General features: G+C 46.3%; 1 protein-coding gene across 1 annotated transcript; it reads right to left on the bottom strand.

Moving 5' to 3' along the window:
* Positions 1-1,803: 1,803 nt before the first annotated feature.
* On the bottom strand, positions 1,804-96,282 carry CREBBP (CREB binding lysine acetyltransferase). The gene is made up of 31 exons (XM_084271244.1): positions 95,918-96,282; positions 80,918-81,630; positions 61,988-62,164; positions 51,249-51,498; positions 50,081-50,194; positions 42,397-42,639; positions 41,696-41,795; positions 41,084-41,230; positions 40,524-40,641; positions 37,744-37,936; positions 37,556-37,609; positions 36,220-36,344; positions 35,412-35,600; positions 33,535-33,951; positions 32,757-32,936; positions 32,341-32,527; positions 26,997-27,115; positions 26,622-26,861; positions 26,051-26,139; positions 20,673-20,753; positions 19,926-19,982; positions 18,635-18,712; positions 18,086-18,153; positions 13,866-14,016; positions 12,927-13,073; positions 12,227-12,340; positions 11,601-11,766; positions 10,242-10,409; positions 6,379-6,540; positions 5,832-6,113; positions 1,804-4,441 (listed from the first exon to the last, which is right to left on the bottom strand). The coding sequence occupies exons 1-31, from the start codon at positions 96,000-96,002 to the stop codon at positions 2,273-2,275; spliced, it is 7,383 nt and encodes a 2,460-aa protein (XP_084127370.1). The 5' UTR covers positions 96,003-96,282; the 3' UTR covers positions 1,804-2,272.
* Between the last annotated feature and the right edge of the window lie 14,162 nt (positions 96,283-110,444).

The following is a 110,444-nucleotide window of genomic DNA, read 5'->3' as shown; positions in this document are numbered from 1 at the left end:
CCTTTTTTTGTTTCTTTACAGCAATTTCTCTCTCTTGGACAAGCTTTGGGTTAGTGTTCACTGACCTCACCCCCAGCCCCAAATTTTGACATCTTGAACTGCTGAAGACAATTGCGTGGGCAGATGAATCCGATGGTTGTGAAAAAGATGCACTAGAGAAAAAGTCTGTGAGGAAAGTCGAAGCAGAGACCCTCTGAAGTTAAAAATAAAAGGTAATAATAGAAATGAAGTGGCGCCACGGCGTGCTGACTGCCTTCACAGCACAGGGATGGAAGCCTGAGATAAACCCTTTGCTCTTCTCCCCCACCCCCCCCATCCTTCTCCAAGGCCTTTCCTCTAAAAAACAAAAGGCTGGAGGAAGCGCTGCTGTGATGTGGAAAGCCAAGCCTGGCCGGTGCAGGGTACCGCGCCGGGGCTGCCGGGAGCCCCATGCCAGTCCCAGGGCATGGAGAAGCCTCGAGCTCTGAGGGATGGGTCAGGCTAGTCCTGGTTTTAGCTCACACCTACGCTGGGAATGGTTCCCTGGATTTCATTATTTTTAAATCCAAGGAAGTAACTGATTGCAGGGAGGAGGGGCAAGCGTCCCAGAAGATGAGGGCAGGGTGACAGGGTATTTATTGAAGGGAACATGGACATGATTTGTTATTTTTTATTCCACAGAAAACCCTCAAATCTAGACTCAGAGTTAACAGCAGAAAAATAGTGTTAAAGTCAATAGGCTCATATTTTACTGTAGACTAAATAAATTAGCCTAGAATTAACTCAATACTCTCTATTTTCCTTTCACTGGTGATCCTTCTCTAAAGTAATGCAGTTTGGTTTGGTTTTAAAAAGCAACGGCTAGTAATAATTTATTCCAGTTAACCCTTCTGGCTGCACACCTGCTACTGCCCCGTGGCCAGGCACCCCTTCCCCTTCCCCCCTCCCCAAAAAGGAAACACATCTCTCAGGGGCGTGGTAAAACCAGACCCGTTACCCACGGTCCCGCACGGATCCCGTCGCTGCCTCTGGCTGCTCTGTGTAACGAGTGAGTATTCATAGCCATGTCTTACAAAGAACATGATCCAAAAAATATATAAATAAATAAAAACCTTAAACATTCTTACATGGATTTTAAAGAACAGAATACATGTTAAAAACTTCAGTAATTTATATCAATTTTAAGCAATACTTTATATACAATGGAAAAAAGACATGCATAGTCCAAATACAATGTTGAAAACAGCATTTTCATAACAAAAAACCCAAACACTAAGTGTTAATACCATGTACATGAATTCAAGAAGGACCACCCTTTTTTGTCTGTTGCACACAGTTTATTTAACAATATGATATTATAAGTAAGAAATGAGTTTTTTTTTCTTTTTTTTTACCATTCTATACAGTGATTGAATCTTCTTGGATTTTCTTATTTATAGTAATTATAGAGCTTGCATGATTTACACTAGAATTGCTTTTCCTCATTTCAAGTTTCACACAGAAGAAAGAAAGAAAAGAATGCTTCTTCTCTATTCAAATCAGCACGGCCTAAGAGTGATCATCCCTATTTTCATCTAAAACCAGTTTTAATCAGAGAAACAAAGCAACAATTTCTACATCTGCAAGACAAGGGGGGGTTGGCGTTGGCCGGTGTGTGGTGGTGTGTGCAAGAGTCAGTTCCTATCTGTCGGGGTAATACTTCAAACGCCTGCAGAGTTCGCTATAGAAAACAAAACCTCCCCGCAACGTGGCAAAGTTACTGGGGTACATTGATATTGTTGCATTATTTCAGGAAACAGTTTCTGAATATTATTTTGTGGTTTGTTTTGTTTTTTTTTTAAATCTTCTTTTTTTAAACGCAAAACGTTGAAAGTTTTGGAAATACAAATAAAAAATATGAATATCATGAACTTGTGGTTTGTTTGGTTTTGTTTTTTTCCCCGTTTAAAAAAAAAAAAGAAAAAGGTATGAGTCAACAGCAACAAAAAAATAAAAACCAAAGAAAAAAACAACCCCACAAAAGAGACCAGATATTTTAACCGCCTGGCTTTAACAAAAAAATATATTCTTTGTATTGTTTTTCTTTTCTTTTTTTTTTTTCTTTTTTCTTTTTTTTTTTTTAAACAGCAATTCGTTCTTCCATGTGTAGGAAGCAGCAGTTCCATCTAGGCTCCAAAACAACCCAGATGTCTGAATTTTTTCAGTACAAAATGTCCCAAGAACACGAAAGGAAAAACAACAAACAAAAAAAAAAAAAAAAAAAAAAAGAAAAAGTAATGATGCTCCCATAATGCTACAAACCCTCCACAAATTTTTCTAATGTGTCCCCGGTGGTGTCCCCGACCAGAGACAACTCGTTAGACAACGCGCTCCTGCTGGGGGTGTTGAGTTGTGGAAGCATTGCACTCTGTTCTGGGTTGCCCAAGTGTCCCTGATCCATGGAGCTAGCCATAGTGACTGCGAGTCCTGGGTGGGGGGAGCCAGTCTGGGGAGACACGTGGTGAGGTGACGGCTGGGGCTGTATCCTGGGTGACGGGCTGGAATGTGGCGGCTGGGACTGGGGACGGGGAGACTGAACAGGTGCTGGGGACCGCACCTGGTTGCTGAGGGAGGTGGCGATCTGCTGGCCAGGGAGATGAGACGCCTGCGGTTGTCCTGAGAGCATGTGCTGCTGTGGGCTCATGGGGTTCGGCTGCCCAGGGGACCCTATCTGCTGTTTCATCTGCTGCTGCTGCAGGATGCGCTGCTGCAGGGCTTGCTGGATGTTGGGGGTGCCGTCCGCCCCCAGGCCGGGCTGGCCCATCTGGTTCAGCTGCCCCATCTGAGCCATCTGTCCCATGGACCCCCCCTGTATTGAGAGATGCTGCTGCATCCGCTGCTGCTGCATGGCTTGAGGGTAACCTCCAGGGCCCTGTGGCTGCTGGAACTGGTTGTGTCCTGCCATCCCTCCTGCCATGCCGGCCCCTCCTTGCTGCTGCTGCTGCTGTTGCTGCTGCTGCAGCAGCTGCCGCCTCAGCATTTCTCTGTACTGCGGGCTCATGTTGGCCATGCTAGGGTTGTGGCCGGGGTTCATGATGTTGATCGCTTGTCCCTGGGGGTTCATGGCTCCTATCCCTTGCTGCTGGGGAGGAACGCTGGGTCTCTGCACTCCTGCTTGCATCGCGTTCATGTTCTGCAATCCTGCTTGAGCGTGCATGCCCGGCTGCTGCATGCCCGTCTGCGGCTGCTGCATCCCAGGCTGGGGCTGTATGCCTGCCTGTGGCTGCATCCCAGGCTGGTTAGCCACGTATTTGGCCGTTCTTTGCTTTATAAAGGCTGCCATAAGCTGCGGGTTGGATTTCAGGATGTTAAGAACCTGCTGTTGCTGCTGCGGAGAACTGGGCGATTTCAGGGTCCTCAGTAAGTCCTGAAGTGCATTTGGGGGGATGCTCCGTGGTGGCTGCTGCACACCTGGCATCCTCGGCCCAGCCACTGCTTGTGGCGTGGCCATGGGCATAACCGGCCTCGCCATTCCTGGCTGCATGGGTTGCTGCTGCGGCATGGGGGGTGACTGCCACTGCCCAGGCTGCATGTTGGGCATCACGGGGCCGCTCACTGGGTTGGGCCGGGGTACATTCATGCTGACTTGCTGCATCTGGTTCACTGAACCCACCGCCGGGTTCACTAGCCCCGGGCGACCAGGAGGCAAACCATTGTTGATGTTGTTGACCCTGTAGAGCTGCTGCTGCTGCTGGGCAGCTTCTCTCTCGATCTGCCGAGCCGCTTCCACCGCAGCCGGCGGCGGCTGAGCCGGAGGCGGAGGCGCGGAAACCGGGTTTGCAGGTTTTCCTGTTGAAACAGTAGTAGGGGGCTGAGTTCTGGACACGCTGGGAAAGCCAGCCGGTGACATACTTACAGGGGAAGGCTGGGGCTGGGGAGGAGGCTGCGGCGTCTGCGGTGTACTTGGCTGCTGCGTAGGGGTTCCAGGCGTTGCTGAGGTAGGAGAAGGCAAACTTTGCTGAGGCACGTTTCGGGTGTTCATGGTAGCCATCCTTCTGCGCATGAGCTGAGCCTGCTGCAGGCGGTGCTGGATCTGCTGCTGTCGAAGCTTGTGTTTGATATTGAGACAGAATGGCACGGGGCATTTGTTCTCTTGGCAGTGTTTGGCATGGTAGCAGCACAGAGCTATGAGCTGTTTGCACACCGGGCAGCCGCCGTTGGTCTTGCGCTTGCAGCCCTTGGTGTGCTGGACAACCCGCTTCATCTTCTGGCAGGACGGCAGCGAGCAGTTTGCATTGCGGCACTGGCAGGCGTGCACAAGGGACTGAATGCAGCGCTGGATGCTCAGCCGTCGCGACTCCTGGGGGCTCTTTGACTGTTGCTCTCCTTGGCTGTTGCTCTCATCATCCAGGCCCAGGCCCCACTTCACCATCTTGTGGTCGTGGCTCTTAGTGTTGTAGCAGTTAATACAGAGGTCATAGTCCTGCAAGCAAAGGAAACCAGACTTGAGTTGTGTACCCAGCACTGACCATACCCCGCCGTGAAGCCACAAGTCCCAGCCACGGTGGGGAACACCTGTGGCTGGGTCTTTGCTTTATTCCATGCCAGAGTCTGGCAGGATTTGGGGATTTCTGGTTTTCCCTTTTGATCACAGGCACTGTTTACTTTCCTGTGATGTCTACTGGGGCACCTACATAAGGAGGGCCAAAGCCTCCAAGAGCCAGCCAAACCTACCGTGGCTGCCTGCGCAGCAGGGCTGGCTCTCCAGGTAGCCGGCTTGGTGCAGCTACCGACTAACAATCACTACCCTGCAATATGTGATTTTAAGATCTCCAAACCAACCCTTGAATTGAGTGCAGGTTTCAGGCCAGGACAGAGACTTACCTGAAAACCTGCTCATTCCCCCCCATTTTCGCTGCCCTGTCCTCTCTGCACAGGAGGAAAGGCACTCCCTTCCACAAGGAGCAACGTGAAGGACGTACCTCCTTCCACCACGTAATTCCCCCAGTGTGTATAACCTGTTTCCTGCAGCCTTGCCTCAAGAAGAGGCCCTGTTCAACACTTTCCTCAGAGGGATTAATTAAGACTCTTCCTCTGCAAAGCTGGCAATCACTTGGCAGCGTAAAAACCAGGCTGCACTTAGTAACATTTTTTGGGGGGTTCAGCTACAGCCAGAGGTCATCACAAGCCCTGCAGAGGCTGCCTTCTCCTCAAGTCCACCTGTGTAACTCCACACACAATTGCTCTCTGACACAGCTCAGTGGAGGTGATGCTGTACAAGCAGCAGTCATTAAAAGCATCAAGCCAGGTTAGGAAGCAATCATTTGGGCTGATCTGAGGGGTATGCTGCCACTACTGCTGGGCTGAGGAGACAACGAGCTGTGTGTGTCAGCCACCTCACCCAGCTTTGTGGCAGCCTGGACTTGTGCCCAGCTGCTCTCTTAAAACACCAAGTACCACGTCCAAAGTGGAATGAAAACGAAAGCTTCCTTGCAGAAAGGGCCACTGACTTCTCCCATGGGCATGTTTAATGCAGTCAAGTTCGTGCCCTGAGGATCCCGACATCCACACCCCTGCCACCCAGCCCTGAAGGGCTTTACCTTTAAATTAAAAACTCATCAATGCAGAGAAGCCACAGTGGAGTAAGTGCTGCAGCAGCAGCCATTCCAGAGTACTGGTGCCTTCCGTGGCAAGACACTAAGGAGGCACTCAGCTGAGAAGAGGTACCACTGTGGCAGTCACCTCCTCATGAGGCTTAGCAGCCCTTCTGTCAGGGCAGGCTTAATTTGGAGGAACTTTGGGCAACATAAAAAGAAATTTGAGCTTGGCTGTTGGGCAAGAGCAAGCAGAAGTCTCCAGGGATGTACACCTACCTCACAGACAGTGCAATGCCACCTTGTTTCCACATGATGCTTGCACTCATTGCACGTATAGACGAAGCGATCCTGCCCTTGAGTGTGCAGCTCCACCAGCATGCAGAGCGTGGACCACTTGGAGCGGCGTAGTGAGGAGAACTCCCAGTGCTTATCTCTGGCTAAGGTGAGGAAGGCATCCCGCCCATCCATCAGGTCACAGCTAAGTAATGGATCAGGGTCCACAATGGGAGGCAGAGTGTTAATTACAGGCCCAGCATGTAAATGAATCACAAAAAAGACCTGCAGATAAATGGGGGGGAAAAGAACAAGATCAGTGAGGTTAGATAAGCTTGCAGGGAAAAGCTCTGTTGCAGGGGCAATGTGCTACAAATGTTATCCAATTAACTCAGTTCAGGCTAATCTCTTCCAAGATGTTGTTACACAACAGAAAGAAATTCTAGTGCAATCAACAAGCTTTACTCCTCCTGATTTTTCAGTTCTATCATCCTGTCTGGATTTACAGGGAATAAAACCCTGCTCTTTACCCAGCACATTTTGGCAGTACCTCTTTATGCTTCTCCATAGTGGCATAGAGCTTCTGAGACAGATCATTGGACACGTTTGGCATGCTGGGTTTCTTCTTGTTAGCTCTGCTGATGCTGCTCTTATTCTTGTTGGTTTTTTTGTTGTTCTTTTTCTTGGCATTTTTGCTGTCACCCTGGCTTCCCTGCAAGAAAGGCAAAGAGGTTGTGCTTTAGAGCTCTCTCCCAGTCACTGCAGCTGAAAGTGAAAACACTTCTGTTGTCAATAACAGAACTTTGACCCAATGCAAGTCAGCCATAATGTGTTAAACATATCCTACCTTGCAGGGAAAATCACAAGCCAAACCAACACAAACACTGTTTAAAACCAGATTTTTAAAGTATGCATATTCAGTAAATAATCTGTATCTTACACTTGTGTTTTTTCCTTCTCAGACACTCTGTGCTGCAGCTTCCACTGCCTGTTTTACAAGCAAATCTTAGATATCAGATGATAAAATGAGATACAAATAAACTGGACTTAAAAATTTCCAGAAGTACAGGACTTTGCTTTGTTGTTGCATTTGGGGTTTCACACCCTTACTCAACCTTTCATCTGATGCTTTCTGTTCGGTTTTACTGAACAAATTCAGGGCTAGTACACAAGAAAGAACATCTGACATTTCCAACTTGTGAAACTGAATCATAGAATCCCAGACTGGTCTGGGTTGGGAGGGACCCCAAGGGTCACAGAGCTCGAGTCCCCTGCCACAGGCAGGGCCACCAACCTCCAGGCCTGGAGCTACACAAGGTTGCCCAGGGCCCCAGCCAACCTGGCCTTGAACACCCCCAGGGATGGGGCATCCAGCATCTGGGCAGCCTGTTCCAGCCCCTCACCACTCTCTCTGGAAAGAATTTCCCCCTAATATCTCCTCTAACCCTTCCCTCCTTCAGCTTCACTCCATCCCCCTTGTCCTGCCAGTCTCTGCCCTTTAACAAGCTGATTCCCTCCTGTTTCTCTGCTCCCTTCAGGGACTGGAAGGCTGCAATGAGGTCCCCCCACAGCCTTCTCTTCTCCAGGCTGACCCAGCCCAGCTCCCTCAGCCTCTCTCTGTAGGGGAGCTGCTCCAGCCCTCTGAGCATCTCCGTGGCCATCCATCCTGAGACCTCCTGCTGTGCACACAACTCCAAAAAACCCCCCAAACCCTCACTTGGGCCCAAGTTACAACCCAGGCCACAATGACCATCTACTGAATACAGGATGTAAATAATGAGAGCAAAAAATAGCAGAGGCTGCTATTTAGATGACCTGTGAAAACACAAATAACTTTTAGACTTCTCATGTCCTTGGAGGAGAAACACCCCAGCCTGCAGCAGGGAGCTCACCACTGGCACAGACCCCCTGCACTGCCAAGGGGTTGGGTATCTGAATGGTAACAACAAGCCACCAAAATACTCTGATACATATACACACAGAGGCAAAGAAGTGTCATGGATACGATGTACCAGCACATACAGTTTATCCACAAGCATGTTTATTCAGAAAGACAAAACCCACTCTGGCTGAAGGAAGCAGTCTCATGTCCAGGCTGGTGCCATCACTCCCTGCCACCAGCTCGGCTCCCATGGAATCCCCTGTCCTACCTTGGCTCCCTCTGTAACCAGCTCTGATGTTTGGAAATTAAGATTAAAAAAACCTGTTTGGAAATGCAAATGACACTATTTTATGGGAAACCAGACGGAGGTCTAAGGGATTTGAAGATGAAGTGAGCTACTCTATGTTCCCCAATGTGATTTCTTTCCCCCAAATCTTCTAACCCACTGATGGATTTAGGGCATGTCCTCCTTTGTTCACACATTCCAGAGCAGCAACATCCACTTTAAAACAGAAACACCAAAAGGAGCAATGGATAGAACTCAGCTGACCACAGAATTTTAAGTTTTCTTCCTAAGCCACTTTCAATATGTTTAAATTTTGCCCACTGTACAGAGATATTCCAAAGTGCTTTGGGAAGTTTTAAGATTGCTTTTGTAGGACTTCATTTCGATGGCACTGAACAGATCCAGCCAAGGTCACCAGAGATCCTGGTACCTCAGCCAGCCCTGTCCCCCCAGAACCTCTCTCAGGAACTGCTGAATATCTGCCAACTCTTTAGACTCTAACTAATCCTCACTATGACTTTTAAGCAGCTCTCTCCCCACATACAAAGTTTAAGCCCAAGAGTTTAAGACAAGACAGACACATTCTGCACCATCTCTGCTGCTGGGTGTGGGGATCCCCACTGCTGAGCTGTTCCCTCCATAACGTGACACAAGTTTGAGTGGCTGCACTGGGGAAACACAGACTGGGGTGAGTGAAAAGGGCCCTCAGACACCCCCACCAGCCCAGGGTGCCCCAAGCCCCATCCAACCTGGCCTTGAACCCTGCCAGGGATCCAGGGGCAGTCCCAGTTTTTCTGGGCACCCTGTGCCAGGTCCTGCCCCCTCCCCAGGAAGGATTTCTGCCCCCAGCCCCTCCCCAGCTGCCCTCCTGCAGCTGAAGGCCATTATCACTCATCCCATCACAAGTGGAGTTCTCACACTGTTAATTTAATTTCTTTCTCCAAGACAAGTGGCAGAGACCCCTCTGTCACATTTTTTGTTGCATTCTGGGATGACATCCTTGGCAACTTGGATGCAGATTTTGATGTCCTGCCACCCCAGGGAGCACCCATGGCATTAAGTGGGGCCACAGGGATGTCACCAACCCAGGCTGCACCTTCTCACTTCAGTCAGGCAGCTTGGGCAAGTTTCACAGGTACCTGTTCTGGGCCTTTTCAAAAGCCCTTTTCCCCCCTCTCAGCTGCAGAGGTGTACACCAGTGTTTTCACTGGAGAGGCATGCCAGGATGTACTGAAAGCTGTGCTGTCAGCAGAAGAGGACTGCAACTTCAACCTTCCAGCCTTGTCTTCCAGTTACTTTCACACTGCTGTGTTTGTTGAGTATTTCAGTATGAAGTTACAATCAGAAGGAACAAGGGGAGAGCAAGGAACTTCATGGTCCCATAGAAAGCACACATTGAAAGGGCTGCTGAGGCTTAAGGGAACGGATGGCACAGCAGAATGGACAGCAGGGTCTGTTATGCATGTCCAACACACTGGATGCAAACTGCCACAGCATCTAAGCTCAAGAGTCCTGCCCCAGTTAAGAGGTTTTGGCTCCTCCCCAGCCTGTTAAGACTTCACATTTTCTTACTAGATTTGTTTTCTAAACACCTTGCTGTACATTACAAGTAAAAGGGCCAGTATAGAAGTGTTAAGGCCATTTGGGTACTGATACAATCAAGATACAATTAAAAATTGATAATGAAATTCTGGACAGGACCCTGAGAAAGTGGTTTGTACAGCTAAAAGAGAACAGAAAAGCAAAGAGAGAACGCTGGTGAAGGGACATCACCACCAGGATCAGCATTTCACACCAATGAATTACACAGCTTGTAATAAATACTTCTCAATTTCAGCCCCCTACAACAAGTACCTCTGCCTAAATAACAGCCAAATTTAATTCAGCTTTGAGAAATAGAGCATCTTCCAAAATGGAAATACCAAGGTGATTTGCAAAGGTGTGAACCAGCAGCTCAGCCAAATGACTGCAAACAAATGCAGCAGTCATGATGGGATCCAAAAGCAGATGAACCATTTCTGAGAACAGAGCTGCTGAACTGACATAACTGACTTCTGATTCTGTTACTAAGAAGCCATCAGCTTGCTGTTGAAGAAAGGCAGAAACACAGGGTAAAAGGAATCTAGATGTAACACCTGGTGTGAATACCCTCTGTTCCAGTTTACTGAATGTGAACTCCCTAATTTATGACAGCATTGTCAGCCTTGTGAGCCAGAAGCAAATGCAGCAGTTGAAGTTCACTCACCTCTGTTGTTTCACTAGCTGCAGTGCTTTCTTCCTTTTTCCTTTCTTCCTCTTCCTGCTCCAGCTCCTTAATGCTTTCTTCCAGCACATTGGGCCAGAAATCACCTTCGAAGTAAGGCAGCTCCTTGGCACTTGTCAGCCTGTCCTCAGTTGCTTGTTTGAAGATGTCCTGTTTGGCATTATCACACAGTACCACAGGTAAGTGAAGACCACTTAGGATAGAACCAGAGACATGACCCCATCCAACTCTGAACAGCCACAACCTCACTCCCAGCCCATGGTCTGCTCCTGGCACGGCTCCTTTTCTGGGCATGGCTCAAACAGCTGGCCTGGCAACACCTTAACAGCCCCACTCCTCTCTCAGAACGACAGCTGCTGGGGCTCTCCCTAACCTCTGTCTGCCACCACGGGGGAGACTAGAACACCCTTGGAAAATAGAATAAACTCTCCTGTAGAAACTCAAAGCCCACACACTTGGCTTTTCCTAGACGGCTTGTGGACAAGAGCAGGGATTGTTCTTGTGACAGCAGGTGAAGCTCTGTGGACCACCTGGCTAGATAGCCCAGGGACCACTGAGAGCAGGCATTTTACACAGCTGATCCAGAGGTGGGGTTTTTCACAGAACTGTAGGGGTTGGAAGGGACCTCAAGAGACCATCGAGTCCAACCCCCAAGTGTGTACAAGACCAGCCAGTGCTTTTTCTGGTTCATTTGAAGACCACCTTATCAGGACACACAGGCTTTGTAGCTCTCTGCTATTCTGGATCAGAGAACAAGGCTTGGTATATGCTGCTCTGTGCCACACATTCAGTAACTGTCCCTTGCAATCAAAACACTGATTCTTTCCCAGTGCTGCCACTGTCATTAAGAAATCCTTGTCAATTTGAGCACGCAAGGAGCAGCAAACACTACCCTGGCCATCATTACCTTGTTTCCTTGGGTACATGCCTGATATTCCCCAATCATGAAAATCATCCTTCCAAATGAAGGTGCTGTTTTATCAGCAGTATTTTTTGACTTCACACTTGTGGGGTGCAGTATGCCACCTCATCTTCCAGAATCACCAGAAAACAACTTCTGAAACCTTAATGAGCTACAGACTCCCTTGCCTAGAAGGCAGCAGTGAAAGGTAAGTACAGGAAGGCAGGTTCTTGCACACTTCTCTTCATGTAGAAACAAAACCCAAGGGATTTTTAGTCTGAGAGGCAGAACCTCCAGAAAGTGTAAGAAAATGAAGACATTACTTGAGAATAAAATCCCTTGTACAACACCACCATAACTTAATGTCTTACAAACCAGTATTAGCTGCCTTCAAATGAAAAGCCCCTAAGAACTAATTTAGGAAGTCAACAGCAACAAACCTTATAGTCATGAATGATTCTCTCAGCAAACGCCTTGTCCAGCATCTTCTTATACCATTCTTGCAAACGTTTGGGTTTGGGGATTTTCTGATCAGGGGGATGGCAATGAAAGATGTAGTCATCTCCTTCACTTGGGGGACAGGCCCAGATGTGTCCTGTCACATACCTGCATTGAACACACGACCAAAAAACCAGTTATAACCATTTCAATTATCTTAAGATTAACTCAGACCTCTGCCTTCCCTGCACTCCCCACCCAGCTTGCTTTCTCCTTTGTACCAAAGATCCTGAAGCAGTAACCTCCATTCAAACAGGGGATGAGAAAAGGTCTGGGATACAAGAATGAAGCTTAAACATCAAATGAACCTCTGATAAACAGCATCCTGACAACAGAAAAAACACCTTAGTGATAAAGTCTAAATTTCTCTCCACTGCAGAACAGATGTGTGTGTCTCATATCTCAGAGGGCAGAATTACAGAATCACAGGGGTTGGAAGGGACCTTGAGAGATCATCGTGTCCAACCCCCAGGAAGGAAAGACAGACTACCCCAAGTGAAAAGCTACTCAGCCTACTGGATAAGAAGAAGAAAAAGAAAAATGTTTTCTTTGCAAAGATCCCACTTACCCAAGTTTCTTCACGTACTCCAAATACCCAATGAGGATCTCATGATAGACTGCAGTGCGGAGGCACCGGGGGCGGAAGAAGTGGATGCTGTCGAGATAGGATATGTACACACGCCTGCACAACGAGAGGAGGACACGCGTCAGGCACGGCTGCTGAGGCCTGACCCGACACAGGCAGAGCCACAGAGAGCAGGGAGAAATTAATGACATCATTTTAATGCACATCTCAGCAGCTTAACATGGTATAAACAGTTCTCTAAGGGAAAAGATGGGAAGCATGTTTTTTTGGCAGCAAGAATATGCATCAAGAGGCAAAATTCATTAGAGAATAGAAAAAAAAACAACATTTGTGTTGTGATCACAGAATGGCATGGGTTAGAAGGGACCCCAAGGGTCACAGAGCTCCAACCCCCCTGCCACAGGCAGGGCCACCAACCTCCAGGCCTGGAGCTACACAAGGTTGTTCAGTGCCCCATCCAACCTGGCCTTGAACACCCCCAGGGATGGGGCACCCACCCCCTCTTTGGGCAGCCTGTGATATTTGTTTTCTCCTTCAAAGTCACCTGCGGTCTTACAGTTGGTCTTATTTGTGCCACAGAATTGAAAGGCATTTCCCACTCTTGAGTATCTGAGAACAGCCATTCAGGGAATGTGGCAAGAAGCTCCCTGTGCATGCAGTGGTGGTACAGAAGTAGGGGTACCTTGTATTTGGAGGGGGGCAGTCCGAGCCGTACTCCTGGACGTGCATGCCGAAGAAGCACACATCTACTCCATCAATCTCCTCAAATGCAAAGAGAGCTTTGGTACGGTAAGGGAAAGACTCTGACATCTCACCAGAATCCACAAATCTGATGGGGAAGGGGGGAGGCAGAACAGGAAAAAGAGAAAAAAGGAAAATAACAAAAAGCCAATTATTAAGCCAGTGTCCTACCAGAATGAGGAAATGTAATCTTTGACTCAAACAGTCCTGCAGGAGTTGAGCAGGGTCAGATCAGAGCTGTATTGAAAGAGGGAGCCCCACTGCCATAAAACTCCAAGACTGTTTTCATACAGTTAACATAGGACTGAAGAGGCAAGCACTGAGTAGAAGGGCATCCTCAGACACCACAGGACTTTAAATGTGTTGCAGAGTAGACAGCCCGATGCATTATGATGAAGCAATGCCATGTAAACACTGTCTTCATCAACTAAAGCCTAAATACTTCACAGAGTAAACCTTTTAGGCTTCTCATTTACAATAAAGCAAATTGAAAATAACTTCTGAAAGCTCAATACTTATAAACCACCTAACGAAGTCAAAGAACAGTACATAACAGGATCTCAGCAACCACTCCAAACCCAGTCAGGAGTTCTGTACTGCTACCCAAAGCATGGGCAGGCTCTCTCTCAAGATGTAGTAATCTGAAGTCATAGTATTACAGCCAAAACCAGGATGTCCCCCCTGTTACCCCCCAAAGAGTCACAACACAACTGTCACCTCCCCCAAATTCATTCACTACCTACCACACTTTCATAATCTGACTCAAGCCCAAGTTTCAATAACGTGCAAAGGGATGAAGGTGTGAATCAGCAGGGTCTGGCAGTGTTTAAGCAGGGACACATCGAAAGAAATTTAAAAATCTGTGATGAAGAGAACTGACCTGGATTTCATTCCTGGTTTAACTTCTACTGTCTTATCTGAACTTGCTACTACTCTGACAAAGACCTCTCCAGCTTCAGGGTGATTCTGCCTCCGCAAAAATTTGTTGACTCTGTCTTCCAAATGGTTTCCTAAACGTGTGGTCTGCAGCCCTGGAAAGGAAGGGAGAGAACAGGACAATGGGAACATTAATACCAGGGAAATCATCATGAAGTTCTGGGTGTTACCATGCTCCTCGGGTCTCGCCTCTCTGTGTGGCAGTGGGTTTCTCCCTTTGCTTTACCTCCACAGGAAAACGTGATGTTTGCATTCACACAGCCAAAATTAAAAAACCAAACCAAACCCAAGCAAACCCAGCCTTGTTTTTACCCAGGCCTTAAGTGCTCATACCCTACCATGAAAGCTAAAACCACTACAGTGGGAAAAATCCCTTGGTGAGTGAACTAACAAAGGCAGCTTTACATTGAGTTTTTACATTTGCAGGCTTGTTTTATGAACACTGCAAATGTTTTCCCCTAACAAAACCACTATCTGGCTGCCTGACAGAGATTACATCACTTTACAGATCTGGCTCCGTGCCACACCTTTTCAAGCAAGGCAAAGCAAATCAACAGAAATGAAAAGCCTTTTGACTTCAATGGAGATTTCATTGCTTTTTCTTTTCAGGAGAGCTTTTAGACTCCACAGCTACAGTAATCTGCACAGAAAGCCCAAATAGTTCTTGCACAGCGATAGAGGTCTTCACAAGTTCAAGTCCACACATTGTCCAGATCCCCTCTCTGTCTTTACATTTACAGTTAGCCTTTGTGGGGAGAGCTACTTTTGTAGTACTACAAGACCTGATGGTTTTCAAATAAATCCACAACAAATTACAGAAATTAAGATTTTGTTTAAATTAAGAAAACATGGGTGGCACCCTGTTCTGACTTGAAGATTTATGGCCACTTCTCTGATCCTGCTGTCCTTATTTCACTAACTATCGTTCCTGCTTCATTTTTAGGTCAATCTGCTACCTTTTCCAAAGCAATGGTGCAATCCACAGATGTTTGTTTCCCTAAGATGCTATGAATTTTCCTCTCTCCATTGCTTCATTTTTCAGTTGTTATTTGGCTACTGACACCGGGTGGTTGGTTCTTCCTGAGCACTGAGCTTGCAGGCAGAACACTGCAGTGAAATAGCTGTGCTAAGGTGTATTTTAGGCTCTGATTCTTGGTGAAAAAAGCCACGTTTACTCAAAGGAAAATCTCACTTTCTAAGGGATTTATACACTTGGGAGTTTTATTTACAATCTTGTTTAGTATCCTGTAGCCTATTGCCTTGTCCAGTGAGGTTCTGAGGTTATAACCAGCACAATCCCATCTAGGTATCATTTACCCAGGAGCTAGTAATTCACTTTGAAGGTAGGCTGAAGTAAAAACACACCAGGCCCTTTACCAATCCCAATGCACTTGCCTTTCCCAATGTTTTCCAGCCCAATACAATACATCAGGGTTTCTGTATCTAATAGAAGTGGGGTGATTTTAAAGGAAATCAAAATAATTTTAAAGAAAATTCACAAACACTTTGAGGAAATACATTAGTTTAGTTGATTTTTCCAGAAGACAAACAGGGGAAAAAAAAAGAAATGGCTCAGTTTCAACTAATCAGTTGGTACATTTTTAGAAAGCCATTTTATTTAACTCTGCTGTCTTCTTGTGTTGTCATTTTATCATCTTTCCAATGCTAAGCAACCAAAGGATATCTGCTTCCTTCCTTATGCTGCAATGCATTAAGACTTGAAAAAACAAACAACAAAAAAAGACCAGATAGGAAGATAAAAGAAATAGGCAGCATTGAGATTAGATGCACTCTAAAAGCTGCATATTTTGCTGTGTAAATGTGCAAATTCTTTCAGAAAGCAACTGGATTTTGGTTCTTGGACACCTCCCAGGGAAGTGGTGGCTGCCTCCTCCCTGGAGGTGTTCAAGGCCGGGCTGGACAGGGCCTTGAGCAGCAGGGGGGTTGGGACTTGATCATCTTTGGGGTCCCTTCCAACCCAAACCTTGCTATGATTCTAACATACAGAACTCCACTAAAAGCTCAGGTCTCAGTGAACGCTGTGATGCAAACTCAACAACTGGCATTCACACTGGTGACCACATCACAGGCCTTCAGGCCGCCCAGGCCCAGCAGCTCTGCTGCAGCAGCAATGCCCAGGTATTTGTGACTGGATGAGACCCTGGGCAGGGAAGGAGAAAGTTGGATTTTTGGCATACTGTGACTTTTTGTCAGGAAGCTACTTTGGGTGCCATCTTTTGTCACATTAGCTAGCAGTTAAGCAGCATTTGTGTAAGAAAAAGGCTCCCAAAGTTGGGCATTGCACAGCATCACCCAGCTGTACCCTGGCTCACTGGTTCTGGAGCGCTGTCAGTCAGCTCTGTGCAATGTAGCTCATGATGTGGTTAAGATACTTAATGCAGATCAGGAATATGAATGCTGCCATAACAGCAGAGCAGCAGCTTCCATCTGAGGACATGCTACCTTGTTTACTAGCAGTTGTGCCAGCACGTTTGAGTGGGCATCGAAATACTGATGGGAAGTCCATAAGCAAAGGGGTTTTATGGGGACAGAAAGAGGAGGGGAATCACGTTGGTGTTTCAGACTTTCATTGCCCGTATTTGTTTCTCAGCCAGTCTGACAACAAACAGGCTTTCTTTCTCCATTCCTATGTTTCCACTAGAGCACCATTAAGGACAAGTGATCTCCCAAGCAGAGCCCACCAGTGGATTAGCACTGCTGGCAGGACTCAAATCAGCACAGGAAAAAGAAAACAAGATTTTCAAACAGCTGGGAAGGGAGAAAGAAGAGATCAGTGAGAAGGAAAAGCACACCATCATTTCCCTGTCCAGATCCCCACAGAACAGAAGGATGGCCTTAAATACTGGTTACTCAAACCCTTAAGCAACATCACAGAACAACTTCAGACATCCAAGGAACCACATCCTTACTTGAGACAATTTCCATGAATACATGCTGTGAAGGCAGCATAGAATAGAAGAGACGTATTTAAAAATGGTTACCTGAAACTACAGTTTTATTTCATGGTTTTATTAACATTCTCTTTCAATTTTAACCTGTTTTAATGAAACTAATTTTAAGCTTTTTAGCAATCCCACCTTGTGTGCGTCAGGTTACTCCAGAGACCGTTTTGATTGTGGTAACCTAATGTGTCTCGTACAGCATTATCATCTCCTAATTATCCCCTTCGAGTCTCTTATTATGCCATCAGCCACACACAAAGATCTCCACAAGTTCTGTCTAACGCAGCAGCACTCCTTTATTACAATTAGGAAGGTTTAGGCTCACAAAGTCAGAGCACAAGGCAATGCTCAGGCTTTCCAAGGAGCAAAGAACAAGAAGGGAGACTCAAGTGTACCTGCAAGTTCGAGTTATTCCCATGTGTGTCACCCTGTTTCTAAACCCACTTGGTTTCTCTATGCTGTGCCCCTGACACTGCACTATTGACGCCAGCCCCTTCTCTTCCCCCCACCCCAAACACAGAGGAGCAGAAGTTACCAGATTACATTCTCTGATGTTAACTGCAGGCACAGAGAGTGCCTGGAGAAGGACTAGGAGACTGAGACAACTTGACCTGGCAGCATCCAGCACTCTGGCAAGCGCACCTTTCAACAGGATTCTGACAGTGGTTACCCCCAAGAAAGATCTACAGACTTGGAGTACAGCTGGTTACTAATTCCAGAAGACAGTTCTTATACCCCAGTCCTCTCTAGAAGCAAGCTCTTCAAATACAGCAGTACTTGGCACACCAGAGTACACCTGAAGTGCGTTACGACTTGTTACTACACATCATCTGAAGGGCACAGAGGTGACAGTACATTACCAGAGTTTCCATGTTACATGGAAATATGTCTAAATATAGCCAGGAAAGTGCTCACAGCCTTATGCTCCCCCTGTTCCGTTTCCCCTTCTTTGTTACATCTTAGAAAAATAAGGACATAGAGACCAAATACCTCGAGCAGAATCCAGACTGACCATAGGCACATAAAGAACAGGTTTTTAAAATACTGCTTAAAGTTCTGACAGCCTTGGGCTACATGACTCCTCATGTTGCAAATGCTCCTGCCCTCCTTATCGTGACAGGGGAAAGCTTCAATCAAAAAGCTATTGGGGTGGCAGGGAGAAGATGGAAGTTGAAGACAAATGTAGAAATATGAAACTCACTTTTAGCACTGAATTTGTTTTCCTTGCGTGTTCTACCGGTTTTCTTCAGGCAATTATCACAGACAAACCTATCAAAGAGAAGAAATTGGCAACACTTTAGCATAAACACATTACTGGCTAGCTTACACCCAATGTTTGAACCCAGAATTTAAACATTGAAGTACAATGTATTTCTCTCTGGATTTGATCAGCTTCTATCACTCAGTTTTTGAGGCACTTAAAGCTTTATGAGCTGGTTTAATTCTATCAAGCAGTTACACCTGCAAGAGTGTTCTGTAGTATACAAACTTACTTCCAACCAGGAGTTAAAAGAAACCACAGAAATCTGTGTATCTGAACAATCAGTTTCATGCCCATTTTCACTCAAATACAATGAAATGAGACCCCAAACACCAAAACCAGATTTTATTTTGAACTGCTTTGCCCCTTTGTACTCAGTTCTCAAAAGGCACCAACTGCACATTGAAAGGCAAACGCACAAAGTCTTAAGACCAAGGTAGTTGATAGAATTATTATACAAAGGGTAAAAAAGCCTCACAAACATCTTACCCTGAAGGCCAAATAATATCATAATGTAATACACAAATCTGGTGCATCTTCCGACCACATTCCTTGCAGTCAACAAACCTGAGAAGAAAAAACAGCAAGCAATCACTCTGGCTGTTCAGCAAGCGATTTTCCAGAACTCAGGAAGAAAGAAGGACTTTCCAACCTTCTAACTAAGGACTGGAACAACTTCAGTAGGCTCAGCTTTATACATCACAGTTAAAAAAAAAAGAGAATTCAGATATACACCTGTCAATCTCCTAAGCAAATATATATATATAAATTGTAAAAGGGACTAATTTAACAGTGAGGAACGGGCTGTCTTGCACAAGCTTTTCCTGGATCTTATCTATCCTTTTCTAAGCAGAGTTCTGAGTTTTCCCAGCTTCACAGAATTCTGCTCAACAATACCTCTGCAGATTTATTTTTCAATTGTTGCAACAACTACAAGCTGACTAAATGGTTGCTCGACTTACTGTAAAAACTAGTCACTCGTGAACCACTGTGCCAAGAAAACATGTATTAGCTTGTCTGTGCCTGCATGGGTCTGTCATAGTCCTCTATTGGGTCAAAATACTATCTCAAAAATCTGGTTTTGGGTGGGATGGTTTTCCCACTCAAGGCTGCAGCACTGGTTATGAAGCCACACGCACTGGGGGCTGTCTTGGCAGTCTGTCTTTAAAGGTCTGGGTGAGGAGCTCAGTTTCGTATTTGAAAGATGCAGGGAGGAATCAGAATGTATTGTGTATCAAACTGCCAGAGAACAAAGCAGCAAGAGAGAATGTCCTTTCAGGTAGGTAAGGGTGGTAGGAAAAGTACCACAGTGCTACTAAGGAAAGGTTCAACTTGGGTTTTACTGAACTTCCCAAGCAATCGATGCAGGGGAGGAGGATGGCTCTTTCTGTGGATTAAGAAGTTGGTGAAGAGAAAAATGTTGTAGAAGCCTAGCTTAACCAGAGGGGGAAAGTGCCCAACTCCCACACAGGGAAAGGCTCTCTATGGCAGAGGAGCATTTTGGGGCAGGCATGCAGCACCTCATAGAACACACCTTAATACCCAATAAACACAACCAGAAACTACCCAACAGGCTCACACTTTCCTCTTGGGTATCAGGGGCTGACACCAAGTTTGTACGTTGTGCTACAAACTCTAGAGGAAGATTGTGCAGCCTGTTTGGGCAGAGCTGGGAGAAGGAGGAAGGCTTCCTTATTCACTGCCTGGCTTCTGAGCACTGGCTAATGGACAAGTGAAAATGATGGGATGATCTCAGCAAACACAACAGCCTGATACTTACGGCTCTGGATCTAGTGTGTCATTTTTCTTCTTTTCAAATTGATCCTTAGAGATGGTTCTAGAGACAAAGAGTTAATATGAAAACTCAGTGGTACCTTTGTTTCAGAAGCTGAGACAATATCATGCTTTTCTGAATTGCAGCAAAACAGCAAACCTCATGTCTGAAGAGAGCATATCAGTATTTTCTATTCAGAGAGAGCAATTCATTTTATTTTAGGCTACAGAAAATATTTTCCCATTTCACTTTCTGTGGAATTAAAAACAAAATAAGAAATAGCCACGTACACCCCTAAGTTTAAAGTAATGAAGAACAAGGGAAGCTACCATCAGTAAATCAGCCACCTTCTGAAACAGTCTGTACTCCTCAAACTGATTCAGTGATGTAGCTTAAGAGACCAGAGCATCAAAGCATCTTACTTTCTGGCCGGGCTCAAGAGAAGTTCTGTTTTCATGAAAAGCTGTGTTTCAAAAGCTGTGAGCTGTTGGGATTAGCCCAAGTGTTTAAGTTGAAAAGGTAACGGATTAGTGACATTTACTGACAGAGCTTCCATCCCATCATCCACCCCCCCCCCTCCATGTTAATCTAGTGTCTGCCCCCAACCTAAGGGCAGCTCTGTAACCTCTCCTATCAGTGAGAAAGCAGGCGTTCCCCCATGCACACTGCCACAGGGTTTTACTATCAAACCAGGACTCCACACCATCCCTCCTCTTTAACAGGACAACATGCAGAAGAAAGGAAGCGACTTACGTTTGAGGCTGGGAAGGGTCATCACCCAGGGTGACATTCTCCCCCTGGATTTCAGTGAAACACTTCTCACAGAAGTGATACCTGTCAGCAAGAAGGCCATATTTGGGTGAACTGGTCCAGCACAACATACAGCCACCCAAGCACGGAGCCACCAACCAGAGCAGGGCAGATCACCACGACGAAAGGGGGGGCGTTGTTGGTTGATTGATGGGTCAAGTGAGGACAATGAGGAGGAACAGAGGGGAGGGCAGGATTAGAGAACAGGGGAGGGAACAAACAGCACAGACGTAAGAGGTAAGACGCAAACACCAAGACAACACAGAGCAGAAAGCCAAGGCAAAGCACAGATTAGCATTCGGTCTCATTTTATACATTATTAACAAGTCGTCGGGCATCAGATTTAAAATTTGGGGAGGATTGATGAAGTAGCTACCAAGCTACATTTGTATAGGCTTCAAATTTAAAGAATTTGGATTTGATTTGCATTACTTTGGGAAAAAAAAATTCTCTTTGATTCCAGGCTTGGGAGTTTCCTTTGGGTGAAAAAACAGCCTGTCAAAAGGTTTTAAGAACACGTTTATCACAGATTTAAGTAATTAGAAAATATGCTGAAAGCATTTACTGATTGTCAGTAAAAACTGTAAGGCAGGAACAATTGGTATTGAAAGAGAGCTATAAAATGTAACATTCAGGAGTTATTTGACTGCAAGATTCAATGTGACCAATTGCTCAGCTAGTATTTTATATAAATGAAACCAAATCCATACTCTAGACAAACATTTAACAGAAATGCAATTATGGGTCAGAGTTTCCAGCCATTTATCTACATCAGTACAATATATGTATATATGTGAACAACATTAAATATTGTACATACATACAATATATTTATCAGGTACATTGAAGATGAGGAATTTAAGCTTTACAAATCAAATATGAAGTTAGGAACAATTTTTGGTCACTAGACCAAGAGCCAATCCAAGTTATACTCAGCAAAACCAACACTCCAGTTTAACAAACCAAGCTGAGTAAATTGGAATACAACTCTAGGAAAATACAATCTGCATTTGAAAACTAAAACAAAATTCTTAGTTACACAGATTTTGGGTTTGGCTTATTTTTGGTGGGGTTTTTGTTTGTTTGTTTCAGATGAACTGGAACCAAAGTTGTCAGGGTCATAAAAAAAAATAAAAAGAGGCTAAATGTTTGGAAAGGATATGAATTCACACATGAACAAAGGTAACAAAGAGAGGCCACAGCTGTAAAATGCAGAAAGGCCACAAAGGATCATCAAAATAAAGGAGCTTTATGGAGGATCAAGAGTGAGAGAGTGTAAGCAGCAACGGCAGCACAGTAAAAGGCAGGTTTAGTACTCAAACACTAGAACTGTAAGAATGGTAAGTATAAAAGGCATCCAACGAGACTCAATGTCACAATGAACCAACAACTCAAGGGATGGAGATTAATAACCACGGCAGCGAGCCCCTCCCGACACACACTCGCACACTCCCCTCAGGTGACAGGTCTCTGAGGCTGTGCTCTCCTGGGGGTAACAGAAGCCACCTATAGGCCTTTATTGACATGGAAGGATTAGAATCTCCCCCTGTGACAGGCGCTGGCCACGGTGTCACTGCTGGACATGCTCTACGTGCTGGTGAGACGCAGCGCGAGCGGGTCCTTCCGCAGCGCCCAGCCAATGGGGGGAGGCGGTTCCGCAGCGCAGCCTGCGTCACCCCGCACCGCAGCTGCCTCGCTGCTCGCACAGCCTCATTTACAAGAGCCTGAAAACTTCTGCAGACTCTGCCAGCTGGCTCAGGCTTCGAGAGCCACTCTGCTAGCCAAGAGCCACTTAAATGCAGCAGCACACTGGATACTCCCTCTGCTGTGGGACCGACCCAGGAAAAGGTGTGTTTGATTCCAGTTCCTACAGCCCACACTGACTTATCCACACAAGCACCTGACAGCGGGGCAGCTGCAACTCCGATAGCGACCACGTGAGCCGAGCGCCGCGCTCCCTGCCCAGAGGGCTGCTTGCCAGCCTACCAAAGCTAAACTGCAAGTGACTTCTGGGTCAGCTCAGCTAGGCTTAAACACATCACCCTCCCAAGGAAAACCAGGGCTTTTGGAGCTGAGAACACAATAGAACAAGGCCAGGAGGGAAAAAAAGAGTAACAGAAGTGTATTCCATTAATTTGTAACCATTAGGAATGAAAATATATTACAGTTATTACAGAGCAATATTACAAGAGAATTTCAGGAGTGGATACTGGCACTGCACCTCTTTCCCCTTGTTCCATACCCCCAAAATGACACATCTAATAATTAAAAAAGCCCCAACACCTAAACATAACAGGTTCAGAATTTTATATCCTTTCCCCCATTGTCCACATCCTTTGTCCTGTGATGTGCTGCTTCTAAGTTTATCTTCAAGTACAAATCCTCACTAATTACTTTCCTTACTAACAGGTTAACAGAGTGGGAAGGACTGAAACACGGGAGGGATTCTAACTCAGGAGCATGTAGCCAGTAAAAAAATCCATGGCCAAAGCTCCTATTAATACTTTGCTACATTGAAACAATCCCAGAAAAGTTTAATTCTGATTCATATTCAGAATCATTTATGGGCTTTCAAAGCACTCATGGAACCAAGCAACAAGGCTGCCTGTGACACTGGCTTTAAGTGACACCACAGAAATGCAACCAGCTCCACCAGCACTGATAATTTAGCCTCTGCTCAGGCTGCAGGAAGCTCAGTCCCACAGGGATGAGCTCTTCAGTTCGGCAGCATGGCAAGCACGTGCTCCAGCACTCAGCTGATCCAAAGGGGAGCACAAATCTAACACTAGCAAGAATCAAGCCTTCCACCCATGGTATTAAAATGAGGAAACAAAAATTGAAATACAGTGAAAATGAACATTTGTCCATAGAGTAACCAAGGTGAAGCAATACCACAACTTATTAGGAGCATGGACTCTCAGAAACAGAGACTTGCTTGGAATTGACTTTTCCATGTCACGACTAATATTCCATGTGACCCACAGAAAGCATACAATATTCTAGTTAAAACAGTCACAGAAGATCCAGAGCACATACTTATTGCAACACATCAAAAGTTAAAAGCTTTTCAAATGCAGACTGTGGGGTGCCTGATCCCTGTTTATCAAGGAACGACACTATGGATCGATACCAAAGTCCAGAAAAAGCCCAATCTCTGCTTTAACAGGCCCATTTCCAGCTGTAATTAAGTGCATTTGAAGGAAATTCTCAGTGAGTAACTGGACATCAGTACCAAGGTGAAATACCAATCACCTTTCACACCTGGATACTCACACTGATGTGTATTTTCTGAACACTTGCTTTAACATACAGTTGTGCCTTATTCATGGAAGCCAAACACCTCTGTACCAGGCAATTAGCTTGTAAACACTGAACTCTGTAGTGCCAGAGTTCATTCATTAGATAGTGACTAAATATTCTTAGTTGTAAGCTAGTTATGCAATCAGCTGGGCTTTAAGTACATCCAATTTTGTCTGTTCCATAACCAGAAAGTGCCACGATCATTTGATCAATTAAAGATCTACAGGAACCACAGGATCCCTTTGTCACTGGTTTCCTACGGTGAAGTAACATCTAAGATGTGAAGATACTGCCAAATGAAACCAGTTCCTCTGACTGGTTTAGAGCAGTGATGCAGCTGATGAATACAGCCTTTCTAGGACCTGAGAGCCCAGACACACACTTAAAAATAAGGTGATTCATTTTGTTAAAAACCCACCTCAAAGCCCTATTCACCGCTCAGTTTACTGGGCCTGAAACAGAAACCCTTACCCCACCCCCAAGTCAAAGCCACCCCAAATCCCTGAACCCCAGCCCTTTTGCAGAACACCTAGATGAACAGAAATCTACACCAGCCTCTGTTCTGCCACTGCCCTACTGACACTTGGAGAAACCACTTTCCTTTGACTACTGCTCTGAGATAAAACTTGATATAAATGGTCTGTCGTGTTTGAAATGGGCAGGAAATTGCAATACTGCATCACAGAGGAACCCACTGTCCCACCAACCCGGTCCATCTTGCTGGCAGCCAGCACTGCCTTCCAATGAGAAATTCAAAGGCTTTAACACTAGTAGCAACGGGAAAGGTACCTCTGCAAGCACATGACCCCCTGTGTAATTACCTGTCAGTGCAGTACTAAACATGACAAGTATTTGTAATGCTGCCACTCAGACGTGGCATTCGAAGGTTATTTTCTGCCCCCTTCCAGCCCTGAAGAACTATCTCTTTAAATGCATTTTAATTGCTTTGTTTCTCCCCAGAATGACTTTTTTCAGAGTTCCCAGTGGCTGTGTAAAACCTTTTTTGAAGGCTAGTGAATTTCCATTCCTCTGTCAATACTATCTGCCTCATTAAGGTCGCCTAAGACTCAAGGTACAACGCAGGGCAACACATTTTCACCTCCTGCACCATGCTACTCCAGCTAGATAGTACTCCAGTCTTGCACCAGCTTACAGCACGCCTGGTGACATCGGGATCACCCTACAAGACACTAAGTGCAAGGACTGACTGACTTAGTGCACAGCTTCAGTTAGACAACAGCCCACTGCACACTTCGAAGCTGGCAAGACTTCCAGGCTGCCAAGCATCTGGAAAGGCAACTCCTAACTTTGCTTTAAGGAAGAAAAACAAAGTTTGTCTTAGCCCATTTCCTTTATGCCTTTTCTGGGGTGCAGGGGAAAATCCAAGAAACCAAAAAAGTCAAGTCCTAAGTTTGCTTAGTTGTTATAACATTGTTGATTTAAGAATTAAATGGAAAAGTAATATTATAACAATTGTTTAATAATCATACAAACACCAAATCCTAGCATTGATAACATTAACAGAAACTACTGGTTTTCATAGCTTCTCCTGGAGTCTGGGTAGTTTTCAAAGCTAATTTAAACCCAATTTAAACAGAATTAAGTACTAATTGGGAAGACAGAAACTAAGATTTGCAGTCAGTGAATGTCCCCTTTAATTTGCAAATTCTGACACTAATCTGAAAACAAACCTGCATCTTTTTACAAGTCTCCCAGCACAAGGTAACACAATTCACAGTTCTGCCTTCTCCCTCCAGGAAGCCCTACTTCTTGTTTCACAGAAAACACTGACAATTTCCCTTCCACTTCCATGCTGTGTGGTGCAACCTAGCTAATAGCAAGCACTTAAGTACAGCAAGTGCAGGAAACTAAAGTCACCTGCCAAAGGACAGCGTGCAAAGATATTTGACTTCACTGACAAAGGAAAGGAAAAGTTAGTAATCCTCCTCGTCCCCATGTGCAGAGAATTCAAAGGGTCGCACTGGCTGAGTGAGGGGAATAAACCAGAGCCAAGGACTTACCTGTTCTGGTAGCTGTAGTAGGCAGCATCACGAGGAATAGTACACAGCTGCTTGCCATAACAGCACAAGGTCTGTGGAGAAAACTCATACTGCAAAACAACAGTGAGAAGAGAAGCTTTAAAATGTAGCCTTATGTTAATCAAGTACCCATTAGGCAAAGCTGACACTTACGGATATCATATGTTGTGCTTAACAGACTTTCTCCAAGCTATTGTAAGTATAATAGCACAGCTCTCAATTAAATTACAATTATTAACTACATAAGCTTAAAGAGTTGATTCTCTAACCTTATTACAATGGACATGGGAAGTAAGCAAAGCATTTAATACTGCTTACAACCAAAAAGGTGTTCTCTGAAGGAGAAAAATATAACAGAGTAGCAGCAAGAAGGATGCTATCTCCCTTCTTTTGGCTCTTAGCATGCTTATAATAAAACCAAATTTTTAGCAAGCCTTTTACCCAATATTTCATTTAAAAAAAAACCCAAACCAGTATACAAAAGCAAATGTTTTATCTGATGAATCAAGCTAAGGTCTCTGAAAGAACAGAGCTCCATTCCTGGAACACGTACCTTGCGCCCACAGCAGTAGCCAAGCGATTGCATAACGGGATCAATTTCTTGTTCAAACACCTCCGCAAGTTTAGTGCAAAACTTATAGACCCTGGAAGTCTTGCGATTGTAGAGCCAGGCGTTGTTAAACATCAGCCAAACATCATCCACGTACTGCCAGGGCTCCTGGTACTGCCCAGTATCCAATTTACGTTTAATGGTTGAGAGATCCATAGGGTTCTTCACGATGTCGAAGTAATCCTTCAAACACACACAAAACCCTTTGCTTTTTAGGTGCTGACTGTTCACACCACAATGTACAGAAAATACAAAGTGCTTATATAAACAAAAGCACAACAATATTTAAGGTCTGGGGTTTTTTTAACGTTGACTCACCGGAATCCCTAAAAGCTGGGGATCCACAGGCTGCCTAAATGGGAGAGACTCTGGGTCCTGGCGGTACAGTGCTTCAAGGGTAGGCATGAGAGCCTGGCGCAGCTCCTCGGGCTTGAAAACTGGAAAGGGAAGTCAGAAAGGTTAGAAAGTGTCCTGCCCTGTTTCCTAACCTCTTGAATCCCCTCAAAGAAACATACAGCTATGCTAACATAAAACTCTTAAGAAGGATTTCCTGATCTGTACAGCTGATTAGAGGCAACACACACAATCAAGTGGCTACTGCACCACTTGTATGTTTATTCAAATCACTGTAGGTGATATTCCCAGAGTAAGGAGGCAGGTACAGCTGTGGCCTGTAACAATACCTATTCTACAGCATTGAAAACCAAACAACTTATCCAGAACCAGTTGCTTCAACATGGATGAACCTGAGCTCTCCAGAGAAGAGACTAAGCAGATTTCCCCCTCCCTCCCTTCCAACCTTGTTTGCTCCTTCCAAGCCAAGATGCTTCTAGCAAAAGCCACAGCAGTGGACACGGCTGAAGAGCCAGCTCTACAGAGAGCAACCAGGTGTCTTGAGAGCTGGCACAGGGATTTTCTGGCCATAGTATGCAAACAGTCTTGGTCTGATGGACTGTTAATTGATTTTCAAAGTGTTAATACTTCCAGATTTATACACATCATTACAACCACTTGGCAACGGTGGCATGGCAACAGCCACGTTGCTTTCACGAGTGGATGACAAGGACAAGAAAGGCAATGCATTCTCTGAGAAATAATGATAACTTGGAGAGCTCTTTGAACATCTCAGCAGTGTAATTACATTTATTTCCTTAGGAACAGAATCTTTAAATAGGGAAGAATGCCTATTATTGAGAAAAAGGCAACTAGTGAAAGCAGGATGGCATCTAATATTTATCTACCTGGCTGGAACAGGAACAATACCAACGAAAGGGAGCGATTAGGGGATCTCTTGAAAGCACTTTAATCAACAGGGCTACAGTGACCCCTTCAAGGCTGATCATTGCCATTTTGCCACTCAAATGGTATTTCAGTTAAGATATAAACTTCTGGTTGGCACTTCTAGTTAAAAATCTGTGATTGTAAAAAAAGTTCTCTTTTTCCTTTTTCCTTGGCATAGTATTTCTGAGGTGAAGTAGGTTTGTCTCCACTACCTTCACCAAAACTGGACTCAAAAATAAAACAAGGGAAGCAATTAAGTTGCCACTACTCAAAAGCATTTCCCAGGCATAACGTTCTCATGCGTTTCAGCCCTTTGTGGATGCTGCAGCTCCTGGAAACTGTGTAGCCAGAAAACCTGTATTTGCAAAGGGAAGCTGAACAACAGGTTAAGTGCACTGCTTCTGACCAGAGAGAGGGGTGCTGCTCATGTACTCACCAGGCAAGATACCACCCAAGTCACCCAAACCATGGCAAAGGACTAAGCAAGGTGCCAGAAGGGTTTTTGCAAGGGTTTGCCCTACAGATATGTCAAGATCTCATGCTGCTACTACTACACTGGGACTGGCCAGGATGAAAACAAAATGAGCCAAGGAGGCCTATGTCTGCTGCTACAGCACATTCAACTTAATGATCACTTCAGCTGGTGCCTCATAAAAAAATAAAAGTGCTGGAGGGGCAAGGGGAACAGCCTTCAGAGCTGCAGGGGGGCAGCTGGAGAGGGCCTGGTGCCCAGGGCAGGGAGGGCCAGGCCCAGGGGAACGGCCTTCAGCTGCAGGAGGGCAGCTGAAGAGGGACTGGGGGCAGAAATCCTTCCTGGGGTGGGGGGAGGCCCTGGCACAGGGTGCCCAGAGAAGCTGGGGCTGTCCCTGGATCCCTGGCAGGGTTCAAGGCTGAGTTGGATGGGACTTTGGGCACCCTGGCCTGGTGGGAAGTGTCCCTGCCCATGTCAGGGAGGCAGTGGGGGTGTCTGAGGGCCCTTTTCACCCAAACCAGTCTGGGAGTCTATGAAAATGGCAATTATCTTTCATTAATTTGTTGATACCATATATGCAGACACTTGCCTATGGAAAGAGCCCAAACACATACTTTTCATACATCTTATAAACAACTACTTATCTATATTATAGAATTCACCAGAAAGGAAAGAAATACTGAATTTCAATCATGAGAATAAAAAGTCTTCTCTGTTGTTTCTGGAGCCGTCTTGCTCTGGCTCAAGTACTTCATAACCCAGGTAATCTGAATTATTGAATTTCTGAGACTTAAGGTCAAAAATCACCTTTCAATAATCTATTTTGGGCACCTGCTTGAAATTGTTTGTTCAGTTTTCCCAGTACTGATCCCTCCAGCATCATAGCACTGAGACAGAGTGAATCTTTCAAAATAAATCCAATCTTTATTTAAACCCAAACTACCAAGATCAGCAGAACTTCTGCCAAGTTTTTTAAAGCCTCATTATCTTTGCTGATTAAGGCCAAAACCTACCTTCATTTTGAAGTTTTAAAAAAACCAGAATTTGAAATCCAGTTATTTCAATTTATGACCTCACCCAAAACCATAAAGAAAAGTTCCCTACATCTTTAGTGGTAAAAGAAGCTTCTGTGCCTCTAAGGAAAGTGACTAATAATAGAACACTTGATCATAGCCTCTCCCCAGTGCAGATTTCACAAGGATGTTTTTCCCCTCTTTCTCTCTTCCACAAGTCAATGCTCTCAGTTCTCCTCCAGTAGCAGGACCTTTGTAGGGAGCTCATATCCAGTTATCCCATTTTGTGTGGGTGGTAAATAGAAAATGGGATCTTGGCTTGCATCACGGTAATGTGTTATTTGTCAGAGAAGACTGTAACACTACCTTTTTTCCCTTTTTAATATTAATTTCAAACAGAGAAAACCCTGCTTACAATTACTAAGGAGAAAATTCCTAAAGGAAGATGAAGGCATCTTCAAAACAAGGTCAATACACCTGAATACCAACCTCTCAAACCAAGGTCTTGTAGGTTTTGCATTATTGGTATTTATTATAAAGAAGTGAAGAAACCAGTAAAACCCATCCTGCAAGTCAAACTGTAAAGCAGCCACCTGGATCTGCCTGAATTACACCGTTTCTTTTGAGAAGACTGCAGGGAAGAGGCAAGGAAACCACCCCTTTCCTTTCGTGCTCACATGAGATTCATAGGAAAAAGGCAAAACCAAACCCTGAATCTGGAAGGGTTTGGTCACCCCTATTTATGAAGGCAAAACCTTAATGAGGAAGACAAGCTTGCTGAAGGAGTGTGTGCAATTCTCCAAACCCCCTGAGCTACAAACACTGGTGCAGGTGAGCTGCACAGCCCTGTGTCCCAGCCCGTTCTGCAGCCCATGTGCCATCCCTGAAGTCAGGCCACAGCCCAGCCTGTCAGGTGAGCACAGCCCGGCCAATGGGCCTCAGCACACCTGGATGAGTGGTGCCAGCAGGTGAGATTCCACCTGCACGACATAAGCTGCTTACACCCAGAACACCACTCCCCTTTATGGTCCAGATGAATGTATCAGGCTACAACTTGCTAAGTCATGTTACAGCACACGCTCCATGAGGCCGCCAGCCACCAGCCGTGCCCTCAGCAGCCAGCAGGTACCTGCTACACCCCCGGTCTCTGTGGGTGCACCCCAGGAATCCGGGTGCACAGGAAGGAAGAAGAATTCCCAGTATTTTGTAAATCATGAAAAGAAACCACGCCAGATGTGTCTCATGAGTTTGAAAATACCATATTCTTCACAGTGTTTGGTCTTGAGTACCTCCTGGTTTAGTCAGCATTTAAAACAAACGACTTTGAGAGGCAATGTCACTGTCTGGAACTCTTCACATGCTGCTGCAGCTGCACACACTGCACAGGGATTATTCTACACAGTTACCTGGTGACAATACTGGTAAGATAAAACTGTGTTACTAAATGAGGTAGCAGAAACAGGTATTACCCCAGGCTGAATCAGCAGGGGACAGCGCCGCTTCCAGGGACTAATTCTGCAGGAACCTTCCATTTTCAACTACTCGCCTGGTTTCACTGCAAGCACACCCCTTCTAACAAGCAGCAATGATTCCTTCCACTGGGAATATAACTGGCTTATAAATGCTAATATGCCTTCCACTCACTGTCTTGTTTCTGCCTGAGACATGCTCTCCAGGCAGTTCTGCAGCACACTTTCCTTTGGCAGGCCCTCTCTGCTACAACCTGCAAACACCATCTACAGGAAAATGTGGTTTATAGTGTTTTACTAGAAAAGATTATGTTTAGTAATTAAATACAACCCAAAGCATACACAGGAGAGCGAATTCAAACTGCATAAACTTCACAAGTTTACGATGACTTGATTACATTCTGGAAAGCGTGCCCATAATGTTCTCCTAATGTGGTGGTATGCAGCTTCCTTTGCAAGGAAAGGGAAAGGTAGTGAAATGGATCATCACTTTCCCTTTTTGACACTGAAAGCTTACCTTTGGTCTAACCTAAAAAGTAAGCATAGAAATCGTCTCAAAAAAGCAGATGAGGAGACAGAGGTGTCTCAACCGCCACGGGTTTCAAGCCCAAAAACTTACCTTTGAAGGCTCCTACAAAGCCTGTACTACTAGTGGAATAATTAATCACTTTTAACAACCTTTCTAATTGACTTTTTACTAACCCAGGGCACACGATCATTTATATATGTCCATTCAAGATCTGTAATGCCATCAAGTTTCCATTTGGAAAACTACACAGCACAGATACAATCCCCCCTCAATCTAAGCTATCACTGTAGATTCATGTGAGAGACTACTGACCTACTTCTGAGGAGGAAGCTTTCAAACAAACACTACACTGAAAATGACACAGGATTTTAAAAAACATTGACATCTATTGTAGCAGTCCAGCCTTGGAGGAATACAGATTGAGAAAAGAGTTCAAGCACTGAATTTTCAGAGAAATGAAGGCTGGAGCTCAGTATGAAGGCGGTGTGTGCAGCTTCTAAGGGAACTGGAAAGCAATGGCTATTTTTGGTTACTGAGAGCACTCATATCTACACTGAGCTCCCTTGAAAGAGCAAGGGCCAAGACGTACAGGAAGAGATTTCTGTGTACAACTTCCCCAGCAGACACAGCTTTACTGTCTTGGTCCTTCCTGCAGAAAGTGGAAGCTGTGAGAAGACTGCTGGGATCACAAACACCATGACATGCTTCTCCCACCTGAGATCCGTGCAGCGTTAAAGGAATCCTACTAACACAGTTAGAGAGTACTGATCCCCTAGAGTTCCACAGGCTGCAACACACATGTAGAACAGACCTCTCAGCAGGAATTGAGCCCATGGCAAACAAATGCTAGTAAAACCACCAGAAGTACACAAGAAAAGCTCTGGTTTCATACACATACTTTTTTTGCGGGGCTGAGATGGTGATGTGGATTGTGAAGTGGTTCCATTAGTGCTGCCCTCCTCTTCCTCTTTAACATCTACTTTGATTTCAGGCTTCTTCTCCTCTATTTCCATTGGCTCCTGTTTCAGCTCCGTTCCATCTGTTTCTTCTTTTATTTGTGAAGATCCTTGTAAATCCTCCTCCACCTTAAGAAAGGATGCAACAAGGTGTACCATTACCTCTATGACCTGAACTTGAGTCATCAAAATATTAGTTTGAGACTGTCAAAGCACTCTCCATCCATGGCTTTCCCTAGGACAGTTACGTTCCAGTAACTACCCTCCTCTCACCCCTTAGCTCACCGAGTCAGACACATCATTGAGTGCTTTTATATCTATCACTGCTTTCAGTTAAGCTGTATAGAATCTCATTTACCTCAGTCTTAGCTTCCACTTGTGTCTCACTAGTCTCTGGCTCAGTTTCTTCAGTTTTAACTTCTGATTTGCTTTCTAGCATTGGTGCATCTGGTCCTAGTTGCTGGGAATTCGTATCAGCACTAGCAACTGAGGCAGGGGTGGGGACCCTGTTATCAATACTAGCTGCTGCCTGGGATAGCTGTTGTAAAAACAGTACAAAAGAAAGACACTGCATATATAGAAATATTTTCCTTTACTAAAAATGAACAGCACAAAAGAGACATGAGATGATATTCTAAAACAGTGCAGAACATGGATACAGGAGCTCACTGTAGCCAAGTTTCGATACAACACATTTAGTAACTCTGCTTTACAGAGGAGAAGCCAAGGAAGAATTCTGTCCCAAAGGGGCTTCTCCTGCAGAGAAAACACCTGCCCAGTGAAACACTGTACATTCCTTGACATGTGCAGTCAACCTGACTGAGGCTTAAGAGAAAAAAAAAAATTATGCAAGTTTCACGATGCCAAAAGACAGATTCTGCTGAAGGCCAAACACAGCATCAGGCCTGCGTGCCTGGTCCCTCTGCACACCGCTGCCAGCGTTACTCTGAGCAGCTCCAAGCCATTCAGTACGCAACACACGCACTCTCACACAGCTACACACTGAACCCTCTGGGCTAAGGCAGAAGCTGCTATTGACAGCTGTGGGCTCTATACATTCACGACATGGTGCTACGTGTAGGGACAACCCCTGTGGAATGCCACAGCACGAGGAAAACGAACCAGCTGCTACTTACTGGGGTGCCGGGTGGCTGCGCCTGCACAGACGTCGGCTGCTGCTGCGATGGCTGCGGGGTTGGCACAGACTGGGGCTGCACTGGGGTCTGAGGCTGCGGCGTGACCTGGGCCTGTGCCGCGGTCTGCCCTGTGGGCGTGCTCTGTGCCTGTGCCGCGTTGGGGACCGAACCCGGGGTCGGTGTCGGTGTCTGCCCTGAAGATGAGACCGGCGTCGATGGCTGAGTGGGTGCTGCTGGCTGAGGAGGAGTCATTCCAGTTGGCGTTTGGTGCTGAATTGGTGGCATCCCAGCAGCAGTGGACACAGGTGGTGTTGTCTGATGTAGAGGAGGCTGGGTCACGGGTGGGCATGGTAACTGCCCACTCTGGGATCCTAGCATGTTCATGGAGTTGGGAAGAGCAGCGCTGGGAACCTGCCCCTGCTAGAGAGAGAGTTTGGCTTACAGACATGTGACTCCTGTAACTCTGGGACTCACACTTCTCCTTTGAGCCATAGCACTGAAGCCTTCTTTAAAAACACACCAAGTCTGAACGTGAGAGGAGCTATGAACAAGTGCTGCTACTGCAAATGACTGAGCTCTAATTTTTCCCAGTTTTCATCAGCTCTTGGTCAAAGACCTTGCTCCTAGACCTCAGTGTGGCATGTACATTGTCTCACATTGGTTCTAGGAGCACAGAGGGAATCCTCCTGATCCCAGAGTAAGGCAGAAACACGCAGGCAGGCAACCTCTACACTGTGCCATTCCCTGGGCAAAGGTCAGCCTCTGCACACAAAATGGTTTCAGGCAAGGACTCGCTGGTTCCTGGGGCCAGGACTCTGGAGCTCCCCTGTTTTAGAAAGCAGCTCAAGGCATTTAAGTGCCTGCCCCACTGCACAGTGCAAGGCTTAAGAGTAATTGGTTGGTGGTTTGGTTTGTTGGTTTTTTAATTCTAATTAGACTACTCCAGACACTTCAGAAAATTGTGGATCTCTGAGAACAGCAACAATACAGTATTCTGGATGTGCACAGACTCTTAAACTGGATTTTACCAAAGGCTGCATCAGACAGCTAGTGATAAAAAAAAAAGAATACCCTGTCCTTACGTGTACCTTTTACCCAGAAATGTAAATCAATTAATAGTTTCCTGCAGAGGAGGTTTCAAGTTCAATACTTGCCTCTATACTGCCTGTACATGGTCAGTCTTAATGAACTAAGTGCATTAGGAAAAAAAATGTTCCCCACAAAGGTGGTTAAACAACTGAGCCAGGGCACAAGAAATTGTAGATGCTCCATCCTGAGCATAGTCCAAACTTGACTTGAGAGAGTCCTTCATAACCTGACCTAAGTTTCCCCTCATTTGAGTGTAGGACTGGAATAGAGAACTCCAAAGATCTCAATTAATCTAAATTACTTGGACTCTGAGTTATAAAACATCTCTCTCCCTGTGGAAAAGCACATACTTAGGCAACATAAGCACAGCTGCTACTTCTCTACTACTGTAACAGAAAAATGGTAGAAGAAAGCTGCTGTTCAGAAGCACAGAGGTCAAAATAAACTTCAAGAGATCTTCCCCAACCACTTCATTGTAGTCCTTGATTTAAAGTTAGCTACAAAGGTAACAGTATGTGGTCATACAAATGTCCCATAAAGCAACTTCTGATATTCCCCCTAAAAATCTCATCAGCATTTAAACAGGAATCACAGTGGCTTGTCCCCAGTTAGCACAGACAGGCCGTGTAAGAGCTTATGAAGGCGGCAGATGTAACCCAGGATCCTTCAAAGGCAGGGGTGACTACAATAAACAATGGATATATAAACAGAAAGAAACATATAAATTAAAGAAATTAGAGCAAAATAGTTAAGATTCAATAACTCAGGTATGAGGTAATGCATCTTACCTGTGACACCCCGGCCTGGGCTGTTGATTGACCCATGCCCACGTTGTTCACATTCATAGCCCCACTGGATGCTGGAAACTGATTCTGGGGCAGGAATTGGTTCTGGGTGGGAGCCTGACCCATCATGTTGTTGGAATGAGCTCCCATCATGTTCTGTGGCTGAGGCATTCGGGAAGGAGACATTGCCATCTAAAAATTGAAGGTATTACCAGTGAGTATCATGAAGCAGAACAAAGGAAAATACCCTCAACCTTAGTGTAATCAACCAAAAGATAGGACAAAAAACCCAAACAACTGGCTTCAATAAACCAAGTGGAAGTGGGCATATGCATGTAATTTTAGCATTTGTTCCACAGTATTTGCTAGGAAGTTATTTTTGAACAGCTAACACTGAAAACTCTACTAAGAGCATTAAAGCTCCATTTTGTTCTCTGAACTAACAGAGAGAATCCAGTGACACTGGAAATATTTTTGTTTATCTTAAGAACAAAAACATGTTTTCATGGAGGAATAAAGAAGGTGTATATACTGCAAAGACACAGTTCCTGAAGGAACTATGCTCTTCCACAGACTGTTGGAGATTATTGCATCTCTGGCATCTACCTCTCTAAAGACCTATTTTTAAAAAAACCCACGTAAACATTGAAAACAAACACCTCAATAAAAGCCTGACAGACTCAGTACGTTCCCATGAAATTATCCTACAATTTACAGCACTACTCCATGGCATGGCCTTTTCAGAACAGCATCCCAGTGCTGAATGTCATCAACCAGTTCTGAGAAGAGCTTGGTAACAAGGAGTACGAACCGCAGGAACAGCGCCCATGTTGTTCATCTGTACAGGGTGGTTCATTGGAGAAGCTGCACGGGGTCCCATGGGTGCTTGTGGCATCTGTACATTCCCTATGGACATGGGGTTAAACTGATTCATTCCTGCAAATGCACCCCCAAAACAACTCATTAGGAACAAGAATTTATGTGAAGTATACTCTAAAATTAACATTTATTATGCCTCAAGTTTGACTGCCCTGCACTTCATCCTTTCAACTTCTTTCAAATTACTTGGCTTAAGAGTCAAATCAGGGTACAGGATGTATGGAGGATACCAGTAGTTAGGGGGAAATCAAGACTTTTGGTGTCAGAAACAAAAACAAAAAAAAAGCAAAGAGAGTGGGGATGATCTGCAAAGCCAGGATGCTACCTGTAAATACCACAGTTTCTTAAAATCAGGCATTTGCTTTCAAACAGCAAGAGCTAATTCAGGCCCCACTGAAATGGCTGAAGTGAACACGACATAATACATGTTGTATATACAAAGGCAGCTCCTAGCCTCCAATCAGGACAAAACCTAGCAATATGCTTAAACAGGTGGAGTGCTTTTTATACAAAACATTTAAAAACCTCTAAAACCCCCAAACTTGTCTGAGCCAAATAAAGGTGTAAAATTATGGAGCTACACTTGCTATCAGCTTTTTCCTCCTATTGCAATGAATCTTAAAAGAACATTTCAGCCAAAGTTTCAACTTAGTACTAACTCTGAACCAAGAAATAAAAGAATCAGGGATACTTTCTTGAAGGAAGTATCTAAAAGCCAAGGGATTATATTTTTTTTTCAAAAAAACCCACCACCCATGAGCTCATAGCAGCCTAAGTCAGTGACAGCAAGCCAACACTGCTACAGAAATGCTACAGGGCTTTTTTCAATGCACTCTGCATCAGAAACCAAGGAAGGGTATCACCAGTTACAGAGATTCTAGGATTAATGGGCTGCATTTCCAGCTAGAGGTGTATTTTTGGCTAATGAATTGATGAATACATGCCAACATCTTTCCCTCCCCACCGCTCCAGTGTTTTAAATGAGATTATCCCCCGTGTTCTTGCTCATGCTCTCCTCTTTTTGAAAGGGCTGAATTATTTCCCAATCGCTAGCAAAGTACTGGGTATGTACTGCCAGCTCCTAAGACCATACCCTGAGAGCTCCTGCCACAGAGCAACAGCAAAGCATAATGCTGAAAAAGGATACCTGATGGTTGCCCCCTCCCCCCCACCACTGCCAAAGAAACACAGAAAATGAGCTTCCCACCCTCCCTGCCCACAACTATTCTGAACCCACAAACTACAATTAGAGAGGAAAACATAGATACCTTGAGAAACCTGCATTCGACTTATAGGCACGGTTGGCATGGACATAGGCCCATCTGCAACACAAGAGAGGAACCGTCAGCAAAAACCAAGTCAACATACGAGCTTGAGGTGAGCAGGAGAGCTCAAGGACACGGACTGGGTAGAGCTGGAGCAGCAGCGTGGGAGTAGCTCCAGCAGAGGTACTTACTGGGCGGCCTGACGGGCTGTGCCTGGCCCATGGCAGCAGCTACCTGTGGGATACCAGGGGGCTGAGGCCCTGGCGTCTGTAAGGCCGGCTGATTCCCCAACATCCCCTGTTTGTGCAGACGAGACCGCCGCTTCTCTTCCAGCTCCTTTTGTATCTTATAGATCTTCTCTGCTAATAAATGGTAGTATTCATCCTAGAAGAAAACACAAAACAGTTCTCAGCATCAAGGGTAAGAAAGCAGCAGAACTCATGGAGGCTACCAGCACATCATCACCTGCTTTCTTCCCCCCTTATTCATGTACACACCTGCCTGTTTGAAAAAGCACCATTTCTTTCCAGAATCCTGTTAAACTGAGAACGTCTTATCACTGCTTTAATGCAGAAAAGGAAAACCAAAGCTTCCAGAAAACTGATGAGACCTGGCTTTATGGTTATCTTTGGTATCTACTCTGAGCAGGTTAGTAGACAGATGAAAAGACTGCAGATTCTGTGTTGCTTTTGACAAAACACAACACCAAGCTGTGGTTTAGTTTCTATGTGTTAATGATTTTTAAATGTTATTTTCCCTGTAAATGTTTCCACTAATCCACAGACAAAAGGAAAAGATGGTCCCAGCAACACAGTCACACTGCATTAACTCCAGGGGACAGATGTTAAGGACAGCTCAATGAAAGAAAGCACATAAAGAAAGGAACAGCTCTTTTCCTAAAGAGTCTGACTACCAAGAATCATTGCAGGGAACAAACAAAACCCTAAAGGAGCAGAGGAAATCAGTGCCAAATAGTCCACAGGCACAAACAGCTACACACTACACCTGTACAGGATGAGAGATTCATTTTACTCAATCCACACTGACAACAGATCAAGTCAGACAGTCACAGCACACAGAAAGGTAGACAATTTTGCTTCTCAGCAACTGCTGGACATGTATTTGCCAAGTGCATGAGACTACATACATATGAAAGGCAAAACCACCCCACAAATCCTCCAGCCTACACTGATTTCGTTCGGTCACCCATGCTCTTAAAGTCCATGCTCTTACATGGAGCAAGGGCTGAGTGATGCTTGTCCCACAACCACCCTGTCTTCACCCAGTTTTCATCAAACCTAGAATTTATAGGACTGATTCCATTTGAGAAAACTAACCCAAGACAGGTATGCCTCAGTCTTGTTAACAAAGTCCAGTATTGCCATATAAAGCTTTGGTGTTGGGTCACTTCCCTCCTCCAAATGTCTCAAAAAAATTAATCCATCAGTGCAGGCACCCTTCCCTCCTCCTGCCCAAAACACCTCACCCCTAACTTCTTACTCACCAGTTTCATGTTGTGCTACTTTCACACCACAAAGATTCCTGAGAAAGGATGTGCTCTCAAGGAGCACATACTACTACAGCATCACACTGCTTGCAATGATGCTTCATACTGATCTGGTTTTCACTGTCAAAATAGAAGGGATGCTCCTCAAAGAGAAGGATGCAATTCCACATAGCATTGTTAATGCATTCTGAACTACTCCCTCCTTCCACGCTGCTTGGAGCCAGACATGTTAGATGAATTCCCATAAAAGACAGTTCTGGCAATGAGACTCTGACAGCTTTTTGAAGGGGTGAAGATAATTGTGGGTATTTGTCTGGCACAGAGGTCATAAGGCCTTTAATTTTATAGCCAGAAGTCTAAAAGGTTAATTTTTACTGAGAATTTATTTAGGTGCCAATGTGTGACTATGATATCCTCTTTCTCTTTAAAGTTGATCTCTAAAGCTGCCAGGGTGACCACACCAAGTCTTCCTTGCTAAACAACCTCTTGGTAGCCACAAGGAGAATGTGGTATTGTCACTAACTGATGCTAACACAGAAGCAGCATTACAAGTATGACCACTGCCTCTCTGCCTCTAGGAAATAAAACTTGCATTCCATCTTCTGCTCTTCTGGGAGATAGCCTGAGAGGGGAAGACTCAAAGTGTTACCATCTTGGTGTCACTTTGGTGATAATCATCTAGTAACTGCACTCTACAAAGAGTCTGACCCTTTTAGGACAGACTTCAACCTTCTGATCAGGTAAGATCTCACTCACTACTGTCACTGGCGCTGACACTGGCTTTACCTGATGAACACTTTCAGGACAGAATTACTGTGGTGCCTTAACAAAACAGCACCCTCAGCATGTCAATCAACAGGGGTTTTCTCCCTCTGGATAACAGAAATTCAAACTAACACCTCTTCGCAGAAAGAGCAAGAATCATGAACAAGAACAGGAATGGTGTCTTGTTTCCCATGGACAAACGCAGCCAAACTGGCACTAGGTTGAGATGTGGAACAGCTACATGTCTCATCCAAACCATTCCTGGCACTGCTGAGTAGAGGAGCAAGTGCAAGTAAAAGCTGAACAGTGCAACAGGACCGAGTCCTGGAGAAACACCTCCAGTGGTAAAGGGGCTTTAAGAAAGTTCTAAAACTTTGATTCACACACACCTCCAGAAAGGAGAAAGTCAGCTAGAGAAACATCAAGAACTGCAAGCTGTGTGCTGATCTTCATGCACACCGTTCACGCTCTCAGAAGGAATGCACACAGGGCTGGGACCATGCTGTCTGGTTTTCACAGAGCTGAGGGAGGCGAATTAGCTCGGATGGACATTAATCAGATGGCTTGGGACTACACAGACACCATACAGACAGAAAGCATGGCAGCAGTGAAATGGTTCTCTGTGCTTTTCATTACACTAAGATTTGTGATACTACTGCTCTTCAACATGCTCTGAAGAGCTGGACTGAAGCAACATACCCTGCTATTCGCTGATTCGTACATGTCACCTTCCACTTTCCTGGCATAAGCCACCAAGTTCTCCATGCGACGATCCTTGAGTGCTGCTGGATCAGGAGTGGGGAAGATGGCTTGGACACTGCAGGAGAGGAGCAAGAACAGAAGAGAAATTCTTCAGAGAAAAAGAATTCAATACAGCTTTAGGACATTCACCCTGGACATTCCCTTATGCATCATATATGCATAAGTCTATCAAAATTGTTTTAACAAATATCAATATTGTACTGTTTCCCACAAGATTAAAGCAAATTCAATGATGTTTTTTCCATGAAGTTTAGCAGTCTAGAGTCTAAATACTTGTTTCCTACAGCAGAGTGAATTTACAAGCAATATGAACTCATTTTATGCCTGTTCCTTAACGGGCACAAAGAATGAAGAGAGGGGTTAAAGCCAGCAGCACATCCCCAGCAGCGAGAGAACCACTGATAACTTTCTCAACTTTTCAGCTTAAGAACAGAACCAGTGTACTGGAATTCTTTAAAAACCTTCAGGAATAACAGGCAGTCTTGGTGGATACTTACAGTTTATGCACTAAATGGTTGCGCAGGTCCTGAGTGACATGTTCATGCCATGCTTTCCTTACCCCAGTACTAGAAGGTGGTGCTGCTGTTGGCATTGAGCTGAGGTTTCCAACATTGCCAGAATTTGTGCCATCATTCATTAGTGGGCTAAAATGGAAAGGGACTGTTACAGCACAAGAAGGCAAAATGTTTTCCTATGTTTGATGCCTGAAGACCTTTTTAATAATTGCTTTCATCACTTCTAGGTTTGCACCAAGCATTCTCCAAGTGAAACTGTGGTATCAACAAACCACAATGCCTAAACCAGCAAAGCTCAGGGGTTTAACAGCCACAGTATGAATGATAAAGAATCGCAGCCATCACAGCATTTGTGCACCTAAAAATACAAACATCTTCCTCTGGGAATTCATTTAAAACCACTAAATATTCTGGGGCTCTCTGGGGGGACAAAGTGGTAGCTACAGAACTGAAACAGCAAAGAGCAGCACAGCTAGAAATGTGACCAATCATTTCCAGCCCAACACCATTAGTTTCCAAAGCATGCTCTTTATTTACATTCATAAGCATGTAAATAAATGTTTAATTGAGTAAGAATGAAAATGTGTGCATTACTTATTTGTCCCAAGGGATGTTGGAAGAGCAGTTTCAGAAATTAGGCTGGCTTGCTGGTCTGTTGTTATTCCTCCTGCGGGAAGGTTCATCTGGTTGGCTCCTTTGGGACAAAATTAAACATCGTTGGTACCTGGTTCACAATGTTGACAGTAACACAGCAGAACTACACTAATGACTCAACTGGTTAACAAAAGAGGCAGTGCATCAGGTAAGTACCGGAACAGTAATATCTCCTGTGGTGTGTATACACAGCTACTTATGGAAACAAGTTACTTTAAGTCTGAACATTTTTTCCTACAAAAACCTAGTCTATTAAAATTTAAGATTCATAAACCCTTTATCTTAATGAGCTAAAAATAGAACACTAACAATTAAGTTCCAGAAAGAAATTAGCATTTGCCTGCTAGAACAGGAGAAATACTCGTTAAACCAAAGTCCTTTGGCAAGTCTAATCACCTCAGACAACAGTAAGCTATGGACTATCTTTTAAAAGAAACTAACCCTACTGTCACCTAGCAGAAGCAATATATTCAAAGCTTTCTAATAGTCAAATGTAAATGAATGGTAGTGTTTGTAAACAGTAAAATTTTAAGTTATTAATCACCAAAAGTCACTACTCTCATCAAACCAAACACCAGGCTATGCTACACAGTCACCACTTCACTTTACAACTTTAGTTTCTTGGTATTTTTGCCACTTACCCAATGCATTAATGGTCCTCATTTGCTGGTGAGCCTGAGGCTGTGCTGGCTGCTGGCCTTGAACCTGGGGCTGCAACTGTGTTTGAGGCTGGTTGCCATAGGGCAGTCCAAGAGCAGCGTAGGCTCGTTGCATGGAGCTGGGGTCAATTGGATTGGGATTACTTAGCGATGGAGTATTCTGCTGGCCTGTGCCAACAGAACCGATAGAATTTTGGATTCCACCAGCTGGAGACCCTAAAATGGCTGTAAATGAAGAAAAGATAAGAGAAGATTGAAAACTGGTGAGGACAAACAAACAAATCATGCCAAGAATCGACAGAACACGCACGTTGTTATATAATATATGATTTTCTGCCAGAGGACAGAGCGAAGCCCAAGATATCAAGTGGGGAAACAGCCTTTGATTCTACAGGAAAGAAACCACCCTACCAATTCATACAGTCCAAAGGGAAGTCGGTACTTTTGGGACAGACAAGCCCATAATTACTGTAACATATGTAAAGTATGGGCTCTGATATAAGGCTAAATAGGATCTTCGTGCTTGGGACAGCAGACTAAGGGGGCAGAGGGGAATAATTATTTCCTCTACTTCCCTCTTTCCCATCAATCCCATTTTAGGTAAAAATATTTGGCTCCAGAACAGATATCCTGAGTTTAGCAGAAATACCATGTCATTGGACACAAAGATAACACTGAAGATCTGTCAGTAGAAATTTGCATTCTGAACAGGCACCAGATGAACCCTCTGAAGGCCAAATTACCCTAAACCCCAAGTTATTCAGATATATGAAAAGCCCTGATGTGTTTAAGACTGTACTGACAAAATCTAAACTCATTTGAAGAGTCAGAAAGGGAATGAGCCTGCAACAGGTTTCAGTAAATGATCTAGATGATAATTTCTAGGTATTCATGAAACCTGTATGACCACCACACCAACCAACCTCTCTCAGCACACACTGGAAGAGTCATTTCCACTGTAGACTGGAAATGGAAGCAACGGGGAAAAGTAACTTTTACTGAACCCAGAAGTGAATTCAAATCCCCTTTCTGGTTCTCATTTTAGCTGCCATTCCAAGTAGTAACACATTCCACTGTGAGTGACACACGGCGTGTATCCTTCGCTGGGGACACCGTGCTCAGATAGCTGAGGCTCTGGTAGAAGTAACACAGACTTCACAATTCCCCCCTCAAGTAATTAACCACATAATGTGCAGCATGGATCTGAGAGCTAAACATAGCAACAATAATAGCTTTTAATAGAGGCAACAAGAGCTGTTTTCTTGAAACATTAGGAGGAGAGGAACATGGCTAGAAAAAAATAAACTCAAGCAAACAAGCCACCTGAGACATTCCCAGCATCATCCAGGCTTCTGTAAACCCTTACCCACTACAGAGAATGGCTAAAGAGGATAGACACGCTTTCTTTCAACTTCCATCCTAGAGAAAATACACACAATGCAGAGTCCAGACTCCTCCCTCTCCAGATGAGAATTCAATTTGATCTCATTTGCCCAAGAACTATAAACAAATGTAGTCAGAGATCCCTACTCCAGAATAAGTAGCTGCACAGAAAGCATCCCTGTTTCCCCCAAGGCAATCCACAGTATTTTCAAGCTGGGTTTACCATGGAAATTGGGCTCTACACTTACACTCTGTACACACATTCCTAACAGCTTCTCAATTCACTGGTCATTTCCAATCAAGTTCAGCAACACAGACAGAAGCTGACTGCCATCCTATCAGTTTCATTTGAAAAAACCCAGAAAGAGCAACTGTAGGAACTCCTCGTTGGACTTGCACACAGACTGTGTGATTCCAGAGCACTAAGAGAAAGATGCCTTTAGACTAGCACAAGCCAAGAAATAGAAATTCTCTAGAAAGGTTAAATAGCACAAAACTTGTTGCACCCTGGAATTCAAAAGGCTTTTGTGAGGCTGTTGTGACAACACAACAAAGGATCAATTCAGGAACTAATAAAAATTCCAGAAAGAGGATGGTATTTCTCCAGAAAAGTTTAAACAATCCCACCCTGTTCCACTTCCAGCATTGGCTGTAAAGCACATCTCTGGGCAGGGCAGAGTGATCACTGGTGATGCTGAAGGCTGGGAAGAGGAAAAAGGCCTCCAGCCATCCCACTGATGATACCAGGCACTTCACCATTTCTCCTGCTCTTCTAGGGGGGGAAAAGGGGACACTGATCTTCTGAGGACAGCAAGCCTGGCTTGAGGCTCATACTGAAGATAAAGCAGAGCCTGGGGAAGTCAACTGCCTCTCACCCACAGTTTGGGCTGAGCCTTGGCAAGGCTCCCAGTTACCCTATGAAGCACAAGTTCAGCCCCATGCTAGAGCAGCTTTAGGAACCAGAATAGAGTCATTCTAGGGAAGTCTACTCAAGCAAGATCAGATTTCCCCACCTCTGTTTCTGCCCCAGACCCAAGACTACTTATAAAAACTCAGCTTGGGAATTTGTCAGAGTCGACAGTCTGAATGTTGCTTTAAAAATAACAATAGAGTGAATCTATTCCACACAGAAACACCCCACTGTGCATGTACCTATTCAAGGAAGCAAAGCTCCCCAAGGCTCAACAACAGCCAAATGCTGCTTTAACACTTTAAGTGAAGTATTATTACTGGGGACAGACAGCCTTCTTACAGCCAGCGGTACACTCAGTGTGGAAATGAGTGGCTCTGACCACTGGGTCTCTGCTTTGCATATTGTATTGAGCATTTGCACAACACAGGAATCGGATTCTTGAAGTGTTGGGGTTTTTTAATCTGCTTGTTCACTGGGTTTATACGAAGGCAAGACAGGATCTCAATCTGCCAAACCAGAAGATGAAGGAGGAGAGTACCAACTTCCCACCCAGGACAGATCAAGTGCAAACACAGCCCTTTCTGTGGCAGCCACCACAGGAACCCCAGTCAATTCAAATAAATACAGGACTGAAACAGGAGTTTCCACATCAGGCCCCCTCTGCAGGAAGACACATTCACTGTGATGGTTTTGTTCAGGGTTTTTTTTATACTAACTTATGTTTTAGACATTGGTGAGCTCATGACAGAAGCTCCAAGTGTGAAGACACCTCTGTACAGGACTGGTCACTAAATCATTGAAAGACAATGGAGCTCCATAGGTTTCATTGTCCCAAAGTCATGTGTGTTTATACAGGCTAAGAGTGGAAGTTCAAACGAGCACAAGGTTAGCAGCCCCAGAACTTCCTTGGTTAGGCCCTCCTGGGCCAACGCATCAGGATGGAATCTAAATGATCTCTCACTTACCTTGTCTACAGGACTCCTGGTTCAGCATGCAGAGCAGGTAACACTGCCTCAATGGAACCACATTCATGTCCTCTAGAGGGGGAACCCCTCTGCCCCTCCAGTTGATCAAGGAGTTTAAACACTATACTATTGTAACTGAATGCTCAGCACTTCTCTAGCCTGACCACCCCTGTGAAAGTAACATGTTAATCCCTTTACACTCTTCAGTTTGTGTCTGTATTTTGGAAGGACAGCTCGTTCCATGATGTTCAAGGCTCTGTCCTGCAGGTCCCTGCTCTGCTCACTACATCCATTCTAGTAGCTGGAGCAAAAGACTGTGGGTAACCTTGCCTCACCCCAGCATAAGCACCCAGAAGGAGGCAGGTACACACAAGTGTACACAATCGTTTAATTAAAAGCTTTATCATTAATCAAATCATGGGCTAAGTAAAGATTTTATGAGCAAGTAGGAAGTGTCACTATTAAACTTCATCACTGATGGCATTTTAATTTTATTTAACCATTAAACTAAAAGCCTTCACAGTGCAGCATTGTATTAGTCCATGAATGGAACTTCTTAATCTGCAGGCTAGCCATCTATCATGTGGCTCCACGGAACAACTGATCACTGGTAGGTCACCATTATGTACCATTTCCAGCACTTGAAAATACAAGAGACATTTTGTTGGTAGATTTTACAGACAGCTACTGACAGTAAAACTTGAGCAAACTGGATTTCATTTCCCATTTTCACAGGAAACAGGCTCTAGCAAACAAGCTGCTCACACTCCATGTGAGCACGTTTCCCTGCGCTCCACTGCACTCTTCTGTCTCTGCAAAGGGTCAGTGCCCACACGCTCTTCTCATTTTCTGCCATACTCCTAACCTGCTTCCTCAGGCACTAGCTCCTACTCCTTATTTCCACTTCCCCCATCAGATTCCTACCCTGCATCCTCACATCCACATACTCTGAACCTTCTGGCCCAGCCTTCTTCACAATCCTGGTTTTAGATGTAGATTAGCAGCCTCAAATTTACTGTTTCAATCTGTCGTGGTTCTACCCCGGCTGAGAGCCGAGATGCACACAGCTACCTGCTCTTTAAAGGAAAAGAGGAGGGGGAGAAGGGGGAAAGGGGGACGAGGGAAGGGAAAGGAAAAGGAAGGGGCAAATAACACCCCCAAAACCAAGGAACGAAAGGCCCGTGGGTTGGGATACGGATAGTTTACTAAAATAGCAGAAAGATCAAATATAACAATGCTGACAGGACTTTAGAGCATAAAAATGCATGAAACAGTTGCTACAGGATGCAGTTTCTCACCGAACCCACAGCTCAGGCCGTGCCACCCAGAGCCGTCCCGGAACCCGACCGAACCCGACCGTCCCCAAAAACTGCGTGTCCTGGAGCCGCCCCCTCCTCCTCCCATCAGCCCCTTTATACTGAGCAGGACGGAACTGGCATGGAATCCTCTCTTTGGCCAGTTTGGGTCACCTGTCCTGGCTTCGCCCCTCCTTTCTCATGGACAGCTGAGAAAGTCCTTGACTGTCTGACAGCAACTAACAACATCAGGGTGTTATCAGCACTGCTCCCATTGTAACACCCAAACACAGCATTCCAGCCACTGCTACAGGAGGAGTTAACTCCATCCTGACCAAAACCAGGACACAAAAAAACCCTACAGGGAAGCCTAGATCCATCTTCACAGCCCCACCTTCTAGTCTCACTCAACTAACTGAACAGGGTTCCATCCCTTCCCAGGGTCTCAGGATGGAGATGGAACAAAGCATTGCATGAGAACAGTCACAGTCGTACAGAGTGGTGAGCACAGCACTCTTCCTATCACCCAAAGGGCTGCAAGGAGAAGTGTTCCCAGTAGCTGTTTGGTGGCATGAAACACACCTGCCCAGCCAGGAACAGGAGAATTAAGAAGGTCAAGCATGTTCACAAAAGTCTTCAGAAAAAAACCTGTATTTGTTACAACAGAGCTGTTTGCAGGAGTGTGTAACTCAAACTGTGGTGGGCTCAGCAGGGAGCAGGAAGTGCTTCCTAACCCTCCAACACATTTGTACTAAATCTCATCACTTCAAAACACAGCAATCAGGCCTATTAAAAAGCCTTAATATTTTAGCACATAAAACCCCCATTTATACCCACAGGGTACAATGGCACACACAGTAAAAGCCACACTAACAGCTTCAAACTTGTCCCAACGTGTCACATTAACAAGTCAAGTTGCTATCAGCAACTCTAATAAAAGTGTAAGATTACTTCCAGAAGAAAGAAAGAAAAGCTATACAAATGGAATGTGGCATAGATGTTCCTTGCAAAGCATCTAAACACTAAAATATGGAGTAAGGTCCCCGTACAGAAACAGCTCCACAGCAGTAACCTGAATGCCAGGACTATTTGCAGCAGGCAGAGGGAATCCTGCAGGCAGCAGGAACAGAGTTACAGGGAGCATGGTCAGCACTGCATTTGGGAAGGGTGGAAGCAAGCCACCACCATCCTGTGATGTTCCTGAAGTGCTGAACTGCACAACTTCCTAAGAGACCAGCACACTTTGAAGGAGCCACATGAAAGCCCAGTGCAGATAAAACAGGACTTGAAACAACAATGGTAAAATGGTCACAGAAAGGAATACTGTAGGATTCAACAGCTTCACTGATCATCATGATGGCCTGACAGGAGTAACAAAGGTCATGCTGCTTCCCACTTCCTTTCCCCTTTCTACAAGTTCTCCTCGTATTCTGCAGATCCCCCCTTGCCCAGTCTCACAGGTGCTGTAGCATCTTCTTCAAGCCCTAAGCTAACCTAGCTGAGACTTCACCTGAGCAGGTGCAGTGCTTTCAAAGGCACCAATTAATGGAAACCACTTCACAAGTGCCTGAAAAGGGCTGTTCTTCATAATATAGCTAAAAAAGGACATTTAGCATTCATCTTTCACCTTCAAACAAGGTGTCACACGTGTGACAGTATGCTGAGGTGCAAAGATCTTTGCTCTGAATGATGTCTAAGCTGCAAGCTTTCACAGTTACTACCCATGAGATTATTAATTGTTCAGGAGATTTCATATTTATTTCCCCCACATGCAACAAGAGAGCTGAGCTCTACCCTAACCCATTATAAATCTGATTTAATCCCATCAAGTAATTTTTAAGGACTACTTTTGTTGAAGAAGTGCCTTCTCTTTGGATGAGTTACATGAATGATGTCAACAACCAAACCTGCCCAACTACTTTTCTACAGCAGCTGGTATTGAACAAAACGACTCTGTTGTGCTAGATGTTGTCAGCACTCTGGTAACAACTGTGCAATAGGGATGTTATGCACAAATGGACCATGTCATATTAAAAAGTAATGCTTTCAACACATTTTTGGAAGGCCAAGCACTTGCAACACGTTACTACTTCTAACACACAAGACTTCTCTTGTTTACCAAGGAGAAGTTTGGTAAAAAAACACAATTCTTACCTCCAAGTAGCTCCGTTTTGGAGGGGAAAAGACACCCTCCTGAAACTCCAAAAGCATCCTCAATGGATAATTTGGACAGTCTACTCTCCCCTCTACTGCAAATCTCACCTAACCTAGGAGCTCTTCTCTATCCTCCAAGGTGTGTTAGTGTTCTTCTCCACAGTCTCAGCCTGAATGGAAATTAGCAGAATGCTTCCAACACAAATCAAGTGGACAAGCTTCTCAGGTCCTCCAGCCATTTCCACAGCTTAACCCTTATTTAAATATTACTGAGACTTCCCAACTGCTGCACCTATGCTATAGAACTTCTGCATCTTTTCAGAGGATTTGATGAGAAGCAAACCTACCAACGTTTAGCTTGGTATTTTCTGTTTCAGGGAAGAAATGAACAAGCATCAGTAACAGCCACACTTCTATGAACAATAAGCCTGGTAGAACACACTGTGATTTGCAGAACTTCAGCTAGTCTGTACCAGCATTAATACACTTGGCAATCAAGTGGCCCAGACGAGATGTTCTGTGCACAAGAATTATTACTATTTTTAATTAGAAGCTTTTTTGATTATTCTTAATCACTAGTATGTCGATTTGATTCTAGCAGCAAGAAAAAATAATGAAGTAGCTTCTATCTTCCCCAAAACTCTACCTACATGAAAAACTTCATTTTAACTGGATTCTACTGACCCACCTCGCAATAAAACACAAGCTAGAAGTTGCCCCACCCCGTGAAAACAGATGTGTGGTCTGAGATTTTTCAATTACTGTGTATTTAAGCAATAAATAGCATTCAGTGATCAGAAAGGAGAATTCACTAGTATTATTCATCCTTAGAGAAGATTATTTAATGCTGTTAAGTCTGTTGGGACACTGCCAAAGTTTACTCCTACAAAAGAGTTGATCACATGTGCACTGTAACAGCATCATTTCACCATGACAGCGGGAAGACAACTACTTACGTTGTTGATTTCTCTTATCACTGGCATTTTTCAAAGGAAGGCACACAGGACAGTCGTGCCGAGTACAATTCTTCCAGTGGGAAATGATTTGTCTCGAAGATGCACAATGAGCAACTGTAACAAGGAAAAGCAATTGAAATTAAGGTCATTCCTTAGTTAACTTGTCTTGAACTAACTCATTTCAGTTTTTCAGAGCAACTCCACTCCCTTCTCCTTTGCAAGCAAGGCTGCATGCATAACTAAACACAGCTAAACATATCATCTGGGACCCACCAATTGGTGAGGCTGCACCTTGAGTGCTGGGTCCAGTTCTGGGCTCCTCACCATCAGAAGGACATTGAGGTCCTGGAGCGAGTCCAGAGAAGGGCAACCAGGCTGGGGAAGGGGCTGGAGGGCAAATCTTCTGAGGAGCAGCTGAGGGAGCTGGGGGTGTTCAGCCTGGAGAAGAGGAGGCTGAGGGGAGACCTTATCACCACCTCCACTGACCTGACAGCAGGGTGCAGAGAGGTGGGTGATGGTCTCTTCAGCCAGGGGACAGGAGATGGGACAAGGGGCAACGGGCTCAAGCTGCCCCAGGGCAGGGTCAGAGCAGATGGGAGGGAAAAGTTCTTCCCTGGCAGAGTTGTCAGGGCCTGGCCCAGGCTGCCCAGGGAGGGGCTGAGTCCCCTTCCCTGGGTGTGTTTAACAGAGGGGAGATGAGGTGCTCAGGGATCTGCTTTAGCTTAGGATGGGAATGGTTGGACTTGATGATCTTAAAGGTCTTTTCCAACTCTGTGATTTGGTAACACTAACAAATAAAGGAAAGTAATACTAAATCCTAGGGAACTCTACATGGCTGAGTTGCAGCAACATGTGGTAGTTATTACACCCTCTGTAGAACAGGGAGATGAAGAAGAGCTGTGAGGGTAGCTGTTGGTACTATCCTGCTTCACTAAGGCAAACCCTGCACTCTGTTTTATCGCCCGACAACTGTAAGAGATCAGAAACTGGGACCCAGCAGAGGTAACAGAACAGGGAGCAGCTGTTTAATTAAACAACTAGTTCTGACACTTGGTTGTGCTGGGTGTGGGCATCTTCTTGACAAGAAGAGAAACGCTGCTGACCCGTACACCAGAACCCTTCCGCAGCTCGTTCACCAGAGCAGCCTGAGCCACACACGTGCTCTCACCTTGACAGGCCTTCCCAGCCTGGCAGTGGGTCATGTGGTTGAGGACGTTCTTCATGGTGCGGCAGTGCGGGAGGGAGCAGGGACGCACCTCCCCGTTGGCCTGCTCGCGCCGCTGACACTTGTGGGCGTGGAGCAGCAGCACCAACTGCTGCTGGATCAGCTTGCGCTTCTCCGGATCCGCGGTGGGCCCGGTCGCCATCGCCTGCGTTGGTACGATCCCCACTTGCTGTACTTGGGTTTGCATCTGGGACTGAGAGAACAGAGAGTTCAGCATCATGTTTGCAAGGCTCGGTTCTTATCTTCACCTCAGGTGATAATACAAGTATCACAAGACGATCTGCCAAACAGCCTGACATGACAGGCTACAACGATGTCGTGGTTTTACCCCGGCTGAGAGCCGAGATCCACGCAGCTGCCTGTTCTTTAAAGGAAAAGAGGAGGGGGAGAAGGGGGGGGTGAGGGAAGGGAAGGGAAAAGGAAGGGGCAAATAACACACCCAAAACCAAAGGAACCAAAAGCCCGTGGGTTGGGATAAGGACAGTTTACTAAAACAGCAGAAAGATCAAATATAACAATGCTGACAGGACTTTAGAGCAAAACATCCATGAAACTGTTGCTACAGGATGCAGTTTCTCACCCACAGCTCAGGCCGTGCCACCCAGAGCCGTCCCGGAACCCGACCATCCCCCAAAAACCGTGTGTCCTGGAGCCGCCTCCTCCTCCTCCCATCAGCCCCTTTATACTGAGCAGGATGTGACTGACATGGAATCCTCTCTTTGGCCAGTTTGGGTCACCTGTCCTGGCTTCATCCCTCCTTTCTCATGAATAGAGAAATATGAAGAACTGAGGAAGTCCTTGACTGTCTGACAGCAACTAGAAACATCAGGGTGTTACCAGCACTGCTCTCATTGTAACACCCAAACACAGCATTCCAGCCGCTGCTGCAAAGAAGTTAACTCCATCCTGACCAAAACCAGGACAAACGATTATCACCCCAGTCTCCAGCACCCCTAAACATTTCTAATCCAACCCTGGATCAGCAAAAATATATTGACGAGTCCCCAGTTAAGACACTTACAATCAACATTTTAACTAACAAGCCATCCAAAACTCTTCTTGTTCTGCACCAACACGCAGAAAAACTTTTTCACAGTGAGGGTGAGGGAGCCCTGGGACAGGCTGCCCAGGGAGGTGGTGGAGTCTCCTTCACTGGAGATATTCAAGACCCGCCTGGACTCCAACCTGTGTGACCTGTCCTAGGGAGCTGCTTTGGCAGGGGGGTTGGACCCGATGATCTCTCGAGGTCCCTTTAACCCCTACAATTCTATGATTCTATGACTTTATGATTCTATTGTTCTGTTTATCAGGCAGATCATAACTCCAACAGAAATGAGCTCTTACCACACTTGAAAATGGAATGTTGCAAGTCCATTAAGTGTTATATTTGGCTCTCAAGTTTTACACTTCTAGTTCCTTGTCTCCAACAAAAAGGGGAGTTCAATAGAAGACAGTCAAAATTATATGACTGCACCTATTACAGTAGAACTGATTACCTGAGCCTGAACTAGCCTTTCTCCTCATGAGGGAGTGCTGATACTCTGTTCATAGAGAAAACTTCCAAGGTAAAAACCAAACAGCTCTCTTCCAGAAAGGGCCTCCTAAACCTCTGCATTTTGTCTACTGAAGTGGCCTAGAGTTAACTACAAGGTGGCATTAGATTGGATCAGCTGGTAAAACCTGCTGGTTTATTTCCAGCATCCACTCCTTATGGACACGCTCTGTTCCAATGCGCAAGCGCTGCCTGACAGACCCTGCGTACCCACAGAGAGCTCTGAAGAGCTTCCTTGACATGTCCTTTCTTCAGCATGGATAGAGAATGTTCCCTACTACCTTCCTGGACCTTTAAAGGACAAACATAGAAACCTGATTTTCAGAATGAAACCCAAGCACAGACTGCAGGGCCTCCGCCAGCGGGAGCAGAGAGGGGGCTGCAGAAGAGTGTCGATCCCTGTGAGTCACAGCTGGAATTTCTCAGGGACAAACATGAACTCATCCCAAGAATGGCTCTGATTGTGCACTGCAATTACAGGTTACTGCAGAAACACTCACCAGCAGCTTCCAAGCTACTGAAGGAATAAATCAGCCATTCCAAATGCTTGTAATTAGAATATAGGAAGAAGGGGGTTGCACTGGGGAGGTGCTGTCTGTAGAGCTACTGACCAAAGCCTGCACACTGCCTTTAGGAAACTCATCTAGAAATGGGAGACTACACCATGTGTATCCTATTCTACTGCTGACCTCTGAGGTGGGCTCCCCAGAAAATTCCACAGCCTACAAAACAGGGCACATAACAGCAAGAGAACTCATCTCACTGCTCCAGCAGCAAGCGTTGTCCTCAGCTTGGCCACGTGCACATGAGGCCCTAACGAGAGAGGTTTATTTCTGGAGAAGGAAGCACAGGAGGCTGAGTGGAAAATACAATGCCTGGTATTTGATGGAGGAGGCTGGGGCTTTGCCACCAGTAATGATTACAGTAAATCTTAAAGAGGAATTGCTGCACCTTTCTCTTGAACTTGCAAGAGAAAGAGCAGCAGAAATAAAGAGGGTGAGGGAAACCCATGTGTTCATGTTCCCAGTGCATGCAGCTGAAATTAAGTCTTCCATTTCTTCTGTGAACAAATCCACAAGAGCAGACAGGTTTTGCTGGGTCACAAATAGGAAATGTTTTATTCAGCCAATGTGCAGAAAAACACAGAGACCATGCCAAAGAAAAGCTTGTTGGGAACAATGTTTTCACCCCAGTCACAGAACTGTTTTCCAAGCCAAAGTTCTCCTTTTGTTACTGCCCTACCAGCTAACAGACATGACTACATCTGTAATGCCCTGACCCAAAAGGACTCCTGGAAAGCTGAGTAACAAAAAGCAGAATCGTGGATTATCAGCAGTTAGAAGAACAAGTGGTTTTGGTCCAGACAAGTGTCTGCAGGTAAGCACCAAAAAACCAAAAAGAATTTAAAATATTGCTTAAGCTTTAGAGAGTTATGTTGGGTACCATTTCAACCTTGTAAAGTCCTCAACCTGGAAATAAAATGGATGATCTTTTGAAAGGTTGAGTGAGCTGGGGCTGTTCAGCCTGGAGAAAAGAAGACTAAGGGGGGACCTTATGAATGTTTATCAGTATCTGAAGGATGGGATGCAGGGGGAAATGGGCAGCCCCTTTTCAGTGTCTGTGGGGACAGGACAAGGGGCAATGGCTGCAAGTTGGAGCACAGGGAGTTCCACCAACATGGGGAAGAACTTTTCCCCAGGGAGGGTGAGGGAGCCCTGGGACAGGCTGCCCAGGGGGTGTGGAGTCTCCATCTCTGGAGAGATTCCAGCCCCGTCTGGACGCCGCCCTGTGCAATATGAGCTGGGGAGCTGCTTTGGCAGGGGGTTGGACCCCATGGGCTCTGGGGGTCCCTTCCAACCTCTCTGAGTCTGGGATTCCACCATCTATCTTACTTTCAAGCCTGTTAACTGTTTGAGGGAGCTGTTCTCCTCCCTGATAGTCTGTCCTTTAAGCATGTCATCTGCAGGACCAGTTCAAGCCCAGAGCTATGCTAGTGCACTGCAGACACACCAAGGGTGTGCAAATCCTCCCCAACCACAGCAATCATTCCACTCCAGAATGAGCAAGGGCTTCAGGTTGCTTCACTGGAATGACTAGTGATTGTCTTGATGAAGCAGAAGCTCAGACACATCTGCAACCACAACTAAAATTCCTGAACAGTCAGATACAGGAGAAAGGAAAAGTGTTTTGCTTCTCTTGCTCCCTTGTTCATGAGCAGAGGAAACAGATCAGGGGTTCCCTGGTGGTTTTACTTCACCAAGATGACCAGCAATCCTCTGGTTCCTTCCTTTTCACTGATAACAGAATGCCACTTTCTGGAATCACTGCATTAGGGTAACTCCTGCATTTAAAAATAAATGCCTTTTAGTTCTCTAAGACAGGTTTGTAATCAATGTGGTCGTGGGTGAGACAATTAAGCAGCCACAGCAGATTACTATTTTGATAGGGTGGTTTGTTTTGTAGACCTGCCCTCACAACTAACCAGAAGGCAGGTAGCCATTTAGACTTGAGGCTTCTCAGTCTGTTGGCATATTGGACTAGGAAAGGGATATTATTCACTAGTTACAAGAGACTTAAGTCAGCCACATGTAGAGTTACATTATGGGTACCTCCAGTCTACATATGAAGAGTTTAAAAATCCAACCCTTGCAGCTGGCTGTCCAGAGAGCAAGGTTACATCCCACCTTCACTCATGCAGGAGTACGTAAGATGGAACATCCCAAAACCTTTTCCATTCCCCTTCAACCACAGGCTTCAAGTGTCACCTTGGGGGTCTCTTTCAGAGAAGGGCCAGTGAGCATAAAGTGGATATATACATCAACTGTATCACAAGGAAGAGATAGAAGTGTTGCTAATTAGAAGGGAATTAAGTGTTCACAGTGTGACCTACCCCACATATTTATATTAAAATTGAAAGAGGTGCTTCCCACAAACAGGAATCACAGGAATGCTCTAACAAGCATTGAACGAGCTCTGAACAACAAGGCAGTGCCGTTCCATCACAAAACTGCACCAAGAGCTCAAACAGCAGCTCCCTGGTGGCATCAAGGAAGGAGTTGCTTCCCAGTGCAGTCACTTAATGAACCCAGGCTTTCTCCCAGTGACTACCAGAGCTCCACTGCAGAGGCGACACGGGACCAGGTTTACATTCCTGGAACCTCACCCAATATTCTCAGTGTGGATGGTAGTTTCTCTGGTTCAGCAGTTCCTGTGAACAGTGTGCACAGCCTCATCCTTTCTATACAGGAAGAATCCTTCTGACACCAGACAGACATATGAAGATCTGCTCTGGCTGGAGAGGTCCATGCACACATGGAATGGGCATTCACTGCCATGAATGTGTGCCCATTAAGCCTATGATGTTATTTTTTCTCATCCAAGTAGCAGAAGGAATCAGAATTAAGTCATCTGCCCACCATAAAGACTCAGCAAGGGGTGAAAAAAGGCTTCCTGCACTGGAGGCAGCCTCAGGAGATGGTCACACTTTCTGCAGGGACATGGACTCAAGCGCCAGGGATTACACCACCCTGTGAGCGGCACCGAGCTGAGAGCCTGCAATGCAGCTACACATTCAGAGAGGGGGACGGTGACACTCTCAGCTTCCACATACAAAGCCAACACAAGGCATGAAGAACACATTCAGAGCCCAACATTTCTTTCAAGGCTTTGGCACTGACATGGCTACAGGCAGAGTTTTCATGTCAAGAGTGAAGAGGAGCATTTTCATCGTCCAACTTGCACTTACCACTGTGGAGTAAGTATAACCTCCACCTCTGAAACTGGTACTGGTAGGTGAGCCTTGCAAGCCAACAGCAAACACAAGAGGCAAGAAGGCTCCTTTGGTCATTCCACAGAAGGAACTTTAATAGTGCACTTGGCTTTGAATCACTGAAAGAATTTTCTTCTAAATCTAGCAAATGCCTCAATAATTATGCAGTTGGCCCTGCTGGGAATCAACACTGGATCAGCATCTTTCCTAAGGATACACTTCTGGAGTTTTATCTCCCTGTATGTATAAGCTTTCTGATTTGAAGGACCAGCAAATGACAGAACACACATAACGAAGAAGCGTTTCAAAGCAATAAAAAGGAACAAAGCTCAATGCAGGATTCTGCAGACAGAGTCCAGCTCTCACATACAGGAAATTAAGTGAACAGAATTTTAAGAGTGCTTTTTATAGAATTTACTGGGTGATAAAAACAGACTGGGAAATATCAATGTTAAAAAATCCCAATCTGTGGATAAGAGACAATTGAGAAGTTTTAAAGGAAGGAAGGAAAGCCAGACCATCAGAGTGCAGGCTATGGAAACTCCATCTCAACTGCTGAAGAGAGTAAGAAGTGGCAATGGATATTCTCTACCATGTGTACTTATATATGAATGATGGGAGAGTGGAGCACGAACCAGACTGGTGGGGAAGCTGCAGATCCCCTTTTCTGGCTCAGTTTCACTAGCCTGGATGGTGCAAAAATTAAAATGTTGAAGGCAGTACACATTCTCAGGATGAACTCTTGCACCAAGACAGAAGAGGGATGCCTGATCTGCTCCCAGCATAACAGCAGCTTGTCCAGCACTGGACATTATCTGTTACATTTGTTTCCAGGTTATTAACCATCTTTTCCTGCAGAAGACCACGGCTAACCAACATGGACAAGAGCTTTTCCCAGCTGTTTGCTAGGCTGCTGCTCTACTTCCCACCAAGCACAGTTTTCTTGAAGAAGAGGGGTGAGCACACCTGGGAAAGAGAAGCTTTCCCAGTGCAGGCCAGGCCAGGCACAGGGAAGGTGAACAGCAAACAGCAAGCACACCAGAGACTGGGAAACAGCTACTGAGAGCAGCAAGCAAACTCACAGTACATCCCTAAGCTGACAGTCACAGACCTTCCCTGCTGTCAGGAAGACTGAGTTTACTGCAAGAGAAGAAAAAAAATACAACTCACTCAAAGATTAAGAAAGCCTTCCTTCCCTGTTAGGAGACTTTTTCATAAAGTCTTAATTCTGGTCTCTAGAATAAAATATGAGTTGTCTATTTTAAGCAGCTACAGTTCTACTTGCTCTAATTCAACTTGGCCTCCCAGTTTGAAAGCTTTCCTCTCTTTCTAGGAGGCCTGCAGCAAGGCTTATGCTGATAAACCTAAGACATCCTCCTCCCTCAGTTACTCTTTTTCTCTCTTCTGATCAAAATCCGTTAATAAACCCACCCAAAGGACATAAGAAGAAAGAAACAAGGAAGACCACAACTGGAAACCTGAGATGCAGGGGGGAACGTGCAAGGTGTGCTGCTCCAAGCCAAGAGAAACTATTTCCGTCCCTTCCATGAAGTGATGTTCTCTCAACTCCATCTGCTGGTCAGAGCTGTGAAATCAAGCGGGTGTCGGGAAGCCAAACTTCACACCTCGTACTCCTACCCCATGCAGGAACAGCAGCTGCTTGCCACGTCCCCAGAGAAGTGGCCCATGGCCACAGGTGGAACACACAGCACTGCAGACACCGTGTAATAGACAAGAGGGTCCCCGTACCCACAGCACGCCCGGGAGTCCGGGTGCTCCCAAAGCTGGAGGCTCCTGGCTGCTGTCCAGGCTGCTCCGAGCGCCAACGCGCAGCGCGGGGCTCGCTTCCACAGCCCAGGGGTTCTGCATGACCTCACCGCCGCAGAGCGCTGCCAAACCCACAGCACACAATGCCAGTGACACTGAAGCTCTACCCTGTGTCACCAAAACTTCCAGCGACATCACAGCAACACCTGTCTTGGGAAACAAGTCATTCACTCAGCGTCTCAGGCGGTTTCCCTTGCAGGGTGGGCTGACTGCAGCAGTCACACAAAGCAACAGACAATGTGCTGTTCAGACCCACAGCTAAACCAAACCCAAATAAAATCGACCCATTCAGCTGGCACTGGAAATGAAAACCTTAATGCTGACCTTTAATCATTTTAACACCATAAGGTTTGGTTACTTCTTCCCGAATTAAAGAGATTAAACCAAATGTGCTTCTCAGGATCTGGTATCAAGTCAGGCTTGGAAGAAGGGCTGGAAGCTGCCCTCACCCAATGCTCCTGAGCCACCCATCTGGGAGGCGGGGGAAAGCCAGGGTGCTGTCCCCAGCAGATTAGTAGCCTGAAGTTGGCTTAAAAATCAAGTTCCACTGCTGCAGCAGAGGTTTATCCTGACTGCCAGCATGAGGGCCATGTTCAGCAGTGGGGAAACTCCTGCCTGGGGTTTGGGATGGGGGTGCCACACCTAATGACACTTACAGTAACATGGGCTAAGAAACATACCCATATCTTGTGTTTCACTCCTGCAGCATACACTAACGTTACCGAGAAAGACAAAAGACTGAAAGGGGCCTTAAACCAACGGCTGCACCTTTTTATTTCCTCCTCTATCATTCAGTGGCCACAGAGGTGTTTAGCATCATGCTAAACATGGTTTCCCATGTCAGACATGCCACACGGCTGGCATTCACACGGGTTTGTCTCTCACATGGAGTAGCACCCTCAGGCCCTTGTAGATGCAGAGGGCTGGTTTAGCATGGTATGAGGGTCTGATCACCTCACAAAGAACTCTAGAGGCGCTTTTAAAAAGGTGGTGTTGGTTCTTTCACTTGCTGTAGTAGATGGAGCCTGAACTGACGCTCCACAGGCTCATTTCTGGTAGACAGAAACACCACTATACACCTTTCCACCTCCTCCTGCCTCCTTCAGCAAACAGGACAGACCATGTCTCCAGCACACCACACAGAGCCAGATACGTCAACCAAACCCACACCTCTGGGGTCCCAAAGCATCACAGACACGGCAAATGGCCCAGGGATTGAAGCAAGAAAGCCTGACATAGCAGTCTGAACACCACAGAGCTCTGTCCTGGGGAGCTGCCTCCATCACAAGCAACTTTTCACAAGGGCATCTGGGTCATATTGTGTATGCACAACGTGAGACACAGACATCACTTCCACGCGTGATGGGAACACACATCTAACCAATGTGAACGTTGTTTTATGCTTTGATAATGTCTTAACATGAAACAAGAAAGGCTTTAGCAAGCCAGAGCCTACAAACCCCCAAGTTCAGAGTCAGATTCTTCCAGTCTTACTCTATTCGTGCCTCTCTCAGGCTTGTGTTTAAAACTGAGGCAGCACATCTTTATCTCTGGGAGGCATTATTAAATTAACTAATCCAAGCAAATTAACTAATCCAAAGGATATGCTTGCTTCAGTGACAACGGCCACAGAAAAGACCATTCAGAAAAGGTTAGCTCAGTGAAATTATATTACTACATACAGTCATCACGGCTCCCAGCTACACACTGAGCAGCAAAAACAGAACAAGATGTTGACTATATGCTCTTTCAGAGGGCACTGTTGGTATTGTACACTGAATAAAGTCCCTGTGGAAGGAATAGCATATGGCCATGTATGTACTATTACCAAATAATTACACTGCCTCACCCAGTGCTGCCAAGTAAAGGTTAAAATTTAACAAGTCTGACATTTCAATTCTTGGCTTTGCAATAAAAATGTTTAGATGGAAACTTCAGTTTTTAGAGATGGAATTTCCCCCTTGCCAAGACCCCAGTCAGACTCTATGTACCCCGTGATCCATACGCAGGGTTGAGACCTTTTGGCTCAACAGCACGGATGTCTATCGGCTGACACAGCTATTACTCTCCATACTGGCTTTAGGGAGAGAAAGATATATTGAACATACAAAGCTTCTGACACCTGAGAAACAAAGAAAGATGGTTTTGATTGTCCTCTCAGAAGACAACTGGCATTTCTGGCATTTTACAGAAACTACAATTGATAGCAGTGGGACAGTAAGCTTCCCTGACTTTCCTCCGTCTCTCCGACAGGCTGGGAGAAAGGAAACGAGAAACCAAAAGCTTTTTCTTTTACTTCCTCCCCTCCACCACACAAGCCTTGATGACACATGCCCTTTTTATTCCTCCTATTTCCCATTAGAGCCTATACTAGTGAGCAGGTACATTCAAATTTAGGCTTCTCAGAACCCAACATCTAAACGAGCACAAAATTAGACCTCAATCACCCAGTCCCTGAGCAGAAGACAGCACTTTGGGCAGATCTACATATTTTCTCCAGAATCAGGGGAATAATTAACTTGTTTTACACCCCATTCAAACAAAATTAAGATAGCCATGCAGCAAGCTGTCTTTTACAACTATTCTGCGTGACTACAAGCTGTATTCTGGACAGGGCATTAATCCCAGTCACCAGCTACTTTCCATAATCATAAGCAGTAAGAGACAGATGAGATCAAACAAAGACTTCGCAGTGTAACCTGAGGAAAAGTAGGAAGTGGTCCTCTAAAATCAGGAGAGAAGAGGAAGTTTATGTCACCCTGCCCCTTCTCATATATAACCTTATTAGGGATTTGCAGGTAGCAAACTCATGGATGGAAGTACAAGCATTATTTGTGCCAAAAAAATAGCTGGTTTTCTGGTTAAATAAAAAAAAATAAGCAATTTGCATCTTATGGAAGGTTTTACAAGTTTCTATAGTAACTGCTATCATGTATAAGAATATAAAATGCAACAAGCTGGAGTTGCCATAGAAACGACACAAGCAGTTTGATTAATACACAGACATACCAAGACAAACAGGAACATTTCATCTCATTTTATGGGGAAAACTCTAGTAAACAGAATACTACAAACTTGGGCAAGGTATCCTAATAATAACAACTATTCTCCTAAACTTGTGAGCTGCCAGTTATGCACAGTATCAACTAAGCATCGTGTGGCGTGTTTAGGGCGTTAGATTGAAGGACACAAAAGGTACCGTTTAGTTTTGGGAAGTTGAGGATGTACCCAACACATTCTAACCAATTCAGGGATTTAAACCTAGAAACAGCACTTATAGAGAAGGCATTTTCATCTGGTTTGGAACTAAACTGAGTAGACAAAGTGAAAGGGTGTAAAGCCTGCGATTGCTGAGGAAGTTACATCACTGCATAGAGCTGTACGCAAGCTTCCTGCACACTGCAGAGTGGCAGTGAGGAACCAGGGGGTAATCCTGATGTGTGACTGAGGGGAAGCAGCTCACTAACACTGCAGAAGCCCTGTCAGCCCAGAGTTTCAAACACACTGATCAGGGAGGCAGGCAGTACAACTCACCATGTTTGGCACACTGGTGACGGGAGTACTCTTGATGTCAGCAGGAAAGGGAGACAGACTATTCGCCATGCCTGGCTTGTTTGGTAACTGAGGATTCACTCCTGTAGCTCCCATCTGCTGCCCTCCAGTTTGACTGAAAGGCTGCCCGAAGGGACTAGTGTTACCTGTCATTCCCATCTGGAAAAGAATGAATGAAATTAGTATCATTTCCTTGATTCCAAAGGGATATTTTAAAAAAAAAAAACCAAACCAACCAACAAACAACAAAACATATGTCAAATATCCATCTCTGCATTCAGAGAGACACATTTCTGGTTTAAATTACTCAGTATTTAGTTCTCAATGTCACAACTTCAATTAAATCTAAAAAAAACACAAACCAAAACACTTTACATATTCACACAGCTCTGTGTGTCTGAAGCTTTTGAAATTCAATTAAAAAAAAATCATTGTACAACTGCAAAGGAGAAAACAAGATTATACTTCCCAACCTTGCACCCACAAATACTGTTTCCAACACAGCAAAAACTTTTGAAAAGCCAAAGCAACCTCAAAACCCATCCTACTTTGGCTATTCTGTACAGAAAGCATGGCTTCATACATAGAATAGATGGGGAGCAGTATATAGAGTCATCTAGCAAACACTTATCTACTGATGTTTTGGTATTTGAGGAAAAATGTCTGAACAAAAGGACATCTCAGGCTGACATCCCTGACAAATTACACCCCTGACACACTCTGGAATAGCAAGCAGAAACAGGACAGCCCCTGCATGAGTAAAGAGATCACTGTCCATCCAAAGAGCCATTTTGCCTGAAGAACAGTCTCCCAAGAGAAGCAGTGAAATCTCTATTACTCGAGCCAGTTATTGCACTGGACAAAAGGTCCTGAAAAGACATTTTATCAGGAATTTACTTCCTTCAAAAAGGATGACTGAGACTAGGATCCTCCTTCCCCCCACCAAATAAAGGGAAACAAAAGTTGACTGATCGTGTTTGTACTTCCCTCTGTCCCGTGAGGATCTCCAGATTACCGCTTGTCAGAATGTCTTAGACACAAACACAACCACTGAACGAGTCTTTATTCGAAATGTTAAATCCTGTTTTCTTCTTCCTTTGACCTCTCCAGCCCTTCCTTACACAGCACACTGTTTTTCCACAGTCCTGGTCCCTTACCAGCAGGGATTCAGGACTATTCCCGTAGCTGGAGGAGGCACCACACACGTCAGCTTATCAGCATAAGCCCCATCGTAAGGAATTGCTCAGTGGTTGCTTTTTCATGCTTACAGGAATCAGACTGAACAACCAGTTGAAACAGCACTGGCTAAGAGCAGTAAATTACACTGGGGCAGAGTCCAACAGACAGTTTGGCTGTGCTGTGTCCATGTACTTTGTACACCTGTGTCTCAGACAGCTGGGCCAGCCACACTCCTAGTAGCTTTCAGTGAGAAACCTGTATCCTTTCTGTACAGTTACATACACCTCTGCAGAACCATCTGACACACTATATACATATTTAAAAAAAAAAAACCAAACCAAAACAACTGTTACTTGGCAATGCAACAGTTTATCTGCTGTGCTCCAGAGTAAAGCTGAATATTCCAATAGCACAAGACCAAAAACCCCACCCAAAACTGCTTAGCAGCATCAGAAGCTTAACTGCTTTTAAGGGAAAAGGGGTACTTGGTGCTACACAAAGAATTGTGTCTCCATTTCTGTGTGGTTTGTAGATTTGTGTGTTCAAAGAAATTTTTTATATATAATTATTTTAATTATGGTAACAACATGGATTTTGGCAGCTTTTCTCTGAAGACCTACTAGTAAAGTAGCTAATAAACTTACTTACTCAACTTAACCCACTATTCTCAGCCAAGGTATGAGAACGGATCATCTGATATCTGCAGCTATTCAATAATACTGTGATGGGCTATCCAATTAACAGTGAAGGAAATTACTGAAACTAAAGGTGAGATTCTGAGAAAATAGCTCATGATTTAAACCTTTCAAAACCCAGAAATAGAAACATTAGATCTTTTGCTGTTATCCAGTTTCCCCTTGTATCTGAATCCCCAACCACAAACTTCACTTGTCTGCAGGAGGACTTGGCCCTTCTAGCTTTCTTTGAACCTGCAGGTCTAGCAGAGTTGGTTTATTTTAATTGAATAATATATTGATTACTCTGGCAATTACCACTACAACATCCTATGAGCCCTCCAGCAGGAAGGGCAGTAAGCCCGAGGTGTGAGCTCCACATAAACCTGCTCCCACCCTTTCCATCGCCCAACTTGGGCCACACCAGCCTGGGGGAGACAGCCAAGCAAACTCCTCCTCACCCTCACAGCTCAGGACAACGCACACCCAGCCACCCAGGAAGAGATGGAAAGGACTGGGCACAGACAGCAAAGCTGCCCAGTACAGGTGTGCTGAGCCTGCACAGGGTGATGCTATAAGCCTCTTAATGGCAGAGCCTGAAACACCCCTGACTTGTCAAAGAGCACAAGGGAGATTTGCTTTAGGCAGTGAGGATGCAAAAGCAAATCTTGCATCAAATCTAAGGTCTTGCTCCAAAAGAGAGAGATGTTCTCCACTGCATTAGCAGGAAAGATTTGCACTTTTTTTATTAAAGGAAAAATATTTGCAAATAGATGTTCAGGGGAAAAAAAATTACAGAATATTTTCATCTCAAGAGAAGAGAAAACCTTGTTTCACAAATTTGCCAGAACTCTAAACAAGCAGAACATCCCAAAAGTACCAAGGAACTGCAATCCTAACAGATCCCACATGGTTGGCTTATCACATTTTTAACATTTCCTATTAAACAGATCTCTTTATTAAACATATCACACCTCAGTACAACAAAACAACCTTTCAAGTCTTCCAAACAGAGTGTTTAATGTGATGAGGATAATGGTTCCTTCTCCAGGTGGTCATTTACTAATAGATACTTGATTGAAATTAAGAAATGCCTTTCAGTCCTTTGAAATCCAGCTGGAAGCAGAGCAGCTTCCACTTGAAACCTCTTGTTTTTAAACCTGCTCTCTGCCACAGGTATTTCAAGGAGTAAAGCCCTGTTTCCAGTGGTGAAAGGAACTTCAGGCTAAAGAGCTACAACTTACAAAAAGAAAAGCTGATAGTTTGATAACATTGTAAAACATTAGACATGCCCTTTAACCCACACTTCATTTTTTTTAGTTACTGCCACTGAAACAAACGGCCAAAGACAGTCTGAAGTCCACTGAAAAATAAATCAATCAAGATCTGAGAGGGTGGAAAAGGGCTCCCTTTCCTATGGGGCAACCCCTGAGGTTAAAGATGGAGACAAAAATCAGGAAGGACCACACACAAGTTTATTAAGCTCCCAGGTGTTTGTAGTTTCAAGGCTTTTTTAACTCAGTCTTGCCTCAGTTAAACTTACTCGACGCAACTGCCAGCGACTAGAAGTGCACAACAACCGGTCTAATCAACTCTGATCTATTTATAACAGCTTTCAGCCCAGGCCAGGATTGATGAGGAGTTCTAGTGGCTGAACAACCTGCTGCCAAACTTAGCATCGCCAGCGTCTCAGGGCTGGTGTCTGTAACCCGAGGAGCAACTCGGCATTTCATCCAGCAGCAGCCACCTCCAAGCGCGGTCAGGCAGGGACTCCAGCAGCACAAACCACCCCCAGCTCCTTGCTGGCAGGAAGGCAGCAAACAGGAGGTGAAAGAGGAAGAATCAGGTAGATCCCCTGCATAGCAAACACGGGCAAGACGTCCCAGTGCAGAAGGCATTAACTGCATTTCCTGCTTAATTATGTGCAAATTGAGACTGGGTGACCTTCAAGTAAAACTATCTAAACCACTAATTGAAATTTCAAAAAATAACTCACAACTAGAATCAGGTGATTGATTGATGGGAGCCCATTGGCAGCGAACACCTTACGCTGCTTATTCATTGTGCAAACTGAAAGCAGCAGATCCGAAGCAAAGGAGTCAGAAGAGCTGCGGCTCCTGCCTCTGCCCCCAGGTTCTTTCCTATGTGAAATGAGGGGGCAGGTGCAGGAAGGCAGAGACTCAGAAGACCTTTGTTTTTATATTTCTGAAACCGAACTCAGATCCTGAATTAGCTAGTTCAGGGGAAGATTATCAGGTAATTACAACCATAAAAAAAAAAGATAAACCCACAAGAACAGGGGAGTCAGCAGCCTGGTGAGGACAGTCATTTCCACGCGGGACGCGGTGCACCATCACCAAGCCTTGCTCCTTCCTTAGAGTTTGTTAAATTTCCTTTTCTGAAAGCAATGAAAGCAAAAAGCAATCCACCATTTCTTCCTCCACCTGCAAGGAACGGGCAGAGATGTATCACAGGACTACTCAAGCTCCACCACAGCGTGGGAGCCGCTGCACTTCCATTCCAGCACAAGCACAGAGCTGCTCTCCGAAAACCCAGCACCATCTTCTGCAGGCCATGTGCCCTGCACTCCTGCCATCCCACAGCATCCTCTGGCAACTTGGGCTTTATACTCACCGTTTCTGCCACACACTTTTGAGCAACTCTTGCTTTCTGCCTGACTCTTTGTGGCTACAGCTTCTGATGGAGGACAGCAGACTTCTTCCATGGGGAAGGCATTTTCTATGCAGCTGCTGCATCAATGGGGGAGGATGCTACAAACCACCCCAGCACAGAGCCACAAGTCAAGGCTACAAGTGCCTGAAGTAGTAACATGATTAATGCAGGACACCAGCTTAAACACATCATTTCTACTCTAAAACAGTTCTTCTCAGAAATACGATAATGCTACTCTCCTTTAATGGAAAAGACGCATTTAATTTAATAATTCTGCTATCCCAGAAAGACAAGCAGATTCTGTTCCCCTTTTATCACTATGGCAACTCTCTAAGATACTGGAATCTATTACTGAGTGTGGATGGGAAATAGGGTATTGCACTCCACTCTCACACACCAAGGAACATACAAACTTCCCAGCTGAAAAAAAGAAACCTTAAAACCTTTGTTTAGCTGACTTGGCTTACCCAAGACATACCCCACTGCAATGTTCTGAGCAGCAGGTATGGGAAGTACTTTGGTTTTTAGTTATTTTCAGAGCAGAGCAGCAATTCCATTTCCTCTAGGTTCCTGGACTTTCACACAGACCATGTCTGTGACCAAATCTACAGACATCATCTGATGGTGCAACCCAGAGCCGATCTGGCAGACTGGTGAACTCTGCATATCTGATTTAATAAATCCCTTAGGACCAGACTAGTTCTTCACATTACACTGTTTCTTCTAATTTTAAAGCTTACTCTCTTCCTCTTTTCTTTATCACTGCTGACATGCCACAGCACTTCCTCTAGCCCAGCATCAAGGAGCAACTCCCTCTTTGTACACAAAGCATCGAGACCATAAATAAATCCTGTCCTTTCCTCCTATCCCAAGTTTTTATTAACTGTCCCTTCACCTCTGCCACTACTGCCATTCCTCTCCTTCAAGCAGTTACTTCATTACTGCATACTCCTCCGAGGCTCCCAGGACACACCACCAGTGCAACATGCTGCAAAACCCATTCACTGCTACAAGCCCAGCGTTTCCTACTCACAGGCCCTTTTCCAGCTGCACCCCCAAGATGCTGGCACAACCTGGAGAGCTGTGTACAGCTCTGCTCCTTGCTATCCATTTTCCTTCAGGAAGCTGCTCTCCCCTGCTGCCTGAGCCCACCTTGGGCACTAGGGCTTCCAAGCTTCACCAAGGTTTGGCAGGAGAGAGTTCATGACCAGTTTTTCTGCAGGAAAGATGCCCTCATCTGTGCACACAACAACATGCCAAGGAGCAGCACCTGCCTCTCACAACACTCTTGGGCTTACATCTTGCACCACTGCTGCCCAGGTAGGTAGTTGGTCCAGCCAGAGCAGTGGACTAGCCTAACAGCAAAAAAACATGAGAAGTTTGATAGGGGAACCAAAGGACTCAAAGCAGCATGAGTCCAGTGGAAAATAAGCCTCGCTGGACTAGCCTGATCATGATCCAATTCTGTAAACGAAAAATTGTTACTGTTAACATTCAATACTGTATTTTTAACTAGAAAACACTCCTAGAAAGGAAGGAAGTGAGCTATACAACTTCGGCTGGACTTTGAAAGGTGTGAATCCACAAACGTGAGCTTTCACTATGACACCAGGAGGTACAGGAAGACAAGTGGGTAAGTATGAAGTGACAACTTTACTTGGTTTGATGTCAAAGCCATTGTGATGACAACAAGCACGCTGCATTAGTGCTTTGTGAGGATTCAGAGAGGCCTCAAGAACTACTCAAAGGACTAAAAGGCATGGCTGCAACAGGCTAATTGTACTCTCCTAGCCTAATTTATTTAGCTTACTATTTAAGCTTATTAATTTGCTTATCTTATTAAGGCATGAAGTGAAATGATCCTGAAGTACTGATTTTTGGGAACAGAATGGCAGTAACACAAATATTCTCTATTTAGCAAAGACACATCAACAGGTAGGAGCTGAAGCTTCAAAGCACAAACCAGAAAAAACCCTAAGTGCCCAAATGCCACTGAGACTCTTTAAAGCATATTAATGTCTTTAGACTTAAGTAGTGTGTGCTTCTACTCACCACAGGACTTAACTCACCAAAGCCAGGTGGCCTATAATCAGAGGTATCATGCCTGACTTTGTATCACTGAGGTTTTTATATACCTGATTTGTTACAAAATGGAAGCTGATCATAGGGAATTAGAAGCTCCCTTCTGCTTCTCTGAGGACAACACAGAAAGGTAAGATGAAAAAAAGCTATCTCAGGAAGCAAAAATGGTCTAAGACCTTGACTAAGCTGCCAAATTCATTAACCACACCCAGGAAACAGAGGTGCAGATCAGAAGCCAAAAGCTGAAAGCTACTGCATGGATCCCTCTGCCACCACAGAACAGTATGAGACTGAGCACAGCTACGTGCAGCTCCAGATGACTGGTCTTCTAATGACACAAGATCAGAGATGAGGTGACTGCAAGGCAGAACTTCATTCACTTCCTCAATCCAACAGCAGTTAAGTCACCTCTTCAGACCGACAGCACTTGCAGGATTACAAACCCAGTTCCTGTGTTAGATAAGCTCAGTTTCTTTAGGATACCTAAGCAGCAGTGCTGGACAATCATCATACCATCTCCTCCCTCTTCCTCAAGCCAATCTGTCTCAAAACGCTTCGGAAATCCCTGGTGAATTGACCTGTTTTTGTTAAAGGTCTCACAGTAATTAAGTTCCCAAGATCGCAGAGATGGACAGGTAGATGATGACGCTCAGATTACCATCTCCACAAAGAAAAGGCACCAAGACTACTGCTGTTAGAAGCAGACTGTATCTGGGGCTCCCAATGAGCCACCCTTACTGCCAGTTTTGTCCTGTCAGCACATCAGAAAGATTATCTGAGGACAAGGGAGGGAGCTGAAGCACTCTAGGAAACGGTTTACAAGCCCCTTGGGCAGGGGTGCAGTAAGGAATCTACAGCAGCAGTGTGAGGATACACAGCCCATCTACTAGTTACACTACTCCCGGATCTATTTCAGCAACAGGAAAATAGGGAAGTCAGAAGCCTTTTTTTTCCTCCCAAATCTGATCTCATACCTCTGCATCTGACAAAATAGTTCTAGGAGGAAGGCACAAAGACAGCCTTTTAGTGAGTCACTGCTATCCTTACATTATTCTGAATTTAGCCTATGGTACAAAAGCTAAAATCCATTTAAGGTTAAGATTAATAATGTATTTCAGAGAACAGAACGTGCAGGTCACAATTAAGAGGAGAGTGAGTGTGCAGGAGCATCCTAGATAAGATCTGTTTTGATAAAAGGCCAGATCTTCACAACTTCACAAACTAACCGTAGCATTGAAGAGTTGCATATATGTGAGAACTTGCCTGTCAACAGCATAAATTGCTCTAATAAGACCCATTTGTCACTCACCACTGCTTTCCTCTAAATCCCTTGTATTTGCAAGAAAGGACCTTCCCACTACTTCCTCCTCTCCTATTGCTGCAACAACCCAGTGCCAACCCAGTGCCAAATAACAAGCTAAATGCTGACAACTACCAGTCCCACCTTTCAAAAGCTGCCTGTAAGCTACTGTGTAGTTTTCTGAATGCCCAAGGTGTAACTTTATGGTTATGCTGTAGATCAACAGCCTTAGGTGGACACAGCAACTGTGCACAAATGATCCATCCTTCCTAGAGCTGCTGCGGCTGCTCAGCATCTCACATGCTTCATCCAAAATCCCCTATTACATCACCAGTGTGTTAGGGTTAGTTTTCTCCTTGCTTTTTTGGGGTTTTCTCTTTCTGCTTTTAAAAAAGCAAGCTGGCATGAAATGGGAATTCTGCCCTTCCCACTACCACCCAGACCCCAGAAGTATCCTTTGGGTTCAGCAGGAATGGAATGAGTGGGTGTACAGCAGCAGTGCACTGCTCCTGCCTCTAAGTTATCACTGCCCTAAGTCACTACAAGACAGGAATGGTTCAAAACTCCTGGATTTGCTGCCACCAAGCCACACAATCCCATGCACCCTTCACTTTCCTCTTCTATAGCCCCCTACCAAAAAAAGTGCCTTAACACTCCAATACTGGGCTAACACCTTCAAAATTCTTGCCACCACAGTACTACATCTACTTCATACCTGGGCTTTCAACCCACAGCCTGGTTAAAAAGCTCTGCATTTTCCTCCCCTTCTCCACACCCATAGAAATATTTTGCTATCAAGTAGTATGTTGTCTTGCTTGGCTTAAGTCATTTCAACTGTCTCTTATCTTTCTCACAGGACGAGGAAATGGAGCATTTGGGTGCCTCAGACATTCAGAGGTTATTAATTAGAGTATACAAGATACTGTACTTTGTATCGTACTTTACCAGGGAGAGTAAGATCTGCTCTAAGTAATGGAGGAGTGTCAGAAATTCAGAGTAATATACAACTCAGCTGCTTTCCAAACTGTTGGAAAACAAGAGCGAAAGAGGACAGAACTGCTTTCAAAAGGCTTGTTTCTGCTTTCCAGAGCAGGCACCCAACAAGCAGCAGAGCCCTTTGCTTTGCCATCTGCATGGCCTCACCACCAACTCCCAGGCCAGTCCAACATGCTCCAGTTCCAGAGCAACTGTGATCTGGCACCACCCACCCAGTGTTAATCCCTCCCCAGCCCCTGCTGCTACCACCCTGACTCCAGTCATGCTGCTTCCACAGGCAGTGTAACAGAGCAGCCTTCCATCCAGGCAGACACTACAAGTACTTTGCACTTTGGACTCTTATCTGCCTCTGGTATGAAATGCAAACCTCTACCATGAAGCAAGGTCCACCTGACTGATTAAGGCTGGCAGAGAAGCATAAAAGATAGGTCCCATTAGGAATTGATGGTCATTTGTGATGTGGGACAGGCAGTTTGTCTTTACTATGCTGGGATCAGCTTGTATCTGTTTACTAACACACAAAAGAAGAGTTTAGTCGGTACTAATGCCTGTTTCATCCTATAGTAACATGTTCCAAAACACCTCACCATGGGACTTGGACTATATATGCCAGAGGGACAGATGGAGAAGCAAGGAAAAGATTAATCATTTTATGGCAGAAAGCCAGTGGTGTTACCAGAAAAAAAGTTAGTTTAGTGCAAGAACGGTGGCAAACCTATTGTCTGAGCAGCACGAGAGCTCTTCAGTCAACCCATCTGCAGATGTGGCAGTCTGGCAGAAATACTGATTTAAAAATACTCATGTTTAAAGTCAGGGAGTAACAAGAATGCCTTGATGAGGTAACATCTCAAGAATCAGTTCTGAGAGTTAAAGCCTGACCTGGCTGGCAGTGGTCAGGTCACAGGAAGCCTACCTCATGCTCAACATCTCCACTCTCCTACCTCTTCAGGCTAAATGTTACCACTAAATCCCACAGCAGACCCACAAAGCGTTCAGCACATCCTGCTCTCCAGAAACAAATTCAAAGAAAAATACTCAAATGCCCAGAAATAACTCTAATGTCCTTTATTACTGGATGAAAGATTTGGTAAAGCTAGAAACAAAACTTTAAACATCCCATTAAGAGGAAGCCAGGTGTTCTATTATCACTTGTAATAAGACTTGAAATTATCTTCCAAGAATTTCACAGATGCCAAAGACAAACTTTAGTCAAGGTAACAAGACCAATGAAAAATGTACAAATGTTTCTGTATAATTACTGAAATATGAAAGATGGAATTTTTTGGGAAAAAAGCTATTTACAAATGCCTGGCTATACAGAAAACAAACAATATGTTTAACTATAAAGTAACCTCTTCCAGGAAAAAGAACTATTTAAAATCACCTCATGCTTGCACTGTATGTGGGTCTGAAGGAAGTGCCTCCAAAACTCTGAGTGCAAATACAACTTACTACACTATTGAAAGAATCCAAGTCATTTCTGCACTGAGCATCACTGCTGTACTTCTGGATCAAAAGTAAAGCTCAGGCAGCTTTTCCCTAGCAACGAGCATAACCTCTGCAAATAACAACTTCAAAGCTCTAATGGGTAATTAGCCACAATTGATCAATATATCCCAATTATTTCAAGAGTGAAAGAGTGGCTCTCCAGATAAACACGAACGATTCGTACTACCTGAGAATACAAAGTTGAGCAGAACAGCAGAATTTACCAGAGAAGTTCAAAAGGTTTGCCTCACCCAGAAAATCTAGTCTGGACACAAACAGTAATTCAACCTCACTTAAAAAGAGGATTTTGAAAGACTTGAGATTCAGTTAGGATACACCCCCCCCCCCCCCCCAATTCCTCAACTTCATCATCATCCAGCTAAATGCAGGTTTCTACACCAACAGTAAATCCCACCACAGAGTCCATGCTTCCTCCTTTATTTCCCTCTGGTAGGTATGAGCCTTTCAAAGTGTACCACAAAAGGATTCACAGATGTGTCTGCTGGCACCTCATCTGGGCTGGAGACAGCCAAGCAAAAGGAGAGCACGTCATGCTCCAAAAATTTAGTATTAAAAGGAATAAACTGTCTTGGAAAGAAAACCAATAGCACTATTTAAGAGATTCTTTCCTGTGTAGCTCCCAGAAGCCAGCCAAAGACACTTTATCAGGGCAGGCTGTGTGATGGGAGATTCTACCGAGGTGGGGAGAAGGCAACAGCAGCTCTACAGAGTGACAGCAACAGGAAAGGTGTCTCAAAAATATCATGAGAAGGGGGTACTCTGGTTCTTTCCTTTACAGTATGAGATCTCCTTGACTGACATGAATCCTAAAGGAAAAGCAGACACACTGAAGGGAGAGACTGTTCTTCCAGAAGAAGTCATTAATTCTACTTCAGTTCACAGCTGGGGAGGGGGGAAATGCAAACAAATAGACAAAATCCCAAATTTACACTAACTGTACACTAAATACATTAAAAGAAAAAATCAATATAGCTTACTGAAAACAAGCACTCAGCACAAATATCACAGCCTGACAGTAACTAAGGGGAAACAGAACCGTAAATAATTTACACTGTTGGAGTAATTTCAGAATAACTCTAGGAGCCAAACACGTTTGTTTTGAAATGCCACACTGACTGCAAGAGCTACCTTGAGATCTCCAGCCTTGCTGTAGCTACACCCTCCTCTCCTTGAAGATGGGGCAGTAAGAGGCCAGTGGGAACAAACGAGGCCAGTACACAAGCTGCTGGCTGAGCAGCCTGCACACAGCACTCTCCAGAACCCTGCGGTAGCCTGGGATGCTAAGGAAGCAAACAGCTCATTCCCTGAGTGCAATCCCACCTCCCACTCCTGGTCTTCCAACATTTTTCCATTTCCAGGGTACAAAGATCTTCCCATCATAAAGGCAAGTACACAAAATTTAGTCTATCTGCCAAAAGTTTCAAAGGACACCTTTTTTTTTAAAAAAAAAGATGAAAAATAGCCTGCCTACCACCAAGAGGACTTGAGCATGCCATGCAGAGCCTCTTGTACTGAAAATTTTCAACCAAGTGAAATTAGTTCAAAATCCCAACTTCCAAACATAATGCTGTCTCTTGCCTGACAGCAGAGCCTGTCCCCTCTGTACTTCCATTGGTGGGAGCCACAGGCAGAGCATCACCTCCCCTCACTGCTTCTCTGCTCCTGATCTGTTCTCGTGGGGAAGCTGACAGAACACATCATGCTGTAAGTCACCTTCCAGGTTTCCTGCATTGCCTTTTTTCTAGGAAAGCAAACCACCACTGTCCAGTACAAATATTAAATTTATCTTTTAAGTAAGGAGAAGTTTTGAGACCTGATGAAGTGTCTTGTCATCAGAAATGCTCCTGTGCAGTAGTACCTCCATGCACGACTGGACTCTGTTATGAAAACGACTACAGCAAAGCCATTTCCTTCTGGCTGAAGTAACCAGGCATTTCATACCTTCTACACACCAACAATTAAGTTGGCAGCTTTTTCTCCCTCTCAGCATCAACATCTGAGTAATTTTTAACCTCTCCCATTGAAAAAAGCCCCAACTACTAACAACAGGAAGGTATGTGGATACAGTCTACAAAAGTAGTAAGAAGTAATTGCCCTCATATCTGTTAGTAAGAGCTTGTAAGTTTATTTTGCCATGTTAATGAACCTCTTGAAATTACATTGGGAGTCTTGATTTTAATCTGTGTCTTCCAGAAGAACTCTGGATCCACTTGGTTCACTTCCCAAACTTTCTTCTGGATACACTACCTAGAAATAACCCCCATTCCAACAACAAAAGCTGAAGAATTAGGAGACTGTAACCACTATGATTTAGAGTTAGTGACAAAATCCTGAACATCTGTGCTGAGTTACCAGAGCAGAAGGGCACAACTTTGGCCTGAAAAGATACCATAAACGTTGCTGTCAGTTGGACAATAAGCCAAACACCAAATGAACAGCAACAGAGTTTTGAACCACCCGAGCTAGAAGCAGGAGGGGAATCGAAGCTGGGGTGAAAGCTGATGACTCCTTGCAGCATTTAACCCGCAGCACAAGAGGCAAAGGGAACTCAGGTACCTCCTCAGGCACAGGAGCCAAGGGACGATCGCTTCAGAGATCCTCAGCGACACTGCATGACCGCAACTGAAGTTTAACTCATGTACCAGAAATAGGAAACAACCCCATTTCAAGTGCCAGGAGTCACAGTTGTGGTAAGTGAGCTTTTTAAGTCACCAGATCGCTTTGGTGTGTCAGAGCAAACTCATTTGTGGAGCACCACTTTCCACGGCCACGTTTCAAAACAAAACTGCATTACAGATAATTCAACTTTACTACAAGTCCCTGAGCTGCTCCGTGTAGAATGTTATTTATATCCTTCTTCTGTTTGTATTATTATAAAAGCACATATGTCTCTCCTCAGTAAAAATGCTGTTTAGGTGATAAAGTTACTCAAGAGAGAACCAAGCAACTATAGTCAAGTCTGTAACATCACTAAGGGTCCCGTGAAGCCAGGAAGCAGTGCTGCTTGGAATCCCATTTGGACTGGTGACTTGGGTTTGCCAGAGGCATGGTCTGCTGGGAGACAGGCAGCTTGGCAGCCTCCTACGGGCAACTCGGAAGACGAGAGGCAAATTAACTGCAAGTCATGTTAAAACAATTCCAGCAGATTCAGACAGATTGAGAGTCACCAGAGAAACAAACAGCACCAGCAGTTTGCTGAAGCACACAGAACAGCACAGCAACGAGAACATCTTCGGCTGACTTCATTCACAAGCAGCAAGCCTCTCTAAATCTGGTGCTCAGCAGTATCAATCTCTTTAAATAGTCTGCTGCTTCCCCCCCCCCCCCATGGCAAATTCTCCTTACTGCAGACTCCTCAAAACACCAACTTACATAACATAACTACACAGGCAACTGAAGACTAGTGTCAAAACTGCTCTTGAACCTAGTTCATTATCTTATTAAATTTAATAAAGATAATATCCAACACCAAAACACTACTCAGAACCACCACAGGGAGCAGAACTACAAATGTGCTTATCAAAGGCACATGTATTATATACACAACCAGCCTAGAAACAACAAATAACAGAATTCAGTTTTTTTATAGCTCAACAATTGAAAAATAAAGACACCTGGTTATTCTCTTGGTAGACATAAACTAGTTTTATTGCTTTCTGAAGTTCACTTCTGGTAAGAGCTCCTCCTCTTTGATCTGAAGCTTCTACTGCAACGTGCACTGCCATGCGACTAGTTGACTGAAACAAAGTTGAAAACATGCACTATTTCAATTAATTAGGCCAACACAGTTAGGAGAAGGGACTGTCCTGAATTTGTATGCAGAAATTCAGCCCATTTGTGCATAGTTAGTGGTATTTTGAACCTGTAAGATGATAGTGCCAATCCTACTGCTGGTACCAATTTGCAGTTAAACCCAAATGCTCAAGCAAGGGCAACTCAACACTTGCACACAGCTCTTTGAACTTTGGATCTAAATTAATTACTTCTGAAATACTACAGTGGAAGATCTGCCAGCCAGACCAGCTTTTCTATCAGTTTCTCCCTGCCAAGCAGGTACTAGCTGGTATCTATACAAATATTTTGCATTAGAGATTTCAACACAGGTAAGAGGAGGTTACTTAAAATACACACTCTTGAAAAGGCATTGTACAGAAAACTAACGGTTATAATCCTCATAACTAGGTCTGAAGGCAACAATGGCTTTCTCTTGATCTCTCTACAGATTCCAACCAAGATCTGGCCAATTACATCCTCTTACTTGACACACAGAGCCCAGTAACACGTTAAACAACTGTGCTGCACCTTTCCGAAACAAGAGCTAACCCTGAGACAGGTCTGCAAGTCCCACAGAGAAATCCACTTCAAAAGGAGCCCCCAGCACACACCAGTGTCACAGCAGCTTAAAAGCAACAGCCACACACAACTCTGGAAAGTTTCCCTAAGTTCCTGCCACTGGGTATCCTTATTTGAGTGGAACTGCTGTGAAGTTACAGGAGAAAAGGTGGTTCCTTGTACAGGGCTCTGTGAGGAGGCATTACACCTGGAAACATGAAAAAGAAACACTCAGGAGCCCTGCTCATCTGGATGGGGCTGCATCACTTAGGGGAAAGACTGAAAGTACCCATTAGGTGAATCAACATCTGTAACAACAGGGTGCAGAGGGCAGGTTTTAGAACCATACAGAATAAAGTGGAATGTCCCAGAATTTTCTTCCCACTTTCCACAAGCTCTGATAGCAGGGTGAGGACAAGGGGAATGCATCCCAGCGAGGGGCTACGGGACACGTCATCTGCAGAAACACAACTCTGAGCTCCTGCCAGCCACAGTGAACTGTCTGAAGGCTTCAGCTCCCTCCTTTGGAAAAGATGAACTCTCACAGCAACGGGAGAGCATTAGGCACAGATCACACTTGCAGTGAAGAGCTCATTTCTCTGGAAGCAATAGACCATCTGCTTGGCTTTGCTCCTGCTTAACGTGATCGACAACCAGCAATCTTAAAAAAATAAACAACCCTCTAAATTAAAAAGACTTTCTAGATGCACAGGTTTTCTGGAGTTAATGGGCTTTACAAGAAAACATGGTACAACACAAAAGGACAATTCTGCTACTGCTGGAAATCACTGTAGCAAGATGACCCGTTCCTCTACCCCATCAACTGATAATTGTTCAAAAGATCCTGCTGCTCTTTTAAGCAGATTATTCTTAAACAAAACCTCTACTTGTCATGTTGTCCTGAAAACAGGGCCATAGCCACAAGTAAAATTGTTACAGGAAAGGAGTCTGGTAGGGAGCAGAGATATATACAGCAGCATAGAACAAGAGGCTTCCTCAGTCTTCCAGAAGATCTCAGAAGTAGAAAACACAAAACAGGAGCTCCACATGGTTCTGAACACACAAACTGCACAGTCGAGGCCAATGAAGAATCCAAGTCCTTGCTGTTGTAAGCTGTTGTATCTTTAATTCACAAAGCCTCCACAGGAACTACCCTATTCCCTATCTGAAAAACCTATGCACCTCCAAGAAAACAGAACTATGACTTTATTGTTCAACTTGTATTGACAGGCTGCTACTTCTGGAGAATCACATGAAATCCTTTGTTCACATCTCTAGGCTGAGGAATTATTTTGCTCTGATCTTTCCCTACCAATGGCAAACTATTTCCTTCGATGCAAGCACCTTATGGCCCTCTGGCATGGGGAACTGGTGACTCTTCATCACCTTTTCTAGTTGTTAGGGATAAGCTTTATCCACCAACTTCAACTCTGTAGGCAGATGCACCCTGAGTTTGAATTCCCATACTTCTTTCTGGCATACTCTGCATTTTTTCAAGAGCTGCCTTAAAATGGGAAGTCCAGCTCAGGATTAACCATAGTGGCTTGTGATGCTCCAGATGAAATGAATCCCAGTTATTCTTGAGAGCAGGCCAAGGGATCAGCTCCTGGATTTTTATTTTTCTTCTTTTCCTCTTACTAGAAATAATACTTCTAAAAACATACCACAAGAAAGAAAAACAGAAAGAGCAATGGAGTTTCCCTGATTAGTCAGTGCCTAAGAAAGGCTTACAGCAAACCATCGAGGTCTTGCCCAACAAAACGGGGCTCAAACCATGAAGGGTCACGAGTGCTACACTTTGGAGTCATTCCTAAATGAGGTTACAGACGCACATCACAAACACAATGAGAAAATCTCAGTTTAGAAAGTTCCCTTTTTCTCTCTTGCATCTGCATTTCACACCCCTGTCTCTCCCTTAGAACAGGCTGCTGCAGTCACCACCTCCAGAATGTGCTTCCAGCCTTGACAGAGTTCCTCAGGCCTGATGGCAGCTACATTTTAAGCTGTTTAGTCAAGTCAGGCACATTCACTATTAAGTAGACCAGCTGCCTCACCACTTTTATTGCTGCTGCTCAGATCTTTTAAGCTGTATACATTAAGTGGTAAACATCAGGAACAGGAGGTGAAAAAACAGACCAAACCACTTTCTCCTTCAGCAGAAATTTCCGTTTCAGAGGAACAACTCACTGAAAGGTTTCTTTACTTTTCTTGAAAGCTTTCATCACAACTGGAGCATCAGTAAGAGAAAAAGCCAAGACAATAATGATTGATAATCCTATTAGGACAAACTGGGGGTGGGAAGAGACTGAAAGAGGATGACAATCCTCAAATGTCTGTTAAAGAAACTGGAGAATGCTTCCGCTTGTCAGAAGAAAAATCAGGGAGCAAGTGATTTGTTTCAAAATTGAGCTCACTTCTCTCTTACTAAGAGAAAATTTAGACATTAAGAAAGTTGTTTAAAAACACAGACACTGCTTTTAAGCTTCATCTTGTTCAACAGGAGATAGAGCTCTGGAAAACACCAAGTTTTCTATTTTTTCAAATTGGCCAAGATTTTTCAATTGTTTTCTCTAGCACCCTCACACAAACACCATTTGGTGACTTAAGGGCTGTTGTTAAACAGTCCTGCCTTTCCAGTTTCTCCAAGACAGCTCTGTGTCCAAGGACTTCTGAAAGCCCTAATTTTGCTGTAACCCTTTGGAAGCACATTGCCCATGCCCAGCACAGTGCTGCACAGAAGTACAACCTAATGATTTGTGTAGCATGAACACTTCCACTGTTCTTTTGGAACTTACTTCTTGTCCAAATTAACTTTTACTTTACTTCTTGAACACATGTTCACTAAGCCCAGGTCACCTTTCTGAGCTGGTGAATCCCAGACACAACCATATGCTTACAGAAGGAAGCCAGATAATCAGAATATGTCACTCTTGCCACAGATTGCACAGAAAAACAAATAGAAGATAGGCTAAATTTCTCCCTGTGCAGACCAGTCCCCTCCACACAACAAGTTCTGCCAATATGGAGGCTGGGGACAGCTATATCCACTTCCCCAAGCCCTTCGCTCCGATCACAAGCATCTCCTCCTTAAGCAATGGGATTCCCTTCACTGCAGGGAAAATGCTTTTACATGTTTGGTTTTCAAAACCCAAAAGGAGCCATCTAATACTCTACCATGTCATCAGCACTTCTTCAGAAAACATTCCTTCTAGTCAAGCAGCTTTTTCCATGATTGCTAACACATCACTGAATTAACACTTGCACATTAATAAACTACAACAGTAAAGGCTGGCACTGTGTGAACAGCTAAAGCAGCAGAGATTAATTTGTATTTTTCTCTCTATCAGAGCAGAGCGTGTTTGCCGTCACAATTTCAGGAAGGAACTGGACCAAAGTCACACAGACAAGAGATGAAGCACACTGCCATCCAACTGCAAGACAGGAGGAGCAGCAATCAGAACACTTCCTCATGCTCACACCTCGAAAGTGGAAAACTAAAAAGCAAGGACTGTATCAAGCAGGGATCGGAGCAATGCCCCATGAGACAGATACTTCCAGGTGTCTCTATTCCCTGTCCAAATCTGCGACAGCTCCCAAATTAAGACTTCTTGCCCAGCCACAGCCCTTCCCTTTCACATAGTTGGCATCAGCTTGGCAATCCAAATGAAATTTAATATTTTCCAATCCATTCCTCTGTATCTGAAAATCATTCCCTGCTGTTGACAGTGGTCCTTGACAAGAGAACCAATTGCTACATCTCTCCAATCTGCAAATATTTCTCTAACAGTTTTCACGTTGCTTTAGAAGATATCGTTGTCTGGCAGCTAAATTGAGATCCTGCACAGCAGTAATCATCTGCTTCCTTCTTGCAGGATCACGATACTCTTTTCTAATTCACCCTGCTAAGATACTATCCCACTTTTAACTTCAAAGATGTGTTTTTCAGCAAGTGCTTTTCATTTCTGATTACATGAGAAATACTGTTTCAATTACCTTGCTTTCCCAATACCACTGCTGACTGAAATAGGTAACTACTGACATAGGAAAGTGCATTCTGTAGTTCTGTTCCAGAAAAGAATCTACAACATTTTCTAAACACCTGTATGGAGAGAAAACAACCCCCAAAGTGCAACAGACAGAATATATGAAATGATGAGAGGTACGCACTTTAGTCATTGCTCCTGTCTGTGCTGTGTTCAGTCCGGTGTGACCAGCCATCTGTGGAGATACTTGGGTTAAAGTCTCTGCCAGCACACTGCCTGCATTCCCCTGCATGGCAGGGGCAGAATATTGCATTCCTGCTCCCCTTCCTCTTCCAGCTGCCCCAAGAGATCCATTCATTACCTGCCCTTGTCCTTGCTGAGGCTGATTCATTAAACTGTGACCAGAATTACTGTTGAGAAGGCTCTGGTGTGTCTGACTGAAATTAGTATTCATACATATCCCAGGTCCAGTCTGTGATGTTGCAGGGCTGCTGGTCACCATCCCCACTTGTTTTTGTGCTTGTGAGTTCAGAGTTTGTGAAGCAGGTGTGGTAGGTCCAGAGGTGCTGGCTGCTTGCTTTGCCAGGCCCGAAGCCGAAGAGTCTCCCTGGTTTAAAGGGCTCTTACCCATAGCACCCAGATTACCGATATTAGCACTGTTCGGCTGCCCTTGAACTTGACTCCCAACTCCCTGCTGGACAGGGCTACTTGAGTTCACATTTCCAATTCCTGGGTTTAAGGAAGAGCCGCTGCCTCCCCTCAGAAGTTCGGAAAGTTGTTTGTGTTTGGAAGCTGCATCTGGAACAAGGTTCCCGCTGCTGTTCAAAAGGCCCAACTCGCCATTGGGGATCAGCTCATCAGGAAGATCATTCTCCAAGTCAAACAAAGATCCAAAATCTGCAAGTTAAAACAGAAAATTAGGTGAGAAAAACATGACAAGCAAGTAACTAAGATATTCATTTACACTACTTTGTACTAGTCTTTAGCAATGACACACATTAAGGCACATCTTTACCCAAGACTGACTGCAAGGCAGCAAGGGTCCTGGTGGCATGAACCCCAGAGTCCTTGAGAAAGCAAGTGGTTGTACATGCTGTGCATGCACCACCACACAAGGTAGAGCACTGCCCAAATAGCAGCTTATTCACAAAACTTTTGACAAAACATTGTACCTAGTTTAAGAAATAAAATACAATGATCCAACCTAATTTCTCGTTTTGGCTAAAAGGCAGTAGCAGAAATATCAAGGTTTCCTGCCCTCCCCCTGCCCCCCAACCAATTTACTCTTCAAAAAAATGTGATTACATCACCTTCTCCAACCTCCTATATCATTCCAAGCCACTGCATTTCACCCAGCACTCCTACCTCAACCTGGTCATTCACGTTTGTGCATGGCCACACACTGTCTTCCAGCCAGGCTATGAAGCTCCATCAGAAAAGACAACTACTACTTCTTCAGTAGTTTACTCCCAGTCTCACTCACAAACATGCCCAGCTTCAGTTTCTAGTCACCGCTCGGTACCATGACCCCCCCCCCCCACCTCAGAAGATCCCAAACTGCACTCAGCATTTTCTCCCTGTAATGCCTCTTGAATCAAGTCACTTCTCGATCCCCAAACAGCTCAAATAATTCAAATTACTCTTTAAAGTGCCCAGCCCTCATTTATCATGCCCAATATTGACAGAGGTAATCCACACGCTCTCCAGATGAGCAAAATAAATCAATCAAATCTTCATTAAGCTGCTTGTTCCAGCCTGCTCTGCCTGGCTGGTACATCCAGACTGATAAAAAGTGGTGAGGTGGTTTCATTTTGTTATTTTAATAGGGCGCAACTCTCGCTGGAATATTTTATTGCACATCATAAGCAGAGCCTGAGCAACAATGTTATTTTGTTATGTAACTAAAAATAGAAAGTTACCAGGCTGTATATAGGTGCTTCCACATGAAAATAAAGGTTACATTTTTAAGAGGTAAGGCCAAGTGCGTACAGCAGTATTTATAAGCACGTAAGCAGACCAGCCTCAGTTCCTCAGAGCAGCTAGCTGTTCAAGCATGCAGCACACAGCAGAAAGATTTCCAGTCCAAGGACATGATCTCAAACAACCACTTTTTACTGTAACAGAACAGAAAATTATGAAAACCACACTTTGCCCCCTGCCAAAGCCAGCCCTGAAAAACCCTGCTCGCTCACAGCGAGCAACAGGCAAACTGATTTCTTTCCAGGTTCGAGCAAACAAGAGTTCTTTAGGAAAGAAGCACACCCCAGAAGCTTCACTACTTTCAAGTGTAATTCACTCTTCAACCACAACAAGCCAGTGCAAGACTCAGGTTGCAGAAGTGGCCTGACACTGTCCAGCAAGTGACCACCTGGACCACACTGACTGCATCGAAGAGCAAGAGAGCCCGAACACTTAACCCCTAGCACAACGCTAGGATGTGTTCCCAACACACTGCAACACACTGAAACACAACGCATTTCATCAGCATTTGGATTTTCAATTTAATATGAGAAATGAATAAAACATGGAGAGGTGTTGCAATGGCCAGTGGATCTAACAGTCACAGTGAACACACAGGGAACGGTTACGTTCCGCCTGTTCTGGGGCGCTCGCAGCAGCACGTTCTGGAGGACCCAGCACCTCACCACCCCTGCCTGCTGCAGCCAGCTGCCTCCAGAGAAGTCAGTAAGCTCCAAAGAACTTCCAGGCTGGCACCAAGATGGCTGTGACAGAACACATAGCTCAGGACACACCTCATCTTCCCTTTGCAGCAGGGAAGACATCAGCTAACATCTTCGCTGGGTTCATTCAGGTACTTTTAACTTCCCTCTCCCTGCCTGTCCCTTCGGTTGTTCGGTTCACCTTTTCAGCTTGTCTTTTACTGATACTCCTGGTGTGCCTTCAACTACAACCCCTCCAGTGAGCACTTCACCTCTCCTTTCCCTCAAGGCCACTCAACACTACAAAACGTCATGATACTTAACCCTCCATCCGCTGGTAACCCCACGGCCAAGCCCTGTGTGGCCAGCAGCGAGTGCCCGCGTCCCGCAGCTGCAGCCGGAGCGCAGACAGCAGCTGTCGGCTGGCATGTCACCAGGGCTGGTGACACAGGGCCTGTGGCTGAGGCCTTTGTTAAACTGCTCTTGTCACCCCGGCTCGCTGGGAACTTCAAGGTTTACACAGCTTGTTCAGACAATTTCTGTAAAGCCCAGGAATGGTGGGTTATGAGTTTGTTTGGTTTGGGGTTTTTTTACGAGTTTCTGCACTTAAATTGTTCATATTTCATCAACAAGAGAGAGATTTCTGCATGTGCACATGTGGGGCCAGGGCAGTGGGGGAGTGGCAGGATGTAAAGGAGGAAGATGTTGCTGAGGCTTCAAAAAAAGAGAGGTTATTCGTTTTTTTTTCCAGTTGCATTTCAAAATGGGATGCTGTAGTGCAAGCACTTTTTCTTTCTTTGTTATTGGGTTTTTTGGTTGGGTTTTTTTGTTTTTGTTTGGCTGTCTGGACTCTACCAGCCTTGCCAGAGCCAAGGGCTGGAAATGTTTTTGCAGTTTACAAAAAGAGTGAAGAAAGCGTTTGGGAATGCTGCCTCTTAAAACCTGAAATAAGCCACCACTCAAACTCCTGTAAGGACGCCATACGTTAAGGTTAGGCATGGAGAGCTCACAGCTCTGCCAGCAGGAAAATAAAAAGCAGGTAAACAGCTCTAGCACAGTGGCCACATAAAAATTCACTGAGTATTCAAATGTTCACGCAGTGATTAATCTTCCTGCTTTTGTATTTTAATCAGAGTTGTGTACGTTAAAAACATCAATCCAAGACATTTTACAACAGCTATAAAATACAACAGAAAACAAAAGTCTACTTATGCATGTCAGCAGCAAATCCATAAAGATAAGAGATTGTCTGGGCAGGTATTAATATATTTATACACATATAAAAATCTGCCACTGTAAGAACACAGCCTATTTCTACTGGTAGCAAAAGGAAAAGTAACCTCGTTCCCCCATCCTCATGAAAAGAGTGTAACTTATCCCACACTCAGTGCTTCAGCTATTTCTCAAAGCCAGTGGCAGCTACCAAGAGCCTAGAAATAAGAGAGATGCCTTTGCCTTTACATAGGTACTGAAGCAGTGCTTGAAAACCACCTACACTGCAGACTCCTGCTCCAACTGCCCAGCTCTGTACCCGCTCCACCTCTCAAAGGTGATGCCCACTGAGCACACCACAGAACAGAAGCAGCAGTTTTACCAGAGGACAGATTCCCTTAACTCATAAGGCACACACATCTCATCTCAGCACTGAGGAAGTAGGGGAGCTGGCTAAGGCTGTGGAGGCTCACCTCATGCCATCACATCTCCTAAAGCAGCACTTCCAATCCCAAACCTCACGCCTTTCATTACCTGTTACGTAAAGCCAAAAAGCCTCTTCACAGGAGAAAGCCAAAAATCAGAGATAACATGTCTTTCACAGAAGGGATGGAAAAGCACTAGGCCACCACAACACCCCCGCTCTTTCCAAAGGGCTCCTTTCCAATTTGAGGATTTTGAGTTCTTTGAGCATCTAGTTTCACACATAACATAATGACATCCGAGACACACTCTCACCTGATTCCAGTTTTGTGAGCTTAATGCCACAGTCTTGTGCCTTCCTGAACAACACTTGCAGTAGCCAGAAAGAGAGTTCTGTTTCCTCCCAAACCTTCTAAGAAGAAAAAAACCCCACAACTTGTGCAGCACTCTTAGGCAGAGCATTTTCATCTGTACGACTCCCTGCAACTCTTTCTTAATATATATATTCAATCAGTGAACTTGTTTCAACGTCACCACACTTCCTCTTTACCTGAGCCCGGAGAGGTGTCAAACATTGTGAGGTATTTCTGAATGTGATTTATCAAACACCTCACACAGCAGACACCAAGCAGGAGGACAACAATCACATTTGGTTTCATTTTTTACAGGCCAGTCTCCACTTGAAACACGCCCATCACGAAGCAGACACTGAAGTCACACTGCGCTCCCAGTACACAAGCAGTATTTTCACCGTGCCTTTCTTTCATGCCAACATCGCTGTTACATTTCAGTGAGCCCAATTTTGTTTTGTAAGGCCTCTTTCAGTCATGCCAGACCCCAGCAGACAAAGCCTCAACAGTTCAGAGCTCCAGCCGTTTCCCAAAACCCAATGTCAGGTAACCCAGCTCAATGGCCACACTGTTTGGTGCAGTCAGCAATCACCACATCCATTCCAACCTCCTTTTCAGGTCTGGGGATTCTATAATTTATTGTTTCAAAGACAATTAGCACATTTAATCTATTAAAGCAATTAAGAGACACATGCATGGGGGGGGGGGGGGGGGGGGGGAAGGAAAGCCCAAAACCAAACAGAATTTCCAGTAAGGAAACTTGCCATTAGCACCTTCACCTAACGAGACACACAGGTTGCAAACTGACACGGGTCTGACCTTGGCTGTGAGAGGAAGAGCGTCACGTTTTCAGAACATGATGTTTAACAAGCAGCTTGGGAAAGCCAGCGATGAGACCCTAAAGGCTGGGTGGAGGAGGGTGAGGGGGAAATGAGAGATCCAACAGCAGGCATCTGGATGAGTCCCAACAAGCTGTGGCTTGCATAATAAAAGATTTAGATACTGAGATAAATGTCTTTCTACCTGATCTTTTTAACTACTTGCATTTGGGCTGAGAAAGAAATACAGTCTGGTTTGTTCACCCCTAAGTTAGTGGACAGGTCAAAATTCAAATGTATGGATAGACAGGAAGGAGCCTTGCCCTGTGGCACTCTAGGCAGACCCATGACAACAACTATCACCTTGCTCTTGCTCACAGACTCTGTTTAGGCTGGAAGGGTCATCAGGAGGTCTGTAAGCCAACCCCTCAAGTCTCTTCCCAAGAGCAAGAGCTCCAGCCCTCCCCCCTCCATAGTAGCCCTTCACTAAATTAATTCTGGCTGCTCCACAATCCTCCCAGTGACGGAAGGGAGCTGACCCATGCAGAGTTGCCTGTATCATCCCTTTAGCCTTTCTGGAAAACAGGTGCTATGCTTGCCTTCTCTTGCTTTCCTGTGGCTGGGATTTTAGGGATTTGGAGATGGAGGAGGTGGCATTCGTTCTACCACACTTCCTACCCATCTTCAGGTAAGATGAATACCATTCATGGTACAGACAGGCAGCTAAGCAGTGACACAATTCCTAAAATCAATTACATTAGATCCATTCTGTGTATCTCAATACCCAAAAAGGGCATCAGCAGCTTAGAATCTAGTTCATCTTAAAGTAACTTCAAGCTCCTAAAATCTCCCCCAACTAAATGACTTTTCAAAACTGAAGCTCATTACACAGAGCAAACAAATCAAGAAGCTAATGAAACAGTCAGTTCTCTCCAGCCTCCACTGCAGTGCTACCAGTAGCATCAACTCAGCTTTTGAAATGCCTCTGGCATCGGCCCGAACACCAGATGTGCAAGTCAGGAAGGGGAAAATGCATGTTATCTCTACCCCCCCACCCCACAACTAACGTGTGTGATGGTAACTACCTGATACAGGAAAGGCCAACTGCTCTGCCCCCAGTGTCTCTCTTGCCTGCCTTAAAGGAGAAGGGTATAAACAGAGATCCTTCCTTGATTACACAGAGTTTACACCCTGGGTTCTCTTTTCACTTGCACGCTGTGTATCACTCTGTCATACCTTCAAGCTTCTCGTCATGAAAACACAATCTGTGTTGGAGGTCAGAAACCCCCTAGGATACTAGCTTATTTCAGGAATAATCCTTATTTTCAGACCTTGTACCCTTCCACTAAAAAAACTGTTTAAAATCACAGATTACTTGAAAGTACCACTATTAAAAACAAAGCAGTATATAAGGGTACATTAAACACACCTGGTACCAAAGGTAACATACAGAAAGAAGTATGAAAAATGCACTAAGAAGCTAGTCTAGTCCCTTTTTTCTTCCCTGATGCCAGAGGGGAATAAAACCAAAATAACCCCTAAAATGTGTGACAAAAGTAGCCAAGCAAGAGCATTAACTTTGGCCTGTTCTTGGAGGCATCAGATGCCACTGATGGACTGGCTTGGCTTCCTACAGAAGCTCTCTATAACCATTCTTCCTCTTAATTTTTCCCCCAAGGTGTCTGTGCTTAAGACATTCTTGCTGTGTCTGCTCTCGTGAGGAACTTTAAATACTTCCCAGCAGCAGCCAGAGTGGCATAACTATTGTCACGTTGTGTGTGGCCATCAGGCTACACACTCACTCACTGAGCAAAAGTCATTTTCTTTGCTTTAGAGCAGAAAGATGGACAGAAGGAAGAGAAAGGCAAGTAGTCTGCATACAGTCTGGGAGACCACTGCACTCATAACCTCAGCTTCACAGCATCACAGAATCGTAGGGGTTGGAAGGGACCTCCAGAGATCAAGCCCAACCCTCCTGCCAAACCAGGTTCCCTAGGACAGGTCGCACATCTTCTCATTCACATCATCCTGATGAAGATTAAACATTTTAGGGTCCTCAGAGCAATCTAACCAAAGCAAGAGCTCCTCCTCACCTTATCACAATCACTCACACACCTTTTCTGCTCCCCTATTTTCACAGATGACAGAAGATTTAAGTTCAGGACGACCCTTTGAAGAGGAATCATCTGAGAATCCAGTAACTACTTGTGGACATTTGCTTAAGACAGCACAAAACGCAGAGTCTGTACCAAATCCAGTGCCTCTGGCTGGCTCACACGACCGGCAGACCCAGCGCTTCCCTTCACGGCTGCGCTACCCTCCCTGCACGCCTGGGAAAAAACCATCCATCAGCAGATAACGCAGGGAGACGTGAATTATCTTGACAAACAAACCATAACATTCTCTGCCTGTGGACTTTGTATTAAACACGCAGGTCAACGCAAGGCGTTTCACGTTTTAAACTGCCAGGTCTTTCCACCTCCCCACAACAGCTGACAGCGCCGGGGAGAGAACCCAGCGACGCTCAGCGCCGGGGAGAGAACCCAGCGACGCTCAGCGCCGGGGAGAGAACCCAGCGACGCTCAGCGCCGGGGAGAGAACCCAGCGACGCTCAGCGCCGGGGAGAGAACCCAGCGACGCTCAGCGCCGGGGAGAGAACCCAGCGACGCTCAGCGCCGGGGAGAGAACCCAACGCTCAGCACTGGGGACAGAACTCAGCGACGCTCAGCACTGGGGAGAGAACCCAGCGACGCTCAGCACTGGGGAGAGAACCCAGCGACGCTCAGCGCCGGGGAGAGAACCCAGCGACGCTCAGCGCCGGGGAGAGAACCCAGCGACGCTCAGCGCCGGGGAGAGAACCCAACGCTCAGCACTGGGGACAGAACTCAGCGACGCTCAGCACTGGGGAGAGAACCCAGCGACGCTCAGCACTGGGGAGAGAACCCAGCGACGCTCAGCACTGGGGAGAGAACCCAACGCTCAGCACTGGGGAGAGAACCCAACGCTCAGCACTGGGGAGAGAACCCAACGCTCAGCACTGGGGAGAGAACCCAACGCTCAGCACTGGGGAGAGAACTCAACAACGCTCAGCACTGGGGAGAGAACTCAAGGCTCAGCACTGCCCTCCAGCTCAGGCTGCTTCAAACACCCCCTCCCTACACCAGACTTCCTCTCAAGTTCCCACCTCTACACACCTTCTGCAACAGAACGGAACAGGAACAGGCCTATTCTGCCAGACAAAAATAGCAATGATTTGTGTGTACTTGAAGTAGTATCATGAAACAAAAAGCAGCAGCATTACACAAGATTACAAGGCACATTGTGTGTCTCCTTTATGATGTGTAATAGCTGCAAAAAGTGTGTTTCCATTCTCTTCGTTTTAAAGCTATTTTTCCTCCCTATTTCTGCTGCCAAATTATAAGGGAAGGGTCTTTTGCTTGGCAACTCAGCTGTGTGAGAACACACAACACAAAACACACTAACCACGTGTAAGGAAGCAACAGCAGACGTGCCTAAAACTCAGGATTTTTACGTATTTCACTCTTAAAAAAAAAAGCTTCCAACCACAACCAACTGAACACAGAAAAAACAATACCCAAGTCCATTTTACTTTAAAGCAGTAATTTCAGCAAGACAGGGCTGTTCTGAATCATTCTCATTAATATTTTCCTTAGAGGAGATTATGAACATTAGGAAAAAACTTTACAGCTACTACAAAGCAGATTTACATTCAGTACTTGCTCAATTCAAGTCTCCTGGTAATTTCCCCCTTTCTTTGCCCCATTAGGTGAAACTACACAGATGACACAGAAGCTATGTCATCAACACCACCCACCAGAACAGCTATCTAAGTAAAAAAGCAGTACAGGGGGGGCAGAGCTCACACTCTTCAGGTGAACACACACACACACAAGGATTGGAATTAATATTCCATTTCCCTTCTCACTGTGCAGCAGAGAGGAGCTGCCCCTGATTCCTGCCTCAGATGTCTGATAGCAGCAATGAAAAAACATCTACCTGTGAGACCAGGAGGCACATCACCTAGACAGAGCAACTCATTTTGACAACACCATCTTCCTGAGGAAGTTCCCACAGCATTAAGGATGACTCTCAGAAGCAGGAGATTATTTTGCAGACATAGAAATTAAAATTACTTATAAATTAAAAAACATATACACAAAGATGCTGCAAACCAAAGATACTGTATTTATCCTGTGTTCCAATTAAGCCCCTTTTTTTCCAATTAATTGTTTCTCAATGGTGGTGACTGAGAAAAGAGGAAAGGCAAGATGAAGCAAAGCTTTTGAAGAGTGGTGTGAAGAGATTCAGATTCTGAGTTATGATTGCAAATTACCAGCGATAATAGAAGTTTCAGTTTTCTTTTGATTCACGCTATGGATCTGCACAATACTTGATAGTATTTGTTGAGACATCTCCATTAAAGAGAGTTTTCCCAATAAAAGGTTTGGGTTCTCTCTCAGACATCTGAGAAGACAGATGGAAAACATAACGTACGTTAAAAGGAAGAATTACAAAGCAAAAATTCTTGAAAATGTGCACCAAATTGGGATGGAAGTGTCAGATTTCTAAGCTGTCCCACATGCTTTTTCATTGTATAAGAACAAACCCCAGAAATTTTCAAATCCTGTTTCTTAACTACCCCCTCCACCCAATTTCTCACTAACCCTCACTATCTTCCTAATGGAGTAAGATTTCTGTTCAGTCTTCTGTAATAGCCACTAAGAACAGAGCACAAAAATCTCTAATAAAAATAAACACCAAGAGTAGGTGGATTTTTTTCACGTGAAGTTGCAGGTATAATAGCAAAATATAGCATGTTGCTGTAGAAATAATTAATGGCACTGGACTGTGGCTCCAAGGAACGTTCAGCCAGAATAGAAAGTGAATAATCTGCAACAGAAAACTGGGAATCATTTCACAAGCTATCAAGAGATCTCTGGGGTGCAACAAAGATTGACCCCCCAGAGCACAGCCTTTATTCCTGCTGGCTGCAGGCAGGGCTTTATCCAGGAGCTCTACGCCACAGCACAAGACAGCATTTACCACGTTAATTTTAAGTCATGATGGGGGGGTGTGTATGTGAATAGAATAAATTTTCTAACTCTTAAGCATATATGCAATTATCAATTGAAGTATTAATTTCAAAAAAGGGGCACAATTGTAGGCCTGAGGACTATCACATAAAATCATCCAGATGAGCCAGTTTCTAATCTTAAAATCTCCTGTCCCAGACAGCTTCATGCTGTCCCTGTCCAGCTGCAAGCATGAAGTGATGAAGGGCAGTCACTTAGAGTGGAAAAAAAAATTAAATTCCGCTTGTATCAAACTTAACACAGCTGAACATAAACAGTTTTTGCTTGGCATCATCCTCTCCCATCATCACACATGCAGGCTAAGTCTTAGGAGACAATACAGCCATGAAATATCACCTCGTACTTGTTCCCATCCCAGCCAGTCACCGTGCACGTACCACGAAACAAAGGGTATTCCCATGAAGTAATTACAGCTACGCTCACTCCTTCGCCTACACCTTTCCAGAAGCTGCGTTTCTTCCCCCAATTCTCTGTCTATAAATCCACAAACGTTCACTTAATAGAATTACCCTTCTAATTCCAGGCAGAGATGGAGAAAGCATGTGTCTAAGAGCGATTAATCTTACTGTCACAGGGTACAAATGACATCAAAGTTTTGCACATATCATAGGAAACAAGAGCAGGTTGATTAAACTGGCTTGTGTGAAACTTTTCAACTACACAAGAATGAACCTAAAACGTGCACAGTAACGCTTTCACGTGCACTAAGTCTGGTTTTACATCACCAAGAAGACATCAGCCCATGTGAAGTCTCAGCTAAGTACGTGAACACACACTTCGGAAGCCTCCTGGTCGCTCCTCAAGCTGCTTAGCTTAGAGGTAGTCCACCTCTTTTAAAAACACAAAACTAAATGCACCAAAAGCGCCCATCTTCCTTTTGGCAGGAGAGGAAGATCAAATCAGGCCGCCTATCAACACAAAATCCCTTCTGTGAAGTTCTGTAGCTCGCTGGGAGTTCGCCAGAGATCTTCTTATCTCGGCACGTACGGAGGCACGTGTGACGGGCCAGGCTTCCCCCAACGGTAAAATACGGGCAGCGTGACACTAGTGCCATAAAGAGAGCATGAGTTACTAGAGGTCCCAGCCTGCAGCTCCTGCAGCAGCGGCCATGCTGCTTCACCTGTTCAGGACCTGAAGTTGTAGAGGAAAAAAAACACACACGCGAGAGTCACAAGCACAGCCAAGCCTGAGGTGAAAACGCAGCTTTAACAGACTTCTGATGCTGCTCATCTCACCTCCTCTCCATTCTTCACCTACTTCAAGAATTCATTAGCTCATAATGCCGTTAAGGGCAGCCTCTGCTTTGGCCCACATTAAGCCCTGCCATTTCTGGAGCCAGCGTAGCACAGCAGAAGGCTGCAGGGTACATACCAAATGCAGAGAGAGGCATTTCTTGCAACCAACACAGAGCACCGCCACGATGCTACCTGCAGAGCCACGGAGGAGCAGCACCTGCAGAACACCAGCCTTGCTGCTGCTCCACTCAAGCACATTTTTCACAATCCACGAGCAGAGTTTGGACCTACACCAGCTCAGGAGTGCTGCCAGTTCGCTGTATACTCTGCTGAAGGCCCAACACCAGCACCGTGCAAAGTAATCACGACACTCAACATCAAGTAATATGCTGCCACAACCAAAGTTACTGTAGTGCTACTTTTCATAGGAGTCCCTTGTCTGTTCCACAGCGCCAGATGAGAACTCGTAACTGTTACACAGGAGACAATGCTGAGGTATGAAAAACACTATGTTACCTGAAAGCAGTAGTTAGACAAAAGCAATGCTCCTACCTGGCTAGGCAAGGAAAAATCCTTCCCGTGGACGTTTTACCATAGGAGCCAGCTTGTTCAATGTCATACAGCAGTGGCAGGCTAAGTTAATAGCCACGAGGCTTAACCGTCCTTATTGATGCAAAGAGCAACGGGGCAACTGCAAACCATGAACTTAACGACAGCTGCAGAACACTTCCCTGTCATCCTTTCATCTCTGCTCCCTTCTCCAAGACCACACGTTTGATCGAGCCACCGAAGTTTAACAGGAAAGGTCGTATCTTCAGGATGTAAGTAGACCCATTTCAATTGAACAAACTTTGCTCTGGTAAAGCTGAGGCTATTTTTACCAGAAAGATTAAAGGCAGATAAAATTTACCCTGACAAAAGGAACTGCTTAACATCACTGCATCAAAGAGTAACGTGAAATATAAGCAAGGATGAGCAGTTGCTGTCTGACGGAGGCTCGGGGCTGCCATCACACCCTTCTCCACTGCACCACTACCTTCAGATAGAAGCGCTGGCAGGCTCAGAGCCCGGCTGCTGAGCAGAACTGCACAGCCAGGACTAACGCGGCGGTTCTTAAAGCGCATCCCCCTCACAAAAACCACAGCATCAAGCAGCGCGGGCTTCTCACTGCAATCACCATTCAGCTCTCCAGTACACGACTTACCGCTCAGCCAGGGTGCAGGCTGCACAGCCACCTACCCCAGCACCCTCAGCCACACAGGCAACTTTGCCAGGCTGCAGCAGAACTTCTTCATTTACACCTCAGTGCAAGAGAGCAGCCTGGTTTAGCTTCAGGAGGAGGTATTTGATAGCAATCGCTCCTCAGAACTATTTGTCTTGCCTACTATGCAACGCACAGAAACGTTCAGCAACCTCTCAACAAGCAGCATTAGCTGCTGGCAACAAACCTAGAGCGGTATTTTATTTTTTTTTTTAAAAAAGAAGCCCTTCTAAGTGCATAAACATTACCTGCACTCTCAAGCAGAGAAATAATTTTGCCTGAAGAACACCAGGATGAAGACAGAGCGCTACAGACCCACTCCTACTTGTTCAAAATACAACCAGGGGTTTTGCTGTCCCCGGTGACCAACGTGTATGTCGCCCCAGCTGTGCAGAACTTAATGCAGATGCTGGAGTTTACATATCTAGCACTGCACAGAGCTTACCGAGACGCATTAAAACTTGCTGAACAGGACGTAATTATGACTGAAGCATTCCAGAACAGACCAAGGGAACTTCAAAAAACAAGGAGGGGGGAGAAAAGACACAGCTTCAAACATCTTTACTAGCTACCCACAGAGTCTACAATGTCTACGTGAAGAATTAAAAGAACAACTGTGCTTTGCCCAAGTTACCACGGTGCATTTCGTAACAACTTGCATATCAGCCTTCTGCATGATCTTCCGTTGCTTCCACAGAAGGGATTCAAGTAGTTCAAATCACAAAATCTCACCTAGATATTCTCTGCCAATTCTTACTCTCCATAAGTTTTCTTTTTGGCATGTTTCATTTCTTTGTAGGTTGAGAAAGAGAGCCCATAAAAAAAAAAAAAGACAACCCCAAAAGGGCTGCAGTGTCTGTAGGCTATTGCCAAATGCAGATTAAACCCGAAAAACCTCACAGAATTTATCAGCTCAATTATAGTAATCATTTTTTCAGTCTATAAAAAGACAGCAGGCATAGCACGATTAACTTATCGCTGTCCCTTCAGCAAGATTCATTAATCTCCGGCAACAGAAGCGCAAGTCGAACACGCTTCTTGCCCCTGTAAAGCCACCGCTTCGGTGATTAGAACAGTTGGAAGAGGGGAAGCCGTCGGCACACGCACACATGCCCTCATGCACACACGTGCCTAATTACAAAGGGCACAGGCTTGCGGGAAGTGAAGAACTGTGATGCGTTTTATTACCTACGAGCCCACTCCTACTCGGGGAGTGTGTGTGTGTGTGGGGGGGAGCCACCCTGAAACCACAACGTGACACAGGCGAGTGGCAGCGCCCGCCAGCCCGCTGCTGCTGCTGCTGGACATTTCATCATGCCATCGACCCCACAACTTCAGTTTTTATCTACAGATTACCCAACTTTTAAGGAAAAGCTCTCAGGACAGGCGGAGCCAAGCGCCTTAAGCCAGGGTCACAGGTGGTGGCGGCGGGGTGGAAAAAGAAAGAAGCCGAAATCTTAGCGCGCTATTCGGGAGTTTTTATTAGGTAGTGAGTGTGTTGCACGCAGGGGCCGGGTTTTTAGTTGTGGGCGACAGATAGCTTTTAAGAAATAAGAGACAGAAACTCCGAGCTCCCGTCCGCAGCAGGCTGGCCGGGCTTGCTGCGGGCTGGGTTTTCCTCCTTCCCTACCCGCACCCCACTTACCTGGGCTCACCAGCCCGCTCCCCCCCAAAAAAAAACCCCATCCGAGACGGCTCCCTCTATCCCTTCACCATTAAAACGGCAGTGGATGACAGAGGAAAGGAAAATTCAACTCTAAAGGCCTTACCGCGACTCACCCAACCGCTATTTATAACCGGGACGGTACTCAGCGTACGGTCCCGCCCGGTAACTTTGACCGGCGAAGGGAGAGAAGGCCCAACCGCTCCGGGAGGAATCTTTTCCCCCTTACCCGGCACCTCGCCAGGCCGGTTCCCACCCCCGCCGGGAACCGAGGCAGGGCGGCGGTTCCCCTCCTCCCGCTCCCCCCCCCCCCTCACCCCACAACGTCCCTCAGGCGATCGGTCGGGCCCTACCGCCCGCCGGAGGGACGTTGAAGGGGGGGGGGGGTGGTGGAACGGGACACCGGCGGCGAGGCCCGCCCGCCCCCGCACCGCCCCGCAGGCCTTACCTGTGCTATCGCTGGCGGAGAATCCCGGCGAGTTGAGCTTGGCTCGCTTGGGGTTGGGCGGCCCGTCGAGTAAGTTCTCCGCCATGGTAGCCGGCTGGGCCGTCCGGGGAGAGGCCGCCGTGCCGGTAATCGTTAAAGACCGGAGATTCCGAGGTGTGGAGGGGGGGTTCGAAGCCTTCGCTCTCTCTCTCCCCGTTCCTCCTCCAAAGGGGAACCCACCGTCGAGCAACAGCGCCGCTCAGTGCCCGACCGGCGGCGGCCCCCGTTCCCCCATACCCGGGCCGGGCCGCCGCCGCCGCAGCAGGCCGCAGGGGAGGAGGGTTCGGGGCGGGGTGGGGAAGAGCCCAGCGCCCCCTCCCTGCCGGTCTCGCTCCTCCCGGCCTCTTCCCCCCGCCCGGCCGCCGCCGCCGAGGAGGTGCCCGGATGGCGGCTCAGTCAGTCACTCGGGGAGCATAGCGCCCCCCACCCCCCCCCCGCAACACACGCTCCCCTCCACCTCGCCCCGTCCCCTCCCCTCCGCGCCGGGGGGTTCGCCCCGGCCCCGCGGCGGCCCCCGCCCGCCGCCCCCGCCCGCGGCCGAACCGCGGCCGAGGTAGGGGAGGGGGGGGGGGGGGGGGGAGGAGGGAAAGGAAGGGGAAGAAGCGGGAGGGAGGAGGGGGGGAAAAAAAAAATATAATTAAAAAACCACAAAAAATCGGAAAAACCCCGAAAACACCCAAAAAACGCCCCAAAACAATGAGCGCGGCGCGACGGCGACCGCGGCTCCCGGTCCCGGCGGCGGCGCTCGGTCGGCTCCGGCCGGTTCTGCCCCGCTGCCCCGAGCCCCTCTGCCCGTCGGCGGCGCTCCGCGCGGCTGCCCGTGTCCCGGCGGGCGGCCCCGCTGCCTCGGCCCGGCCCGGCCCGGCCCCGCTCCTCTCGCGCCGCGCTCCGGCTCCGCGACAAGATGGCGGCTGTTGATTCCTCAATTAAAAAAAAAAGTTTTTTTTTCTCTTCTCTTTTCCAGAGCCCGTGGGGGCGGGGCGGGGGCGGCGCCTGCGCCTGGCGTCACCGCGCACCGCAGCGCCCGCCGCCGCCCCCGCCGCCGCCGGAAAGGCGCGAGCGCTGCCCGGAAAGAGACGGGCTCGTCCTCAGTTGCTCCGCCGAAGGGGTGAAGGGACGGGTGGGCGGCGGGAGGGCAGCTCCTTAGCTGCCACCCCCTCCCTCTCCTCCCCTGTGGTCTCGTAGGGGCCCGTTCGCAGCGTGTCCGCCCCGCTCAGCGGTCCCCGGTTTCTACCTTGTTTGCCCCTTCTGAGGGTTCCTTCCTCAGTGTCCGATCTCGGTCCCCACGTCCAGTGTGTCTCCCCCTCACGGTCCCGGTGTGGCTCTTCCCTCACAACCTCCCCTCACAACCTCCCCTCACAACCTTCCCTCACAACCCCGATGTGACTGTCCCCTCACAACCTCCCCTCACGGTCCTGGTGTGGCTGTCCCCTCACAACATTCCCTTCATAGTCCTGATGTGACTGTCCCCTCACAACATTCCCTTCACAGTCCCGGTGTGGCTGTCCCCTCACAACCTCCCCTCACAACCTCCCCTCACAACCTCCCCTCACAGTCCCGGTGTGGCTGTCCCCTCACAACCTCCCCTCACAACCTCCCCTCACAACCTCCCCTCACAGTCCCGGTGTGGCTGTCCCCTCACAACCTCCCCTCACAACCTCCCCTCACAACCTCCCCTCACAACCTCCCCTCACAGTCCCGATGTGGCTGTCCCCTCACAACCTCCCCTCACAACCCCGATGTGACTGTCCCCTCACAACCTCCCCTCACGGTCCTGGTGTGGCTGTCCCCTCACAACATTCCATTCATAGTCCTGATGTGGCTGTCCCCTCACAACCTCCCCTCACAGTCCCGATGTGGATGTCCCCTCACAACCTCCCCTCACAGTCCCAGTGTGACTGTCCCCTCACAACCTCCCCTCACAGTCCCGATGTGGCTGTCCCCTCACAACCTCCCCTCACAGTCTTGTCTGCAGTCCTAACACAGCCAGCCCCTCTCAGGCTCCCTCTCTCAGGGAGTTCCCCCAGACTCCTCAGTCCCGGGTACGGGACCATGCCTGTGCCCTCCCTCCTCAGGGCAACACAGACCATGGGGTGCCCGTGTCCCCTCCAGTCCCGGCCTGCTCAGGCTTATTTCTCAGCTCTCCCCCTCGCCTGCCCTTGTTCTCTGCCTTCCTAGGAAAACCCGCACTCCTGCAGCCTCCTCCTGTCTGTCTGTGTCTGCAGACACCTGCAAGGAGTGTGCTGGGGCCTGCCTGATGGGCTTCTCCTCCTGCTTTCTGCACAACTTTGGAGTTGGCTTTTTCCTTGGCTCCTCAAACTTCATGTGCTCCTCAAACCTCACGTGTGGCCACACTGTCCTCTACCGTGATCATAGAATCACAGAATTGTAGGGGTTGGAAGGGACCTCAAGAGATCATCAGGTCCAATCCCCTGCCAAAGCAGCTCCCTAGGACACATCACTCAGGCGTCCAGACGGGTCTTGAATCTCTCCAGTGAAGGAGACTCCACACCCCCTGGGCAGCCTGTCCCAGGGCTCCCTCACCCTCACTGGGGAAAAGTTCTTCCCCATGTTGCTGTGGAACTCCCTGTGCTCTGACTTGCAGCCATTGCCCCTTGTCCTGTCCCCACAGACACTGAAAAGGGGCTGGCTGATTCCCCCTGCATCCCCTGCTTAAGCTAGTTATAGACTTTAATTAGGTCCCCCCTTAGCCTTCTCTTCTCAAGGCTGAGCCCCAGCTCACTCAGCCTTTCCTCACAGGGGAGATGCTCCAGGCCCTTCATCCCCTTCGTAGCCCTTCTCTGGACTCTCTCCAGGAGATCCCTGTCTTTTTTATCCTAGGGAGCCCAGAACTGGACACAACACTCCAAGTAGGGCCTGAGCAGGGCAGAGTAGAGGGGGAGGATCACCTCCTTTGACCTGCTGGCTACACTCCTCCGGATGCACCCCAGGATCCCATTGTCTCTCTCAGCCCCCAGGGCACACTGCTGGCTCATGGCCAACCTGTCATCAACCAGGACCCCCAGGTCCTTCTCCACTGAGCTGTTCTCCAGCAGGTCACCCCCAGCCTGTACTGATGCTTTGCTGCACATGAGGACAAATCTCCCACTTGGGCTGACCAGAGCCGAACCCAGCTTTGCTTTACAAATTCCTCGTGCTCTGTCTAGACAGACTTTCCCAGCCTGAAACAGGTTTCTAGGACTGGAGCTCATATATTTCTGTAGATTTCCATACTGGTTCCCAACCTGAGAAGCAGGTCGTATAAGCCCGGGTGACGTGATGTGCCAGTGTGGTAGCAGAGCTCTTCATGCCCAAACTGATTGCTTGGGGCTGTTTTCATCACCTATATGTCACTGTGTCCTCAAGGAAGAGCCACAACCCAAGGACAGGCTGCAGAAGGGCACCGAGCCGACCCCAGGAATGTGTCAGAGGAGTCCCTAAGCCGAGATGGATTAATCAGCAACATTTTATTGGTTTAAAGGAGATCTATAAGGACACCTCCTTTTGCAAAGAGCAAGTCTGTCTTTTGTTTACTGCAAAACTCGAATTCATTATATTTATGTTCACATTTACATGCATTTCATTACATTTACTTGCAAATTCTGTATTTATTTACATGGTGCCTGTCCTTGCTGAGGTCTGGCTGTAATCACAGTGGAGGTCTCTTGCAGGCCTCTGCTTCTGTCACCGTACTACTCATTAGTAAGTGCTCTCTGGCTATGCCTGCCTTAATTTCCTTCAAAAGCAGCACGTTCCCATCAGTTTTAGTTTGGCTCAGTGTGGGACAAGATTTGGTGTCTCACAGCAGCTCCAGACACAAGAGCAACAGCTTTTGCCCAGCAGTGTTTTACTGGAACATAATGCATCTTCTCCAGTTTGAGGGAGGTGGTTTTGAGATGCAGCTCTGATAGCTTTTTGCCCTTGCCTTTCCCATTATATCACTCATGGTCTTGGAAATTAAGGTTTTTTGAAGCAGCTGATGCCAGGAGACCACCCCCACCACCTCCTCCCCTGGTAGTATTTTGCTCCCATTCTAACTCTGTTCTCTTCTGCTGCAATAACTCTACAGCTCTGGCATGAAGTCAGGATGGAGACCAGCCACTGAGTGGTCCCACTGCCACTGCCTAGCTCCAGGGAGATGCCTCTGATGCCTGATGCTAGGCAATACGCTGATGTTACACAAGCTCTTTTGGCTGTTACCCACTGCCCCACAAAACAGGGCTATGTTTACATACCCATAAGGCTCAACAGTGCTGCAGCGCGTGGGGAACCGTGGCCCTGTGCTAGCAGTATTGTAGGGGTTGGATGGCCTTGCCCACTGGTCATGCCAAACACAGGTCAAGCTCAAATGGAGTAGGAGGATGTTGTGAGGAGAGAGGAAACTGAAAGACACTGGATATCAAGCAAAGGAGCCCTACTACTGCAAACTTGCACCCAGGATTCCCAGTCTGGATGGCCCCAGCACAGGGTTCCTGCTCCCACAGCTGGTGGGTAAGCCCTCACACGGGTTCCTGGGGGTTTCATCTGCCCTGCTCTGGAGGCACAGCAAAGCAGGTGTGCAATGGATCGCTAACTCCTTTATTCAGGGACCAGTTCAGAGAGAAATTGCATAATAAAATCTGCACTGCTGCAGCCCATTTCCAGACTTTCTGTCTCCAAAACTAAGCTGCTTAAAGATACAGTTCCCGAGATCCTACCTTCCTTCCTCAGCCAAAACATGGAAGCATCATTTCTATAGCCTGTGACCTAAAAACCTCACAGCCAACCAATGAACAATGTTTGAATAACGTCTGAGGAGCTCTGCACTGTGACTTGGTGACATCATCACCAGAGCAGTTTGCATCAGGAATAAGAGACTCTGTTTTTCCTGGTAGGATTACATCCCAGTACCTGACTGCCTTGCCACCCCTATATGCTGGCAAATGAAGCTGTCCCAGGCAAAAAGACAAGTGTCTGCTACCTCCTCTCCTCCCAGCAGCCATGGAAGGTGCTGCCTATTCTTCCTCCAAGCATGTCTGTCTAGTTACACACACCCTGCGCTCATGGGATTGTGGAGCAACCTTCTGTGAAGTAACTGTTGTTTCTGGCTTCTGATTGTCACTGTGTGTGTGAATTCTTGTTGTGTTCAGGAAGTGGTGGTAACCCCCAGGACCGCAATCATAGCGCTGCTTTGTGTGTAGCTGTATGTCTGTGCACTTCTGCAAACCCTTAGCTCCTTGGGATACAGAGCCTAACTAACAACCCAAGTGGTCTCCTGGCTTCATTTTCTGCAAAGCAAAGGATCTGCAGGTGGCTAGCCATGTTCTGTAGATGCCATCCTGTCATTTAATGCTGTCAAGAGCTTTTAGGACCTGATTCCACTTTCCTTTTCTGTACATATTTATCATTTTAAAGCCATTTCCTACCTACTTGTTGAATGGAATCTATTGAGGACTGGATGCAGACATGGACATCACCGTGCATGGCTCTGAACTCTGCCCATCGACTGTCGAGACCATCCTCATTACTAGCATAACTCTGATGTAGGGGAATATCCATGTAACAAGTAAGGCTGCCTCACAGAAGGGAGAATAACAGTTCAGGAAAAACATGTCGGCTTCTGTCACCAACATACTGAGTGTGTCACTCCCATTGGTCCTTTTTTCTTACGTCCCAAACAGCTTTTGCTTGAGTTGGCCTGTAATTTTGCCTCACCTGACAAAGTAATACAGAAAAGCTGTATGGATCTGTCTTTGCACTCTCATCCTGGGTCGTTGCTCTAGAAATCAGCTTGCACTTTGTCTGAGAGACAACAGCCTTACTTTTTCAGTCAGACCACAATGAGAAATACCTGTCTTTGGGCTGTGCTACACTGCAGTGTTGTCCATCTGACACCAGCTCTCACCCAGCCTCACGATCGGTTTGAAAATCATATTTCTATCCATAAAATAGTAATCTGTGTAATCTGGGCAAGTTTCATGTCTGCCAGCTCCCTTTTAGCAGTTGCAGTTAGTGGTTTATGTGTGGTTTCAGCCAACACAGGCCAAAAGAAAGACGTGGATTTATCATTTCCCCCTCACCCCTGCAGATGACAGTGAAAGATCCCTTCCTGGAGCACATGGAAATGCAGGGTGCCTGTAGGTAAGCTCTGGCCATGTGAGATAGGACGACTTCAGTGTTTTCCACCTCCCTACTCTTTGCTTTGTCCCTCTGTCAAAGATTTGCCCTTCCCCATCATACAGTCGGTAGGAGGGAGCATTTCCAAACTCTTCAGGTGTAACACAGCTTGGTGTTAGCTTCATCCCAAGTGAATGGCAGTGCAAGTAAACGTGCTGAGCTGTGAGTGCTGGCAGGGAGCAGGGCTTGTGCTCCCATCTGCTCAGGTGACCACAGAATCCAGCTCTTGCCCGAATCTGTACCTCATCCTTCCCATCAGAGCCAGTGCCTCCACCTGTTCTTCCTTGCACTCACTCTGTGCATCTCAGGGCAGTGATGTCTTTGCACCTCTGCCCCAAGGTGGGGGAACTGGGTGGCTCCCTGTCCCTTGAAAGGTGTCTTCAGATTCCTCCTCACCTGTTTCTGTCCTCTGCTCTTTCCATGAGGGCATCGCAGAGATGAGATCAAGGGCTCAGCACATTTCACCACACTAAGGGCTGCTCTTTTCGATCAAATGCAGTTTCTTTTCACCTACCCAGACAGACTGCATATTCCTGCTGTGGAAGTACATTCATTACTACAAATCCCATGCTTCAGCTGGTTTTCCTCCCTCTGCATATAACTTGCCTTTTATTTTTTATTGGTGGCCCTGCTCTCAGCTATGCAGCAACTTCCACCTGCCTGCCTAAGGGGACATTAGTAAATCCTCTCCTTGTCTTCTGGTTGACAGGCCTTGGTTTTTGCTGCAGCAAAATGTGATGTGCCCATGAGAACTCTTCTGGAGCTCGTAGTCTCACCATCATGCTGTTAGTCAGCTGTGTGCAAAGTTCTGCTGAAGGCAGGCCATGGGCACCCCGCTCGCAGCTTTCCCCTGCTCCACCATTGTCCTGGCTGGGAGAGGCAGCCCCAACCTTGCCTGTCCCTATGCCTCAATACTCTTCTTTAGAGGAAGTCTTGGTATCAAACACATCTTTAGTGCAAGACCCTTGGTGATCTCCAGGAGCTTCGTTCCTTGAAAATTCTCCCTACATTGTCAAGGGTTAATTCTGGCTTGTCCACCAACACAGAACCTTCTTCCTTTGGCTTCAACTCTTCAAACCTGTTAAAAAATGTTATGTCATATCAGAGACTATTGAACTCCCAGAGTCTCCCAGAGGGCAAGCCCAAGCTCTTCTGTAGTGTCAGCCTCTCCAAATCGCCTGGGTTAAAAACCATCGCTGTGAAATGTTCTGGGTTGAGGTGGCAGATCAGTCCCTCACCTTCTGCATTAGGCTCCAAGAAGTAACTCTGCCTGAGTTCTCAGAGAATGGTAAGACCTCAGAGGTGGCTGCCCTGTCCTTGCTCAGGCACCCTCATGTGCCACCCACATATCTGTCAGGCCTGCTTGGGGCAGGGACCAGCTCCAAAGGCCAATGCACTGTCACTCCGCAGACCCCCACTGCTGCCCCAAAGCTGCGCTGTCTGGAGGGAAATGCTCAGCTCTTCCACATAACTTCCCTGCCCCACTGCTGTCTTGAGCACCCAGTCACCACCTCTGCAGATGGTGGCAAGCTGACCCCTCTTTTCCCCTGAGGCATCTACATTTCTGGCACTTCTGGGGATGGAAGTGCCTGGTGACTACAGTCCTGTGGCTGGACACACACAAACCCCTCTTGCTTTCAGCACACAAGACCTCTACAGCACTCAAGACCCAGCAGCTTTGCAGGTGGCCATTGCTGCAACCCACTGGCCTGGGGGTGCCCCCCACAATCACCCTTCTCAGGGAGCGTCCCCAGCCTGCATCTCCCACAGCTCACTCCAAAGAGGAGCAGGGGTGCTTGTCCCACCTCAAACCTTCAAGGAAGACTCTGGACTGTGCTCTCCTCCCGTGGAGGGAAGGGCCCCCAGCAGCGACCAGGAAGCCTTTCTGGGATAGGTATCTGGAAAACTGTCCTGCTGAACCAGTTCCAATTTGTATAAATTCTTCAATATTCATCAGGGCAGGGAGCCCATTGAGCCGGGTTGACAAGGTGAATACATTAACCGCCTGTTTGTTCCGCCAGCCTCACTCTTCCTCTGTCACAAGGGTTCTTTCCTTGTTTTGGACAAAAAAAGAGCAACTTCCATGGGAGCTGGGAGCTTGGAGCTCCATGCTGTCTGGTTCAAAGTGGGACCTATTGTGGTCCAGCTCCACATTTCTTGAAGACCACCCCACCAAGCTGTGCTGTCAGCGTCTGGTCCCCATCACCACGTCAGTCAAGCTGGAAAGATCTAGCTCCAGGCTCAGCCTTGGTGTTGGTGGATGGATATAGAGATGTCTTGAAGGCCCTCTGCTCAGGACCTGAGGTTCAGGACAGCTGGGACCAAACCAGGCAGGCTGTGCTGTAGGGCTGGACATCAGCCCTACAAGTGGGGGGATGGATTAAAGCTAAAGGAAGGAAGGTTTAAATTAGATATTGGGGGGAAGTTCTTTCCAGAGAGAGTGGTGAGGGGCTGGAACAGGCTGCCCAGAGAGGGGGTGGATGCCCCGTCCCTGGGGGTGTTCAAGGCCAGGTTGGATGGGGCCCTGGGCAACCTTGTGTAGCTCCAGGCCTGGAGGTTGGTGTCCCTGCCTGTGGCAGGGGGGTTGGAGCTCTGTGACCCTTGGGGTCCCTTCCAACCCAGACCAGTGTGGGATTCTGTGATCAGGAGAACATTACAGTGGCAGATGTCAAGCAGGGGAGACACCTCCCTCTGGTTGGGAGTTAGGAACTGAATTTTCTAGGAGAAAGGACAGCAAATGCTGGTCATCATCTGGTAGAGTTGGATAATGATGGCTTTCCCCTCACCACTTCTTTCTAGCAAATAACATGTTTGTGGAAAACCACAGCTTTTGGCAGGGCGGGTAAGTCCTGCACGCTCAGGTATTTGGTGAGCATTCTGAACCCCCACAAGGCTTTAGCTTTCACAAAGCACTGAAACCTTTCCATCTATTAATTGATAAAGAAAACACTTAATTTCCCTGTTGCAGGAGTAAAGCTTTACAACCAGCTTTTAGCTCTGAAACTGGGACAATAAAGGGAGTAAGAGGACAAAGCGGCCAAAACGCATCATTTCATCAACCTTCCCCTCACCAAGTTCTTCCCATCAGTTTGATTCCAAACAAATTCATTTTTTTTTCTTGTTCTGGCAATAACCAGTTCAAGGGCTCCAGTATTTCTCTAGCCCTGCAGTTCTCTTGGAGAGTTCCTTGGGTAAGGCCTGGCTCTCATGCATCCCACCCGCGTGCGTCGCGCTTCCCTCCTATCAACTTGTATTAGCTGCCTGAATCACACCTGGCACCTCCTGGGTACTCAGCATAGAGTGCAGCAGAGACAAAGAAAACCCTTTTTGATGATACAGAATCACAGAATCACAGAATGGTTTGTGCTGGAAGGGACCTTAAAGATCATCCAGTCCCAGATTCCCTGCCATGGGCAGGGACACCTCTCACCAGCCCAGGCTGCTCAGGGCCCCATCCAACCCGGCCTTGAACACCTCCAGGGAGGGGGCAGCCACCCTGTGCCAGGGCCTCACCACCCTCAGAGTGAACAATTTCTTCCTAATACCCAATCTAAATCTACCCCCTTCCAATTTAAAACCATCCCCCCTTATCCTATCACTCCAGGCCCTTCTAAAATGTCCCTCCCCAGCTTTCCTGTAGGCCCCTTCAGGGACTGGAAGGTGCTAGAAGATGTTCCTGCAGCCTCCTCCAGGCTGAACAACCCCAACTCTCTCAGCCTGGCTTCATAACCACTCATATGGTCCAGAATTTCTCCCAGATGCTCGGGGCAAGGGGGTCAGAGCAGGGCAGCAAAGTGGCCCATCGTGGTGGCAGTAATTGTCACAGGAAAAATGGGGACAATTTCCACCAGAAAACCTGTGTGAGAGCAGCTCCACCACGGTGCTCTACTCCATTGCTTTCAAGGTTATCAAAAAAACCATCACCCTCTCAGCTGTGATGTCCCATTCTGTGACATTAATGGCAGGAAAATGTAAAGCTGAAGGAATCTCTTGGCACAGTATGTAATTTGCCTGGGGAAATCAGCTTCAGAAAGGACCAGAAAGTTCAATACTATTGCTGGGCTTACAGGGGAGGCGAATCATTTTATAGCCAAAAAAATATTTTTCTATGGTAAATTATGTAGAAGGCAAGAGTAATAAAATGTGCTGCCCCAGGGTATAAAACAATCCCTGTAAAGGTCAGGAAGCACTTTTAACACACATGCACATCACTGAACGTTAGTCCAGATGCATTTTCATTTGTTTGGATTTTGTGTCCTCGACTGGACATGATTCTGTTATTGCCTGAAGCTCCTCAATGCCAAACACCTTGTTGGCTGGGTGGGGAGAGAAACCTTTCCCAGCTCTCTGGGGTTACTGCTCCACTTCTCCCAGTGTGAGGTGGGATTGTTTTTGTTATTCATATTTCTCCTGTCCCGCTCTTGCAAGTCCTGACACACTGTAAGGTCTTGGTGTCAGCTCGCCCTCTGATTCGTGAGTCTGTGATTTTGCTGCTACAAAACCATCTCTAATTACAACAGGAGTAACTTTTCAAACCACCCTGTCCACCTTGGGCACGCTGCTCACTTCCCACCACACCGAATGCAGCAGGCTGGCTGTCAGTGTGCAGTGATGCACGTGCACCCAGCGCCTCGCTCTTACATCACCCTCGGTCCCTTGGGTTTCTGCTTTCTTAAGCCAACAGCAGATTAGACATAAGAAGAGCAACTCCCTTTTTTCCTGCTCTTCTTCCTACCCCACATCAGCTAGTATTCAAGCTAATCTCCTCCTTGTGCTCAGCAGGGGAGCAGAGCTGGATCCGCTCCAAATTGCGGGAGGTCCCATCATAGTGATCCTGGAGCGGTGCTTGATGAACTCCCACACCTTGAAGCTGGCCCCCAACTCCACTGTACCCAGTCTATGGTCACATTTCAGCCTGTCAGCAACCAGTTCAGCCCCTCTGCCAGGGCACCTCAGCTCCTTGTGTCCCAGGCCCACATCTGCTCATCTGTTGGCTTCTCAGCAGCTATCTAGGCTCTCCTGCACAAGAAGGCACTTGGTGCCCATTTAGGGCAATTTACCAGGCTGATTTGAATTTGAGAGAGAAATACACATCTGAAATAAAACCAGACCCAACCTCTTTTAGAAGAGCTTTCAGGGATGCTTGCAGCATCCTGAAATGCTCGGTGGGATTGGCTTGTGAGGTTTGTAAAATAACCCTCTGGGAGAGAGCTAATGGGAGAATTCAAGCCAGGAGAGGCAACCTACATTCCTTAAGTGTTAAACCAGGATAGAGCTGTTATCTCAAACCCCTGCTACAAAGTCATTGTAAAATACAGGGGTTTGCCCCAGTGAGGTCTCTGCCAGGAAGAGTTCATAACACAGCAAAAGGGACCAGCTATCACCCTCTATATAGGTTATAATGGCCTGGTGCAAACACAAGCCCAGCTGCTGGAGCAGATGCAGTCCCATGACCCCAGCCCAGATGTGTGAAGAGCGAAGCAGTCAGGAAGAACGATGTGACACTTCCAGCAAGAGAGGTAACCAGCCTGGTCTGATCCCTGACACACATGATGGGACCTGGGCAGAGCCTCAGCTGGCAGCACCGATGTCAGATGCACACTCGATGGCTCTCAAGCCCCTTCTTGCAGCTCCCAGAACTGCCTCCTCCTGTGGTTACAAGGAAGAGGCCAGGGCAGCCAAGGCTGGGTGATGGGCACCATGAAGGGTGCAAACCCACCGCAGTGCTGGTTAAAAGCTTCTAGGAGGCATCCAGGAAAGGAGGGAGACCTGGAGGGGGATGTGAAACTCACAACAGGATGCTTCATTTCCACTTCTGTGGCTGCAGCAGCCAGTGCAAACTTCTCTGCTGTGGAGCCCAGACAGTAACTCCTGGGACTATTTGAGGGATCTCCCAGGGCTGCTCTCTTGGTGGCTACTCATCCTGCCAAAGCCAGGAAGCAGCCCATCATGATTTGGCAGAGGGTGGGGACTCTGGCTATGAAGTTCAAATCCCCCCTGCTAGACATCTCAGGCTTTTTGGAGAGCTGCTGGAGAGAAGTCTCATTCTCAGCCTTCTCCTCCTCCAGCCTGCAAGCAGTTGCTCTCATGGCATTGCCCTGGTCTTTCCCCAGCCTTCAATCAGAGATGGTCCAAATTCATTCTGTCTCTTTCAGAACAAATGCAGCCCCATCCCCACCTCCTCCACCTCTCCTGAGCAAGCAGTGACCCTCTGGCACAAATTCCCACCATAACTTTGGTTACAAATTTGGATCAGCAGCTGGCTGTGCCCAAACCACCCCCAAACTGCCTGGCTTTGTAGTTACTGAAGTTTCAGTCCAACTGAAACCACTAGATCACCTTTTCTGTAGTTTGGATTGTCACAAGTCATCGGATTCCACTCTAACGCTGAGCCTGGTAACTGGGGTCAGATGAAAACCCCACAGTCCTTGGGAGAGTGGAGCTGCTGTGGGCTGAGATGGGAAGTGGTGAGGTGCCAGCACAGGCCCAGCACTCCTGGGACGGAGGTTTAAACACCCCCACCACGAGCTGGGCCCTCCAGCACAAAGGAGGGGGCACGAGGAGCTGGAACAGGCTGCCCAGAGAGGGGGTGGGTGCCCCATCCCTGGGGGTGTTCAAGGCCAGGTTGGATGGGGTCCTGGGCAACCTTGTGTAGCTCCAGGCCTGGAGGTTGGTGGCCCTGCCTGTGGTAGGGGGTTGGAACTCTGTGATCCTTGGGGTCCCTTCCAACCCAGACCAGCCTGGGATTCTATGATTCTATGAATCCAAGCACTCAGGAACCCTCTCCCTCCCTGGCTGGCACAGGGCACCGAATGCTTGGACCAGCTGGTCTTGCAGCTCTGGGACAAGGCAAGAAACCCTCACTGCTCCACCTACCAGCTCCCCACTTGTGGGCTGAGCCATTCCTCCCAAAACCCAATTAAAAATGCAGGGTTGCAGCTGAGCTGATTTTGCTGGATAGGCTGCGAGCCCTGGGAGCGCGGGGCTCCCCTTGCACGCCGCCACAGCGTGCAGACACCGTGGCTGAGAGAGAGCTGCAGCTTATTTCAAGGTTGAATTTGTCCAGCTTCTCATCCCCAGGACATTTACATCTCTGGAAATAAGCTGGGGACGTCACAGTCTGTTGTAGCAGAGCTGTTGCTTTCCCTTGGTCAGATCTCTCCACAGGAGCAGGGATTTTAACAGCCTGATGTCACCCTGCACACCCCCCTCTACATTCACCGTTCTGTTTCACATGAGGCAAACCCTGTATTTTTCTTTTCCAGTTTTTCCCTGCAGTGGCTGCATTCTCTGCCCACCCAGGCCTGAGAGCCTCATGCATTTGTGTGACTGCAACCAACAGCTTAAAAAACCTCTCCCCCCCACCACCACTACTTGAACTAAATCACTGCCCAGGATTCATCCAGGGCTGGCGAGGCTGGTAACGCCAGGGCTGCCGACACGCAGCGAGTGAGCCCTCAAGTGCCTAAAATTACCCCGTGTCAGCTTTGGAGAGCACGTCCCCACCCTCCATTCAGAATGACAGCTTTTGGCAAAAACAAGAAAACAGGGATGACAGATGGTAAGGAAATCTGGCACACAAACATGCCAGTAGGAAACGTCAGGAACGTCCCCCCCGCGCCCGCGGTTGTGCTGATCGGCACTACGAGCAACCTGGGTTGTGACACCAGACAGCAGCAGCTGGGAAGCGAATCGCAGAGGGCACCAACCTGGGACCAGAATGAACCACCCCTCCACTGGACCCTCCACTGGACTGGTGGTTGTGAATGGAATTAAAGAGTTGCCAAACTGCAGTCTGCTCCCACGGCCGCTCAAATCACAGCATCACCAGGTTGGAAAAGACCTTTGAGATCATCAAGTCCAACCATTCCCATCCTAAGCTAAACCAGATCCCTGAGCACCTCATCTCCCCTCTGTTAAACACACCCAGGGAAGGGGACTCAGCCCCTCCCTGGGCAGCCTGGGCCAGGCCCTGACAACTCTGCCAGGGAAGAACTTTTCCCTCCCATCTGCTCTGACCCTGCCCTGGGGCAGCTTGAGCCCATTGCCCCTTGTCCCATCTCCTGTCCCCTGGCTGCAGAGACCATCGCCCACCTCTCTGCACCCTCCTGGTCTCCCCTCAGCCTCCTCTTCTCCTCACACCTGCTCTGACCCTTCCCTGGCACAGCTTGAGGCCGTTTCCCTTCGTCCCATCACCTTGTCCTATCACTCTCCTCCTGCCCTGAAATTCCTGCCCTGCAAACACCACAGCAGCAGCCTTCCTGCCTCCCTGCCCACCAGAAGCTGCTACCAAACTCAGATAAACCCAAAGACTTTTTGCAGGCAAAAGTGA

The sequence above is a fragment of the Gallinula chloropus genome, assembly GCF_964237585.1.
Source record: "Gallinula chloropus genome assembly, chromosome: 15".
Lineage (NCBI taxonomy): Eukaryota > Metazoa > Chordata > Aves > Gruiformes > Rallidae > Gallinula > Gallinula chloropus.
Note: the sequence above shows the minus strand (reverse complement) of the source record. Positions and strands in the feature narration are given on the sequence as shown.

What these genes read in the sequence shown, in the direction of transcription:
- CREBBP (XM_084271244.1), bottom strand. Translation starts at nt 96,002, where the DNA reads ATGGCGGAGAACTTACTCGACGGGCCGCCCAACCCCAAGCGAGCCAAG. An exon ending in AGACAGGAGCAATGACTAAA is followed by an intron (nt 62,165 to 80,917) that starts GTGCGTACCTCT and finishes ATTCTTTTCCAG; the next exon opens with ATGGGAATGACAGGTAACAC. An exon ending in AACCATTTAGTGCATAAACT is followed by an intron (nt 40,642 to 41,083) that starts GTAAGTATCCAC and finishes CCTCTCCTGCAG; the next exon opens with TGTCCAAGCCATCTTCCCCA.